The sequence below is a fragment of the Pelecanus crispus genome, chromosome 5 (assembly GCF_030463565.1).
Source record: "Pelecanus crispus isolate bPelCri1 chromosome 5, bPelCri1.pri, whole genome shotgun sequence".
NCBI classification, from domain to species: Eukaryota; Metazoa; Chordata; class Aves; order Pelecaniformes; family Pelecanidae; genus Pelecanus; species Pelecanus crispus.
Window position 1 is genome coordinate 79,176,102 of NC_134647.1, and position 144,179 is coordinate 79,320,280.

The window sequence follows — 144,179 nt, forward strand, 5'->3', positions numbered from 1 at the left end:
GAAGATCCAACAGGCTGTGTTTACCCATGCATCGTGTGCACATATACACACTCACACACACAGTGGCTTCCCCAAAAGAAAAATCAGTCTTTTTTTTCCCCCCCCTGTAGAAAAATCCCTCCTCATTTTTTTTTTTTTTTCAAAAGCAACCAAACCAATCCTTTTAACTTTACAAAGCTCGTGTCCACACACAGTCCTTTGAACCTCGGCACCCCTGCGTTGCTCCTCGTGCGTGTTCCCCCCGGGGTTAGGTCGCACTGCTGCTGGAACAGGGGGTGCTCTGGGTGCTGCCAATGCTGTGCGCTGCGCTGCTGTTCTCGGAGGCTGCTGGGGACGTAGGGACCTGCTGCCTTCCCGCCGTTTCCCCTGAGGGAAAGGGGAGAGAAAAAGGGGGGAAATTGAAAATGTTAGTTGTTGTAGAAAGCAATAATCCGGTCCTTCCCAGTCTGCCTCTTCTGTATTTCCACGCAACGGATGTCTTGGGTGACAGACCTCAAACAGAGTACTGCTGAAAATGTTACTTTGGCACCTTTGCATTGCTATGCACACGGGGAAAACAATGCTGCTGTTTTCTCAAGCGCTTTAAAAGCAGCTGATGGAAACTGCCAAGACAGACATTGTCCATCTTCTGTTGTCAGCTGTCACTCTCATGGGTCCCGTTACATGACTCGGGCTGTTTCATGGAAAAAGGCGAATAAAATGTAGGCTTTAGTTTAAATGCCAGTTTATAGAGCAGCATATTTCCTAAAAGCGGAGCTGAAGACAATGTTCCTCAGTCAGCTGGATACCACATACCCTGAGACACAGCCAGTTTTCTTCGTCTAGAAAAACAACAGGCTACCCTGCAAGCTTGACTTGATTTACTCCAAATAGAATGTGCAGGAAGTTCCCCTATAGCTACCACAGTATGTGTAGCGCTTACAACCTGTAGTGAGAACAAGACTCACCATTTCTTGTTAATTGCTTACTGACGATAAATTAAAAGCCCTTCGTTATTTGGATTGCCAAATCAAGCGCTCAGGAGTTAAAGCCAGATTTATGGCTCCTGATAAAACCTAGATTTTTCCCTGCTCTCCTCACACCCCTTCTGCACCTGTGGCTGGGATCCCGTGGAAAAAAATCCAGCTCTCAACTAGCATGGAAGTAAAAATTGCATCATTATGTGAATGCCCAAAAGATCATATTGACACCGTGTAGGAAACCGTAACTGTGGCATTTTTTAAGTTACAGCACTCAAATCCGCAGCCTTGGTAATATTACAAAATAAGTCTCTTCAAAACAGATGGCGAGACTAAGTTTACACAACGTGCGCTGGAGCTGCCCCCTCCCTTGAGCTCATCTCTCAGGACGCGAACCTGTGATCTCAGCACGGCAACACGGACGGACTGCTGCTGCCTGAGCTGCAGACCAACCCTGGCAGCCAGCGCCAGCACCGCCTGCTTTCCCAGCAAAGGAGCAAGACGGAAATGTTTTACCGGATCATGGGCAGGAAGGACTGGGAAAAATCAAAGGCTGGTACATCTCCCGCCTCATTAGCTTACAGGGACACAGATGATCTGCTCACGTTGCTCTAGGTTATCCGAAACCTGACGCCATGGGCCAGGTCTGCTGGGGCCGATTTTTCTTCCCTGCTCAGGATTTGGTAGAGCTCCCATTCCCCAGCGATTGCTTCAGTGACAGGTTGAAGGCCGGAGGTACAGCCTGCATCCAGAGGGTTACAGAGCCGGGACGAGGCAGCTTCCTCCCACGGGAGCTGCTCTGGCACATCCCCATGCCCCGTGTGCCGCTGCCCAGCTGCCAGAGCCCCGAGCTCCTCGGGAATGTGGCCGCGGAGGAAATGCGCCTTTAACGCTTTGTGTCTCGGGCCAGCAAACGTCCTTCTGCAGGCTGCTCCGTGCTCAGAGGTCTGCTACAAACAAGGGAGGTCTGAGGGTTTCTCACAGCAGAGGTTGCAAGTGTTCTTTGTAATGGAAACCAGCGGGCTCGCTGCTAGCTCTCGCCGCAGCCACAGCTGTATGTGCACGTGAGGCCCCACAACGCACAGCTCTTGCCTTACACCCCACTGCTTTAGGAATGGGGAGGAAAGAAGGGACGGGGCAGGACAGAAAAACAACAAACTAAACCACTAAACCACAATGCCCAGGAGGCCAATGAAACGTTTAAAAAGAGGGTCAGGATCGTGCTCTTGAATTCAGCGCTAGAGCCCAGCATTTACTTTTGTGAGCAGATTTTGATTCTGTTTTTCCCAGTGTAAAAAAATAGCTTCTCCATAAGCGGCGGATTTCTGCTCACATGCAGCAGGTCAGGCTCTACCCCCGGTCATCTTGCAAACAAGCTGAGTTTCAGCTCTTAACTTGCACTGGAAACAGCTTTGCAACCCATCAGAATAAACTGTATCAAATGAACGTCTGCGTCATCGGGCTGTAGCAGCTTTCATAAGCCCTGTTTGGATGTTTTCCCCTCCCGACTTTCTCCCTTCTCCTCTAGTTGTTTGTGTCCAAGTCTTCCTTCCTTTTGTACTACAGGATACGTCTATAAAGGCCGTGATAAGCAAACTCCCTTTCATGAAAACAAAACAAGCGAACACAAACATCACAAAACAGCAGAGCCGGCGAACCCGCACCCCCGGCAGCATGAGGAGAAGCCGCTCCGCTCCCCCGGCGGGGCCCCCGGCCCCCGCGCCCTCCCGCCGGCTTCTCCTTGCAGCTCCGCTGTCACCCATTTTACAAACCACATGATTGCACGCAGCTTTGCGTCAGCCTCGGCACGTCAATACGATCTGTATGCATTTAACCGTAAATTCATTTATAAGCTAAACACGTGGTGCTTCTCTTTATGGCCAAGTGACAAACGCGGTGCCGGAGTCCCCGCGTGAGCCCAACAGCTCGATCTACTCCTCCTGGCTCCTCCGGAAAGCGTCTTTGGAGGCACCTTCCCTTCGGTTTGGGATGGGAGCCCCCTTCCCTCTGCTGTAATTCACTTGCCTCTGCAGCACCTCATTTCTAGAGCACGATCAGCAGCTCTGATATTCCACGATCACTTGTTGAACAGTAACAAATTCTCAATGTCCTCAAGTAAAAAAAAAAAAGCCAAATCACGGTGACGTTATGAACGCAGTCTAGCAGCTACATTTGGACTGGCTGATTTTTCCTGCATTTTATTTCCTCAATACCTAGCTAATCTGTAGCACAGTATTTTTAAAGAATATTCATGAAAAGGATATAAAGAAATGTAAATTATCGCCGAAGAAGCACTCCCCATCTGTCTTTTTCATGTAAACAGCTTCATGTATCTCATGTTACTGGACCAGAACTGCTGCAATGGACATGTCTCATCTATTGACAGTAAACAAGCTTTTACCCATCTGAATGCGACGACATGCACTTTATTATTCACACTTAGGAAAGCTGCCAGTTGTACTCCCTGTCCAGGAAGTCTGAATGTTTGCTTTTCTATCTCCATTTGCCAAATATAATTGGTTGCTATGTCAGTTTATTTTAAATCAGATCCCATAAAAAAAAAAAAAAAGGGAGAAGTGGGGGAGGAGGGACGCTTTCAACTTCTCAGATTTTGGAACATTTTATCCTGTTAACTTGCAACACTGCCAGGAGAAGGAGGAAAGCACGCTTTCTAAGAGAATGAAGCAACTGATATTCTCTGTAACACAGCAGCCCCTTTACTTGGTTTAGCAGCCTCATTAACTAATCAGCCTTGCGCGTGTCCCCTTCCTAAACATGGTCAATTATCCCTGCTAAGGCAGATATTACCTTAGCAGACATTTACATGGTTAAATTTTGAAGGGTTTCTGCATCCATGTACACCACAAGATTTTTGCTTCTTCCTAAGACTCCCAGGAAAATTGGGTTAATTGTGGCAAATCTCTGCTACCTTCCCTTCATTCTTGGGTCCTCTCCGGGCAGAACCAACACCACTGTGGATAGCTTTCAGCCACCTTCCATGTCCTTTAACCGACTGGAGAAAGGCCCAAAAGTACAGAGGCCTTTTGCAGAAAAGTCGGCTAAAATTCCTCCTCTGTTGCCATCATCCTAGCTTCCCCCTCTCTTCCTCTACTACCTGTGTATCTTAGGACATCTGTACTCCATGTTGAATGGTTTCAGAGAATGTAGAGTATTTTAAAGCACAATTTTGATGCTTTGGCAGAAATCCCTGATTTTTTCCTTACTGAAATCAGCAAAAGCCCTACATGAAAAAAACCCAACACAGCAATCCTTGTTCAACATTTGGAGATGGAAGTCTATGTCTTTTGTAGTTCTTTTCTGCTATCAATCGTTTGAGGTTTTAATGTGAACCACCTATCAAGATGAACAAAAGAGCTCATTCACATAAAGTTTTGTCCCTGTTAGAATGAGTCTGCCAGCAGAGACATACTGATAAAATTATATCGGCAAACCTTCTTACTACTGGCAAAAAGGCGGCCTTTTGCTGTATTGCATATAGCACTACAGCAACAGAAATACCTTACTTCACGCATCCCAAGTTGCCATTCTACACCAGCAGTAGCTTTTGTCCATACTCTGAGTATCACCAAAATGCAGTTTTCGAATGAACTCATATTTTCCAGCCTTTGGTCTAAATCATGTGTTAGAAGCCCAGTGCTACTTGCAACAAAAGATGAGGTTTCAGAACATACTTCAGCAATGCATGAATTCTCTAATGGCAAAAGACAGCCACTCTGTAGATGAAATTCAGATTATCTCCCCCCCGCCCCTCCTTATTTTAATAAGGGTCTGCAGCCAGCTGCTCTAAAATGTTTCCACTGCAGCTGGATTATCTTGTCTGCCACAGCAGTCGTCCTCTTAAGAGACTGTCCCTGCCAGAGCCTTCACTGCACTCTGCTGCAAGTTGTGCTTTGTAGATATAAGACGTTATGCACAGAAAAATTATGTGCACAGGAACATAGGTTCACTTTCACAATCCTTTGAAAGTCTGAACCAGATAACTTCCTAGATATTTTTTAGTGTTTCTGTGATTCTCTGATCCGATGACTTACAACGTCCCCTTCCTTTCTTCTCATTTATTACTTTTTGTCTGGCCTTTTTCCCCACTTATTTTCATGTCTCAACACAGAGCCCGAGCAGCTGCCCTCTCCATCACTTGTACGTGGTCATTATGATGCACGTTGTTAGTGTAATTCTTTTAATGGGATTGGTCCAAGTCCTACCATTGCTGAAGGATTTATCATGTTGGCTTCCCAGTGTTCCTTTACTACTGACACACACGTGTCTATAGCTGGTCCTGTACATGAACAGAGATTGAACTCCCACAAATGCAGGACCAATGATATTAATTGAACAATTGTTTTAATTTTTTGTTAATAAAGGCTATCTATTTGGCAATTACCTTCTTAACTTACACCTTTACTCATTGAAATTGCACTTAGGTTTCTTCCACAATGTTTCAGTAGTATCTGAGGCAGAATTATACTATTTATACATATTATCACAACCTTTACATTTTCCACATTTGCCTCAATTCCAAACAAGCTTCATACACAGCTGATGCACTGAGAAGTACTAAACTGCTTATACAAAGTTGTACTGCCAACTGGAAAAAAAACCCAGCTCCTGGGTTATACATAATATTTACAGAAGCTCTGACCTGACAGGGCCGGATTCTCACTCCTAAATAGCTTCCATGAGGTTTTAGATGCTGAAAAAAACCCTGCAGTGGGCTACGGGAGAATTCCAGTGCTCCAGAGCTGCACAGGTTTGGAGTAATTGACCTCCCATTCCCCCCAACCTCCCAGAGATTTTGGCAGGGCCTTGCGAGGTCAGAAGTGGAAGTAGCTGGGAGTCCAGCACGCTGTAGGGATCCTGAGATACCCCGTAATCCACAAGCAGCCCAGGTCAGATGCTGCAAATCAAGGCCCCATCAGTGTCCAGTCTTTGTCTGTACCACCTTGCAGATTACATGCAACAAAGCTCCCCAAACGCCCTCTTCTTCCAATAGAGTATTGTATTTCTGCTAACTTAGTTTAATACAGAAAAAAATTCTGAGGAGATACTGAAAAATTATCTGTGCATAAAGGCTGCACCAATTCGGGCACATTCCTGGTTATTTGGTTGGACACAATTAAGTGAGATTACACAGGACTTCTACCAATTTAATGTAACAATTGAAGAATGAAGGAATAAATAATTGGGGCAAAAATTCTATGTAATCAAGGCCCAAGAAACATTTTCAAGTCTAGTTATATTCAGAGCATGTCTACGTAAATAAAGCATTCTCTTAACCATTTGGCCCACTCCTTGTTCTGATCACATCACATTCCCAGTCACATCAGCCTGATTTAGTAACTGCAAAATATTTTTAAAAAAAGGAATATAGGAACCAAAAGGGATCCATTAACTGAAATGTTAACTAAATTTGAAATACAGAGATGCTACTAATGATAATGCACAAGCCAGGAATACACAGTTTTACTCATGTCCCAGGTGAGTTTTCAAGATTTGCGTTTAAAATTATTTTAGCCAATTTTAAATCATGTTCGTAACGCATAACGCCTCCCTTTAGGGAAGGGCGTGTATCAATCTGCTGCTACGCACCAACAGGCTCATGGGAGGAGTTGCTGGAAAACACCCTAGTATGAACAGAGAGCAAGAAAAAAAGGCCAGGATAGCCATCGCTGGCCCCCCTCCCCTTTCCTCCCACCTTGCAAGAGTTCAGACCACACCGCATTTCCTGCAGCGTGATCTGCACCGAGGTCTGCAAGAGCCCTCGTACTTACCTGTGTGAGAGTAGATAAACCAGAGCGCTCCTGTTAGCAGGGCTCCAATGACAAATGCCGCAAAGGCAATGCCCACGACCGTCAGCGTGTCCAGACCGTAGAACACAGCTACAAAGGTAAACACGCATAATAAGGACTTTTTATTTTCAGTAGCAAATACCATTTTACAAAAATTCACCCTTAACACTTCCCTGGAAAAGTTTTTTAAAAATTCATAGTTAATTAAGCACCATTTTAAGGAACAGACGAGCAGATTTGCATCAAGGAAATAAAAGTGATGCTTTCAGAGACTGGCTTCAGTCCAACCAACTGTTCCACAGCACAAAGCAAAACCCCAGCTCAGCACACCCAAATCTGGAAAACATTGCAAAAATTAAGCATTTTCGGCTGGCTGTTAAGAACTTGCTTTCAATTAAATACCCATTTATCTCAAAAATCTGCTTTAAAAAGGCTGAGATCTTTGGCAAAAGATGCTTTTCATTTAAATGCCCTAACATTCAAGCAAACTTTCCCCTACATCTCCTGCAAGTTCAGTCTGAAATCTAGGTGGAGAACGGAACTGTTGTTAAGACGGAAGAGATGCCAGCAAAAAGTCAGTGAAAACATAAATAGAAACAATTGTTTTTCACATTTGGCAATGCTTTCAATAACTGAAATTAATTCCAGAACACAAAAATAGAACCACACACACACACACGCAAATCACTTTCTAGGGGAGAGGCCCTTGTGCAGTACCATTTCAAGGGTAACAGCATCTGGTTCCTGGATATATTACCCCGCAATGTTAACCATCCAGAGAAACCTTCAGATATGTGTTTTTCTTTTTGATGATTAGAAATACTTCAAAAAATGGTAATCACTCTTTTAGCAATCACTGGGGGACATTTCTTCTTACAAAACTGATTTCTAGTTTCAGTATTTTTAATGTCTCCCAGTGCACAAAACGGCTTAGGCCAGTGAATAACATTCTACTGACTAAGCTGGCCAGGAAATGAACTGACTGGATCTTCTCAGTAGTATCCTTCAGTGGAATTTCAGTTCTCAAAGCACAACCAACACCCTCACTTTACACGTTCCTGCGTCCAGCAAATGTCCCTATGGACATCCCCCAGCCCAACAGCTCCCACGATCCTCGTGGCCATTCCCCTTTTCCCCGTTTGACAAATGTCTTCTCCAGCAGTTCCTGCCGGCAAGGCCCTTCAGGACCCCTTTCTGGGTGTCTGCGACCAAGTTTGCGTATGCAACACCTGGCAGATAGTGGCTTAGAAGGTTTTTCTCCCATTTCTTCTATGAGAGTATTTCTGATTCCTTTGGCCACATCTGGTCATTTTAAATGCAAACAGAAAAGACTCTCCTAAATCCAGCTGTTTTTTCCACAAGGCACCAGCCAGTGTCCTCTCTTCTTAGGAGAAAACTTAGTGGAGAGGAGAAAGTGTATTTCTCATTCCCCTTGCTATTTTGAAGAAATTTAGTCCCAAAGACATAGGGACAGGAGCAAAGGAAAAAAACCTTCTTTGCACTTCCTCTTCTAATCTTCCCTTTTCTCCATTCATTCTTGGTTTTGGCTACAAATCATATTCATCTTCCTGTTTATTATTGTCTTCTAGTGCTGCTTCTCTCCTCCTCTTCCCTTCCTGGGTCACTAATTGACCCTGGTTAATTCACTACACCAAGACAGAAGAAAACCCAAAGAAATGAATCCGTAGCAAGTCGGTGATCTTATCTACAGCATGACCTGTAAGTGCTGGTGTCAGAGTAACTGGGGATGCGGCCAGCCGCAGCGCAGGGTAGGAGGGCTTGGAGGAGGACATAGGAGCTCCGTAAGATAGCATTGCTCCTGAAACCCTGGCACTGGGAAGCAGTGGCCTCAGCAGAAAAGGGGGAAATAACATACACATCAGCAAGTGAGCTTGCTAAGGCTGAGACTGGTGTTTTCCCAAAACTGATTTTCACGTACACAAAAGGTCACGGCCCTTCTCTCTAACCGCTGATGGGAACCTCTCAATCAGCAATACAGTCAGAATTCTGTTCTCTCCCAGAATTTAACACACACACACACTCAGAAAGCTTGAAGATCATTTACTTCATTGATCTAATACTTTCTAGACAAAAGTTTAAGGCTTAAAAGAGATTGGTTTAAGAGTTACTTACGTGGCTGTCTCACATTTGGCTTTGGAAGGGAAGGATCTAATTAAAAAAAAAAAAAAACAAAACCAAAACCCACAAAACATTAATCAGACAGAGTTCCACATACAGCCTACAAACTATGCAAGCAACCTTCAGGATCTGATCTGACAGAAAGACATTAATTGTAATTTTTACAAACCAGAAACTTCAGGAAAACCAGCTCGAATTCAATGATTTTGCTCAGCTCAGAAAAATTCTATTTGTATATTGATCATTCCTCGGGGGAACATAGCTACAAGCATCATATACTTTGCTGGCAAGTACACTGCAACCTTTCCCACCCAGATGTCATCAGGTTGGACCCGCAGTAACTCTGGTTATCCCTCTGTGGAGCTCTTAAAGAGCACAGATTGCAAAGGCTGCTTTAAGGTGATTACATTCATCTGACTACTCACTAATCATGAACATGAGATACCAGCATGATAAATCACCAAAACAAAAAAAAGTTAAAATCAAACATTGGCTGTCACCTCTAAAGAAAAGGTGGTATTATGGCATGATACACACTGCTTTGTCCAAATTGCATGAATGTGTGTTGATTCACACTTCTTCCTGAGTCCTACTTGGTATTCTGTCTTCGAAGTCGGGTAGGGTTTTTTTGTTTGTTTTGTTTTGTTTTTTAATTATAGATAGGTAATAAAAGATCATAGCTATTATATCAAAGCTGTTATTCTTGGCAAGAATATCAAATATCATGATCATTATCAGCATGTAACAGAAAGAGACAAGTAAACATATGTTAAAAAATGAAGAATTTTCCCTTCTCTTGCTTAACTGGCTTCTCTTATCTTTCTCCAAGAATGCCACCTCAAGCAGAAGAGCCAGAGATTCTGGCTTCAGACCCGAGGACCTGTTTGGTTAGCTGCAGTTTGCATCTGCAGTAACCTAGGGATCTCATTTAAATTCTGGCATATCTGAGCGTGTTCACTGCAACAGCTGTAAAAGGATTTGATAAGACAGTGTCCCAATACTTGTTTTTTGTATCTTTAGCAATTGGGGGGGAAAAAAAAAAGTTTAATTGCTACATAAACATAGCAGCTCAAAAATACTGAAAATAAATATATTTGTTTATTTAAAACAATCTTTAATCCAAGGCTAAGCTTCTAACTTCTAAAACCCAAATGGCAGCACTAAACTGCCAGCAACATCCTATAAGATCATTAGGCTCCGAGACACGTGTGCCTACAATATCCAAAAAAGCATTTTATTCTTAAACTGCATTACTGTCACTTGTTCTAACAGGAGTATCTCTTCCAGATCACTCTTGGCAGGATGGTAGGAAACAGGTGGAACAGTAGTAGGAAACAGGTGAGAACGCGGGGTGGGGGTGTGTGTGCACACACAAATAAGCTGGAAAGTCATCAAGCGCACATAACAGCAACAGCATAACTGAGTGTAAGATTTGTGAGGTGGGCTGGACTGAAACCAAGGAGCACTGAACAGTACAAACATGGGTAAGGGCACTATCAGATTGTCCAAACACTCCACTAGCATGTCCCAAGTGCCAAGAAAACGCCTTCTGAGCTGAGGGGAAAATGAATTTTCCATGCTCATTCTGGCATTGGCCTCTCTGTAGAGAATATTAAGTCTGCTAATTAGTGATAGGCTGTGTAGCCCATTATCAATTCTCCCCAGCGATCCAGTTCTTACACGGATTTTAATGTGGGTTGCTCAGAGCAACACAGAAGCAGTGGGAATCCTTGAGGTCCAGGAAAAGCATCTAATTTAATAACATCAGCAGCCAGCCTTTAGAAATGATCACGATTTTCTATACCTTTGTAGGGTAGAGGCATTTGTTAGCTGCTCACTTGACCTCCTTTCTATGACCTGTCTGCTTTTGCTGTAGAAATAATAATCTAAAGTTTCCACACTTAGCAAAAATCTGAGCAATGACATTGGTAGATTATTTCAACAGAAGAATACGTGTTTCCTAACATTTAAATGGCTATCCAGATGCCTTTCATTGAAGGGGGGGGGGACGGGACTGTGCGTGTGAAACGCTGGAACGCAAAGGAAAAGAACGTGACATGAAGTGAGGTTTTAGACACTTCCATTGGGATCCACTGCAATAATGTAAGCAACAGAGCTTGTAAATAACTAAGAAAATGAGGAGGGGAGGAAGAGTTATTCTCATTTAGGTATGCAGTTGTGATTTCTATTACAGCCAGTGACAGTCCTAAGCTTATGTCTGAAGAAAAGAAGATGACAACACCTTTGAAACGACCAGTTTGTTCTGACTTTTGAAACGCCAAGCGCATGACTTCTACATTTGGCTTGGAGAGCAGATCCAATGGCAGTAAGTCGCACAATATGGTTTACAACAACAAAAGCTGGCCTGTTCAGATGAAAGAAGAGGAAGACCAACACCTCCGAGATGTAAATTCTCCTGTTCAATAATGCGATATAATTTCTTCTCCCAATCTTTGGTTCACGTATTGGCCAACAAGGGCATTTGGCTTTTAAAAAGGGGTTGCTTGATTCACTGCAGACCAACTGCACAGCAACAAAGCTACGTTGTTAATGTGCCACTTTGTATTATGCCTGAAAGCTGTGATATGCTGGGGAGATTTCCACCAACCATCCCACAATTAGACTAAATCACCCACAATGCAACAAAATACTCCATCACGCTGTTGTCTTGTAACTAATCTTTATAAATTTAGCTCGTCTTTGCACACTAAGACCTTGTGCCTCTGACAAAGACAACATTCTGAGCGGAGCCCGAGACGGGAGCTGCGCACAATGCTCCACACATCGGAAGGGCAAGAGAGCTCAGAGTACAAGTCTGTTTATTGAAAGCTGAACTTCAGTTGCAGGATTTACTCATTCCCAATAGAATAACCACTGGAAAAAAATGAGAGCTTTGCAAAAAGAAAAAGCGCAGAATCAGGCCCAAAGCACAGTTTTAATTGTACCACATTGGCAGATCAAATACTTGCCTTTAGTTCATAGTGGATTTGATCTGTATTAACAAATTTGTAAAAAAAACTAAACATGAGCTGACTTGCAGAATTAAACAGAAACAGCTGTTGCTTATGTCCCCTAGCAATGCTGTATGGTACTTTAAATTGTCTGAAGATGAAAAAGCACACACTGTACAATGGAGGTTAAATGACTTCTGATCCTCATCCTTTGACTCTCCCCAAAAAGCATTTCAAAAGTCAAGCAGCCTTTGGACACAATTGGAAGATTTTGATGTGCATGTGGAAGCCACTGAAGCTTCTGATTAAAATGCCATGCTAATATAAAAAGGAAAAGATAATGCACATATATTTTCTTCTACAAATGCATCAAAACATGACTGATGCTGTTGTCAGAGGGATTCACTAAGAAAAACTTTCAAATTAAATGAGACTGTGAAAAGAGTTCTTATTTCCCATCACTCACAGGGCAGATTCTTAAGCTAGAGTATATTCTCATCATGCTGTTTGGCATTCTCTCATAATGCTCTTCACCCTTTCCAACTCCTTCTACCAGTTACTAGCCATACTCGCGGTTTTTTCCATAAAGATTACCTAATCAAACAAGCCCCACCAACGTGGAGCTAAAATACCTTTGCACGTCTCGTCTTTTGCTCTTAATAGTTTAACAGTCTAATGAGTCTCTCTCTGTTGGCCACCGCTTTGCTTTACAAACTTACAAGGCTTTAGCGTCCTCAAAACTTTGTAATTCCATTGTCTTTGTTCCTAAATATATATTTACAGGCAGAATAAAGAAATGATACAGCAGGGAGCAGAGCACTGCCTTTGATCTCTGGGCAACAAGAAGTTGCTGGAAGCGCCACTGCTATATTCATACTATGAAACACATACTGTTGTGTACTACAGTATTCCCTTCTCAATGTCTGGCAAAACCATGTGTCCAGAGATCAATAAAGACAGTTAAAAACCAGCAATGAACTGCCATGATGATTGCTGCCAGGGAAATGTCTAAACAAATAATATCTTACAAACACAGTATCACCACAAGATTATACGATACCACATACTTGCAGTACTCCCTCATTTCAAGCGGCTTTATGTTACACAGTATAATATATATACAGCTTTATCAAACGGTTCAAGCTCATTTTCATACCTTCTGGTCTTCCTTCATGTGTTATTACAACAAGGGGCTTGGTGAAGGTTTTCTTGTTGTGCATCATGGCCAAGATCATATCCACATTGAGAGAGGTGCAAGCTTCATCAGGAGGAATGCACTGAGGGTGGAAAAACCAGTGTGTGAGGTCAGAGTCACTCGTCTGCCAGGATAGCTGTTCCAGCTGCACAGTTGCCTCAGCATCAGCTTTATCCTGGATTATTTACCAAAAAAAGAGGAGAACCTCCAAACGACCCCTGGCAAAGGTAATTCTTAGCTCTGCTTCAGAACGCAAGGTTTGCCTCCATTAAGGATCCTCTAACCTTCATGAGAGTGTTACTACTGAACTTAAACAGTAGTAATTATTTTCAGTATAAATGTTTTTTAAAAATCTGGTAGCCAAAACTGTAGCCACCTACACATGTTGATCAACAATGACAAATCATCTTTAAAAAATGCATTTTAAGGGGACTGTGCATAAACCCCGAAGTAAAAACAAATTCCCAATCCTTAGAACACATTCTTTAACAACTAATTTACAGCCATTTCCATTAGTTATAAAGCAAAAATTGGCAATTCTCTTTTGAAACAGTCAGATTGCAACATTATCTGATATTATGCATGTCTTTGGAAATTAAAGCTAACATTGTTTGTACTTTGGATATGGATGTGATACAGATAACAAAGATAAATCTGAAACACTTACATAATAAAAAGCAATTTCTATTTATCCTGTGTAACCACTTAATGAAATTTAAACAGAAACTGTAAATTATGCAGTCAAAATGCATAGCATCACAACTCTTATCTATTAAAATCTTGAGCTTAGACCTATCATGTTCATTACATCAATTCCACAGAAAACCATTTAGTCACTTCAAAGTTCAGCTAAAAAAAAAAAAAAAAAAAAATCTTACTTTCACCTAAATCAGAAGTTTAGACTTTAATAAATTACTGACCTTTGGCAGTCCTTGAGTATCTTTGTCTTTATTTGTACACAAAGTCAACTCACAGTGAAGAAAGAGCAGTGAGATGTTGAACATTGGTTTAAACACAAAGCTAAATCTTTTTTTGTCCTTCTGTGCATGTGGTATCGGAAAGTTCACCTTCTCAATGCTGTAGAATTTAACGGATTCATCTTTAGGACAAATGTTTTCTATAATGGTGTAGTCAGACATTCTATCTGGATTTGAAAACGGGGAAACAAAGCACGTTTGAATGGCAAAGCCCAAGGATCTGTCAGCTTTAGTCACAGACACCTGCATTAAAAAGAAAGAGACGGTAAGATCTCAGAAATGACATTTTTAGTTGACATTTCATTAACGTTTTCAACAGTTTTTAAGCAGTTTTCCAGTGCCACTTCCAATCTGAACTATTTTGAAGGCTAAATGTTAAGGGTAGACTGTCAAACCGAGAGACAGAAAATCTGTGGTTTTGCTGTTTAATAGCATAACCGTGCACAAAGACAGCAATCCCTTATCTTTCTGAAAGCAGATGAAGAAACCAGTCCAGATGAGCCACGTAGTTAATGACTGCGGCCGCCACCTGAGATGGCACTGCTTCCCGCAGACACACAGACTATGACAGAGCTGTATGAAGTTAATTACTAATTCCATGTCTTTGTATCTGTGAAACTTTAATGAAAAAGAAGAAAGAAAAGGAAAAAAAAAAAGCAACAGTGACAACAGAGAACCCACCCCCAGCCAGGAGAGGAATGCAGAGGCAGAGAGGAGGTCATGGTCTGACGTGTGGGTGGCATTCCTGGACTGGGGGGGCAGGGGAGCCTCCTAAAAAGCCGTAATTTCTTATGAAATGATCCTTTTAGTTTATTTTAAGTCTGAAATTCATATTCTTCTATGAAAAATAATTCAGACTGCAAACTTCCAGGGCACTGATGTTGTTCAGCTGGACTGGAATGCAGACAACAAATGCTACAGAATAATTAGGAAAAAAATTTAAATGGAATTTGTAACAAATGAAGCATGTTGCTCTTAATAAATAACAGAAGTGTTGTGCCTTCCCATTAACACTGCCTGGTGAAAACAGTTCCACAAGAAATAATTTTCTTCTTAGAAGAAATGTGCCTTAAATGTGTACTTAATCCATATGTGCTACATGTATATTTAAGGAAGAGCCTGCCAAATTTTCCTGTGGTCTACACAGAAATTTTGGGATGCTATGAGTTGTGCAGTGAATAAAGGCATTTCTCATTTTTTTTCTCTCCCTTATGTGAGCGGCAATCAAGTTATAGATGAAGGGATGTGCTGACGCATCTAAGCAAGAAAGTCCATCTTCTAAAAAGAACACAAATAAAGAATGATGAAAGTCAAGCCACAGATACTGACAAGTAAACAAGCTGATGGTGTAAACTAGTTAAAAAAGAGATTACGTCGAGGACGACAGGCATACTACAGTATCATGAAGCACCATCAGGTAAATAAAAGGATGAATGATATCTCAAGGAAAGAAGAAAACTACAGGAGGAAGGTCAGACCAAAATATGATGAGAAAATGACAGTAGTGAATAAAGAAAAAAAAAAGCGAAAATATTCAAATAATAAAAAAAAAAACAAACCACATTTTTAGCAGAGAAAGAAAAGGAATTTAGAGAGTTCTTAAAGAATATGACCTAAGCAATTTATTGACCAAAAAACCAAAATATATTTGTTAATAACAAAATCAAAACAGAAACAAAAATGGAAAAAAAAGAAAAAAAATCTGTTTCAGCTAAAAATGGAGTCACAGAAGTTCAAAACTGATACAGATTTTCCACTGTGCAAGAAGGAGAAACAGAAAAAAAGAAGGCTTCTGCCAGGACAGGTGATGAAGAAATCAGAACATCTGTCTGAATAAACAGCTCCAGAACCAGACAAATACAGAGAGCTTGGAGCCAGGGGGATTCATCCCAGAGAGCTGAAGGAAGCAGCTGTTTTTATCCAAATGAAAAAAATAATGTGTCTTTACAAACGTATTCTTACCGAGTGTGACATACTTTCTTTTTGCTTCAACTGTCTTAAGGACTTTTCACTGGGTAGAGAATGAGGAAGAGACACACGCACTGAAACAATGAAAACCCCACCGATGTCCAACGGGCCACTGTGCTTATCATATGCAACGTGGGCTCACAAAGAGGAATTCACTTGGGCAAGAGAAACATGGCACAGCCCTGCTTCAGTCAATATACTCATTTTCCTGGTCTTGTAAGCCCATAGCTCACCAGTCCTTGATTTACTCACATATAAACTGGTGATACTACCTCATTGCCAATGTTGTATTTATCAATGCCTACCATTATTTGAAAAATGGAAAATTCTGTTCACATGACTCTCTTTAGAAATACTGACTGTATGGGTTTGAAATTCCCCAGATTTCATAAGCAGCTTAGCAACACATGGAAATATTACCAGGTCCAAAATGCACCTGAAGCCGAAGGTACCTGCCTGTTGACTTTGCTGTTCTTATTTATCTAAAGCGGTGAGATCTCTTCTGTGATAGCATTCAAAAGGATTGTAACTGGTGTTTTTAAGTGGATCGGAGAGAGATCAGAATCTGTATTAACTTTGTAACCCGAGAAGACTAGCATATGGAAGACAGACACTTGTAACCATTTTTTCGCAAGGCCACATCTTTCAGATGAGGTTCAGCCATGTTACCCAATAAAATGAACCCTGAACTCTGCATCAGGAAACGCCAGTTCAGAGCAAGAGCTAAGAGACCACCTTTTAAGTTCTGCACAGAAAAGCAGATTTGGCAAGAGTGACCAATTTACCTTGTAGTTAAATTCATCCATTTTGCAGGAATCCTTTGGTTTTGACCCAAAACATGGTCCCGCTTTCTACCCCACGGTTTCTGTTCTGTGCAGCCACCAAAGTACCTACCCGTCTGCCTAAAGCAGCTGTACAACGAGACCTTTCAACTGACAAGAACAGATTTGGCTCCGATGCACGGCCTTACAAAATGCTTCTGTTAGTTTGAAAGCCTTTTTCAGTTTGTTACCTCTACATATATTGGCCCATTCTCAGCAACAGAGAAGAGCCCTTGGGAGGGAGCAAGGAACAGATCTGTTTTGTACAGCTCCATGTTGAAGGTCACATTGGTGATGTGCGGTTCAGGAGGCCAGAACATGCCTCTGTCATCCTCTGGCTGGTGCAGCGTGCAATTAAACTGAAATGAAAAAAACCAATACAAATACATCCTGAGTCAGGAGTGGTAGCTGCATAAGGACAAATTTGGAGTGTACAGTACAGGCCCACCCACGTTACGTCTACTCAGTGCAAATCTTCAACAGGGTCACAAGAAATACAAGCGAGAAATGCGTTAAAAGACAAATTAATTGCTATACAATTAATGTAATTTATGTGAAGTGCCTATCACAGTAGGCATTTCTCTGTTGTCAGGTGCAAACCCGAGAGTAACGTACCGCGATTGCAGGCCAGCTCAAGAAAGCAACATCTCCCTCGTCAGCATCCCCTGGAAATCCATTATCACCTGATTCCATGTCATCATCATCAAAGCCGCTGCTTTCAGCTGGTGATGACAGCTGAATGACAATCTGCACAAAAGGTATTGTAAATGCATAAAATTAGGTGATAACTGAGCACTCTCTCTTCATGGTTATTATTTTCTTCTCTCTTTGGAACAATGAAAAGGCCAAAAGAAGTGCACCAACTAAGCAGAAGGTGAAAGCATGTCTTAAACAGGCTTGAGCTTAGCGTGTAAGATACATAGGTTTATATTTAGAGAATGCCTCTTTGTTTCCAGAATTCAGAGCCAGCAAAGACACTAGTCTGGGTGCTGGTGTCTGAGTGAGCACCCCAGCATTTCCATTCTATTTCTGGTATTTCTATAACCAACACTGAAAAAAGAAATGGCTTTCTAAAGTGATTTTTTGCAGCTTACAGTTTTCCTTAATGCACTTACGGAAAACTCACTGAAAGCGTTAGGGTCATTAAAGGATTTTCTCTTCTATCATTTGCGTATTTTTTTCAGAGATATACACCCAAAGACATGATCTCCCTTTCTTCATTTTTCCCTTCTTTGTTCTCCTCTGAATTTCTACTGAATCCCTCTCCCTCCTTTTTTTCCCTCCTTTGCACACTTCTCCATTTCTTCACCTGAAAATTCCCATTTTTGTTTTCCAATGTTCTGCACTCTGCTTCTGTATGCCCTGCAGCTCCTCAGCTAGTCCCCTCCCTTCCAGGACTTCTGCTAAGAAGTGACATATACACTCTTTGAGACACTGCTGCATGGTGTTTATTTTTTAGGAGAAATGCTCCCAAATTCTGAAAGATACCATACATGATTCGGAGTTTAAGTGAGTAGTCAAGACTATTAAAAGACATGATGGAGGAAAGAGAGGAGGCAAATATCCATTTTAGTTTGGGCCATAATAGAATATAGGGACAATGACAGTATTTAGCACCAGACACATGCTATCCTCTAGTTTGGAGATGTTTCTATCCATGGTCTTGGTTTGGGACTGTTTCTAAAGTTAGGTGCTACAGACGTGCCAGTATAGAACGGTTTTAACCAGGCAGGCTCAGATCAGATTGCCTTAGCTGTGTTTGGGTTGGACCACAGGCTTTCCATCATTTGCCAAGTTTACTTCTATGTACTGGAAAGCTCAGCAAGAGAAACGTGTCATTACTTTCCAACCCAGATTAGCTGCACTGTACTCAAGTTTATAAACTGAGTCAGTCTGGAAGCAGTGACTTAGAACTTAAGTGGGCTCCTTATCATCATCACTCATATACAAGTACTCGAGTCCCTTCATCACGTACATCAACTGATAGTAAATGTGAATCCCAATTGTAAGAGAGAAGCAAATCTCTTTTCCTCACATTTTGAAGGCCTTTTTCACACACAATTCTTGAAGAAAAAATTTCACTTAAAATAATTCAGCATATGAATTAAATGGTGTTGCTTTGTGCAATCACAAAACTTCATTCCTTTTCCTCCTCACAGCTATGTAGTACTGCTTATGTATGGGTACATCAAAGCTGCGTAGGGAAAGCTGGTGCAACTTCTCCGATACTGGTACAGATGGTCCCCAAAGTGCAGCCATGCAGTTTTGTAAAAGCATTTAACTCCAACTCCTCCTTTTTCCTTTGGGATGTTATCTGACCGCAGGAGCACACTGAATGCACACTCCTTGAATACAGGGGCTGTAGCGGCAACTAGGTTTGAGCTAGACAGGAAAAGATCAGGATGCCTCCTTTTTGCTAAGACTCAAGCTAACTACAATGGCTTCCTTGTACCACTGTGATGTGTGGTGCAGAAGGTGGCTCCTCTTTGTAAAATACTCACAGAGTTAAAATAAACAATCTTGTTCAAGATATACGCTGTCCGAGTCCCGCATTTGTTCAGCGAAGACTCCAAAATGAAATGGGTACCATTCATCCTGGCTTTGCAAGAGTGATCCAGCAGCGAGAGTTCTGTCCTTGTGTAGCCGCTAGCCTGAAACAAAGGCGCTTTGTAAGTGGCTGAAACACAATTGTGTTAGGCTCTTGCTTAAAGTGCAGCTCAGAGTACTGTTCATGACTGCTGATAGGAGGAAGTGAAGTTCATTGTACTGACATCCAGGGAAGGTCACTCTCAAAACGCTGCTATACATGACAGACAGGGAGTAAATGTAACATGGAACAATGAAAACAACAGGTTCGTTATTAATCTGCTGATTAATAATGCTGACTCTGTTTGGCCTGAAATGAGCTAAAAATGCTGTCTGTATCAGGCTCTTTTCCACACTGCAAAGGGACACAAGCAACCTGTCAGCTGGTAGATGGTAAAGACAGATCTATCCAGGTCTCATACAGCTATCAAAAGCAGCTTCTTTGTACTTTGGAGATTAAAAACTCAGACTGATGGTTGAGTAATTTTTTGACAGAACCAACCCTGTAAAGCTTTAATCAGAAATCCCTCTACAAACTACTGGATTGTTGGGAAGACGAAACACAACCCTGAGTTATAGCAAAGAATATCTACAGTATAGTTTCCTCACCAAACTATTTTTGAGGGGTTGGGCAGGGATGGCTGTAGATCTTAGAATGTTTATTTTTTCAATACAAATAGGAAAAATTTCTTCACCAAAAGGGTTATTAAGCATTGGAACAGGTTGCCCAGGGAAGCAGCTGAGTCCCCATCCTTGGAGGTATTTAAAAGACATGTAGCTGGGCGCTCAGGGGCATGGTTTATTGGTGGACTTGGCAGTGCCAGGTTAATGGCTGGACTCGATGATCTTAAAGGTATTTTCCAACCTAAATGATTTTACAATTCTATGAAATAAAATGGTCTGCCCAAAAAAGCCTGCCCAAATTTGAGAATAAGAGATCACACCAACCTGCAGAGAGTCTTTTTCTACAGCTACTGTCATGACTTTGTCATCACACTTTATTGACAGGGCTACATCAGCACTGCCCTGAACCTCTTCCGGTTCTTTATGTTTTGAGAGGGAATGCTCAAAGTCATGATTTATTAATGTATCCACTGAACCCCTGGATGGGAAGATTCCTTCTCCCACTGTGTCATGTCTTCCTCTGTTAATGTGAAAAGGAAAAGTCAGGCCATCACTTAATGCAGGATTCTTTGGAGCAGGCAGTGGGTTAGCAGCCAGCAATTCTGTCAGCTCTGGAGGAAGGGAATGGTCTTCTTCATCATTCATCTCTTCTAAAAAAGGAAAAAAAGAACATTAGGTTATTCAACATTTTTCCTAAAAGTATTCAGAACTAATAGTTTTCATACAAAAAAAGTATTATCCAGAAAGGAAGCTCTTGAAGGACATCCAAAGATCCAAAGCAGCGCCTTTGTACTTTTCAGGTAACTAGACACAATTCCTCCACTAAGGGTTCAGTTGTTACTGAAGCATCTAATCTTGCTATATTTAGTTCCTGCTAGAAATCTGCCTCACTAAGAGTTGAAAACAAGCTTTGAGGAGTGGGCCCATTATAGGCAAAAGGCAACCACAGAGGTAAAAGAAACATCACATTCAGCAAATAAACTATTTTAGTGCTGCTGAAATAGCCTAGGTGTAAATTGTTGGGTGAAATTCTTCCATTACCTGCCCCATCACAAATTCAGTCACTCCATTGCTGTGGAACTACTTAGATAACTAGAGTGAAGTTAAACAAGAGTTAACTTTATATTGAGTAAATGAGAACACTATCTATCTCCTGGGCTTATACACATGACTGCTTAAGGCAGAAATCTCAACGTCTGGCCCAAGCCGATAATTATCTGTAACCCCTGAGAGTGCAACTGATAAAATTCATGTGAATATAAGCTTTATCAAAACAGCTAAACAACATTTTTAGTGGTTGAAATTTAGAATTAGTGTAAAAGCAGATGCAACTCCACTAGCTTCAAGCGACCCAGATAATCTTTGCATCAGCAATGACTTCGGCCAAATAACTAAATTTTTTTTCATGGTTGTATTTGTTCAGTTCAGTCAGACTTTGCCGGTAAGCCAGTTTTGTCTCTAAACAATTTAAATGTTCCTTTAATTGTCTCAAGGAAACGCTATGCTCATACTTTTGGGAAAAAAAAAAAAATAAAAATCAAAGCTGGATTTATTAACTAACAAGGTATCCAGTTGCTGACGTCCATTCCAGTGAACACTGAGCATGGTCAGCTATAACAGCTTGTGAGTTGGATAAACTATAACCATTTAATTCCACCAACACATCAGGAAATAACACAATTTGCCTGGACTTTTCTCCTCAAAAAGTCACAGAATTTTTTTTGTTTTTTTTAACCAGCATTCATAGATATTACCAGCATTATTGACAATGAGCAGTGAAAGTAGTGCGACCCCCAACAACAAAGCTTCAAAACTGAGAAAGCACCTTTCAAATCATCATATTCCTGGAAATACAGGATATATTTTTTCTATATGCTAAAAGTCCATCTTCAAGCTTACCTGTATCTTCAAGTTGCAGATGGAATCTGTTAGCAACAGGGGCTTTTGTGTAGGAAGTAACTGGGCTGTAGTTATGCTCATAAGCCCACCTGATCAAACTCTCATGCGATGAGGGAATACCAGGTATTACTGATCTACTCATAGTCATGGATCGTTCTGTTTCCTTTCCAAAACCAATACTATTCGATGTCTGCAAACAAAGAAAAACTTGGTTCACGATTTGCCATTTAAAACTTGGTTCATGATTTACCATTTAAGGATACTTAAAATGGAATAGTGACACTGATTGAACATGGGTTTTACTCTATTTTACTCTATTAAATAACAGCAGACTGAGAACACCTGGGAAATAAACCAAACTCTGCCACCTTAGGCACAGAACTGCCGCACACATGGAGAAAAGCCCCCCCGTCCTCCCAGCCTCTTCCTGGAGTACAATAAATCAAGGTAGTCAGAAACCGTTAATCCCTAAACGAGGCAAAGACGTATTCACAGCCATTTGTAGAATGCTGTATTTTCTTCAAAACTGCGTTGAAAAGACTTCTAAGGTGGGGTGAACTCAAGATGACAACTGATTATTCAAATGTCCCCTTCATTTCTTTTGTTAGAGCATTACTTAAGCTACATATGGAAAAACCTTTGTTGAAATGAGCGTTACTGAAAAAGGCAAAACATAGCATGCTCATGAAGTAGAGCTGATATCAGCTAACGCTTTAAAGTCAGCTGGCACCGAGGACAGCCTGTGCTTCTCTGAATGAGCTTCATACTAGAAATGTTGTGTGCCTCCTGCAAAATGTTGAGTATGTTAAACAGGACTGAATTAAATGCTTAACACAGCGACAAGTGACAGCATGCATGTTTATGCAAGGCCAAAGTACTTAAAAGACAAGATATACTTTCTGCACATAAATAAAATTTTAATTTTAATTAACAACATGAGTTTTACACAAATACGTCGATACAGCAAACTCATAAATACACTTGCCGACCTCTTAGTTTTATTATTAAATAATTACAAATAACGGCTCGTCAAAGTTGGCCATGGAATACATGAGTCATGCAGTCAGTTAGCTTTTGTTTTACTGTAAGCATTTTGCAAAATTTCAAATTTTCTTGTCCAAATGGGCAAGTCAAAAGCATATAACAAGCATCTCTAGCTGTCAGAGGGGCAGTTAGAAAATATTCACTGGTATTACACTTTACCTTGCTTTTAAGTGCTTGACATCTGAAACTTAAACATGTATTCACACAAAACTAAAGACATATATATTTATTTTTACAGTCGCAAAATTACTATTATCACTGTTACAATCACATCGACTACAGCACAAGCTGAATATGCCCATAGCAGGAAAGGCACGACGACCCACTTTTCAACGATTACTGCAATGTGTTGAAAAGTGCAAAAGAATTGCACATTCTATATGCAGATGATACCATTGAATGCTCTACAACAAACACTTTCATTTCCATACCTGCTTACCTTCTCCATCATAGAGGCTGCTTGTTTGTTTGTTTTCTTTTTTTTTTTTTAAATCCCCATTGGTTTCCCTCAACGTGAACAAATCTTAATTCTCTCTCACTCTAGAACGTCAAAAGATTGATTGTACCGATCCCTTTTGCTCAGATAGCTTTTAGACAGTGGTCGTACGGACCTGCTACCCAGCATCACAGAGCTCAGCTGCGCTTCGGTACCTGACCTCAGAAACAGAGCTTTTGAACCAAAAGGTGAATAAAGCTCAGAGAGTCCCGAGGGAATGGCATAGTTTACCTTTAGCTCCCTCCCTCAATTCTTCCTAACAATCCAGTTCTGCATCCTTTAAACACTCACAGCTTCACAGCTGAAGTTAAAGAGAATTTTAGTTTCAGAGTGTCTGGTTTGAGGATGCTGTTACCAGTACAGTTATCAATGACTAGCAAAGGCCACTGAAGATAAGAAACAAAAAGGAAGCAATAGACATCCTAATTTTAGTGCCTTATTACTGTTTTGGATCAAATAATCTTTTATTCTTCAACGGATACAAATCTGGCCATGATTCATCACACATTTTCATATAACCACACAGCTTTGACTGGCTGGAATTATTATGCTACCCCAACTTTGCTGGATCTCCCTCTCTGCTTTCCTTTTCTTTTTTGTCATGAGGAGACAGCTGAACAAATATTATCCCAGAATTTTACTGTCCTAGCTGGCACCTGACCATTTCCAGGGCTTGTTTATACCTCTCCACTCCACGCTGAGCCTGTAAACCTTCAGTCCTGCATCGCCTCAGTGAAACAAAACCCGAGCACGATGGCTTGCAGGAACAGATGTACCTTCCTTCACTTGCCTGCCCGGCCAACACCTTCACACGCAGCGTATGAAACCAGGCAGCCAACAGAGTCACCTACCAACCTACTGGGAATAGAGAGAGACCATTCCAGGAACTGGTGGGCAGTTGTTCTTATGTAAAGAACAGTCCCTCCAAGGTTTTGAAACCTTCGCAGGTTTTTTTTCCTTACACATTTCACCTCTCTCACTCTTCACCCCTCAACGGACTTATTTTCTTTGAGATAAATGGAACCTAAAAGAATTTATCAAATCTTTCTGCAATTTCACTTCTTTGTCCACTGTGCAACCTACAGCTTTGTAAAAGGACACTGAATCCAAAGGAAGCAATGTGACGGCAGATAGCCCACAAGCACAGAAACGCACAATGCTGCACGGGGGTTGACGCAAGGACAGACTGCAAACAGGAGCTACACACCGCCTGGGAGGAGAGCACTGCACCTATGTTACGTGCAATTACTTCACCTAAACTATTCCCATATTACTTGGCTTTGTGTTCATCCTCTTTCAGAGTTTCAGGAAACACAGCAAGCTGGGAGATGAGCTCGATGACCTAAAAAGTCTTTTTGATTTTTTGTCTATGAACTTAGACCTTAATAACTCACAGTCCTGGGTTTGAGGCAGCTTAGCACTAACCTTTCCCTCTCCGTTTGCCAATCCCCTCAAGACAATTCTGATTCGTACTGAGGGCAAGAAGTTAGGAAAATTGAAGTGCATGGAACTGATTCAACTAATAAAAAGAACATTGTGAAACATTACCTAATTGTTTAGTAATGTTTTTATGCATTGTCTAAATTTGGGCTTGGAAAGGCCTTCAGCTTAATAGAGATACGAACAGATCCTAAATATTGGATGTACAGGCTTTTTAATGACATGGGGGTGTTTAGTTCCTTCCCACACCCCCCTCAAAATAAAGGAGAACAAACACACATTCAGCAAATGAAGCATCTATATAAATGAAGCAGTATAGCAAACAGTTACTCACAAATCCTAACATAAATATACAAAGTCTTTTAGATACTGACATTTCCATATATAGTATTACTTTCTCTTTTTGTTAATCTAAGTAAAATGTTACCTTCTGCCACTCGTTATGGAAAAAAAATTTCACTTATACTTTTTACTTATACTTTCAATAATTAATAAAGAAGAACTTTAAAAAGAATAGCAGCCTTGCTTTTCTATACTCAAGTGCAGCACTTTAGACATTTTAAAATCCTCTAGAATTCCTCTCCCTGAAAATTCACCTTCCATAAAGAGGTAGCTTCATGGATATGAAATATGGTACTTTGGCGCTCTCCAAGCATGAAGTGAACTCATGCACAATTCTCTATCCTGTGAAAGTAGACCCATATAGGCCTAAATATACAGTGGTAAATTTTATGTAATAACCCAGAATGAAACCTTCAAGTCAGGCATTGTTTTTTGCCCTTCTGCTTACAGGTGTGGTAATCCTGGGCAACTAACCTTGACCCTTCTCTGTAAGGGCTGATTATTTAGGACCTCCCGAATGACCAGAACATCCTTTCCTGTCCGTAAGATAAAGACGTGTCAGGGATCAAAAGGGAATTTCATCATCCACCCTAGACAAATTTTCTATTCAATTTTCTGAGCGACACCATAATTTATTTCCTTTTAAATCCCTCACTCTCGAAATCTAGCGTGAAATCCTGCCTACCAATCTGTAGAAGACTTAGATCAAGCAGCCTTTGGAGCCTGTCAGAATTGTCCATGCACACATTAAAAGGCAAAAGCTACTAAGCAAAGTGACATTCTTATAAATACAGACAGCTGGAGTTTGAAAACGTATCTGAGTTACTGCAAAACTGTTAATCAGGAGGCCACTGGGTGGTCCTGAGCAAACATTCAGCTCAACTGTACAACGTACTCCTAACCGATCGCTTAAGACAGACATAGGCCACACATTATAGGCTGCAAGATCAGTCCAGTTTTATTTATTTATTTCAGAGCAAGAGAAAACACATTTTCTTAGTAGAAATGGTGTTGAGCCACAAAGCCTGTACCAAAAATCATTCTGAATCGGAACCTCCAATTATGCGTAAGTATAGTTTCGGAAGTTTAGCTTTAGAGATCCTGGGTTTAATTTTTTAAAAACTTACTATTTGCGGTCTGAGGAGAGGTGTGGTCAATTTGACCAAACCCTTGCTGGGGATAGAAGTACTGGCAGGGAAGAGGGCTAAAGACTACTACAACCACAAGTGGAAGGAGTAAAAAACTTTCCACTTCTAAAGGGACGTGGGTGTGTGCCACGCATCTAGGATTATCCATTCTGCACTCACAGGCATCTTTCCAACTTCTGAGATGAACCTGTAGATCCTGCTCACCAAAGTAACAGCAAAAAGGGAGATGAACATCCAACTCGGTGTTTAGGGTACTTCAACAGAAGTTGAAAAGACACAGACCCTAAATCCTTGCACTAACCACCTGGCTTCTGTGTTGTGTTGGTCAGTTTAATAGCCTGCATATTAAGAGTAAAGGAGAAACAAAAATGATATATTTTTTTGTATTTACTCCTTGAAATGCAGTAACAATTTAAAAAAAAAAGGAGCAGCTAAGAGAGAAAACATTCAGGAATCAATACGGTGTAGATACAGTACAATAGCACTGTATCACATTTAAATGGATTGTATAACACAGAATGGATTAAATGGATTCTAAACCGATTCTATACCGCAGTATGATATCTCTCAAAAAATAAAGGTGCTTTAACTTACAATCACTTCCAGCTTTCCCTGGACATCATGTGACTTGATAACCCAATTGACAGACTTTTTACACTTGAGGATAAGTACGACGTCTCTGACAAGCTTGGCGCCTGGTTGAGATGGTTTAATGTCAACGATTATATCCACCTGGAAAGCACTGTATGTGGAAAATAGAGAGAAAGTTAGACCAGAATGCCAGAAATTTTCAGCTATCAACCTTCTTCCAATCCATCATGTTTCCACTGTCTGGCCAGCTGATTAAAATGCTGGAGATTATCCCAGGCAACACAACATGTGCAAAACAGATTGTTATTCCACATACGCTGAAATGATTTTGCATAACAATAGAAACAAATACTTTTTAGACAAATAAGATTTTTGTCTCTTGTTTACAAGAAGCGTGCTGCTCAATTCAGCTGTTATTTAGAGCAGGTTAGTTATATGACTAGCAGTTTGCTTTATAAAGTAAATAGTGTTTTCTTATTTCACTGCGACAGTGCCTAAATATAGCTGTTTCAGTTTCCTCTGGCTATAACCATATTAAAGCTCAAAATAATACCTTAAAAAAAGCCAAAAGACAAATTAAGCAGGTTAATACCAAAAAAATGCACAAATACTATATTGAGGAGTGTCTCTGCCTAGGCAGTTAAATTGTGGAAATTACTTTGCTTAGGATCTTGCGTGTGTTGAGGAATTAAGCCGTTGTATTCAGTTTCCAATACTTCTGGATATATACTTACTTTAAAAAGAAAAGAAAAGAAAACAGATGTCCAGCCTACTGCTTGCTGGAAAATAGATGAACACTATCCAGATTTTCAAGATCTCAGTAAAATAAGTAGAGCAAATGGGTTTGTACCCATCAATAACATCTCATCGTGCAAAATATTAACTCAACAGAAAAACCTTGACTTCCAGATCATCTTATGGGGCCATGTGTCATAAGAATGTGCTCATCCCCAAGTAACAGGTTTCTACTAATATTCTGCACTGGGACTTAGTGTGTCTTGGGACCTTCGTTTCACCTCCCGCAGTTTTACACATGCCCAGCTCAGCTTCTTTATGTTTCTTTGTGGATATAAACTTTGTGAAGATAGCTGTGGGTAATACATAAAACTATGAGTGATGCAAGAGGAATTTAACTTATTACTTTTTTTACTTTTAATAACAAAACAGTTAAAACATTTTGCAGTGTTTTCATCAAATTCCTACTGTACTATCGGCCAAACCCAAAAGCCCAGAGGACTTGGAGACAGGGCTGTCATTGCATTAACACTGCAAAGGACTTACAATGATGGTGACGCTAAAGAACAACCCTGTTCAGGATGGGGCTGCAACTCACGCCACACAGAGGCAGATCATTTGGGCTTACCTACTCCACTTCCACTACATCTCAGCACCTTCTTACTCTCCCAAGGTTGCTAAGCAAGAATATTCTCGGGCTCTGGGTTCACCATCTTGCAATGAGATAATTACCCTTCTTGCAAAGACCCCTCCGCCCACCTCGATCTCCCTGGGCAATTTCCTCATTAGGGATAGGATGTGCTGAAATGTACCTGCATGAGGAGCACAACTGGACAATGCTGGATACCCAGTGTCTGCAGTATGCAGACAGGATTTCAATTCTACTTCATCTCTTATGAAACTGTACTTTTCCTCTTGCAAAAGAGAAAACCACCTGAGTTTCATAGCAAATTTCTGTTCTAGCAACTATACCGAGCACTTATGAAGAGCTTTTCCACGTATGACCATCTGAAGCAAACCCCATTCACATGCTCCCACTAAGACCTAGGAGAGACCAGCAAATGATGAATGTTTTAAATGTCTTACCTCCAAAGTTTACAGTACCTTTGACAATTTAGATAACCCTCATAGCGCATACAGAGTTAAGTAATTTTCCCTAACCACTAGTTATAAACATTTTTGGTCAGGGGACCACTGTCAACCCTTAACATTTCATGCAATTATCAAACTATCCCTTAAACGCAACTGGAAACTTGACAGAAAATACTGTTACGATTCTGCAGACCAACTGTGGAATAGTTATCATGGACCGCAGATCACTTGCGACCTCTGGACCATTGTTTGGGAGCCACTGCCCTAGGCCTTGCTGCCAGTCATCCCTACCTGTGACAGGTCAAGATTACTTTTAAAGTCTCTCTCACCACCTCATCAGTAGTCCTGTCTTAAACCCCGTCTGTCAGATGCTGTCCTTATTCATATTCCCTTATTCACCTTATTCTTGGAAAAATTTGACCGAGCAAGAAGCGGGGCAGGACACAGTCCGCAGAAACTGTGCTTTGCTGCCTTGTCCAGAAAAATCCTGGGATTGTGAAGCAGAATCCAACACCTTTACATACCGAAGAACTAATTTCTATTTAAGGCAAAGTACTAAGATGCAGGCTCTTCTTGTAAGGATGAAATGGCTACTTTCATTGGATTTTCAACAGACAGGTGAAATCTTTAGCTGTGATTTCAAACAGATTTAGTCTATTTAGACAATACTTTACCTGTACGGATTGGAATTTGGAGTGATTAGTTCAATGATATGAACTTCTCTTTCTTGGACTAAGTTAGACATAAGGCACCCCTCTGCTGTTTTTGGTTGCAGGTATCCCGCAAGGTAATTTAAAGAAAGAAAATTCTTTTCTATGTTGCACGAGGGAGGAAAAACTTGATCTGGAGGAGGGAAAAAAAAGAAAGCATATGCACCTTTACACATAAATATCATCTTACATGCACGTATATACCGCATCTACTTTAGTGTGGCACTGTATTTTACAACATAGGTCTTTAGGCTAAAAGGTATATCTACTATCTATCATAAGCACTTATGACAAATCAACATAATGTTGAAAGGGAGATCACTGTCGCAATAACACAGCACATCTCTGACGTAAAATACACACTTCTAAACTGAACAATTTCTATTTACAGGTTTAAATATTTAATGAAAGAAAATCCCTACAAAGAGAAATTGGAAAACAATACTGAAGCACAATGTGAGCATTTTTCAAAATGAATAAAATACATTTCATTTGTTCCTTGCACCTTTACAAAAGATTTCTGTCTTTTGAAATTAACTCATAGAAAACTTACACGATCAATTCCTTCTCCCTTTAGAAAACATTTTATTCTTGTTATTATAAATGTAACACATTTAAAAGATCACAGAAAGTATTTTCCATTTCCTTACTCAATATATTTTCCTATATATTGTGCAGTCAGTCAGTGTTGTCTAGGAATACAGCAGTTCTCTTGTGCATGGAAAATTGAATATAGCAAGAAAAGGATGAAATCAGGTGTTGATATTAAGGAAGTCTGTCCATAATATCCGTAACAAACTGAAGAAATTCTAGACTAGATATTCAATCTCTCTTTTGGTTTTAACTGCCTAGCTGATCACGAGCGTTAAATAGTGTACAATGCAAAACATAAAAAATAGTGACTTGGTATGACGTTCTCGTGCACAGCCTACAGTGCTGTATCCCAAGAAGCCGTACTGCCATTGAAAAATAGGAATACTTTGTATTTCTGAGATAGCTTTACATATGAATTGTCATAATACACAGCAGGACTAAGCGTCATGTTCACAGACACAAAGTCCTGTAAGAATGTAATTCCAAATGGCTGGCTCTTTGACCTTTGCTTTACAAAGAAGGCTTTCCTATTAAGATCAGTAGCAAGATAGAAAAAAGAAAAAAAAAAATCAAATATAATGCATTATGCATGCAAAACTGTGGACGAACTTTTGAGCTGAGACCACTGTTAGCATTTGCTCCCTGCATAAGAGCTGAAATGTCACCCTTGAAGCACATTTGTGTGTGGTACACAACTTTGCTGGGAGACCAGAGACTCCTGTGACCCTGGCCGCTGCGGAAACAATTAGGGGAGTTTCTTCTCCTGATCTTAAACAAAGTAGTCTTTGAATATTAACCTTGCTGTCTTCCCTACAGAATCTATGAAAGCTGTATGAGGCTGTAACTATTCATACTGCCCAAGCAAAGCACTCCTCTAACATCTGGTATGTGCCCTGCCAGATTAGCCTTGAATGCAGCTGCAGTTCTGCCAGCTCCTCCCACAACAGCAGAGAATGGAAAATGATCCCAAATGGTCTACACTGAGCTTGAATTTTTTTTATATATATACACACACACAGATGGAGTTACTAGGTATTTGCTTCTCAGCTGCCGTATAACACAAGTCAAGCCATAAAATAACAGCCTCTGAGTAGTTTGTGGATAATTACCGCACATGCTATCGTTTGCCATTGCAAAGAACTCGGTTCCTGCTCCTGGCACTTCCATTAAATGTCTCTGGAGCTCTCAAGAACCTCTCGCCGCCACCAGCACGAAGGCTCCCCAGCCTGGGCCTCCGCTCGATAGCACGCTTTTCCTCTCCAGCAAATTTTAACTCTGTCACTGGCTACGTGACATACACATTTACTTCCCCACTACACCAAAATGTGTTTACTCTCGTCAGTGCCAGTTACCAAGATCTGGGCTGGAAGAGAAAAGGGGATCCATTTAATCTTTCTTTGCTCACTATGCTTCTTTTCTTTTTTAGTTTCAGGGCTGTCTACTTACTTTGGAAAGGGACTGCAGGTGCCTGCAATCAATTAAAAACCTTACTAAACCAGCCAGCAAACAGTCCATTTATGGACCCTGTGCCTCTCTAATCTCCACAGACATGGAATATGGAATCAGACATGAGGTTTGCTTGTAATACCCTCAGGGGAGGGTCTCCGGCCAGCGCGGCCGGGCGTCGCGGGGCCCCGCCTGCCCAAAGGCACGCGGTGGAGCTGCACGCAGCGGCTGGCAGCCGCCTTCCCCTCCGGCATGTGCCAGGTTGCTTGGATGAAGAACGGAGGGTTGCACACATCTGTAGTTTCTGTGAGCAGCACCTCCGTTTTACAGATGAGGACAGACACCGTCTGCTCTAGTCTGCACAAATTAGGTGTCATCCGCAGGTTCTTGGCTAAATTGGATAACAGTTGAGTATCCCAGCTTAAAATCACGAGGAGGTTTTTGTGAAAATGAGCGCCGTTAATCAGGTGTCACTCTCCAAGACAGGCACCCTGGGCAGCAGCAGTTTGATTCAGCAATAAAAATCCCATGCAAGCAGAGCCTGCCCTTCAAAATGTGAGCTGGGGATAAGCGAGGCGTTTGGGAGTTTCCTCAGCCACTCTGATGGCAGGGCTTTTTCGTGGGTATTTTGCAGTTTCCTAGCCCTTCGCGTGACGGAGATCAGAACCTCAACTGACATTTAATGGCAGGGTATGGATGCGAGCAGGGAAGGGGCTGCAGCGGTCTGTGGCGGGAGGGTGGAAACTCTTGGCAGTACTCACCCCCCAGCAGGACACACAGCTAAAGCCAGACACAACGCAATCACCTACAAGTATTAAACCAAGCAAGTCTGGTGGTTCAGGATACGTGCACTAGTGTGTACAGGCAACAAATTCAGAGTCAGGACTGAAGCTTCAGCTTCTGCCAGGACAGGAGCACAATGTTACTGTCTGTAAACAGACTGTGCATTTTCCTGCCTAGTTATTGTTATGGTTGACTATTTTTTTTTTCTTATTTAGCTAAGAAATGTGCTGAAATTAGGCTCCCTCCAGGCTAGCACATCTGCCCTGGATTTACACTGGCGGTACAGGATGCATTAGGTAACATTTAGCTAAGCAGTTAAGTCTTCCTGACTTGTACAATCATATCTTACTGAGGCATGAGGAATTAAACTGACTTCTGCCGAAAAACATGCACTAAGATCACTTTCACCGTGAGCAGTCCCCCTTTCTAGAATCTGACAGCGATTATAACGGCAATCACTTTGCCATCTCCTTCGCTACACAAATCAAAGCAAGAATGAGAACCCCACTTCTTGTGCCCCCTTCCTCCAAACCCTCATTCCGGCCCCTTCAAGTTCTCACTGTGCTCACCGTCCCCACAGCATTTGATCAGCCACTCTTTCCAGTTGACAGGATTCAGATGCACTTGGCCCTGACCCAGCTTGCTAGCTCACTCAGCTGCCTTTCATTGGCTTCAAAAGTGATTTCAGAGACCCATGGTGTAAGAAGCAGTTTTATTCTATGAAAGATCACCCTTCAGATCTTTTTGTCCTCTAGCTTGCATTTGTTGTTTGCTGTATTCAGCTACAGCCTCAACTTCTAAAATGTTACATCTTCCGGTTTCAGATTTTTCTAATTTGAGTGAAGCTGAAATGTGGACAATTACATGAATGCTGCCATGAAGTTCTGTATCGGTCACGTAGCAAGGAACTACTTCGTATGACCACCTATAGATTAGGAGTAATACTAGCTGTGATTCACAGGCTGGCAGCTGAGGGTACCTGACTAAAGCACTTGAGGAGTGTGAGTTTTGCACGAAAAGCGTGAAAGGTCCATCAGCATAAGCTGTGGTCTGTGGAATCCAGTGATTCCATCGCTCACTCTGCAGAGAAGCAGACCAGGTCCACGTCCCACGTGGTTTCCGCAGAGCTCCTCGCATGACTGCTGCGGTTCAAGAACTGACCCTCTCCCCACCCCTGAACACAGGCATAACCCCCACACATACACACACATTCATTCTTCTGCCAAGAATTTAAATCAAAATCAAATATGGTTACAGCTGAGCTAGTTTGTAGGAGCCTTCTCAGAAACTGCCTATTTTGGTTGCCTGCCAAGTTCCATTTTGTGTACTTACTCCTAATTAAGTTGTGTTTTAACACATCCTAAAGATGATGCAAAGCTCTCCTATTTAGCTGCTTCATTTGACTGGAGACGTGCAAATCAACAAACGAAATTTTATCTGGTTTTCGACATATCTAATTAAATGTTCATCCCTGCAATGCAGAGACCACTACTCCCATGTATACGTTCCAAGAGCACTTTAATAAGCTAATAAATATATTACTGAATGATTTTCTGGCATTAAAATCCAAGACTGGTGCCAAGTAGAACAAAAATCACGCAGGGGAATCCTGTACAAATTTGGCAGGATTTGGATAAAACCAACACAGGCATGTTCCGATTTGGGGGGGCAAGCTTTATGCTTTAGGAAATCAAATGATGAGATACAGGTGGTTAGGAAAGAATGTTTTCTCCACAGAAAGTTTTTTTGTGGGGTTTGGGGTTTTTTTTTGGTAGCCAACTAGTCCAGCTATGCAGGAGTTTCTCTAGAAATATTGCTGAAGTACTACTAAAACAGGCTGCTGGTGCTAGTAATTGCTGAGCCCACCAGTGCTCGCTGGATGTTGATAAAATGTTCTACTGATTTCTCCTTTTCCCATCACTGAACTTCTTGAGAAACAACAGTTTCAAAATGTCTGGACCACTAGCTGCAATGCAAAGCAGTTCCAGTTCACTTTTACCAGCCTTTATTCTTGCTGCTTTTGGTTTAGCCTAAACCTGGATATCTGCTTTAGCCTGAACTTGGATGACATCTTCAGAGACAAAAAAAGCCAGTGAATTGCAGGCCATTAGGTAAAGAACACTGACAGCTTAAAACATCTCATACCTGCGAAAAAGAAAATTTCACCCCCAACTATCCTGCACAATAGAGGAAAGTCTGCTCTCCCTGCAAAGTTCCTTTTACTAACTATGTATTTTCCAGAAAATGAAATTGAATAGAGGTAAGTAGGGCAAAACCCCTCCTGAACCGACTGCCTTGCTCCAAGAACGCAGTGAAGAGCCGAGCCATGGCTCTTGTGTTATTCATGGTTTATGGCCAGCTCAGGTGGAACTCCCCTGCAGAAGACGTGCTATGTGACCGGCAGCCAGCTGAGGGAAAGCATGAGCCAGAAGGTGCTGCAGAGGCTCATATTTTTAAGTTGTTCCAACACTGCTCAGCTACAGAGCTACAGCCCAAACCCTACCCTAATATGGGCCTGTGAAATCCCTGAGGAGCTGGAGTCCTCTCCCCCCTGCCCTAGGCCACCTGATGAATTTGGCATGCAGCTCACAGGGACAGGAAATCTTGCTCCTTGGGATGAAAATACACAAGGACATCAGACTGAGGCAACTTATCTTGGTGAGGAAAACAAGAATTCTTTGCCCAAAGTAGTCTGGATCTTTATACAAGCAAATACTGAAAAAAATATAACCCAGCTCCTTCTAGAAATTACCCCCTACCTCAGGTTCTCTACTTTAGTCCTTTAGATGCAGGCATCCAATCACCATGAGTAGTTTACTCCTTTTGAAAGGTGAAGCTTTGACTCCTGTAAGATTCTGGCTAATGGCATCCACATTTATGAGCATAAAATCATGGCACCAGAAGCCATTAAAAGTTGCCTAAATCCAAGGTCTGGTCTTTAGACTTGCTCTTATTTCTCTGCCTTCCCCTTTCATATCACATCTCTTGGAAAATGAGAGGTATGTTTAATGATTAAAATAAAAAATGTGAAATAATACTACAGCAAGACTTATTCTCACCATCTAGAAGTGCCTATCAGTTCTGTTGGTTTTGTTTTGTTTTACCTTCTCCTACTTTAATATAGATGTTTCTTGATATTTTGAGTTCAGTGAAGGACGTTACTGCTCCATATTCCTTCTGGGCCCACTGTAGCAGATGTTCATTTTTCTCAGGAAAAAGCTTTTCTTCCGTTTCTGCTGACAGGGAGAAATTTCCCTTCTCAAACTGAACAACGGAACCTAAAGACACCTGATGGGAATAAAAACATATTTTTAATGTGGTACATTTATCCGCACAGACAGGTAGCATGTTTAAGCAATGTAATCTGTCACACCCAAATGCATTCACTGAAGGTGATTACGGCTTAGTTCCAACAATGCCTAAGGTTCATGTGTTTTAACATCTGCATAATGATTCCTTTTTCAGAGACGTTTCTAAAAAAAATGAAGCGTCCATCAGCCCGGCTGGGGTGCACGTGGCAGCTGACTAACGGAGGGCTCGGAGCCACTCTCCGAAGTCGTATTGCTGCAGAAGTGGTACGACAGTGCTGCACGGGGAGCTGAACTGTGCGGGAGAGGGGAGGGCTGGAAAACAAGAGGAAAACTAAGACAAGAGAAAGGAAGAAGATGATGGTCTGAGGAACCGAGAAGGATGTGGAGCTCAATAAAACTGAGAACTATGGAATTAACTCCCAAATCAGAAAAAACGTGAGTCCAAGCTCAGATAAAGGCCAACAGAGAAACACAGGGTAAGGAAGGAGAAAGGCTAAGAGAAAGGGAAGATATTTACTGTTGCTTTGTTTACAGGAAGCGAGGAAATGCTTTAGGCTAACACATAAAGCAGATGAGTTATACATCTTTAGAAAAATCCTTATAAATACGTTACATTAACTTGGGTCTTGACTGGAAAAACTAAAGTTTTGTTTAAAATAGTCAAAAGGGAAAAAACAGTAAGTAGAAGTGTAACGGGTTCTGCGGGAAAGCCTAAGATTTTCAAATACAACTTCACTGGAGTGGTAATAGCATCATTCAAGAAAAGAAGAGGGCACAGGGTCTGAAGCAGGGTCAGATTGGGGCCTGCTTCAACTTGTGTTGGTCTTGAGAGATAAACAAGTCATTCCAGAGTTACTGCAAAGCAAGATCATCCCAACAGCAACCTTTCAGCTCTCCTGTCCCTGCAGAGGGATGTGGCCAACATTTCCAGAACATCTGTCATCCCTCAAGAAGTCCCTATAGCAAGTGGTGAAAGAAGAGCATCCCTTCATCTGCCCAACCTCAGGAGCCAACACCCATCCATACATTTCACTGTCTCTTCCTTCAAGGTGCTTAAGGACTGGGGCCTGCATGCCCTACCCGGGCTGGTCCTTCCATGCACATTTTCACTAAGATTTGGGACAGGCTGCCCAGAGAGGTGGTGGAGTCACCATCCCTGGAAGTGTTCAAAAACCGTGTAGACGTGGCACTTTGGGACATGGTTTAGTAGGCATGGTGGTGTTGCGTTGATGGTTGGACTGATGATCTTAGAGATCCTTTCCAACCTTAGTGATTCCTAGTTTTACTTTCATTAAAAAAGAATCCAGCCACCAAGCCAGGAAACATGAAATTAATTATTACTCCACCCTTAATTGGTTTAGTGGTGGACTTGATAGTGTTAGGTTAATGGTTGGACTGGATGATCTTAAAGGTCTTTTCCAACCTAAACGATTCTATGATTCTATCTAAAACATCAAGTCAAGAAGAACATGTACTTGAGTGAGAAAGCACAGCAAGATGAATAAGCTTTCAGGTTTGAACGCATCAGTGAAGATTTCTTTGGATATATTCCCTGTAGTAGAGCGTAAGCAGTGCTTGCCCAGATATAACACACAGCCCCTACTTCCAGACTAAGCCAGATTTCTTTGGTGGAACAAAAATATATTTTTTTTCCCTCCATCTGAAAATCCAAAACTACTAACGATGATGACTGGAAGAGTGAAAAACACATCATAACAATTTCTAACCTGTCCTGAGTATTATTTACACATTACAGCAAGATAATGGTCATAAATATCTCTCCAACCTTTTAAACAACAAAATACATCAACAGCAATTATTTAGCAGAGATTATCTGAAGTCAGGTTCCAATTACAGAAATTAACTAATGGCAACCAACAATTACCTTCCCTGGAGCTATTGTTCCCAGCACTATTTCAGGATGGTATATATGAGTTTGTTTAGCACCTACAAATATTTGTCAGAGCAGACACACAAATTACACCCTTTGGCATACAAAAAGAATGTCAAAGTTCTTCCCTGTGCCTCCAGCTATTACGTTAGCATTTATTATGCGCATATTACATGTGCGTAATACTCTCCTCTAAGAGAAGGCCTATGTAATTCAGAGTTCCATTTGACCAGACCTGTCACAAAAACCAGCTTAGGAATCCTTTTGCCAGAATAGTTTTCAAAATTTAAACTAACATCTGTTTCAATTCTGAATGATCTTCCTTATTTGTTGTTTTTCATATGACTACCATAAAACATTCCCTTCAAATGAAAAAAGTCTTTATTCACGGTAACACAGAATAGACTATATTCCCTCAATACTCTCATACTTCTCAAATAAGAAAGCAAACTCCGCCATTAGAGAAAATCCACTGCCCCCAAATCTACAATCCTAGGAAAGGAGAGCAACACAGTTATCTTTAAAATGTATTTAGCAAATAGCATTCACTTTGTACTTCTACCACCTAGAAGCAGCTACACCAGGGATTGGTTTTATGGGGCATCTCTACAATGCTCCTAACACATTCAATTTTAGAGGGTGCACAGTCTCGCAGGATGACACCGACACAACGCGACAGATCATGCAGGGATCGCGTACGCAGTGCCTCTTAGCAATGCTGTCTTTTATATCTGAGAGACATGGGACATCTTTGCAGAGCCCTGGCCTAACTAGAAAAACCTCCTGTGCATAAAAATTGCAGGATTTAAGGATTTAACCAGTTACTATTTTGCAGGGATATTGAATAGATGCTGGCATTCCACTCGCAGGAACCTCCTTAACTACCTCAAAAATACTACAGTTTATCCAATAAGTACAGTAATTGCTTTTCATTTACACTATTTCACAATGTTTCTGGTATTTTTTTATGGTCAGTATCAGAGTAAAGAAGTATCAGTGTAACCTTTTAAGACATTTGAGCAAAGCATGAGAGAAAATATTATTCCCTCAAAATACTGACCAAAGAAATGCATTAGCTTGCAATAATGCATTTTCACTGTATTTTTCATTTGATGTTTGAGATATTTAAATGTCTGCTAACACAACAGCTTTCTTCCTCAGAATACACTTGGTTTTCCATTTATTACTAATTAAAACTTGAAGACCTTCTGCATCATCCTGCAGCATGACAAGTGTCTTCCTGCAAGACAGATCCTATCAATCAACCCCAAAGTTACTGAGTCCTACTAGGGAGGAACCCTCAGACAGAAAGCAGAGCAACTAAAAAGTCTGGCACAAGCATCCTCACTAAATGATCATACAGTAAACATCTCTAAACAAACACAAAGCTTATCATCATTTATTTTTTTAATCACATACTGAAGTCTATTTGAAACGCTGGTTCCTCTACCAGGTTTTAGAAAGGAGTGCAGAGTTCTGCTGTGCCTGCCAATGTTAGGATTTTTACTACATGGACCTAAGGCAAGGTTAAGTGAGCCAAGCACGTTATTTTTTCTGGAAAGAATTCAACAGACTCTTCCAAAAAAGGCAACCATCACTGTTTCAACACCTGCCTTCAACATTAACTACTTACTCTTCAGAACAAACCAAAAGCAGCTTGCTCTAACATACTTAGGATACGCCAGAGCATTAAAACCAAAGAATGTTTTAAATAGTTTTGGAATATACCAACAATTTTTATCCGAGCGCTCACTACACAGCCGATTGGGTGCTCAAGAAACTGCTGCCACATACGCTTTTATCTCCTCACTTCATCTCCTTCAGTGGTTACTTTCAGAGGTCGCAGAGTGGAAAAAGTGCCCCAGCTCTGTTTCTTCCTGTTGTTGTGAGGACATTAAAAGTGACTGCACCAGAAACATCCCCTGCTGCTGCGTTCACCCACATGCCCTGTCACATTTGAGGCTAAATGAGGAAATTCCAAGCCTCACATGGAAAATCAGGTTGCAAGACCAAAAGATACAGGCCTTGGCCACTAACCACAGCAAGGACCGCAGTTCAAAGGGCTCCTCTGCAGTCAGAGGAAACGAGGATCAAGTACGGTATTTTGAAAATTTGCTACCAAAACCTGAGTATTCTATCGAAGAACAAAACACATTTAGGAACGTATTTTGATTACACACACTACCACCCTGCTGACCACCGGGGGAAATAGGGACTGTAATTTTCTTTGCACTGTGCAGAGGCAAGGAAACATATACCCCTCATGCTGGGGAAAAAAAAAAGCCTTTATATGTCCCTTGAGAAAACTTTCCAGTCTTACACAAACTGCCCTTGCAAGGCTGCCATCCATGGTAGTTCAAGATATCAGCTACCTGGCAGGAGTGCCAAATGGCATAAGTTACTGCTCCCCAGAAGGAACAACTCTCAGAAGCAACCCTGGGTCATCTCAAATATATGCACTGGTGAGCGTGAACACTGCCCACACTCAAAATAGCGTCTTCTGTTTCTTATTTTACCTATTTCCTTCTCTCCTTTTAAATGTTTATTGCCTTTTTTTTTTCTCTCTGAACCTGATCCAGGGGGATATTTACTTTGTTTGCTTTATGACATTTTAAGTATTTAACATAGTTATAATTCAGAACTCCCAAGTAGGAAACAAGTTCATAATTTAGCCTCGAGAGAGAGGTAGACACCTTTGGAGATGACTCAGAATACAAAGTTAAGTGTCCGCAGCTACACGGCATGAACCAATCCCTCTCCTCACAGCAACAGCTACACCACTACCCACCGAGGCCCCTCCGGCACAAGTGACCAACAAAGCCACCCATAAAGCCATGACTGAGGCAAATAGACCGGCAGAAGAAAAGCAGCATCCTTCATATTTTTATCTGAGCCATACAGTATCAGACCTGTGGGGGAACGTGTAGGAGAGGAGTAAACCTGCTCAGAATAAAATTCTAAAACTTGAACCAGCAGCCCACATGGGGCTCAGACTCAGTTGGTGAGTTTTGATAATTTACGTTCATGTGCTTTGGTCCCCTTACAGAGGAAAAGCAAAGCCATGGATGGAGAAACATCAGGTATTCGGAAACTCAAAAATACATCCTTTGTTGTTCATAAATCCACATACAACATACAGTAATCACCAAGAGGACAATTCACTTCAGTAAGTGACTAGGAAACATGCTGCTTTTGAAATGACATGTAACATTTGTGAATCATCTATCAGCTTTGCATAGTCCTTACCAGCCACAGAGGTGTGATGCTTTCAGGCAGTAGTAAAATTTTTCATTTTCAGTTTAGTGTTCTCAAGACCACTTACAGTCATCACAAAATTCCACTTCCAGTTTTCGCATTGTTGCAAACACACACATAAAAGAAGCAGCATTATCTTAATTACATTTTAGATTTTAATTCTACTTCCCAGGAGATGCTCAGTTTGCCAGCCACCATGAAAGCAGAACCTCATGGGATCAGACTCTTGCACATCTTTATGTATCTAGAAAGAAGATCCTGGGATTTTCCATCAAAGCTGAAACTGTGTCAAAGCAAGTGCAACTTTCAAAACCCCATGGAACAGTTACTGGAATGATAAAAAGGAAACAAAACAAAAAAATCCGGTAAAGGGGAAATCTGTTCCCAAAGTTTAGGGCTCAGCAAGGTTTATTAATCGCACACAGGTAACTGTCCACTCATCTCACCTTAATCTAACAACATCTTAATAGACTCAATGTAACACTCGTTTGATCTGAACAAAATAAGGCAGCAGAAGCTCTTCCAGGGATTCTGTTTGAAGTTAGATTCAATTTAGTGGGAGAAGAGGAGAATTAAAGCATATCTATGCAACTGCAGCTATAGTTTCCACTGGAATCGATGACTCAAGTAACGCAACCTGTTGTGATTTATTATCTCCACGTTACTAAGACCAACAGTCTGCCAAAATCTGCTGCCTGCTTCTGTAAACTTCCACTAGCTAAACCCCCTGTTTACTGAAGCAAGCAAAGAAGGGAAGGAGCTGTGACCATGCAGAAGGGAAAAGACCATCGCAGATGCCTGTTCCAGTCCCTCCAGCCTCTTGCAAGATGGGTCTGGGAACACACCTCCACCACTAAATGCCAGAATGTTGTTTCTTCCCTTGCTCTTGCAGCCTGGTTTAACTCAAAGCCCGAGACATCCTAAATATCTGACTCACAGAATGCTTTGGGTTGGAAGGGACCTTTAGGGATCATCCAGCCCAGCCCCTGCAGTGCCAGGGACAGCTTTAACCAGCCCAGGGTGCTCAGAGCCCCGTCCAGCCTGGCCTGGGATGTTTCCAGGGATGGGGCCTCCACTGCCTCTCTGGGCAACCTGTGCCAGTGCCTCACCACCCTCAGTGTGAAACATTTCTTCCTTATATCCAATCTAAATCTGTTCTTCTTTAGTTTAAAAGCATTACTCCTTGTCCTGTCACAACAGGCCTTGCTAAAAGCTTGCCCCCACCCTCCCTGCAGGCCCCTCTCAGCACTGCCAGGCCGCACTCAGGCCTCCCCGCAGCCCCCTCCTCTCCAGGCTGAGCACCCCCAGCCCCCCAGCCTGGCCCCGCAGCAGAGGGGCTCCGGCCCTCGGATCATTTTGGTGGCCTCCCCTGGACCCGCTCCAGCAGCTCCATGTCCTTCTTGTGCCGAGGGCTCCAGAGCTGGGCGCAGGGCCCCAGGTGAGCTCTCACTGGAGCAGAGCAGAGGGGCAGAATCCCCTCCCTCGCCCCGCTGCCCACGCTGCCGGGGATGCAGCCCAGGATGGGGTTGGCTTTCTGGGCTGCAAGCGCACATTGCCGGCTCGTGTCCAGCTTTTCATCCCTCAGTACCCGCAAGCCCTTCTCCACAGGGCTGCTCTCAATCCTTTCACCTCCCAGCCTGTGCTGATAGCGGGGGCTGCCCCATCCCAGTCTCCTGTGCTCTGAAAGTGATGGGTCTGGGCTCCCAGAGGGACCCCGAGAAGCAGAGGCATTCAGGATCAGCCAGTGGCAGCAACGAGAGACCAGCACCAGATCCAAGAGGCAGCAGCACCCAGACCCGGCCCAGCCACACCCTCAGTGCAAAGTTTTGGTTGGAGCAGACACCCATGAAGACAGCCTGCTCTTGAAGCCGAAAGAAGCACCAAGCAATAAAGCCTGAGTTTTGACAGATGGCTTAAATCACCTGGGACAGGAGAAGATCTGGTATGAACTAGTGATGCTCTTAGCAAACCAGGCTCCAAAAAAGCACAGCACCTGAACATCCCGTGAAAGGAGAAACTAAGGCACGTTGATCTGCCTTGCTTCCTCTCAAATTTACTGGCAAGTTGGTATTTTTGAAATATTTCTGCCCAAACCAAAGTGCTTACAGGAAAAGCAGAGGACACCTATATATCATAAAATTTCCTTATTTTGGGACATCACACATATAGACATTTTTTCCTCTACACTGCATATTTGCTTCATGTACTATATCTTGCTTCCTAAGCCAAAAATATCACTTCTCTTCTGTAACGCCTTCATGAAGAAAGCTTTGAATGAAAAAAAAGAAAAAAAAAAAACCCAAAAGCCCTACATATTTGAAGATGCCTTACTACGGTTGTTATACTCAAACTCCTTTTACTGCATGCGGACAATGCATTGCTTTCAAACATGTATTTACTGCCCTGTCATTTTCTGCCATCCATACTTCTGACAGAATCCTTCCACTCTATTGCCAAGAATGTAAGAACAACCACCATGCGTGGTTTTTTTGAGGTCCCCCCAATATTTCTGGGAGTAAACCAGTTACATAGACTTCAGAAAAGCAGGATTTTTCAGGGGTTTGAATCAGGCCATGAGACAAAGTCTCCAGGGAAATTTACTATTGTGAAAAGCATAATAAGAGTTACTGTTTACTAAACACTGCTTTTAATTAGACACTTAATGTTATTTTCACATTCTTTCAAAAGGCAAGGAAACATTGTGGGGAGGGGAAGGGGAAATATGAACTCTGCCAAGTGGAAAAGGGCAACTACAGGATTATTTCCAGCTCCTGAGTAGAACAATGATGAAGATCTAGGAAAAAAAACAAACCCAGGATTCTACAGAAATGTAAACGTCCTTTTAAATTCCTCTTCTCACTGTTATGCAACACTGAAAATCTACTGTTTTTACTCTGAATAGTGAAAGGTCACTATTTATACCAAATTTATCACTAGTCATGCATTTCCTATCCTTTCTCACTCTTCTCCTCGCAGAGCGCTCTCTTCACATCTGGGTCTGTTTAACCAGTGATTGGAAATTTAGCCTCCTGATTTCCCGTTAAATACTAGGCACAGGAAAACAAATAGCACTTGTTTTTCAGTGAGTTTTGTCAGTCATCCAAAATCTAGTGCAAACCATAGAACAGCCTGTGGTTTGGTGGCAGAGACCCAAAATATGTGAACCATATTTTCATGAAGTGAATTCAGCTATTGGCTGAAGTAATAAGAACATGGCTTTTTTTTCTTCCTAGAAATACAGAAATAACTAATAATTAAACTCTTCATTCTATCACTTATTCTTCTCTAAAGCTTTTCTTCTTTCTTTTCAAATCTCAAGCCAAGAGCATGTGATCTGGTTTTGTATTTATCATTACTACCGTTGCTTCCTCCACTTTACTAACTTAACACACACATTCAGTCCTGTTAAAGGGGTTCTTGTGAGTAAGGCTGTTTGCTTGCATAACTGCTTTCTCATCCGTAACTCTTACTCATTCAATCACCTGAATAACTAACTCAGAGAAAGAGCTGAAGCATCACATCTTAAATCAAGTATTAGATAAATTCACACGTGTAGATATTTAAGGGGTTTTTTTGATCTATTCTAACAGTGATTTCTGTCAGGAAAACACAAAGGACTGGGTCCCTTCTTTCACTGATTTAATTCTTGCCACTTTCACTTGCCCAGTAAAGACATTCCTAGGCTATAAAAGCAATTGAGAAAGCTACCAAATCTAAAGAAAAAATTCACTTGCTGAGTAGCACCTATAAAACCCTCTTTCTGGGCAGTTTCATAAAACTTCTGGTTTTCTGCCAAGACATGTTCGCAATAAACCGCTTTTAGGGAAGGACAGAAATAATGACTTGATGGAAAGGGAGGAAATTATTTTGTTATATGAAAACTTAAAAATGGGGTGGTGGGAGAGGTCTGGTAAGGTTTTTCTGCAAGATTGACCTGCAACAAGATCACAGGTAAAAGCATTTTCTACAGGTGTTGTCTAGCTTACGTAAAATTGCGATCTGTCGTAATCTAACCAGCCTAATCACCAGTGAAGATGTACTTCCACTTCCTCTCCCACTCCCCCTTTAGGATGTAATTTTGGCATTTATTTCCTGCTGAGGAAAAAAAAAAAACATTTAGCACAGATGCTAAGTATTCCCCTTGCTGAACTGAGCAGATCTTCCCACCCATGCACTGCTCTTCTGAGCGATGAGGGGGATGATGGCCCAGCCCAGGAACACTTGAACATTGAAAATGGCCATTCCCAAACTGTTGTATTTTTGTGACATGTAAAAATATCCAACGACATTAATATGACTAGATGCACGAGCAATCAAAGTAGTGATTTTCAATTACTTTAGTCAGGCAGAGTTTGTGCACTAACTCATTTTGGGTATTTTCAGATTGAAATGCCATGATACTTCAGTATATTTTTTTTAGCACAATGAGAATAAACTCAAGACTTTACTAAAATCACAATAATTTTCCCAGCACCACCTACTTAACCCATCAAGGTATATATAACTCATGCAGAGTCTGAAAATAACCCTGTCTATGCCAAATGTATTGTTAACACCACGCTATGCACTCACCATATATTCACTTTTCTCTAACACATGCAGAAATTTCTATCAGGTTTTTATCAAGGTGCCAGAACTACTTCTTAAGACTATTCACCAGTGTTCTCTCTGGTTTATGATGGGAAGAGATGCTCCAAGAAGCAAAATGACAACACAAGAAGGCAACAGACCAGTGAAGAACACCTCCCTTTAGAACCTGCGCCCCATCTCGGATGGCCTCCTCCAAAGCACTGTGGCTCCCTAAGCATCCCTGTGCTCCCATTCACTCCTATGGGCTTGGAAAGAAGTCTTCAAAATATGACATTAAAAAAAGCCTGATGTTAACAGAACACAACTTACGGTTTGGTTGGGGCATGCTATTTGATTGGAATGAGAATTTATTCCACTGTAAGGTTTAGCCACCAGTAGACATTTAATGAAAGTGAAAGCGTGAGCTGCCTCCAAAGCGAGTGACAAGTCACGGTGCTGAGTGAAGCTATGTGCATCACATGACAAAAGTAAGAGAAAAACCACATGTATACACCAAATTTACATTTTTATAATTAAAAATGTTTATCAAGAAGGTACTCTGTGCTCCCCTCTATACTATAACCATACACCCAAAGGCTGAATTCTCTCCCCCATTCATTTTAAACTTCTGCCTACTGGAGGACCAGGCCCAAGGCAAAAATCCAAGCTTGAACTACGTGATAAGAACGTAAACTCCAGCCCAACTCAGTAGTACTGTATTTTCCTGGTCTTTTGAATATGTGCTGACACAAGCTTTAAATCTTTTCATCCTTGCCTTTAAATAAAGCAATCTGGGGCGGCTTAGCTTTAGTGGAAACTCAAACGATGAATTCACAGAGCAAAGGCAGCAGACCATCTTCCTCATGAGGACACAGAGGACGCATAGCCCTGACTCTACCCTCTGCTCCAACATAAACATCTGTTCCAACAAAAAACATCATTTAAGCTCAGTGTGCCTTAATTTCTCCACCTGTACAATGGTACTAACAGCACTTTACAGGGTGCTCTGATTCATTATCTGCTCACATCCTGGAGTTATCTTTGTCAGAAACAGCCTTGGATCTTAACACAATTCATTGGTAACTTTTATTTATTTATACAAACACACTTCCCTGTAACAGTTTAAGAACTTTATTATGATGCTTTACAGGGAAAAGAATAATAGCTAGTAATAAAAAGAAATAAACAGCTAGGACTTCACTAATGGTTACATGATCCTTTAACTACAAACTTTGACCAGGCTCTAGGGCTGTTGTCTTTATCAGCAGTAAGCCCCAGACGTTGCCATTTAAACTTCTTCATACTACTTACTTTTCTAACTGGGGATCAATCAATGAAACAGTGCAATTCATACTTTACATACAGTACATTAATAAAATTGTGAATGAATGTATTGTATGAAAAGTCGAAGGAGAAGCTGGAAAGTTAGTGATTATCCTGCCCGAGGCTTCCATAGAGACAGACACAATAGTTATGACACTCCTATGGTATGTGTGACACAGATTGCTGTTTAGAGCATAGGATTCATGGGCATTAAAAAGGTTTTTTAAATTCAAAATCTTTTATGATTCAAAATCCTCTGCTTTCTGGGTTGGCTATACATTTAAGGAGAATGAATACGACAGAGCTGCAGAATTACACGGATAAGCCAAGTACTTTCAAACAAGGGCCAAGGAAGCGAGCTCTGCACTCAGCTCCCTTGGAGCTGTGATTTACACTCCTAGGCTCGATTCTCTAAAACTTACTGAAGGCTCTGGCAAGGAGGCAGGGAGCCTCTCCGCTACCACAGCAGAAGCAGTATGTCCATCTGCCCCACGACTCACCTGAAATAAGAAGTCAAAAAGATTCTGCAAAGGGACAGGCTCCTCTAGGCCAGAGGCAGTCCCAGGGATTGCAACCTGGCACGGCCCAATGCAGGCAAAGAGCTCTGCTGCAAAACTAGAGCCCCTTGATTTTTTTTTTGGCATATTTCCCACGTTTTCTGTGCTGCGTGGTTCTGTGCTCTTTTTTCAGGAAGCTTTTGGGAAAACAATGCATTTGTTCTTGTGAGCATTGTGGAAAAGCAATGGATGATCACCACAGTTAAGGTGTTCAGCCTGTACGCTCACAGCCTATCATCCCAAGCCGCACTAGCCACTGAGAAACTGGTACATGAAAAGTGGGAAGGCTGATAAGCCCCTAATAAGAGACTGAGGTTAGCTTATGTTTGCAGGAAAAATTTGCCTTAGAGAGAGAACACAGAGAATTGCCTTAGAGAGAGAACACGGAGAATGAAGTTCTGGAGTGAGAGGGACTGCAGGGACTAAACTGGGAGAGGTAACGGTGGATTGGTACCCTAGTGTTTTCTGTTCTGCAATCTCAGTCTTCAAGCTCTTTACAGAAAAGGAAAATAGAAACCTTAACGTGTTTAGGTTGGAAAAGACCTTTAAGATCATCCAGTCCAACCACTAACCTAACATTACCAAGTCCACAGTAAACCAGTTAAGGGCAGACTAGACTAAACCATGTCCCAGTGGAAAGAAGAATACATAAATTATATGGCACTTGAAGAGATCCAAAATTGTTATGGAGAGCTATTCAGATGCTTTAAACGTTATTAGGGATGGGTCAACATTGAGAGCTAGTTCACTCCTTGCAATGTAGAGGCAAGCTCTCATATCTGCACAGCTTACAGGGAGCAGCGTTATCCCATCACCATGGGCGCGTGCTGGGGGGATGGTGTGAGGCACCACAACTTTCAGCCCTTACTGTGACCAGCAGAGCCTAAGAGAGGCTGGAGTACTGAGAGGAGGTATCTGAGTCCCACTGACAGAGAACTGAACCTGTAGTGTCTGTCAGGTTCTCCTGCCCCACCTGAGACTCAGCCCACCTCTTCCTGCAGCATCAGCGGCCAGGTTTACCGTAGCACCTCCTCAGGTCAGACAGCTTCTTGTTTGGCACAAATCCCGAGTGCTGCTGCTCACATTTTCAAGCCTGTTTTTGTAACCAGGAGAGCTTGAAACAGCTTTCTGAAGCAAACACTTAGCTAATCGTACAGTTTTGGCAGCTGAGGCCTTAGGCACATTCCTATTGTTCCTATGCCTTAATGCAGCCTGCTGAAGCCCCACTGAGCCAAACCAAGCAAGCCCAGCACGAGCACAGTCTGAACACTGGCACAGTCTGCTCGGCGGAAACGGATGGCTCTCGGCAGAGCACCTCTTCACTCCCAGAGGCAAGGCGAGGGGAGAGGGAAAACCCTGGAGGAGGAGGAAGAGAAGGGAAGAGATAGCTGAACACAAACTAGCTGATACGGAATGGGAGCGATGATGTAGTAATTGTAGGAGGGGATCAAAACTAAACAGAAATCAGGTCCAAGACTTGATTAACTGATGAAAGGTGCTGTTTCTTTTGGCCAGGAGAGGATTGAGGAATCTTATCATGCTGTTGCTCATCGTCTTGTTCCTCAGTCATATTCTGAGCAGACCTGAACTGTACTGGTTGGACGTACACCAGGAATGGTCAACAAGGAGGTAAGAGCTAAAAGTCTCTAACACAGTAATGAGAAAACCCAAGATTGCGAATACCTTAGAATACAAACGAGCCCATGTTCTTTAAACGAGTCGGTAACACATTGCACCATTGCACTGGAAACAGGATGGAGTCCTTCAAAGTTCAAAATATCAAGGGTACGCCTCCTCTCATACCATGATGACAGGAAAAAGAGAAACCTAGAAAACTTTTGGTGTCCAGCAAGTGATAGGACTCTTAGTGCACTTAACGGTGTCACCACCATATCAGGTCAACTGAGAGAGCAGCGTCCCTTCCCAGTGGGCTAATGCTGCAGTACTGTCCATCTTCCCCTCTTGCTGATGCACAGTGACACCACTAAGTTCCCATCCTACCGCTGTCAGCTGTGCTGGAGGAGCAAAATTAAACCCTATAAGGACACAGCTAAAAATAATCAAGTTTAGTTCTGCAATTAGAGTTGAATATCAGAAAAGCTGCAACCTTAATAAAGACAACTCATGATTAGACATGATGTCACACATTAAAAATTTAATCCAAACAACTTGTCTGTTTCACTACAAATAGCAAACTTGAATGTCCTGGCAAACTGTAAGGACATGATTTACAAATACTAGGTAATATTTGGATCCTATATTATAAGCAGCGCTCCAGTCTTTCTGAGAAATAAAAATGACTTCATTCTGGCCTTAGCTCGGTCATTTCAACAGACAAGCTTCATTAGAGACAAACTGTAATTGTACATATTGCACTCAATACATACAGATGTTTGTTTTGGTCACAGACCACACAACTTGCGTCTGCCCATAGTATTTCCCATTGCTTGGAGTTTTTTTGCACTGTGGTACTATTAAACTTCTAATCGGGACTGGCAATCTGTTATACCCTCACAGCTTTTTGAACTGGAATGGCTGCTAGTGTTAATAACTACATGATATGCAGATTCTGAAAAAGCAATCTTGGTTTCTTTTCCTTGAATTTGCATAACAAATAATTGGGTACTTTTTCCAAACTGCTTTGCCCTGCCACCTAACTGTTCCCCAGAGCCCTACACTGAAATGTGACCTCCTGCTAACTTGGTTTTTTTTAACGTATGTTTAAAAACTTTCCAAATGAATGCCATTAACTCTGTCTTGTGCGACAAGCAGCTATGATACAGAGCAGGCCAGAGGATTGTGTATACTTACAAAGAAAACTCTTCGGATTCCAGGTGCCAGTCTTTCTGTTTTTAGCTTCCAAACCAGAGGCAAAGGAGAGTTGAGAAGAAACACCAGAGGCTTCTGGTGAATATGCACTGATGAAATTGGATTCAAATGTAACGTGACCTACAGAGAAACACAGAAATACATGAATACTCCCTTACAAGTTTCAAAACAAAAGTGGAATTTGAAACAATGAATCAAAGGTCATTTTTATATATGTTATGGCTTCCAGCATTCAGACCTCTTGACCCAAGATTATAGACTAATCTACTTCCAAAAAAATCAGTCAACAGAGCACAGATAATATAAAGAATGAAATAGTTAACATTTGTGCTCTACGCTTGCAAAGCGCTGCTAAAGTGTTTAAGAAAACCTTGGCAAATGCTGATGAAAAATAGCTTATGCAAAAGGTCAAACCACTAAGCTGAGAGTTGGAGAACAAGGAGATAAAAAGAATTGCAAAGCAAACCCTGATTTCTGGTTTCTAGACGGTAACCTACAAAGCTGGCTTAGAGTACAAACCTCATCTGCTGATGCTATTAGGGCATAAATCTAACCTGTAAAACAAATAAAACTAAACAAACAAAAAAACAGAAGGAACAAATCCAGAAACACAAGCAAGCACTACACTAGTTTATGGAAAGAATTCCAAGAGAAATTTTAACATACACTAGGGAAAGAAAATGCCTGTCTTCAGGGACTAAAAGGATACACAGGGAAAACAATCCCAGGAAAATGGACATCGCAGAAGTGAGGCAACCTGTTAGAGGTGATTTTTAAGCAACCAGTTTGTGGTCGGGAAGCCCCTCCTGCCCAGCAACTTGTATCCCAGTGCTTCCCTTCTAGAAAGGGGCCAATGAGGGGCAAAACTCTAACCAAACACATGACAGAGAACCGCCTGTCAGTTTTTTAGCGTATAACAACTTGTAGTTGAAATCATAGTGGTTTTGCAGTATGTAATAAGCTTTTTAAGCAGTCAGCATTTGGCTTGATAGTTCCTCCTGCTTTACAGGAGAAAAGCTTTAGTATGCAATTGAGAAATGATGCATCATCACAGAGACCAAGCAAGCGAGCTGATGTCTTGCAACAGTGGGTGGCAGGTGGGTTCCCTGACAGAGAATCACAGCTCTTTCTAGGAAAGGCACAGAGGGAGCAAACATGAACACAACCACTAATTTGAGTGGCGGCACACAGAAACAAGCATGCAGGTAATTCAGGATTCATTTTGTCTCCTGCTAGAGAATTTGAAAGGAAACCTGAGACACGGAAGCCACTACGTATAGTTTATTGTGCTATTCTTATATAGCGGTAAGCATCAGATAGTTTACCGTTAAAGTAAATGCAGATTCATCTGGCAAACTAACTAGATGAAAGCTAGAGACCAAACTGAATATTAGGTACCCATTACTGTTGAAAATCTTTCCAAAAGAAAAAGTTAGCTTTCTTTTTTTATTATTTTTTATTTTCCTTATTTTTTTTTCCCCACCCAAAGTGAAAAGTTCACCACCACTGCCAAGTGAAAGTCCAACCAAGGTCTCAGGTCTGACAGATGTCTGGAGGACAGCAAAGAGACCTTTTTCTGCTACTTAAGAACTTAGGAAAAGCTGGCAAACAACTGGCTGTGTTACTTACCACGCCAATCAGTAAGCAGAGGATTACCTGCAGAATTTACTACATTCTTAAAACCCACTGAACGAACATGTCCCCGCAGTGTCAAACCCCATAAACACACCTCTGGGGGCACTGAGGACATCCGTATCTTCACCTTTGTTATGCTTGATTAAAACTTGTTGCAAAAGTGATATTAAAAGAATAACGCTGTATTCGTACTAAAACCATACTGCTTTAAAGAGCGAGCCCCTCTTCTGTCCAGCAGCCGGGGCAGTGCTAGCTCTGCCCGCAGGAAGGCTGGGCACCACCACCGCCCACCCCAAGGCAGCCACCTTTCTCACCGCTTGGCCTCTCCCGGCCAAATTCTCTGCATTTCCAAAAGAAAACTTTAAGTGCCACAGATTATCGCATCTTCCAGGGGCCGCCTTTCTCTCCATTTTCTGCCTCAAAAGAATAAAACACCTCCTTTGAGGAAACCGCAGGGTGTTAGCGCTCTGAATGCTGACAGGATGACAGAGACTTCATACGCCAAACAGTCATGATCTTAGCTACAAAAACTGCTTTACGCTATCAGGCTATAGAGCCAAAATAATTCTGTTGGCTGAAAATAAGAGAGAAGATAAAATTATTTGTTCTACAAGGCTCCCGCTTTGTTGTTCTGCCTAGAAATGGAGCGGGGAGAAAAGGTGTTTAGAACCGCTATTAAATTCACGACTATTAAAAAGCTTTCATTAATTCTTGTGGTTTTCCAGCTGTAATCACAGCTAATTAGTAATAAGCTGTTTAAACTATTAAATATAATTACCTTGTTCTGGGGTGATATTTTCTTACAAAGCAATAAAAATTCTTTAATCTAAGTTTACCAAAATAGCCCAGTTGTACCTTTTGCAGGCCTGATCTGGCAAATGAGTTCAAATTTTAGTTTGATGTTTTTTCACCTCCAAACAGTATAAAGTGCATTCAATTTTAAACTCTCTAAGTGTCCAAGTGTCAAAGAGAAAAAGCTGCTACACTAAATGGAGTAAATATTAAACATGTCCACTCTTATCATATGCATCCATGGCCGCATTTTCACACCCAATGATAACTGGTTTCTTCTGATCCCAAAGGAAGTAACAAGTAATGTAAATATTGATGAAATGAGCTATAATATAGGTTTATGTGCTTAAATAACCAAGAAGAGAAAAACAGTAACAGTCCTCTCACACTGGCCAACAGGGGCATTCAGCTTGGGTTTGCACCCTGGTTGTGTTTTTATTAGAATGTCAAGTCAATGCAAAGAAGAGGCTCTGATTAGTAATTTTAAAAATTTTTGCTATTTAAAACCTCTGGTATTTATTAAAACCAGAAACGATACAAGAAATATAACACACTGAAAACTTCATCTCAGAAATAGCTAGGCCAAGTCCTTTGGGTAATAAGGAAATGGAGAAGTATCTCTGTTTCAACTGATCTCAGGCAAGTTTATTCAAAGCCAACATCTATCAGACAAGACAGATGTTTTACACTTCACGAAGATTTCTGCCTGTTGGTTTGATCACACGCGAGAGCACAAAGAGCAATCATACTACCTCAGTGAGAAAAATCAGAGACTCTTCGCAACTGGATCTACTATCAGATTTCGTAGTTGCTATTCCCTTAGGCTTTGGAAATTAAATATGTCTATAATATACACATATACGATTATTTCCATACATGTATGGAAATAATCAACAAAGTTTGAGCTGTAGTCAGAAGTGGTGATATATCTATCCATGCCTTTGGCTGGAATTGCAGGATAAGTTATATCACATAATGGAATTTTCCTACATTTGTGCCTGAAAAGTGCAGACTGATGCTTCAGAAAAGCTACAGGACTTTAACACAACATCAATTATTTTGCATAAGTAAATTAAGTGTTCCTGTGAAAATTTTCAGAATAAATGTAGTTTTGCATTACTGCACTCCTTGATTTGCTCATGAGTAAGACAGCAACAACACATAATGCGGAATTCATTTTCCTAGTCCTAAATTTGAGAAAGAATATAGTTAACGTGAGCATGCTTCTGCAGCAGCTTCTGTCACTATATTCCTTGGCATATATATTCCCTGTCACTATACTTCTTGGCATAACTGAGTCCTCAGCACCAGCTTGGTTTTCCAGACTGAAAAAAAAACCCAAAAACCAAACCCCACAGAGCTGCTCAACAAGTGCTCAGGACCATCTTGGTCATATTTTTCATAATTAATTTTTGCTTCAGAGCTTGCCCTGCTGAGGAGCAGCTGGGTAGCCTAGCCTGAACGTGACCATTCCCACTGAGAAGTCGTACAAAACGAACAGTCTCCTCATAGTGTAACTACATCCCCCCCTAATATTTATGATTGCCCCCATCATCATCTGTGCTTATGATGACACACAACAGTGGTAGCTATTACGGGAGACTTTTTCCTGGTCCTTGGAAAGACTTTTCAGGCAAACTGCTGGAGAGTTACTAACATTCAAGAGCTTTTTGCCAACAACCTTGCTGCCAAGCATATGGATTTTACCTTGCGTAACAGCAGTCGGTGGGCTACCACCCAGTATTTTCAGCCCAAGTAAGGTAGGCATGGTCAAAACGCCAAAACACCTCACCAGCAAGGTCAGAGGTGTTTCTGTGTGGAAGGTAGGGGTCTGAACTGTGGTGTTCAGGTATGAGCCTGGACTTCGACTACGCAACAGAGATACCCAAATGCCTCTTCCATTCCCGCTTTAGAGATTGAAAGGCTTAACAGGACTCTAAGATGCTCCGAGCTTATGACATTGACACAAGCACAAGTCATAGAATCACAGAATCATAGAATCGTTTAGGTTGGAAAAGACCTTTAAGATCATCAAGTCCAACCATTAACCTAACATTACCAAGTCCACACTAAACCAATTAACGGTAGACTAGACTAAACCATAGAATCATAGAATCATTTAGGTTGGAAAAGACCTTTAAGATCATCCAGTCCAACCATTAACCTACACTACCAAGTCTACTCTAAACCAATCAAGGGTAGACTAGACTAAACCATGTCCCAAAGTGCCACATCTACCCGTTTTTTGAACACTTCCAGGGATGGGGACTCCCCCACCTCTCTGGGCAGCCTGTTCCAATGCTTGACTACCCTTTCCGTGAAGAAGTTTTTCCTAATATCCAACCTAAACGTCCCCTGGCGCAGCTTGAGCCCATTTCCTCTCATCCTATCGCTAACTACTCAGGAGAAGAGAAGTCCCAAGCTTCAGCTGTAGCAGCACCTCCAGCGAGACACTGTCATGCTCTCTACCTGCCTTGTTAAGCTTTCTGCTGTCATAGCCGTGCTCCCACCTTCTTGCCCCTCTGCTAACTGCTGGCGTGGCTGCCTCCATCCACAGCAGTGCAGCAGAAGATCCTCATCCCTACTCTCTACAGCAATCTCTCTCACCAAAAAGTAATTTCTGCTAGAGTGCTCCCACTGCGGCTCTAGTTAAACCATGTATCGGCCGAATCCTAAGTGGTGCTCCCCTTCCCCCAGCCACCTTTCTGTCTCATCTTAGCTCGTGAGCTCTTCAAGGCACATCCTTTCTCAAATGTCTAGACAGTTCATAGCACCTTCTAAACACTCCACAAATTAACAGAAAGGTACTGGATCACTTCACCAAACAGAATGCTTCTAATTAATAGCAGAAGAGGTAACTAGAAACTTTCCCTTTTTTTTGTATTTTCACTGGCAGAATCCATATTATTAAATATTTATGTGACACATTGCCCAGAAATCCTATCAGAAACCAGTCCGACACGTGTTCAGCACTGTACAGCTAGATATGAAGACATGGTGTGAAATTCTGAACTCATTGAACTCTGTGGTAGAATTCATTTTCTGAGACTCCCATGTAAGTGTTTTGTTTTGTTTTTAAATGAGGTATCTAGAAAGAGATACTCTCCATCCATTCTTATAGGTTCAATCAAGCTTATAAAATACATACATTTTGTACTTCTCAGCAACATACTACCTCAATGTCTTCTGCATCTCAGACAGCTCTATGAGCAGTTTGCTGAAACAATACCAAAAGAAAATTAAACCCGAATCGTTAAAAGGACTGAAGCACTTTTAGGTCACCTAGTCCATTTAACAAGCAGCTGCTATTGCTCTGCCTGTGTTATTTTTAAAACATATTAAGGGACAGCACATTAACCAAGCAGACAGCAGCATAACAGCAGTACAGGAAAATAAGTGAATGTGGTCCAACACATCCCTCGCTCCCAGTGAAAGGCTCACTTGATCACTGAGCTGTTGGGTAACCAGCATGATCATTGTGCAATCAATAGTTGGGCCAGACCTTCTGGACCTGTCTCTCAGCAATGGTGCTCTCCGCAAGGCTCAGCCTCAGCAGCTGTTTGTCAGAGCAAGCTCCTCTTCCAGACTCACGTCTGCCCTTCACGGCCTCCTTTGGCACGCACTCCTCCAAATAATACTTGGCTAACTTGTGAGGAATACAACAACTTGGTCATAGGTGAAAATGAAAGATTAAAGCTATTCTAAAAAAAAAAATCTTACAACAAAACATACAAATCCATTTTTAAAAAGCATACCAACAACAAAGCCTATAACTGCGACTAGGACATGAACCACAGAGAAGTTGTCATGTTTGCTAGAATGTATTTTTCAATATATGAAAAGCTGTAAAAAAAAAAAAAAAGCCTTTAAAAAGATACCACATTTCATAGGTGCCTTGACTATCAAACTTATGTTGGCATTACTTAGCCAGCTACATTTGCATGTATTCATGCTGGTCACGACGGTCTGCACAGTCTGCAGAGAGTTCCTTTAAGGTCTCCAGCAGCAGCAAGGTTAAGGCGGCTGCAGAGGCTTCTCTGTCCCCGGAGATCACAGTTTCATGGAAGGCTGAGTATCACCACAGAAACCAACTACAAAAACAGTCTACGGGCTCCTGCCCCGTTACTCTGGTAAAGCAATTTGTACTACGTGAAAGGCAAGGGCACAAATGCTGAAAACTGATCAAAGTAAACACTGCTGTTAAAGTACCATTTTGTTTTGCTGACTTCAAGGCATCAAATCGCAGACTCTGTGTTTTGTTCTAAAGAGATGAAAGTCAAGTGCCAAGGACTTGTAAGGTTGAATTAACTATTCCAGTGTGAAGGCCTTTAGATAAATTCATAGCACATTTTCCAAAATGGCCATTACAAATTTGTGCTAATAAACCAGGACAAAATGTGCTGCGTTGTATTGAATTACACTGCCTAGGCTAGGACAGCTGTTCTCTAAAAGAGAAGAGAAAAATGAATTTTAACTCTCAGATCATACAAACACATTTTTTTACTTAAGATGAGACAAATCCATCACTTGTAACTCGTTACTCAGCTGCAAAGATTAAGTTAATGAGTACAAAGCATGCAAAATTTAGAACAGAAATTTGAAAAGTCATACCTAGCACTGCCCTCTATAAGTGTTTTCACTCTTTAATATAATCTTTATAGGACATAAATTATTCTGGTATTGCAACAGTCACATAAACTAATATGAAGAAACTTATCTTTACAGTTCATTACTGTATATTATCCAATATAAAGAGGTTTAGAATTTCTACTGAAATTCACTTGAAAAATGCAATGTTGATACATTGGCTCCAAAAGAATTCAGTCAAGGATTAATCCATGAATCCACCTCAAGTGGTGGGATCTAGTAATGCACCACTGTTCAAAAGTGTTTATGAATTGCTTTGGGAAGGATCTCCAGGCCAATTTTTTTTCTTTTTAAGATGCACGTAAAGAAAAAGTATATAGGCAGGGACTGTGAATTCAAAATGGAGCACTTTCGCCTCCCCGCCCCAACTCCAGCCTTGTATTTTTGCTAAACTCATTGAATATTGTCTTTCAGATTTGATACCAAGCCAGCTATAGTAGATTGCAACGTCCAGCTTTTGGGAGCCAACAGTTTCTGAGAGAGAGTTTGCTGATTTTTCCAAGAAACGCAAAATATGTTCACATGGTGTTACTGCTTGAAGGTTTTGCTCAAAGGGTTACATATTTGCACTCTTAAATCAAATGAGCATATAAGTAAGTTCCTATAAACAAGCGAGACCCCACCGCTTCCCTTCTGGGAAGGTTCTCCAACGCAGACTCTTTTATTTGTACAGGGCAAGCACCTATTTTTTTGAAAACTCACCCCAGCAATGAGACAGAAGATCTTCAGAACAGCATCAGAGAAATAAATATCCCCAGGAAAACTGCAATGCCATTAAAAACAAGCACTCATACCCACACACACAGCTACTTTTTCTCCTGCAGAACTCGAAGCCATGCCACCCTCACAGCCCTTGCCAGAGACACACCATGCTTTCTTCTCTCTGCCAGGCCAGCGCTAAAGGATGCTGCCGGGGCAGGGCCCTGCCCTTGCAGGACAGAGCAGCGGGGCTGCGATGCACGAGGCACGTGTTGGGAGGGAAAGCTCTTTTCTTTCTGTCACTCAGTCCTTAGGGAACAGGTCTGAGCACCTGGTAGCTGTGGTAGCATTTACCAGGTGTGTGGAGGACTGAAGTTTATTTCCAAGGCTCAGGTAACACTCTAAACTGATTCTAAAATCAACCTTTTGCTTATTTTATCGGAAATATATCGTTGCAAATGGATTGGCATTGCCTGGACCTTCTCATCCACACTCTACAGAGAGAATCAGATTAACCAAAACGCAGTTATAGCTCAACTGTGAAAATCATTGGAAAGATTCACCCTGGCATAATTCCACTGCAGCTACTGGCATTAAGCTAGAGACTGATGTGGTCCCTTACGTTACCGTACAAAAAAAGAATACTATTGCACAGTCTGCTGACCCTTATGGTCTGCCACCCAGACTGGAAAATTGGGCTCCATCAAAAAGCAGGCAAGAGAACAGAAAGGTTGATAAAGGACTACCCAACTATGATCTATGGCCGATTGCACGCTCTTCGTTAAGAAGTACTCTCAGAAACCTTTGACTGAAAAGTGTTTTTGAAATCTCCTTTTTTTTTTTTCTATTTGTCCTGCAACAGGGGCTAAAGGTCAGGGTGCGCTGGGCTAGACACAGACAGTTCCCTCCCCAAAGAGCTTACAAATCAAAACTTTCAAGTCCTGCACCACACATGCGTGCCAACAACCACTAACAAAGTATTTCGAAGCATGCATGATGTTCCCAGAAGGCCACTTTGACATGAAGACACATTATTAATGATCCAGAGGAGAAATGGCAGCCCCAATGTGTGTGTTGAAGGGGAGAACTGAGCAAAGCTCCCTTTGCCCTCCGTGAGGATGGAGCATCACCCTGCGTTTGGCACCTGCTACGCTCAGAGCAAAGCGGTGCACTCAGATGGACATACCGTCTTCAGTGAAGATCTAAGGTTTACCCTCAGAACCAGCTTGAAAACTGACCTGCCCATCCACTGACACAGTAGTTGTATCTGACCGCCTGATGAAAGAGAGTCCCTTAGAACAAAAGCCTAAGAGCTTGCAGCATATTCAAATATTATCTGTAGTTCTCCCTCCAGTCTAAGTTCTGGTACCTTTCTAGCCCTAAATATTAAATGACCAAGCTGAGGATCTGTGTAACAGGATGGAATTACAGCACGTTTAGATCTCCTCATACAGATTCGTAATTCAGCTGCTCCAGACAACAGACTAAAAAAGCAAATTACAAGTAAAATTTAGCACTATAACATTATCGAATACACCATGTGTAAGATGAGTACAGTATGGTACAGCGGCATGTTGCATGGCACTAAACATACCGCTCAGTACCTGGCGGCACTGTCATTTGCATCTGGTTCATAACTGATATTTTATTGCACCAGTGATACCTTCCCCTCAAAAGCATAAGACTAGGCAACCGTGCTGGTACGTTTTTACTGGAAATGTAGTGACTGAAGTGCCCGTTCCGAAAGCACCACAGCTCGCACAGCCTCAGAAAGTTCTGACACAAGGAGGTGTTACAAAATAGCGCTTCTAACTTCACGAAAATGTTGGACTATTTCTGCCCACAGCTCAGTCACATAATTTATCTTCAGACAAAAATGCAGCCAGTTAATTTCTAGTGTTCCAAAGTTGTTATTTTAAGCTGGAGCTGCCAAATGCGATCACATTATGTTAGATGTTAATCATTTATGCAAATACCTAGGTAATCAAAAAATGAGGACCAAAGCTATTCCTGCTACAAATACCTTGGCAAACGGGCAGGAGAGTTATCAAAGTCCTATTTGCACTAGTAAGTGGTATTACTTTCACAGTGCGAGAATAATAAAATGAAAAAACTTGAGGATTTATACAAGGAGAGCTGTTTTGGAACACAAACGGTAATAACTGCATTAGCTAAGTCATACTTGTGCTAGAGCTACTCTGGGACAATGACCTTAAAAGTATAACCCAAGAGTTTACTGATAAATTTTATGTAGAGATCATACACAGGTGTAAACTGCCTACTTTAGCTCATTTACCTGAATAATACAAGATCCAGGTTTCCCGGTGCATATATATTTCAACCTGGTTTTTTATGTCTTCAGTGTTATCTCATGCATTACATAGTCTGGAGAACTAGAGTTCTCCTGAACAATAAGATTTTTCAAAAACTTGTGGCTGCAGCAAAGAAAGCAGACAGTCTCTGCCCAAGCATTTCCACTCAGCTCTGCCAACCAAACCTAGTCTTCAGATGCTATCCCTGCTTTGGGCACCTGCAGAGCGAGGGCTGCCCACCACGACCAGCCCGGCGAGGCTCCGCGGTTCGTGCAATGGAAAGCCCCTGCCCAGCAGTGCAAGGCTGGGACCGCTTGCCCATTCCTCCTGTGACCCAAAGTAGACGTTCACGCTCCCAAAGATTAAGTGAAACCATTTGTGCCATCTGCCCTTCCACAAAGCAGTCGGGCTTCCCAGCACTCGAGACCTAAAACCACGCTGTTTCGCTCAGCTTTGCATAAATCAGTAGATGTCAATAACGTTCACATGCCGTATAATGAATCCTAAGGGGAAAGTCCTCCTTTTATACATTTTGTGGGAAAATTTCTTGTTGGCTTTAGATCTCTTTAAGGGCACAGGATCCACTCCTGCAAGCCACAAGTACAGCATCTTCTCTACTATTGGTAAGTGGCCTATTCACAAAACGGTATCACATCAGACTAACTATTACTTCAACAATTAAGGTAGAAAACTCACGTGAAAAGGAAACATTTTCCCAGACAATATTCCATTCTGCACTTACTTGTACATATGTTGCAGATCTAAGCTCTTCTTTGCAGCTGGGCTGCAAACTAAGTTTAATTTTATATTCCTCTTCCCTTCTCCCATCCCTAAACTATTACCAGACAGCTGTGTAACACAGTGCCCAATGCCCCGAAAAAAGAAAGGCGGGGCGGGAGGACCGCTACTATGTTGGAGGATATATGAGTACATACCAAAAAGCAGCTCCTGTCCTAGAGAAAATGCTTCTTAAGCTGACAGATAAAAGACAGATGACAAACTTCTGCCAGGACCATTTTCCTTAAATGCATTTGGGGCATTCTGGGCAAATCTACACAGGCTTTTCCAGGTAAACGCAAGTTTCCGCTGCCTGTATTTTCAGCACATTAGATAGGTGCTAGCCACCCAAACAAAAATTACATAGCTGCATTAATGTACCACTACAGTATCGATCCATCTGGCCTCTCTCCAGGTCTCGTTAGTCATAGCTCAGTATGATACCACCCGTGGGTTCAGCGATCAGCGTTAGCACTGCCTCGTCTCTGCCAGGCTCTGACGGTAGACACAGCCAGTTCACAGCTCATCTCAACTGCAGAACACCATGCAGATGTAACATAGCACATGGTGTCGTAAGAACATCATGGCAAAACTGGAATCTGAGCACAGAATTTCCAAATCTCAGGGTAAATCCTGAACAGATGAACACCCTACCTCCCACTGCTTCAAAAGCTGCAGGTGGGGAAGGGGAGAAGGCCAAGACAACAAGGCTCCACAAAGCAAGAAAAGATTACAAACATGAAATAGATGATGGAAAGACTGCAGGACAAAAGGTTATGCCACTTGAAAGCTCCCACATATAAACCAATTTTCTCCTCAAAGGTTTTGCAGCCAGACCACACATAGATCCAGATGACCGGAAAAAAGAAACATCATTCTACAGGTGTCTTTTAGAGAGGCACAGTCACATAGGGAAGTGTAAAATGTGGGGTTCACATTTTCATTAAACATGTAAAACTAAATTCTTACTTTCCAAGCCAGGGTAAAGAACAGCATGTGTGCATGAGTCATTAAAAAAGAAAAAAAAAGAAAACCTAAGCAGCAGCACCAGATTTAGGAAACAGCTTTGTATACTGTCAGTAAACCACCGGCCTGAGTAAGAGTTAGTGCAAGTGTGTCTGTAATACATATGCTCACAAATGATATTAGAAATTAAACACAAAGGAAACTGCTTTCAGAAGATTAAAAGTAACAGTAACCAACACATTGTCTCTCTACTCCCCCAGGGCAGGTCTTCATTCTTCCCAAATTTTTTCTATTTTCAAATTTCAAAAAAATAATCAGAACTTTTACTCTCTGTACAAACAAAACAGTATTTAGGGAGTATTTCAAAGAATGACTTATGATACTGACTACATGGAAAAAAAAACAGAAATACCAAACCCCTAAGGAATCAAATTTTTCATTTAATTAGTCCTACCCATATAAGTAGGACTACTCACATCTGTATACACTTGCAGAATCAAAGCCATGAAAACTGACAAAATCCTCCAGAGGACATTACTGAGGCTGTCACGTAAGTATTTTCTTGCACAACGATGCCATTCCATGCACTTCTTACCCGCACTGCCTTGCTGACTCTTGCTTGAAAACAGATTTACTGAAGAAAATACAGGCTTGCTTTCCAGCTAACAGCATAAGACCGAACTGCTGCTCCTTGCATGCAATATTTTTCCACATAGCTTCAGGTGCATCTTCAGTGTCCAATTTATCTCATAGCAAGTATCACTTGAAACCCAGTTAGTGGAGGAAAGAAGGCACGTGCCAATGGTCTGTTCTGAAAAGATACCTACAAAGCAAGTGCCACTGTGCTTCTCTGCAAAACTAATGCCATGGAGAGTCACATTTCCCAACAGGCCTCAAAACTTCACTTGCATATTTGCAGGCACTAGCAGATCGTGTCCGTGCAGAAGAAGTGAAGTCTCTGCTTCCTTGGGTGATAACACAAGAGTGAGCCAGACTTCAACCAGTCTTCAGGGTTAGAGAATGCCGGTTACGTCCGGAAAGGTGACAGATTTTAATACTTTTCCCTCTTTGATGAGATTTGGGTCATCACCAAATATTACCTCTCATTTAGAGACACGAACTACTGCCACCATCATGTTTGTCACATACGGCATGAGCTCCAATCATAATAAAAATATTTCTGTATTATAAATTGCCATGGCACTTGTTAGAGAGACACTACCAGCTATAAATTACCTATAATTCCTTCAAACTTCTTCAAGCAATTTAAGTTTCAGATGTTTGTACCTCACGGTGGTGCTATTTTCGCATCTTCCCCTTTAAATAACAAGCTTTACTACTGTAGAAGAACTCTGTTTACGTCTCACAGAGAAAATAAGGGACTCTTCTGGAGAAACACAAACTTGAGTATATGATAAGTGTTATCAAAAGCATGATCTACATTAAAACAAAAAAAATTTAAAAACATTTGCTCCTCTTCTCACATCTTGCCACTGCAAGGTTTTACTTTTTCAGCTGCTACAGGAGCATGGCTGGCAGGCACAGCAAGCGCCACACAATTTACATTGGACGTTTTCCCCGATGCTGGGAGGTTGTAGGAGAACAACTTCATTAACTGCAGCTTTCGATTCAAACAGACCCTCCAGGGAACGCCATAAACATGACCACTCCTGACAGGTGTTGCTCCAACATCTCTCAGACACACGTACGAGCCCAAAACTAGACTGGAACCTGCCCATCGAGTTTGCGATATAAAGGGACTCCTGGAAATGTCATCACTTCCTTAATTATCTTTTCTTGGGGAAAGTAACTATAGACAAAGCAGTAATTTATAAATACTCCAAGGCATGTCAGAGAGAAGCTTTGAGGGGGGAGCTGGAGACCAAGAATGTGAATCGGAGTTTATGATCAAAATCAAAACACACTCATCTGCCCGACAGAACGTGCAAGCGCATGTGCGCAGCGCGCTTACACACGCGTGAGACGGGGGGGAGGAAGAAGAGTCCATCTAGTAAAGACAGCAGCAGCCCTGTTTCTCTCTACAATCCTGCAAAACGTTTCAGCAAAACTGAAAAAAAAAAAAAAAAAAAAAAAAAAAAAGAGCGATCAGAAAAGTCGTTCTGACATTTTTTTCCTTTTGAACCCTTTAGCCTTCTGTGGCGGGCCTTGGCACGGCTTCAGACACCGTTCCACGCAGCGCTCTGAAACCAAGAGCGGGTCTCACTTTCTGCGCACAGCAAACAGCACCGTTTCTAAAAACGGAAAATACCGAGGGTTTGCACAGCGCTTTGCAAGCCATGAGAAGTCACTGCTGCCTCTGTAAGGGCAGACACGCATCCAGCCCTGCTCCTGCAGGACAGCGGGCTCTGCGCAAACAGGCTCCTCCGGCCGACACATGACTTCCTCTGGCAGTTCTGGTGGGCAGAACTTGAAACGATTGCCAAACCCAATGACCGGCAAATCCTGAGCTGGCTGAAAACAACCCACAAAGACTGCAGTCCAGAGCAAACAAGATGGAAAAGCCACGTTAAAAAAGGCTGGATTTTATGCAAGCGCAGATGCTTCAAAGTGCTAACAAAGAGAAGGGGGGGGGAAGAGGGTTGCGAGGGCTCTTTGAGAAGTGGAGGCTGGGGTGGCTGTTGGTTGGTTTGTTTTTTAAAGACATGGCAATGCAGCGTCCATCAATCAAGGCAATTCAGACATCAGTGTCATTTTTGTGTATTAGCTGCATGGGAGTTGCAGCTTTCAGCAGACATGGCACCATCCGAGAAAGACACTGAACAATCACAATTTCTGTGGAGCACGCTGTCGGCATCTTTAAGGCTTTATAAGGTCTACTGTGTGCTTCATTTCTGATGCAGTCCAGTGGTCCGGCAGCCTGGACAGGGCTTTTGGGCAGGGAGTAACAGCAGCCTGTGAAACCACCCTGGTGAACCAGTGGAGCTACCACGGGCTGTGGGCGAGCTTTGGAAAACACCCAGGATCGAGAGATACATACAATGAGGGACCGCTGCTTTCCAAGCAACAAATACAGGGTGTTCCTGGAGTACGTCTGCCACAGCGTCGCTCACAACTTGACTCTGAGACCTCACTGGCACGGAGCGCTGGTAGAAGCAGTAATTCATCTGGGCTTCCCGTGCTCAATCTTCTGATGTGGGCCCTTTCCCTCGCTCTTACAACTGGTGTGCAAAACGCCGTCAAAGAAGATTGTGATAAAAAGCAGCAGTCAGCCTTAAGCCTGACAGAGAGGTTTGCCGGTGGCCAAACTCATTTTCCACCGCTATTCTGCAGGTCCTGGTTGGACCGGTAACGTTGTCTCTGCATGACTTTGCGAGCCACAAATCAGCAAGGAACAAGCAGTAACAGGGTGAAAGTGATCCTGTTGATCTTGATGGGCTCAGCACAGCAGGAGAACTGGCCTCCACATATGAGGTTGAAGCCACAACAAAAATTGTGGAAAACTTGAGTATTACAAACCCACCCAGATCTAGAGAAGGTATCTTAAAATGTCCACAGTGGCCCACAAAAAGTACAAAAGTACTGCTTCTTGGTAACGTAGGACCAGGAAAGACTTACAGCCCCAGTGAAACCCTGACAGCTGGGGAAGCCTGCGTGAGCAAAGCATAGTGTATGTGTTACACCAAAACTGCAAAGTCAAACACCTTCCCAAACGGCAAAAGTCATTTCCCAAACTACTCCGGTTCGTCAATTCCCAATATTGAACTGGCTGGCTACAGGACTTCGGGTGTCAAATCCCACATGACAAAGCCGGTCTTTCCTGAAAGACGCCCTCTCATTGTTTGACTCATGAAGCTGGATGAGCTCAGCCCAGACTTTCACCAAACCTCTCCCACACTGTAGTCTTTGGGGTTTACCTTCTCACATTTGGAACGAGATCCTTTGCCACCAAGTTACCGCTCCTGTCATCTGAAGTCTCAACTTAAGACTTCTCCATCTCCACAAAGATTAAGCATCTCCACTACTTCCATCTCCTCTCCTTCATCCCCAGCCAGGCTGGGCAGCAACGTAGCCACCTGCACCGCTCCTCTCAAGCCATCTCACTCTAGGTAGTCCATGCCAGCCCTGCTCCAAAAACCCTGCACGTACTTGCAGTGCCACTTGTAAGTCTGCTGCCATAGTTAGATACCCACTACTGCTGCCAAGCATAGGCGTTCAGAAAGTGGAGAGGCAAAATCAGCCAAATACCCTTGCAGTGTTGAGAACCGGTCTGTACCTTGATGGAGGCACAGACAGGGTGCTTTGTTTTATCTTTGAAAGCTTCTTCTAGAGCAGCAACTATTTTTCTTCAAAACAAAGGCCGTTGGCCTACCAGAAGTACCAAACATACCCACATGCAGCAGCATAGGCTTCCCACCGTACCACAGTAAATGAGCAGAGGGCAAATGTAATGCAGCCTGGCAAACCAAGCAACATGTCCTTTATTTCCCAGCCTAAATTCTGCACCACATATTCTGGTCAGCTCACCAGAAACATCAAATTCGTACGGCCAAGTGATCTGGCAGCGCACAGATCCAATATTAATGGCAGAGAAGACTGCGGTCTTACTCAAAAGTTTAATCTCACAGAAGTAACAAACCCTTTATTCTTAAGCCTTTTATTTTTAAGTATGAGTTTAGGACCGCATAGGATAACAATCCAATTATTTTAATTTGGATTATTAAGCCCATGCTGCAGGGTGCTTCACAAATTCAAACCAGCCTGCCTTGTCAGTTTTAGAGCAGCTGGTCAAGCTGACACCGAGAGCTCAGCAGTAAAAACCACGGTGGAAAAAGCAGCTGACCTTATTTTCACTGTATCTGAGGTCCTGAAGTCTCAGAAAACAACCTACATGTACATTTGATTGGTACTAAATGGAAACTTTTTCTAACAAATGCACTTTTAGAAGAAGAAATAAACAAAATGGAAACAAACAAATGACTAGGTAACAAAAACCTCACTAATTCCAGCCGTCAAACAACAAACCTTGAATTCCCTTCTTGCCTGCTGTCAGCAGAAGACCTCCGGGCCCCCTCTGACCATGGCCCCGGTGCAGCAGGTCAGCGTGTTTAAACCGTGCCCAGAAAGTGGCCCCTTTATCACAGCTGAATCTCAAGGCTGTCCCCAGATCTCTGGATGCCTGAGCATGAAACAAAACATTTTCCCCTGGCGTAGCCTTGGGTGAGGCTGTTGTGGTGTTAAACTTCTGGGAACAGTTAAAATGAACACACCGGGAAATACAGTCAATACGTAGAAAAATAGGCAAAATGAACCAGGTTTTCATCACCCTCATTGTCCAGGTCTTTATAGTCCTAAAATACAAAACCATTGTGACACAGAAGAATTACCCCGAATTCAGGATGCACTGCGAAGATCAGGATGTAGAAATACATTATCAGGTGACTGTTTCAGAGTCTTTTCCTGTCCCATTTTTACAGCTTTGAGGTTCTCTTCAGAAAGTACTTAAATATTGGACTTCAATAATTTTGCCCATCGTTTTATGACTTTTAAGTAGGTCGGCTGAGGAACCCGAGATACATCACTAGTAAGTACCTGGCTATTGTAATTAGCCTGCTCCACAGGAACTAACAGGCATTTTAACATCAGGTTTGCTCTCAAAGGAAAATATTTTTTTATTATGAAATTGTTGCCAAGTAACGCTGATTAAACAGTGGGGGGAAAGTCTGTCGAATTATTACAGCCTCAGTGGCGTTACTCAAAATTATAAAAATAAAAGATAAGTCCTTGATTTTCCTGCCTTCATTTCACATAACACATGTTAAACATCTGTATCAGGCATAACATCTTAAAGCTATTGAGGATGAGGATGTCAAGGAAAACAATAGTGAATCCATTGCCAGGAACTCCGATTCCATGTATTCACATGTATTCAATCCTAAGTATTCACATGAGATTAATTTTATATGCCCCTGCTCCCCCTTTAGCCATTTCAATTGTGGCTGCGTGCCTGACGCAGCTCAGGGAAATTCAACTGACGGGTATCACAAAAGAATCCTCCATTAATTTAGGACTTGATAATATACCTATCTAAGGAGTGACTTTCATCTTAAAGTATTTTTTACGTTTTTCTACACACATTTTTCTGGTGGAAATCTCTAGAGTTTCCAAGTGCCTCCACAAACAACAATTCTTTCTCAGAACAAGCAGCTCCATGAAAAAGCAACTATCTCCTTTCTAAAAACTGGGAAACTGAAGCAGTGAAGACACAATAAACCTTCTCTTCAGCTTTGGGTAAGAGTTCAGTAGTTCCTGGCTTTCAGCTGAGACCCAGATCAGTACAGAAATGCACACACGCACTCACTTCCCCAGGAATATTTGATCAAATAAAACAAACAAAAAGGGCTTGCGTTGCTCATGCCAAGTTCAATATAAACACTTGTGGCTATTACATGCACCCGTATTCTATTTCCTATGATAAAGCATGGCCAATATGAATTGTGATAAAAGACATTTCTAAGAAATACTTGAAAGAGATTGGAACTTTTGGGGTTCTTACTTGAAGAAAGCGTCTTCACAGTCTCAGCAAATAAGATGCCACCCCAACAGGGATTAATGAAGTAAAATACAAACAAATTCCTTGAAGATCACAGATGTGATTACAGCATTTCACGATACAACCAGATATTTACCAGATTTCAGCCTTAACATGAAAGTGCTAAATTACCAATTTAGTTTCGCAAAGTTTGTTCAGAATACATAATCCCATACATTTCCAGTAGACCTATTTTTTTCAGTTTACAGGGAAGAAAAAGCACCCAAAGCTTACTAATCTTTACAGCAAAGCCTGCACGTTACAGGAGGAACACATGCCCCTGCCATGCCTCACCCCCCGCAGCAGCCACCCCTCCTATGTTTAAATTTGCTAACGCTTGTTATCTATATATTCTACACAAGTGTCAAAGTGAGTTAAATTAATGCATACATGTATGTTGCATATTTATGAGAACCAGGATAACTGCACAAGTATGTTTAATGCATGAGCCCTCCAAGGAATTTGCTAGGGGAAGTTTACACTCCTCCCAGCAAGTAAGGAATGTGTAATTTAGCAGCATCTAGCACAGGGCAGGTTAAAAACAAAACAAAACCTGACCTCCTCCCCCAAAGCAAGCCTTCACTTAAACATTTTCAGATCTTGCATTCCACGTTATCAGAACTGCAGCCAACCTCTGAACGAATGCATGATTTATTTTACACATGCTTTCGAAGTTGCTGAATCTAACAAACGTACTGTCAAACAAAAATACTGGTTTTATTCTGGAGTGTACTGGAACTACTGTAGGACAAACAGATCTCTACCTTTGCTATCAGCATTTGCAGGCAACAGGAAATACCTCAGCTGGTAAATCAAACTAGTTTAACTTGAGGTGATGGCTACATTCTACTTTAAGACAAAAGGCCACTTGGAGTTGGTTTTTACAATAATGGAAAAGATAACATTTGCTCTGCTTTGTTTTCCGAGTCTGATCCTGTAAGTAAAATCTGATCTTTCCAAGTTGTTTACACTCTGTCGCTCGACGCTGTCGGCAGCAAGCCTTGCTCCAGCTTCCTGTGCGTTTTCAGAGCAGCTATCTCCAAGGGCTGTGACTGGAAACCGGTTGGGAGATGGGAGAAGGAGGCCAAGGGCTACAAATTGTGAAATATATTCTATGCCCTACACTTTGGTGTACCGCAGAAGCACGCAGAAAAGACAGCTTGGGGCAAACTGCTTTCTTCCCGTAAGCACGTTAGAGGAGGCACAAGCAGCCTCTTTCTGCTAAGACAGCAACTATTTTTATTCGAAGCCAAATATTTAAATCTTCTATCGTTCTGTCAAGACGATTAGCGAGTAGTGGCACAGCCTGCAACCTTGTGCACGCGTGACTGTAGCTCGCATCGTGTGTGCACACAACTGCAGAGACTGCGCTGTTACGCAAGCAGTGCTAGGAGCATCGAACCAGAGGGAAATTTGGGTTTATGCAAATGCGCGATTTGCAGTTGATTCATTCTGGTCTCTGGGGAGGTACAAGCTCCCAGCTGTAGCCTGCTTAATCCCATCCCCAGGCACCCTTTAGTAACTAAGGAGTTACAAGTTTCCACTGTACCGTGTCCCCACAGCGAGGGCACTCTTCTGCCTGTTTTCAACAAAATTTGTGCTTACCTTGTGAGATCTACCCCTCGTACCAAATTTGCCTATGACTTGCCAATGGATTTAAAAGCGATGAGAGAGGCACTGACAAATACATAGCAGACTCCGATAAGGCGTTTAGTTTTCATAAGAAACTATGGTAAAAAAAAAAAAAAGGAATAGAGATTCCAACTACAATTTGGTTTTCATGCCCAGAGAACTGATTGTACCTACACTTTTTTCAGATATTCACAGTGCGCTCATGAGGCTGATAACTCAGTGCCTGGCAAACTAAGAAAGGCTTTAAAAAACAAAAACAAGACCAACCCCAAATATAAAAATATCTGTTCCTCATTCCCAGCCCCACAAAAAAAAAAAAAAGAGTGTAATTTTTCTATTCGTTTCATGACAGTTGAACTGAAGAAGACCTGACATTTTTTTATTAGCGGCAGCCAATGAGATGCCTACTGAAAAAATAGTAAGTAACTTTTTTCATCATACACTGGACATTTCAGACAGTGTATATACTGAAAACGAACACAACAGCTGAAGTTTCATGGATGCATACAATACACATTGAGCTGAACACAGCACAAACCCAACAAGGCTGCTATTGAAGCCAGTGGAAAGACTTTGATTATGGTCAAGAGTATCTGCCTTTATTTAAATCACTACAAAAGCCTCTACTTAAAAGTTCTTTCAGCACAGATTTAGACGCTCTTTTTCTAAGCTTCCGCCTGGTAGATCATCATCTTTGTTCTCTCATTACAAAGTCTGCTAATTGTGTACACGCACGTTGCTCTCGCAGGACGCAGTACTACGGATTTTTGTGTGTAATACTGTAAGAACATGAACTAAGAAGCTCAGCTGTCACGGCATGCAATGTTTTCTTTTCACTTCGGCACTCTGTTTTGATGTGTTTTGAGAGTAAACAACAGTACTGCACAACTTCACATCAAAAAATTCCCTTCTTGTGCTGTTGCTTTCAGAGCAGCTTAAGTTCTTGCCAATCCCTCCAAGTGCAACGTACATAAATAATTGGACTGTACTTAAGTACTACCATAGTCAGCAACGGTTGCTTTCTGTACGGCAGTCCTCCCTCAGTGAAGCATTAGGGATGTATTACAGGGGTAGAAGAATCTGAACTTCAATATTTGTTTATAGTGGTCATGGCAGGGATCCAAAGGTATTTATGTTAATGTACAACACATTTAGGTAAACGACCTGCTTTTGAAGACAGCCAATTCTGTAAAGGCCTCTTGTAGATCTAAATCTGTTTCTTATTTCCTTTGCCCACCCCGCCACCTTTCTTAAGTATACTTCGTGGTTGCGAAAGGTGATGGAGAGAGTGGCTGGGTAGGGAAGGGGTTTACTCATAAGACACGCAAAGCATGTCTGGTGGACAGTATCCATGCAAATTGCGCGTGCATCTTTGTAGTCTTTCTGCTCACAATTCAGAAGTAACTTTATTCAGCAAATTAACGTAGAACAATCCCATTTGCAGACACACTTGTAGCCAGGGATCTGGATGAAAAATAATTTCCCCTTTACCTCTCTTTCATGATGGCCAAGACCCTCCTCGGGATTTCTGAGATTGAGGACGTGCACCTCTTGCGGCAGGCCTGTCGTGCCTCGGCTTGCACAGCCAGATAAGACTGTAAAACTCTCCAGTAAGGCATGGACTGGGTGCGAATTGTTAACAGGCGATAAGACACATTCACTCCTAGGCACAGGACCTGCAGAGGAAGACACAGATCATTTGGAGAAAAATTGCAATTCATAGATTACACCTGTCAAATAACGATCATCCTTTTTGTCACAAAACCCAGAGGAACACAAGCAGAGGCTTCACGTTCATTATCCACAAAATGAAGACATTTATTTCCGTCGCCCTTTTAAGTTCTCCTGAATATGCTAACTCGTTGGTTCATTTCTCTCTGAAAGTCTAAATTTAAAGTATTAATTGCAAACTTGAAAGTAGTCTTGTCTTTACCAGGGAGGAAACCAAGGATAAAAGAGAAAAAAGCAGCCAAAAAAAACCCAAAGGAGAAAAAACAAAGCAATGGCAGTGGTAGGAGGAATTGGTTCATCTTAGATGTAAATTATTTGTTTATGTCAAACATTGTTATCTCCAAACATTGAGAAATGCAACCATGTATATATAACAATGAAAAGTTAATCTCTAGTATAAAGTAATTACATCAGGAAGGATTTGGGTGAGTTGGATTTGTTGCTTTGGAAGCAGTGCTGATTTATAGCGAACGTTGTTCAAATGCATTGTACAAAACAGCAGGCATCTGTCACATGATAAAATGAAATGTTTGTTTACTGAGTCTATTTTGTGTCTGACAGCAATTATCTACACTGATAACAGATATCTAGTCCAAAACAGAGTGTACGCCCTTTCAAATAATCACCACAGCATGATGTAGTGCCATACTCTTATATAGCACGTGAGACAGTGTGATGTGATACAGCAAGATAGCAGAAAAGCTGAAACGTACAGAGCAGTTTACATTTAAACTATATCTCAGGAAACTAAAGCAAGACAAATATTTATGAAAAGCAGCCCTGCTTTTCCAAAATGGCTCAAACCCACCCCTGACAGTAACAGATACAGTATGTTTTTGATTCAGAAGGTCACACGAGAACATTAATTGACTTAACCCCTAATTCGCACCAAAGTCACTCAGATAAGAATTAGACTCACATGAAGCAGTCAGCTCAGAGGCTGCAAGGCATAAAAGAGAAACAGAAGCTAGAAGCATTAATTTTTTTTTCCAGATAGTGTACATCTGCAATTGAAGTAAAATGCTTCTTTTGAAAAAAGTTCCAAATGGAAGAAAATCCTCAACTGATCAAATGGCAGAGCTCTGTCTGGTTTTGTGAAGTCTGCATCCAGCTATTGTAGCACTAGAGATCATTTGACTTTGCTGTACACATATGTTTAATTATATTAGCACTGATTAATTACATTAGCTGGTCAAAAAGAGAGTTCACTCAAGATACAGTTAGCAGCTGGCCCTTTAGAAGTCAGAGAGTCCATCTTAAAACAGACTTTATCTGGAAAAAGCAAAGACCTTGAGCACAGGGAGATGTCCGCAGTGCCTCGGGCCATGCGTGCCTTGTCCTGCCAAAGGGGCCATTCCTTAAACCCACCGGTGCATAGTACATATCCTGCCAGCTCCCACAGAACAGGAATATTTATTAAACGCAATGCTCAAGGCATAAATTATGCATGCCTGTGCTTGGGGTACAGAGGGTAAACAAACTTTCTGCTCTCCCGACGAGGAGCTTGGTAGTAGCACTGACCACCAACTTGGAGCATTTGAGGTTTATTTGGTTTTTTTTTCATTCCTTTTTAACAATACACATACAAAATGGGACCAGTCCAAGCAATGATACTCAGTTAAAAAAACAAGAAAAAATAATCTATGAAAAAGTTGCCCTTTGTAACGGTTGAAGAAATATTTAAAATTTGTAACAATAACACAACCAGCAGAGAGGTCTCATTTTCCTGATGTACAAGTGCAGACCAGAGAACCTGCTAACCAATTAGCCCACCCACTGGTGTGTAAGTCCTGCAGCAGAGCACCTTACACGACCTGCACAAAACGCACTTCTAAACTCCACAAGCATTTCTTGGGCTGGGGAACAAACTGGGAGCCAAGGAGCGCTTCTTCATTGAATTGTTTCTTGCAGACCAGAACGGAGTTGACATTTGTTAAGATGCTTCTGTCATAACACACACACTACTGGACAGGAGGTTGTAGTGAGGTGGGTGCTGGTCTCTTCTCCCAAGTAACAAGCAATAGGACAAGAGGAAATGGCCTCAAGCTGCGTCAGGGGAGGTTTAGATTGGATATTAGGAAAAACTTCTTCACGGAAAGGGTAGTCAAGCGTTGGAACAGGCTGCCCAGAGAGGTGGTGGAGTCACCATCCCTGGAAGTGTTCAAAAAATGGGTAGATGTGGCACTTTGGGACATGGTTTAGTAGGCATGGTGGTGTTGGGTTGATGGTTGGACTGATGAGCTTAGAGGTCCTTTCCAACCTTAATGATTCCTACTTTTACTTTCATTAAAAAAGAATCCAGCCACCAAGCCAGGAAACATGAAATTAATTGTTACTCCACCCTTAATTGGTTTAGTAGTGGACTTGGTAGTGTTAGGTTAATGGTGGGACTGGATGATCTTAAAGGTCTTTTCCAACCTAAACGATTCTATGATTCTATGAAGAACACGGTGCAAGACTCGGAACAAGACAGAAATGGAGCTGCTGACAAAAACACGCACTTTCCTTAGCAAAGGTTCAGGAGAAAGAGCTAATACCTCCCTCTCAGCAGATGGATTCCCTTGTGAACGCCTATTTCCATGCAGTACATCTACCAATCCTCCCCTCCAGCCTTCATCTTGTCTTTATTCTGTACAAATTTGCCACATTAGAGGAGAAGACATCTGGATTTTCCCCTCACTTCCTACAAGGGCTCATCCACATGAAGAAGATGGTACATTCAGGCTGTCTGTAACTGCCTCCCTCGCCAGCACCTCAAGCACGCCTTAAGAAAGCCCTTCTTTCAAGGCCCTCTGTTCTGCTCGACGTGCAAGATGGAAATACTCCCGGAGGGAGCAGAAGTTCACATCCTGGATAACCGTGCGCCGCTGAGCTTATCTGCGGAGCGAAGGGCAGACCGAGGCATGCCTGCTCTGCCTGCGCTCCGTCCCGGCTGGACGCAGGCCAGATCTCCTGCAGAAACCCCGTCACCCTGCTGGCAGCCAGCCCGTGCGCCTGTACCAGTCTTAAGCAGGGCTTCTTGAGCACGGCTTCTTAAGCAGGGCTTACTGGCGTAGGACCACTCTTACACCAGTCCAGCTGCACGGCGTCCGGACGTGCGCTGGCTCGTGCCCCGCCAGCCCAGGGCACGCCACTTCTGCCAGCTCTGTTTGGAAGGAAGGGGTGCGCTGAGTTGCTCTGAGCCGCTCAGTGTAAGAAACCAACATTTTGGGGGAGTTACCGCATTTGGGAGAGCTGCTTTCAGACCAGCCTCATGAGCGACGGAGATACAGCTCTTGAAATCTGAACCGAAGATCAGAGTATCTACTGGAGGCTGGCTCCACTGTGCTCAGACCACATATGTGGTACGATTGCCCACATACAAGGAATGACAGTGGGGTAAGGAACAGAGGGGTTACTCCAGATGTTGCATTTCTGCCAAGTTTCACACAGGCATGTGTGTAGCTACGTCCTGGGCCCATACTACCCTCCCCAGGAACTCAAGACTCTCATGAACATTATTTGTGTTAAATGTGCTGGCCGTACCAAACAGCAATCTTCATGCACTGAAATTCGCATCTTTGCCCAACCATTAAACTGGGTGTCATGCCACGCCCAGCATACGCTTGCATGCCTGGAGCTAGCGCCAAGCAAAAGGAAAACTTATTTCTAGATCACAAAGTCCACTGATTTGCAGCCTGTACACGACATGAGACAGGTCCTTCTGCCACCTTCTCTCCGTTTATGCTGTATCTCAGTCTATTCTTACGCAGCACGCATCCAGCACCGCCTAAGCTACTTGCTAAACATTCATTAACAACATCTCTTTCCAGCAGTACCTGCTGCACCTCCAGATCTGGCCCAGTCGAAGTCGAAGGTGCCACTTCAAGGCACTGTCACTCCAGTGGGAACAGCAAGAGCTTTCTTCTTTCCAAATTCGCTGCTCCCGCTCTTCTTGGCTCCTTCACAGACCCCTCCTGCTCATCTTCCTCTGACTGGAAAGCTATTTACTTCCCCTAAGTAGTTTAAATCCTACAAAGTGCATATTTACCACTCTGAAAAAACAAACAGAAAGCCCTTTCTATAACACTACTAATCTGATTGTTTATCGCCTCCGCACTGCCTGCTTGTATTTGAAAGCCAACATGAAACCGCAGCCTCATCCTGCCTGGGCTTTAGCGTTCTGCTGCTCTGCCACGCGCAGACACCAGGATCGGGCCCTGCCAGCTTCCCCCCGAGCCCCACATCGCGTTCCTGCCAGCCTCACCTGCACCAGCACCTTGCCAAAACTCCATCATCGCTGCTTAAGGGACAGTTCATCCAATTCCCCTGTCAAGATCGCCTCATCAGCTCCAAACACATGCAGACACTCTCCTGCATCTCATTCCCATCACATCTTTGTGGATGAAAAGCTGGACACGAGCCGGCAATGTGCGCTTGCAGCCCAGAAAGCCAACCCCATCCTGGGCTGCATCCCCGGCAGCGTGGGCAGCGGGGCGAGGGAGGGGATTCTGCCCCTCTGCTCCTCTCCGGTGAGACCCCACCTGGAGCCCTGCGCCCAGCTCAGGGCCCTCAGCACAAGAAGGACATGGAGCTGCTGGAGCGGGGCCAGGGGAGGCCACCAAAATGATCCGAGGGCTGGAGCCCCTCTGCTGCGGGGCCAGGCTGGGGGGGCTGGGGGTGCTCAGCCTGGAGAGGAGGGGGCTGCGGGGAGGCCTGAGTGCGGCCTGGCAGTGCTGAGAGGGGCCTGCAGGGAGGGTGGGGGCAAGCTTTTTAGCAAGGCCTGTGGTGACAGGACAAGGAGTAATGCTTTTAAACTAAAGAAGAAGAGATTTAGACTGGGTATAAAGGAGGAATTCTTCACACTGAGGGTGGTGAGGCAGTGGCCCAGGTTGCCCAGAGAGGCGGTGGAGGCCCCATCCCTGGAAACATCCCAGGCCAGGCTGGACGGGGCTCTGAGCACCCTGGGCTGGTTAAAGCTGTCCCTGCTCGCTGCAGGGGCTGGGCTGGGTGATCCCTAAAGGTCCCTTCCAACCCGAAGCATTCTAGGATTCTATCCCCATCAAACTGGCACTTCAAGAGTCAAAAGTAGCCTCCAGTTTATACATCCTAGTGCAGCTACAAGCCTTTAGTCCCTTCTCTGCTGAGAGGGTAAGCACGCACACAGCCATCGTTGGGCTTTTGTTTAACTTCGGACCATGTATCCATTTAACCTTGTTAGCAAATCCTGGCTCTCACCACAATCAAATTTTAGTTGCTTAATGCCTGCAAAGCCTTTTGAAGATGGAAAGCAGGTTAGGCGGTTTTATAAGAACCACTTATTACGTATATGTTTTATGATGGCAAACGTTTAGTGAATTTAGAATTCTAGAGAATCGTTTAGTATCGAATTATTTTCCACTTCCAATTAATAAGAATATTTTAAAGGAAATCTTAATGCAGACCCAACCTTGTTTGATACTAACATCTGGAAGATATTCAATACAATTTCAACATTCTTGTTTCCCATATCATCCATGCTACTAATGAGTAACATGTGTTCTGCTGTAAGAAAGTAGCAGAAATGGGAGTAAGACACTAAAGGGAGTAATACAGGAACCCAAGACCAACTCAAAACTGTGATGGATTTTATTCAAATAGTAAAGGCTAATATACTTTCTGTTGTATTTTCATGGAGATTTCTACAGTGTTGTCAGCTGAAAAGTGTGACCAGCTCCTGCAAATTGCATGAATCTGTGCTGGGGCCTCCACGGCATGTTAGCATGGTTCCCATACACCACGCCAGAGGATACAAGCCACACCAATGGGATATAACACTCCCTAGAAGCAGCACATATTTATTCTAATTGATTTTTTGAATTAGGGAATTGTACATCAAGACAAAAAATTCAAAATCCACACTTGAGGAACACCAGGGATCTCTGTGCTGTCAGGTACGAAGTAATATAAATTACTGCAGATCCTGCTAGAATTCATCACTTTATATACTGAAAAGCAAGTCTTAGAGGAGGCTAATTATCCAAGCAGACATTTCAGTATGCCCAAATGACAGACTTTCACAAAAGTTCTTTTGGAGAAGGTTAATTTAAGGGCATTTTTTTTACATCAGCTAGTGACAATGATGACTGAAACAAGAAGGAAGAAAAGAGACAGGATCCTCAAACCTACTTCTGAATGACAACAGGGTTCTGTAAAAACAAGAGGAGGGAAAGACATTTTCTCTTAAACTGCAAAGCTTAAGATTCACTGCTGAGCACTTGAGCAGACTTAGTAATAACGTCTTCCTATAACCTTCAACACTCATTTCTAAAGATACAAGTGCATGGGCGAAGGGCCACAGTTCCACGGGGAGTAATTGTTACCACCTACACAACCTTCTTCTCATAAAGGGTTTCTCACTGAGAGAAGCATTTATACCAAAAAAATTGTACTCAAGGATTGAGGAAAGCAAGAATCTACAGAGAGAAGCAATGCCTGTCACTCAAAGAGAAAATACAAGTCATTACTACTTATTTAGTATGGGTGACTCTGTAACAACAACTACTAAACTCCTTCCTGCACACCCCTTCACAGAAGGCCACCTGGGAAGTCAAATTCCTGGCGATTCAAATGGCGTAGAGGATAATGGACAACCTCCACCATTAATACAAAGAGCAGCTTTTACTACAGATGGCCATGAAAAAACAGCTTCATACTCCTAAGCACGCACTTGAGTAAGACATCCCTGCTCAGGATCAGTCAATTCTGGCAAGCAGCCTTATGTCCTGAGAGATGGAAAAGACAAAGATGAGATGGTAGGAAATATCACAGCTGCTTTGTGATGAGAGGCAGCGGCATAGAGGAGACTGCAGCATTTCTCCTCATGGAAAAGGAGAGGCATTTCCACCACTACCACCAACAACAAGGAGCTGGACCATCCAAGACTCTTCCTGGATTACGTGACTTTCCTCTCTGAATAAGTTTGACCACCATAAGATGCAGGGAAGAGAAGCAATATTGAAAGGAAGATTTGTACATTGGAGCCTCATACTGGCCAGTAGGAAGACTAAAGTAGATTACTGTCCAAAGCATTTTATATTTGTATAAATCTACTGCTGAATTATTTTTGTGTCTTCCAGACCATTTGGCTGGGGAGGGGAGGAGAGCGTTACGGTTTTCTTGTTCTATACAGCTCATGGCAGCAGTTCCAACTCTGACAAAACACAGCACGTGTAACGCAGAATGATACCACTGCTGATCTGCCATGGTTTTGGTAAGGAAGAGGAGGAAGTTCAATGACAGACAAAATTTTGGTGCGTTTCAGTATCACTTTTCTGCCTTAGTATGTAGTCAGAAAAGCTTGGGAGTAACAAAGGTTGTAGATTTGTTCTGACAAAAAAAAGAAAAAGCAATTTCTGGGTACTTCAATATTTAGGAAATACATTTTAAAGTGTGTGGTGGGTTTTTTTAGTTAGTTTTTATTTACAGTGTGCACCTAGTAATTTAACCTTAAGTTTCAACATACTAACAGTTACAATAGGATATGCTTAACATTGCAATAAAAGCTTTGATATTTTAGAGGGCTGGGGAATGAGAAAAAAGAAATAAGCTTACAGTATTAAATACATTTCATTCTAATTTGGATATTCTCTCCTCTTTGTCATTTTTATGTGTTTACTCGATACCAGAAAAAAAAAATAAGTTTGGCATTTTTATAGTATGTCCCAACACTTACTTATGTACTTATTTTACTGTTGCTACTACATACTAGGTCTTACAAGCCTTTTCTCATGCAACTATGGACTGCGTTGAAATTCAGCAGGTATCTCCCTTCAATAAGGCTATTTACATAAACCAGGAATTCCCCAGGAAAAGTATTTTAAAACGTCTTAAAAGCTCACATTTTCCACATTTGTTGCATAACTCTGATGAGAGTTTGTTCAATCACTGCACCATAACCACTGGCCGGTATCAATGAATTCAGAGCAGATTCTGTTTTAGCAGAAGGAACAGCAGAGCCCCTGTGAACTGCAACTGAAGCAGGACTGAAATTGAGTAAATGTTCATGAAAGCCCTTGAATGAATTTTAGGGCTTTGGCAGAAATGGACAGAAAGAGCAAAAAAGTCCATGAGAAAATGGTATGCACAGAACGTGAAGTGGGGGCTTATGAAAAAAAGGAGACAGAAGCATTGTACTGAAAAGACAAACACAGCATAGCCGTCGTACACAGGGCTGGGTGAGTTTCCCTTCCTATCCTTAATTTTCAGGGAGTTCTTTTACCGCCACATCTAGCACAGGCGTCTTGTCAGCAAGAAAATATTTTTCATGGTGGAACTACTTTTGACTGAATTACCATAGGGGCAAGGGGGAGAGGTTTAAAATTACAGGGGGAAAGATTCATGGGCCTGGACTGATTTTGGCTATTTTGAAAAAACAAACCAAACAAAACACCCAAAATCTCAGATTCCACATACATCTATTTGAAATGAGTGAGCTATAAAACTTAAACTGAGAAGAAGAAAAATATATCCTCAAGAAATATCCAGTACAGATGGCAAGGTTTGGTTGCAGAAGGGGTTAAAACATACAAGCTGTACTAACTAAAAACATGTGCTTATGCAAAAACACAGCAGAGGTTCCCCATTCCAGTGCTCAAAGCCCACTAATCTTCAGCAACTCCACTTCATGACACCATCCCTGCTCCTTCTCCCTTTCTCCAAAGGGAAAAAAAAAAAAAAAACAAAACCTACCCTATTCTCTGGAACTATGCATTAACCTACATACTTCACTTTTACACTGGCTTCTACTGTTAACGCTACGTGCAGTCAGGCCCTTGCTCTATGTGCTCTCAATCCCCAACTATCAACCCCAATTAATTCCCCTTCCACTATCATCAACTCTGCCCAGACTTATTCCAGGTATGGGCCAAACTATTCAGATGTTTCAATGTATTAAATTACACTTAATCTGCAATGTATTTTGATCCTCTATTTTCTGCGGTCTTTCTAGACATTTCTGTTATGCATGGTAAAGTCTATCTAGCATCTTCTGCCTGCCCACTGGGAATCATTCATACCTAAGGATGACACACCCCACACCTTTTTCAGGTTACTGTTATGTTTGGTACAAACTCCTGATGCTGGTTTCTCCTTCTAAGCAAAATAATCTTTAAGTCTCTCTGGAGGATGTGTTGCAAAACATCCATTCCCATTGCTCCTAGCCACTGGTAAAAGCACGAGGTTTATCTCATCTGCTTAGCAGAGATGATCTAACCTCAATTAATTAATTTTTTATATATATATATATATAAAAAAAATTGCTACTCTACCCTTAATTGGTTTAGTGGTGGACTTGGTAGTGTTAGGTTAATGGTTGGACTGAATGATCTTAAAGGTCTTTTCCAACCTAAACGATTCTATGATTCTATGATTCAAGCGTTGCCTACACAGATCTCACTTTTTTTTCTATGTGGGAAAAAATTCAAATTACATTTTGAGAGCAGAAATGCTTTCTTCCACTTTCTTAAAACTAAGCTTCTATCGATGTTTTGTCCTTACCAGCACATAAAATTGATGCAAGTTCCATTGGAAAAGTTAACCACCAAATTCGGCTCAACTTCCGTAGCAATGTGCTGCTACTTAGAAATGATGAATTATACCCAAACTACCCGCTTTATGAAAAAATATAAATGACAAAGTCAAATTCCTTCATTACACAGCAAAACTCATTTCAATACCTGAGCAAGCAAGGCAAAGCTTGGCAATGCCAATCAGTCAGTGTCTTGTTTAACAAAAGGAACTCCAGCTATCTTGTTTGTACACCTATTAAGCTAATTAAACAGAAAAGGCAATGAACGAAAAACCTGTTTGGTTCAACATCCACTGAGCACAGTTTTAAGACATTGCTACGCACGAGGCATAATCTTAGAAAACAAACATCTGTACCTGGAAAACAAAGAAGTCTTTCAAAGCAGATGTGCTGTACCACAGAGCTACATTTCATGCAACCTCCGCTGTTCTGACCAGAAGTACTGTCAGAGCCCTACCTTCTCTTGAGGTCTGCAGCAAAACGCTGCTTACGGGAACTCTTCTCTAGTATTTTTCCACGCCTAAATGTGCACACTCATCCATACATGCTCGCTCTCTCTCCCTGCCATCCCTTCTCCCAAGCGAGTATTTGGAAAACACTCCACTAACATAAGAGCATCTTTTTAATCTGTATAAACAGAACGGCATGAACGTGTTGACTTTCATTTAAATAAACCCAGAAAGCACAACTTCTGTGTTCCATGCCAAGGAACTGAAAACAAAGTAGTCCACCAATGTTTCAGAAAAGGTTGCTGAGTTTTTCCCCGTTGTTACCCTCAAGTAGTGAAAACCAGAGAAGTTTCCAGCAATTGGTCTAAAATTCAAATGTAGGTGATCCTCTTGCATAAATCTCCAGTCCCATGGAGCACCTATCCTTTTTTAAACAGTGGCCAACACTACTCTGAGGGCTCATCCCCCCAGACACAGCTGTACTTCAGAAATGCCCGACTTCCACCACAAATTTGTATCAAGACTGTAAAAGACGCAGAATTATTTCAGATAACGAGCAGTACCTAAAATGCAAGTATTCATTGCTCCTTAGCAGCCTTAATGGAAGAACCAAATGTAGCATTCAGTTTTCATGACTGTTAATGGATGAAGTAGTCTTCAGCACCGCGATTGTACAAAGAGGAAGAAATGAACAAACACAAACTATTTCTAACATTCCTTGTTCATTATTTCAAACAATATTCAAGCATTTTGTTGTGAAAGTCTCTTTTCCCCAGAGATAGCCCATAAATTGTCTCAGATTTATCCCTCTTTACCATAGAAAGGATAGGAAGTTGCATGGAAACAATGAATGGAAGTGCACTTTTTATCAGACAACGACAGGAAGCATTCTGCTTGGTTTACATGAGAGCTCTGCATTGGGGCCAAAAGGGAAAAAAAAAGCCTATAAAAATTAAATGCCCGCTTAGAGCAAAAATAACTAAAACAGGTTTCAAAACCATTGTATTTTTAATAAATCGGTATTGAAACTCCTCAAACCATCCTACCCACGCTACTGCTGTTACTGTATTCCTGAAAATGAGTAAATTAAAGATGACAGAGAAGGAAATTCCAGACTTCATAAAATCAGTTTCAGGAGGCAAAGAGAGAGAACCGTACTTACTTTCACGATCAGCCACGCAGGAATTGATGCATCATCAAAGAGCATGCACAAAAACACACGTGTAAACATAGATCAGGCCTCAGCAGCCTATGCTTATCTAAGAAAACAAGTCTCCTGAGCCTCTCTCAGCAAAATGTTACCTATTTAAATTGCAAATGTGTCCTTCAGTTCTTTGTATACTCATGGGTACTCTTGAAAGTGCTGATACAAGTTCTAATGATTGCCACACCAACACAGGAGGTGTTGGTATCCCATCTCAGGCAGCAGCAATAGGTGTTGATAAAGGTACCAAAATACACAGTAATAGTAAGATTACGGAACAAATTCACTAGATTGGGGGCAGAATTTTTGGTTCAGGTGGTTTTTTTTGTTGTTTTTCTCCACACACACACCCCCCCGCCGCCCCCAAGGTTTAGTTCAGAATGATTTGAAAATAAAAAAAATCATACGGCAGTTTTTCAGAAATACAAGTAGCTGTCACATGCTTGATCCCCACCAACTTCCATTTGGAGCTACACACGCAGCCATCTTTTGCCCAAAAATATGTATATTGGCTGTCCAAGGGGCACTACCATGCAGTGAAAAGAGTTTATATCCAAAGTCTTATCTGATGGCTAATGACAGCAACCTCCGGAGATCAGGAGAGATTCAAGGTGCCTTGCGTTAGCTGATTCAGGGTGCACACTAACCACAGAGTCGATAGCTACTGTTCCAATTTAGACAATTTTATAATTGCTGTTACTAGAACTGTTAGACACTCAACAAACATTTCTAAACAACTACAATGTTAGACTTTTACAAACCAGTAACAGATTTTCCTTTAATTCATAACATTAGCATCATTTTTGATATGTCATCCGACCTCCAAAATAAAAGCATAGCCAAAGTTTCCTTTTTATTTAATCTCCTTTATTTGGGCCCGAATTGCTTCCTTCATCACATAGCCAGACACATTGAACTTAACAGGGGCTCTGTCTGTGCCTTTTTTTCCCCTCTATGCACTCCTTTCCACAACTCTCCTAAACTTCCCTGTAATTTGTTTTCTTTTCTATCCAACCCTTATTATTTTATTAAACAGTTCCTACGCAGTCCGCTCAGCTTCACCAGCACTTGTCATTCACTACACCTACGTACAAAGGGCTCTTCTTTCAATACGATGTCTTGCTTTTATCTGTCAATTGGATTACTGGCAGGTCATTTTTTGGTCTTCAGAGAGGAAATAATGAATTCTGGATGTTGGTGCATATGGATGCGCGCACATCTGGAGAGCGGGGAGTGATTTCCTTTCAAAGATAGCTTCTTTTTGACAGCCACAGAGATGCAGAGTACCAGACGGCGCAGCTTTCAGCTCAACGGCAACTTGCATGCAATCTTCTTCTGCTTTAATTTCGCCACTACCCCCGGGGACACATGGGACACTTGCCATTCATGTCTAACCCATCTGAAGAACAGGCTAGCAGTCACCGCCTCTCATCTTTGGCCAGTATTGAAGCATGTGGACCCTGCTTGCAACACCAGGCGTTGAGTGAAAAGCAGATGGAGAGGGCTTTTTGGTTTGGGTTTTTTTTTTTTCCCTCCTCTTGGTTTCCCCTGTCAGAAGCCCTTCTGTGCTGACATATAGGTGCTTCACTCAAGCATGAAACTTCATAATTCTTCTCCTCCCTAATCTCAGCTAGCACGTCAGGAACATCACTTTATACTAAAAAAGGGAACATCTGCTCAGTGCTGAATGTCAGGAAGATCTGATAAACACGCCACTGGCCACAGAGTCAGAACGAGAGCGGCGGCTTTGAAATGTGCAATTCACATGCTGCCAGCCAGACCGGGACACGCTGGGGCTGCCTTTCCCACCTCCTCAGCTGCAAACGGAGTGAAAATGCTCATCAGTGGACAGGCCCCTTGATAAAACGAAGCAATGCTGCTCTGTTACTTGGGCTTCCAGCTGCGGCAGTTGGCAACTACTTGTCTCAGTCCCATCAAACGCAGCGGACCTCAGAAGCAGCAAAAGCCAAAGGGAAGGAAACAGTCTTGGGGGAAGATGGCTCCATAACTGAAAGAATACCAGCCCTTTCCTAATTAAAAATAACAAGATTACAAGTTCAAATGAAGGCTGAATTCCTGTAACTGACCCTTTAAGGATGAGTTCACTATCACTAAACATCTTGCTGCACAAACCTTGAAAACTGATCCCTGTCAAGTGCTTAAGCAAAATAAATCTTCCCTCCTCAAAACACTTAAAGTTTCAGTCTTGTCTTGAAAAATGTAAAAAAAATTATACAAAAAAAGGGAAAAAAAGGCAAAAACTACTGTACTCTCCCCCAGCCCTCACTCAGTTAACCAACTCTGCTCAGCCTCTGTTGTAGGATCAGCAAGGAAACAAATTCTGGAATATGCCCTGCCACAGGTTTTCCCTTCAGACTTGTGCATTTTATTACCTGGTTTGTTTTTAACTAGGAAGGATCCTGTGCCCAAAATTGTTCAAGGCTCTGTGCCTAAAGGAGAGGAGGACACACCAGGTCAGCCCTGGTGCTGAGGAATGCTTATGAAGTCCTTGCTCTGACCTGAACTCAAGGACGGCAACCCCCTGGACAGGGGAACGGTGTCCACACTCCTCTATTTGAAAGCCATAAAGCTAAATGCTGGCAAATGTTTCTCCCCGTTCATCGGGGTACCTCAGACAAGTAGGCTGGACCGGGCTGGTGCTGGAGATAGCTCAAGCCGCAGTTGCATCTCCAACGAGGGCCATAAACGTAACAGAGCACTGGTCCTAGAACTGTGGTCCACAGGTCACTGCTGGCTCAGCTGCTCCTAAGTGGTCTGGGTAACCACATTTTCTTTATACCAAATTCAATTAAAAGTTTGACGGATAAGGCGCATGGCAGCCCTTGGAAGATTCTGCGGGTTGACTATGCATCTAGATATTGCTGCAGAAGACAAAAAAAACCCCCACGCTTCTGAGTCATTGTGAACCAAAGTCAATCAGAACAGCCTTCAGTAAGCACCACCACCAAAAAAGAAAAGTTTCATCAAGTAAGCAAAGATAAAGTATTTGGAGAGCTCTAGGCACATTTGGTGTTAAGCAAAGGGGCAGAAATTAGCACAATGTCTAGCAGGCCCAAATACAGCGCACCCCACCTGCCATCAAGTTTTTCAATAATGTAACTTGAACATTTTTTACTTGAGCACCTTTCACCCTGCTTTTTGTCTAAACGCAAAATGATCACCCAAAGTCACTCTTTATTCTGGCTCGAAATCTCCCCTCCGTTTCATTTAAAGTAATAGCACACCAAAAATCAAAAAATACAGGAAAAACTTGGGAACCAAAGAAAATACATGCAGACACATTCTAGAGTAACCCGAGCAGCTGACCTAGTTTAGGCTTAGAAGCATTTATCTTCACTATTGCCATATATGCCTATTATTCCTCAAAAATCTCTCCCATGGTGACATTTTTGTTTAGAATACTAAAAAAATCTTTTACCATGTTAGTTTTCAAACTCCTTGGCAAATTTATACATTATACTAGAAATCCCACATTGACCTGATTATCTTATGCTAAATAATAAGCTTAGATAATATGTTAATGCAGATCCACAGGCATCTGCCTATGTTTTCTAAACAGTGTCAAATGATATCTTGTAGAACAAGACAAAAGTTTTCTAAAGTCCGCATGCTAGGATCTTTAAAACATTAATTAAAATACTTATTACCAAATAGTCAATTCCCTGCTGTGTGACGAGGTCAGCTACAAAATGACTTTAGCCCTCAAGACACGCAAATAATTGCAAAAAAATAAAAAAAGCAAGGCCTACCGAAACTTGCAGCTGCATTTTCTGTTTAAAACAGAAGTGTTATTACAGCAGCGATACAAACTGCCTTTAAGTTATCATGGTAAGAGGCCTTACCCATGACAGCTAATCCCCAGAGTCATCATTTTTAAGCCATCTGAGCACTGTCAGCGTTGGCTGACTGTAGCCATGACAGCTCATGTAGTTCAGCAAAACCATGAATATTCCTGAAGTCAGCAACCAGCAAGGACTTGGCTCAGTGTATTCAAAAAGCATGCAAAAAAGCAAACATAAGAAATCCTCTTACAGGATGCCCCGCACACAATTTTAGTAGTGAAAATCAAGGAATTTAGGTTTTGCACGTCATGCAATTACAATCTCCTTCCTTTGTATCTACCCTCAATTTGCACTTGAGATTCAAAAACTCGGTCTATGAGACTAGACCTGCCTCCGAGGTGAAAAATCAGAAGACAGCCAACAGAGTAAACAAAATTACAACACTGCTTCATGCCCAGGAGATGGGAGCCCTTACGCCAGGGAACGGCACAGGTAGAGGAAGGGGTCATGCAACAGTTTGGCCAAGGCTGGGCACTGTGACTTGGTGCCTGGATGTTATTTGAAGCTTGCTGGGGAGCACCAGCCAAGGTGCAGGACAGGTGCCCAGGCACCCGATGGCTGGCTGGCAGGTGACAAATGCTGTGCCCAGCATCTGTGCTTCATGCCCAGCATCTGTGCTTCATGTACACGGGGTGCCGCACCATCCGCGTGGGACCGCGGGGATGGACTCCAACGAGCGAGTCTCTCATGGGATGGCAGGTTCGACAGACCTATACATACACGTCTAATTCTACAGGCAGAGGAATGAAACGCCACTGAAACCTAACGCTGCAGGTTTACGAGACAGGATGAATCATCCAACATCTCACCACAGCCAAAACCAGGGTGTCTCATTCCCTCCACCTCTCTTCTCCTTCCCACCAGCTCTTCCCAGCTACCTTATGCCTATTTTGATGCTCATCAAACCTGCCTTCCCCAGGAGCTGATTCAACTCACTAACATGACAGGAAACTAACCCAGCAATAAAGAGACTAAGCAGGTTTCTGCTGGTCTTTGGTGCTCTGAAGGGCAAGGAGGAAGGCTTGAGGAGCACCTAGCCTGGCTCCCACCAAGGGCAGCGGGGTAACCTGCACCCCTGTCCCCACTGCGGGCAGCAGGGAGCCGGCAGACTTGGTTGCACTCATGAAACCACAGACTGAATGCAAAAAGACCTTCCTAGAAAGAGATAATACTGCTGATTTTAGAAAATGTGCTGACTATGCAAATACATTTTCCTTCTAGTCCATGATCAGCACAACAGTGACACAAACTACCACTTTCAAAAGCCCCTCATGCATTTTCACTTTGACTAAATCTTTCCATGGTGGAGAACACAAATAATCACAGCGTAGCAACCGCTATGATTACCAAAAAGGCTTCATGCAGTACCTCACTAAGTTCCCTGTATATATATGTGTGTGTGTGCGCATGCACACACACATATATTTTGCAAAGGTATTTGACCTATATGTTGACAAAAAATTCAGTAGAAATGAGAACAATCCCACTCAAGTCATATAAAGGTATTTGTTCCACTTTTGAAGAGCATGCAGGAGACTCTTGTTTTTGAACACAAAAGCTTTTCCTGAAGCAATTTCGTTTACTTTCCTCAGCATTACTAAAGTCACCATTTACAATTACAGGACATTGCAGTCATGACACAAGGGCTCTTAAAATTGCTTCCCTAACCAGCATTCCCGTAAGCCCCCTATTAATACCTTAGATGGAAGGCAAGAGTAGGGCTACCTTCTTTTTAAGCAGCAACCAAATCACATTTCAGCACACCCCTCTCTCCTCCTCATCTTCACTTTCTGTGTTAAGCTCCTGGAAACTGCATCTACAGCTACACTGTGAAGATCATCTTGGATGTAGCAGTATTAGACCTGATGTGGGAGAAGTCTGAAGTTTGAACGGTTTTAATAATTTATTAAATGGATATGCTACAGCCTCGATTCATTTACATATTTGGGACCCCATGGCACAGTCCTTCAGGTACCATAAAGTTACTTACTCTCTAAGAATTAACCTAATGCTTTTTGTCCAGACAGAATCATTTTTCAAGGAGGCTGAAGGAGCTGTCAAATGCTTTCACCAGATCAGCTCTCAGTCCAAGTCAGACCTACCTCTAGCTTTCAGGGGAGGGGGAAAGCAGGGGGGAATGCTATCCAAAAAAAAGCTGAAAATGAGGATCAGGAATATTTTCTTACTGTTCTGATTAAACAGATCCTGAGTAAACCCTGTTTGGTTGACAGATTCTTATAATTACCCCAGGTTACTACTATAGCATCTTTTTATGGGACAAAATGCATGTTTGCAAGACGCTACAGATTTGAAAACTATTGCACATCTCTTATTTTGCAGAGGAGACCACCACACCATCTGAAGGCCTAAAATAACTATCACACCAGACACAGCTTCACATACAGAACTAATAAAACAGAATAATTTGCTAAAATATCACAGTATGTCCAGGGAGAAATGTACAAGGATACAGGAAGGGTCAATATTCAAAGTTAAAGTCTTCTGGCCATGGCAGAAGAGGTTGCTTGTACACAAAGGCCCTGCAGTAGAAGAGCTTGGGATAAACTCCTTTTGGATCAGTGTGAAATGCTGTCTCGCCTTGCACTCACTGAACTTTTTCAAATATAAAGAGGAGCAACCATTTGTCAGCTAGTAACGCAAAAAAAAACAAAACAAAAAAAGCCTGAAAATTCTGCTCTGCAATGTCCAATCCTTTCCTGCAGAAGGATTTTCATTCCGATTCTGGGTTCCCATGGGGAGACCCAGGGTGGCTATACAGCAACGTAGCACCTGCATCCAGTATGTCCACACACTGTGGCCATTTGTCCAGGACTTCCAAACACCTGGAAGCAATTCCAGACCAATAACAGTAACTTTAACCAAGCTCCCAGATCCCAGGAAGTCCTGAACAAACAGCCAAACTCCTGTTATTCTCTCCAGAAGAAGCTTCCAGGCAGAAAAAGAAGACATGGTGGAAAAGGGCAGAGTAGACTACTTTCTGGTAGTCTTGGGTAGCCTGCTGCAGGCAGGCAACATCTAACTCAAGAGGCCAGTTACACTTACAGAGATTGAACCTTAAATACCGATGAAGGCCCAAGTGGTCCAAAGTAGCTCAAAGTAGGATTAAAACATGTTGTATCTAGGAATTGCATGTATTTCAACGTCTGCATCCATTCTGCCCAACTGGCTATTGGGGTCATGCCCAAATGACCACCTGCTGCCAGGTACCTCTATTAAAGACACCAGTCTCTCCAGTACAGGGAGGTGATTGGTCATACCCACCATACACAGAGACAGTCTGAATCCTCAACACAGAATTTGAATGACAAAATTCAATTCCCTTTCCATTATTGGTTTTTATTGTGCAGGATGACTTGACACACAGTTTGTTGCCTCAAAGGAGGAGAAAGCTTTCTACAGGAGAAGAAGCATCTCTAATGCAGACCAGATCTGAACCATCTAATCATAAAACAGCTATACCTATAGTCTTTAACTATAAAAAGGCTTTTTTTAAAAAAAAAAAAAAAAAAACAAACATATATATTCTCATCAATAACATCCAGAGATTTGTTTGCTGGGCACAATATCTGTCCAGATCAAGTGCATGTTTCTTCTCATCTGCTGCTGCTGCTTCTATAAAACTGTCAATATTCAGACAATTAATAAATAGATCCCCTCTTCAAGCCAACTCCTTTTGGATTGTAGCTACGCAAAGCAGAAACTGTCTTTGTTTTTTCCTCCCAAAACTGGAAGAAACTGAACTTTGTCCTCTTAATAAGGCTGACTCAACAGGATGAGTGGAATACAAGTGCAGAGGTCAACTGGCCTAAGAAATCCCTGTTTTGAACCTCCATGCAAGAAGGCTGACCAGAAGCAACAGAAACAATACCTGAACATCAACAAGCTCAGTGCTTACACCACGCTCTGAGAACAGGCTCTGTTTAAAGTGTGATGTTACATATTAAACTCAGCTGTTAAGCTAATTCTGAAGTGTGAAAAAACAACCAACCGGCCCTCCACTAGTCCACGGGCCATTCCACCACAGCTCAGCATTGCCATCATCACAGCGAAGTTATCACGAAGCAAGGTGACCTAAGCCAGAAACGCCAGGTCCACCTATAAGCCTAGACAAATATTTTTCAGAGTATTTTCAAAGAGTTGAGGATCTCAGACTTTTGAAATGCTTGGACTCAGCAAAACAGACGTAGTTTTCCTAAACACATAACTATTATTTAAAGGGTAGCTTAGCGCTTAGGATAAATGGTTTGCACTAACTTGACTCCATGGCTGTATTTTCCCCTTTTATAACCTGTTAACATTACTACCACTAATTTACAGGGCAAAAGAAATTTAGCAGTTGAAAAAGTGAGCTTGTCCTTAGGCAAATAACTTGGTGGCTTTTAAATGAGACTTCAAATTAACCCTATTTACCTAACGCAGCATGTCCCCTTTGAACGCTTTACACGAAAAACACCACTTAACCCTTATTCACATCTTCCTTTTTTTTAAAAAAAAACAGAAGCATATTGTTAAACACACCTAATGGAAGAGAAATGGATGGTGGGAGTATGTGACCATACAACACCTGGCCGGAGTGCCACTGTACAGCGTATGCCCCATGCCCTGCCCAATCTTCCACTCCCCTGAACACACTAGTCCGGCCATGAAATGGCAATACCAGCCATACATGGGAAACGACAGAGACTCACAAACTCTACTGACATTAAAATCTCAGAATTATTTCAGGAAAATCGGGACTACGAAGACTGTTTTGTATCAGCTGCCAGGAGAAGCAGGGCACGAAGGCAGATGCTCCCTCCTCTTCCAGGCACTGCACCCTTTCCACACAGGCTGGGGGACACAGAGGACTTCCCCAGCCGAAGCAGCCAAAGGCACTTACAGGTGAGGGGGAAGCCCTTATGCCCCCTCCTTCCTGCTCTCCCCTATGTATCAGTGATATCCATGAACTGTACGACGCAGATTTGGTAACAGAAATTATGCTTTATCTCCTCCAATTGTTTCCTTCACAGGCTTTGCCTTCTATTCTTTCTTTTCACAGCTTCTCACTCCTCAGTCAAATGCCGTATTTACTTCCTTAAGCCTCTACAATAGAAGTTAAATGACCACAGATTTATTGGTTGCTATCATCACCTTGTACACCCTGCTGCATATTCAAGAACGCCTTTGCCAGTCGTTGTTTCATACCTCTATTCCTGATAATCTCTTTGGGGCAGGCATCACTTGGGCCTTAGCAAAAGGATGTCCATTCTGCTTGACTTACAAGCATCCAAGCTTGGCTACTCCTATCTGCATAAACACTATGTGTCACTAGGTCATCACAACAGAAGTCCATGTTGCAGGAAGATAACAAGCGTGACGTGTTTTAACACACAAGTGTTATCTTGTTTGACCAGATACTACCATGTGTCCAATCACAGTGCAACCCAGCCCCATAAACCTTGTATGAAGCCAATTGGGGGGGGGGGGGGGGGGGGGGGGAAGATAATATGCACCAAAAAATGTTTTTATAAAACAGAAATACCAGTCTTGAAAGACTGAAAGAGCCACACCAAAAAGCTACCTAGTCCTTTAGGTGACAAACATATCTACGTTTACAACAAATGTTGCTTTAATTAAATACTACCTATGTTTGTGGTTTGCTTTTCAATACAAAGTGATTTTCTCAGTAGGCATCCTGTAGCCATGCTGTAGCCTTCAACTCAAGAAACTTCTGTCTTTGAAGGGTTATCCTTTCAACCTAAAATTGAGTTTCAGGCCCCTCCTTATGCCTAGACACAGCAGCATTCAGAGAAAAACCCACAAGCAGTATTATAACATTAAAGAACAATTTTTTTCTTATGTCAGAAATTATTTGCAAGTTAAACTGCATTACACATTTACCTGTTTTTTAATTAAAAGCTAATTTGGGGATTGTATGAGAATTTCAATACTTCTTTCCCCCTTCTAAACTGTGAAATTCTGTGGGAGTCCTGTTTTTCTTTCTTAAATGGGAAGCCTCGGTTTTGCGTAGTCTGCTCTGTTAAAATAAAGTCTAAAGGGCATTATCCACACAAAGAGCTGAAGGTCACTACCCAACTGTGCTCATTATCTCATTATATGGCTTAATTCTGTAATGTGTTTTCTTCCGGGATGTGATAATTAGCTCTGTGTTTTGTTGTTTTTAACAAAAACTTGGAGATACCGGAATCTTTTAAGGAAATGGTGAATCATTTTGGAAGGCTGTGTGCAATAAGAGTCAAAGTTACAACCCTTCCTAGATCTTACAATTTCACAGCCTCCACTTCCCAAAGGAATCTGCTCTTGGACCCCTGCTTTTAGGAGAACAGCTCCAAACGAATACGAGTACCAATAAACTGGAATTTTCTGATGAGGAACATCTCAATATACACATTCAGAAAATGAAAATTCATTCTAAATAAGCCACAAAATCCACAGAGAGACCATGTGTTTTCCTTTCCATAGAGGATTCAAATCATGGTAATATACTTGCAGCTTAATCAAGTTAGGGCCAGCAAGTATGTATCCTGTAACACAGCCAAGTCCTGAAATCATTACCTTAAACCCAGCATACATGCTGAACACTTTAGCAGCACATACCACCTTCAACTCCCATTGAAATCTGTAGATTCTCGTGGGGATGCTGGGTTTTTATTATCTCACAGGGTCAAGCTCTTAGTCCTTAATCAGGCAAGAATCCAGATGAGGTCCATGGGAGATTTGCCAGAGAAAGGACTAAATGGAGAGTGAGAAAGGATGACTCCAAACAACTTGGGAGCAGATCTTTATACAGAACAGAGAGCATGCATATTGTACGCCTGATTCATAGGGAGTAATTTAGCTCATGCAGATGGCAGCCACATGTAAAAAGATTTGGCCGTATATATCCTATATTTGCCCCTCTTCTCCATCGAAAAGAGAAAGGCTCATCACTGGACGGGGTGATTTTGATTATCTAACATGTAAATTTTGACAGACTGAGTCCAGTAATGAGATTTTCAAAACTGTGGAAGTAACCATAAAAGAATATAAATTTGACTGTAAAATAAAACACTTCCTAACTAGTACCACTGAGGAGGTTCTCTGCTTTCCAGACCTCCACTAGAAATTAAACAAACCCCACACCAAAACAAAATCCTTCTCAATGAACAAGTAAAATTGCTCACTTGAGAAGTATCTCTCCAAAGGCTATCTGCAACATGAGCCAGAGGTCTTAAATGAATTACTACCTAATGTCTCTCTTTCCATTTCCCTTGAGGTAAAGTTTTGTTTAAGGAGTTTCTTACTAAATGTTACCACTTAGTCATCTTCATTCTATCTAAGAAACAACTCACGCCCTGCTCATTGCACCCCTTCTTCCCTTCCAAAATACAAAAAGATTTTCTCCTCCTTGACTTCTTTCTGCTCATTTCTTCCCTTATTAAGCACGTGACCTCTGTTTTATCCTCCCGGATTTCTCCCCATGTAGTTCTGACAAGGACACTTGAAGAAATGCAGAGATGTGGTTCTACAAGAGTTAACTGAGGCCAAATTTTGTTAATGTACTGACCAGCTGCTTGTTAGCTGTAACCAAAAAGAGCATGCACATTGGCAGTTAACTGTTAAACGCATTTTCAAAACTATTAATACGTTGAAAACAATTCAAGCCCAGGACATGAGTACAGCGTATAGTCCCAGGCGAGCATCAGATATAAAAGGAGAACTGAGATGGCCTCCGTATGAAATCACAATGGCTCTTCTCCTCAAATAATCTTTTATTGACTTTTAGTTTTTTTTTTTAAAAGGGAAGTTGGGGAAAGAAGTTTTACGTCAGGAAGTAAGTCATTTGTGCCCAATACTAACATAGCCTTTATAAGGCATGTATCTTAGTATCACTGCTGCCTGGAAAAAAGTCTCAGGGAACCTCAGAGCCGATTCAGGTTTCACAAAAATATAAAATGTTCACACGCACATCTGAAGTACTTCCCTTGCAGAGACCCCACAGGTGCCGAAATCCATCTCCCTGTATGGCAAGGGTTCAACTCCCGTTTAAGGGCTTGCCTGAAGAAGGCAAGAGCCCCCTTGACACTACAGACGGCAGGGACTCACACAGGCAACCCGACTGCCAGCAGTGCAGTACAATTCATTGCCTTTTCCAGCACACAAAACCTTTAGATGCTCCTTCTTGAACAATCAAACAAACAAGACTTCAGGAAAAAAATAAAAAAGCAGGTAGATTCTGTAAAAACAAACCACATAGTTAATATCATAGAATCATAGAATCATTTAGGTTGGAAAAGACCTTTAAGATCATCCAGTCCAACCATTAACCTGACACTACCAAGTCCACTACTAAACCAATTAAGGGTAAAGTAATAATTTCATGTTTCCTGGCTTGGTGGCTGGATTCTTTTTTAATGTAAGTAAAAAACTAGGAATCATTAAGGTTGGAAAGGATCTCTAAGATCATCAGTCCAACCATCAACCCAACACCACCATGCCCACTAAACCACGTCCCAAAGTGCCACATCTACCCATTTTTTTAACACAAAAATTTATTAAGTAAATAATTAATATTTTATTATTAACTAATAATTAATATTAACTAAACGCAAAAGCCTGAGAATGTTCATACTGTAAGATCACAGAAGCTTTCTTGCCACATGACTTGACTGGAAGCAGATACCTCAGTGAGCAGGGTGGCTTTTCCCTTCCAACAAAAAGACACCAACGGCCCAGCCCTACACACGGGGTGAGCAGTGAGAAACCTTACAGTGAGACTTTCAAAGTGACTTGGCAACACTTGGAACAGCATTAACTTTGTTTTCAAGTGCAATCAGTAAAGGATAGTGTTATTTAGAAAACAGTCATGATATCCTGGAACTTACTAGATGTAAAATAACTTTGCACTGGAGTCAGCAGACTGTGGGGCCTCATACACGCTTTGCAAGCTTTGAAACAGTACCCCAGAAAGGGCATTAAATAAAATGAGTAATATCTCTTCCTGCTAAACATTAGAGTTACACGTAAAAACTATCACTGAGTCAGCACGTGGTGGTGGCAGTTCGTACAGTAAAATCTGTTTTGCTGGAATTTATAACAGTCTGAAGGTAGCCACTGCTATGCATCTCACATACCTAGATTATTTTTTCTTTTAAAATTATTACTATTATTTTTGTAGAAGAAAATACCATTCAAATGACCCATTTCAACGTACCCATAATTAGGGGGTAACATCAGGTTTCGACTTTGGGGAAAAAAACAAGAGCTAGAGACTGTCTTACCCAGCTGACAAAAGTTGGCTATTAAATAAATGGCATTTTAATACAAACAAAAAACCAAGCAGATAAAGAAGCTAATGTAGGGTCCAGTTAAGTCACTAAGTTTTTTTTCAGATTTTTTGGTAGGGTTTAGATAAGCTCAGATGTTTCAGGCTTTCACTTGCTAGCACTGTAGCATAATACATTGAGTGTGAAGGGTTCCAGCTCAAGACTCCTGACAAGGACTGCTGCCTCTCATTTATTTAACAATTTTAACAGGAAAGGCATGCAAGTTTCAACATCGCATTGTACAACGGTGTATCTCCTTTCCATAATGTATTGTTTATCACGGTTGGAAACTCTGCTAAGTTGGCAAACCCTTCTTACGGGTACAGTTACACCAGTTACATGAACAAAAAAGGGGTTTTGTCAGCTTTTCATGTACTTTTGGGTAAGGAGGTGTAGCTATGCCAGTAAATCAAATCGTTTTGTTGCCATATGCTCCAATGCTGACGGGACATATTGTACTTGGTGGTTGGTGTCTAACCGTGCCACCAGGTGAACCACAGATCAAGTTACTCAACGTACTTGAACAATACTTCGATACTCCACTTCTGTAAGAGGAAATTCAGTTTTGATCTAGTACAAACACGAGCTGCTGCAAAAAAGGGAGGCTCCACTACCCCCAACACCCACCTTCAAGGGTCACTGTGTTTGCTCTAGCAATTGTTGTAGCAATCATGAAGGTACAGGGAAAACCGACCGCTTTTCTAGGCCTTGAAAAGCTCTCACATAAGCACTCAGGAGCCAGGCTGAAACTTGTTCTTCCTATCAGTGGACCGGTGGTTAAACTTCCATTCCCTTCAATGAAGTGAACGCCCATTATTTTATTAACATCTCATGAGATTTGTGGTAATTTACTGGCCGTACAGTGCAGAGGCAGTCTTAACATCACACTGCAAGGGAAGTTACTTGGTTAAGCGTGAGCCTGACTGTATCCCTGCTTTAGAAAAAGCCACCCCCTACTGATCAACTGAAGAGCGGTACCAACATTTTCTAATGGGACACAAACAACGGAATAAACAGACACACACCCCCACCCCAAGGTCAACACAGACCTGACTCACAGCAAGAGAAACAAGGCAGAACAGTTCAGCAGTCCCACTACTCTCAGCCCTACCACCAGTGCCCCAAGCTTGGCTGGAAAGGAACCACCAAGTTCTTGTTGAGCACAAACGCCCTTTTCTCTGGATAGCAAGGCTACAGTAACAAATCAAATGTGTTCAGAAATAAAGCACGGAAGCGTACTCTCATTCACCGTTTCTTTAACTGCCCTTAATATAGTCATTGACAGTTTAGTTAACCACCTAGGACAGTCAACTGTTCTCATTCGCCATAAATGCGAAGAGAGGCCCCATACATAACCCACAATACATTGTTAAGCCATCGTATGAAAAAAACATGTTTCTATTAAAAACTTCCAATGTTGCTGCACTGTTGTATTTAAATGTTCTTTGAGATTATCTGGGCGATTACAAGGATGGTTGTTTAAAAAGTCTGTGCCAGCTGCTCTGTGTGTATATTACGAGCATTACAAAGGCATCAAACGCTCATTAGTGATGAGATCACCCTGACTAAGAAAACATGCTATACGCATCTTGGATACAGACTGTTACCGTGGGGTATTGGACACAGGAGGATGAACGTACCCCCGAGGAAAGAGGGGAGCAGAGAGCACCAGGCTCGTTGCAGGGTCCCACCGAGAGCGAGTGACTGCGCGAGTCCCTTCGTTGGCACTGCAGCCCGTGGGCAGCAGGTTCCCACTAAATCTCTAACTGTACCAGTCGTGGCCTATTTAACAAAACAGCGTGGAGGACCGAACAAGAAGCGGATAGGAAGAAAAAGCAAACAAACCCACGTACCACAAATGGAGGAGGAATATCAAAAGACTTCAGACCAGGATGACTGTATTGTTACCACTTCAGGATGAACCCTAGGATTAATTCCATTAAGGAAGAAGGAGCTGTGCTACACTGCTCTAAAACTTCTGCCATAAACCTATCCTAGAGACATAATGTTATACAACCGTATTGGGATCAGGCACCTACTGAGTGACTTAGAATGGGACTAAAGGGCAGAAGATGTAGCGACTCCGTGCAGAAAGCTGTGGTCTAAACATGAACCCTGTCCAGCTGCGGGGGCTTGCACCCCGCAACACAGCAACCTGAATCCCCGGACAAGCATCCCGGCAAGGGAGCCCACCGGGGAGCACTGGGACACCAGCAAGCAGGCTGGCACCGGGGAGCACTAGAGGGAAAAATCATATCCCTTCTACTGGAACAGAGCATTGCTCCTTTCAAAAATTTCATGAAAGCAACTGGAACGAGGAGACAACACAGCTATCAGAACTGAATCAACTTAATTAGTTCAGTCAACTAGAACAAAAAATGTTTATTGCCCTAATTAAATTAATCCAGTCCACCAAGCCAAAAATGCATTGATTCATTGCTCAGAAATCCTCCCTAATAAATTCTGATTTCAATCTACTTTTTCTTTGAGCAATCTTGTCAAATCATAGGCAGATACATGAACACTTGACCTATAAAGCCATCTTAAGTGCATTATTATTTCTCCGGCGAAAGAGGGAATCTACATTCCAGGACTCCTCGATGTGGGAGGGGAGGAAGGGAGTTCTTTGTTAGCAACTTTTACTTGAAATGTCTTAGACAATTTTTTTTTTTGCTGAATACTTCTGTGTAGTGCTTGTGTGATGTTGAAACAAACAGAAGAATTAGCTGGTTAGGTTTTCTCTGCGTACAGGAAGATTTTTAACAGCACCATTAATACTCACAACTGTTTCACTAGAATTCTTTTCTCCTGAATCATATGAATAAAGTTGAAGTTCAGCCTGGTATTCGTAAGAGCTGACTTAATCACAGGCTTCTGACTTCTGAGATCCAGTAACTGTAAGAGAGCCCTAGAATTAAGTAACTTTAGTTTTTACAATTCTTTTCTTCAAGATCAACCATCACAGACAGTCTTAAACATTGTTTTACTTTGGGCATGAAATTGCTTAAAAAAAACCCAGCTTTGCTCATTGCAAAAAATAAAAGAGAACAGAGATGTCAAGAGAATTCACAAGCAACAGAACAGGGTCTTTTTCAGAATTGCTTTTCTTTTTCTGCTACTGGCATGAAGCATGCCTTATTCTGAGCATTTTAGATACATGATTTTTTTTTTCCCTGTTGTTACAGAGACTATTACTAAAGCTGGCCTTTTAACAAGAGATGCTGGAGAAGCATTTGCCTAGGTGTTACAGTCAGACAATTGTAATCTTTTTAAAAAAAAAAACCTCAAAGAGTCCTTCCTGTGATGCATATTTTAGCTCTCGTACTTCAACCTGTGATGATACGTGTTATCACAGAGATCAGACATTAGCACTGGGAGAATGAAAGCAAATACGGGAACAATATGGCCACGAGCACTATTTCAGCAAGAAAAACAACTACTACTGGCCTAGTTCCAAAAAGCAACTGAGATAAGTAATATCCAAGGCAATCTCTGAACAGTTTTCTTGCCAGTTTTCTCAAATACCCATTACTTTTTCAGCTTGAAGGTGAAAATATCCCATAGAACAATTAATTACTACTTTGAATTCATTAGTGCTATAAAAGGAAATTTTGCCAGATGGATCTAACATTTCAAAGCAGAAAATGCAGAAAACTGGCAACTTTTACAAATTACATAGCTTAACAAATTATCTCCAGAGATGGAGTCTGCCCTAATGCAAGAAATTGAAGCCACATATTAAACTTCTAACACGTTGCTCAAACTATGCATGGGACGTAATGTAGCTCTACCTGCTGTTGTAAGTTTTCTTCTAATGATGCAAGAAAAGTCACATTTCACCAGAAAATCCTTTTGCCCATAGCAACGTAAGAGTGGTCTCATATTTCCCACCCCTTTGCTTCAAGTATGACTGATTCTACTTCCTGTAAAAACAGTGATTTTTTTTTTCTTTTTTTTTTTTTTTTTAAAAAATAAGGGTTGGCATGGCAGGAGAAGAAAGAGAAAAGAGAAGCAGCTCCCTCAGCTAAGACACTCCTCAGGACATCATAACTAATTTATGACTTGCCAAAACTTCAACCAGCTTGTTCCTTATCCGAGATCACAAAGAACTTCTGCAGTTCAGCATCCATTAGTCTAAACACAAGCAAGGCAGGCAAAAAGTCTGACAGACCTTTAAATAAAACCTTGTGCCATCTTCATGCCTCCAAAAAAGGGCAGGGAGGGGGGGGAGGTTTTGAAGAATTAACGAGATAACAGCAGTTAGCACCAATGCGATCCAAGTACTTTAAAGCTATTACGTTAGCCCTTCAAACAGTCCTGCACGGAAGATGACGGGGCAGAACGCATCTGTTTTACATATCAAGAGACCCAGATTGAGAGATGAAATAACTCATGGCAAGATCACAGAGAAAGTCACTAATGCAGATACAAGCCTTTCATCTTTCAGGCAAAAGCCGAGGCTCGTGGGTTAGTCCCATGCATTGAATACACCTATGGCCATCAGGCCACCGGGACTCCACAAGAAGTGATCCAGCCGGCATCCTGGCCATCGCTGCGCTCTTCTCCAGGAGTCCCTGCTCACAGCCAAGGACAGGCCGCAGCTGGGAATAATCGCTCTGATGGCCCGTAACTCACTCCACCCTCTCTCAAGGGTCCTTCAGACCCAGGCATGTACATTTAGTCACCACGCAGGATGAACGCACGCACGTCCAGTCACACAGGGCAGCTGTGCGTTGGCTGTAGGAAAAGTGCGTGTCTGTCTGCGGGCAGGAGAAGACTCCACCGTGGTCCTCAGACCCAGTAGAGCTGGCAGCACACCTGCCCAGCAGTGCCCTGAACCACATGGAGCTTTTATGCTTCAGAGTAGATGTTTCCCAAGAGTAACCAGGAACTGTCCATTTGTTGGTCTCTTCTCCCAAGTAACAAGCGATAGGACAAGAGGAAATGGCCTCAAACTGCGTCGGGGAGGTTTAGATTGGATATTAGGAAAAACTTCTTCACGGAAAGGGTAGTCAAGCGTTGGAACAGGCTGCCCAGAGAGGTGGTGGAGTCCCCATCCCTGGAAGTGTTCAAAAAACAGGCAGACGTGGCACTTTGGGACATGGTTTAGTGGGCATGGTGGTGTTGGGTTGATGGTTGGACTGATGATCTTGGAGATCCTTTCCAACCTTAATGATTCCGAGTTTTTACTTTCACTAAAAAAGAATCCAGCCACCAAGCCAGGAAACATGAAATCATTACTCTACCCTTAATTGGTTTAGTGTTAGGTTAATGGCTGGACTGGATGATCTTAAGGGTCTTTTCCAACCTAAATGGTTCTATGATTCTGCGACTACATGCACACCCCACACACAACCACATACAGTGTGTGGCTACTGCTGTAAAAGTCTCTCACTAGAGATTTCCTTAAAGCAACCCCAAATGTGCAAACTGAACTAGGTTAAGCTATTTCAGCAATAGCTACATTTTCGAATAACCTTTTCGCCTTTACTGGCTTTCATACCATTGCTCAAGCCTCAGGAACAGCCATGACACTGTGATGCTAAGTGGCCACTTACCCCCCACTGCTTTTGACACCTTAACGAAAGGTGCACAATCTTGTGAAGGAAAAAGCGTCAGCTTGACTTAGTAGCTCGAATCGAAATAGCTTGAGGAGAATCTTTAGTAGGACGTATGTTTTACTGCTCCATTTAAATGGAAATTAATAATATAAAGGAAAATTCTGGTTACTCCAAAATAAATTGCATCAACTATCTTTTCCAGACACAAGGCAAATTTGGTGATTTAGGAAGTGAAGAAAAAGAAAAAAAGGACAAGAAGTGAAGATAACCACAAAACCTGTTCTTCACCCACTCTTGGCTCCAAGTGTTAAGTAAAATAAATACATTAAAAAAATTAAAAACAAAACAACAAAAGAAAAAAAACACCAAAACACCAAACCTGTTCCAGAGGAAAGTAAACGTTTTGCTGAAGAGGGAAACCAGCAACAGACTTTACAAATGTTTCCATCACCTAACCATGAATTCCTTTTATTTGTTACTACTTCTAGTCACTGCTTCCAATAATGAGAGTAATGACATTTTCAGTTTAGTTCCTTCCACCCCTGACGGGTAAAATCCCTTTTTTATTAACTGCCTATTAGTAAGTCCCACAGTGTAGTAGTTGCCAAATAAGGGAACAATAGCTCTATCTTTGATAAAGTACACTTAAAAATATGAAGAAAAGCACACTGTGCTTGAAGCAACTGCACTTTATGGAATTATTGAAAACCTCTGCTTTTGTCACCTGAGGTCAAAAATTTATCCTTGGTGAAATTCCACAGACTTAAAACAAGTTTACACCAAAGAGGAATCCAACTCAATGCCTTCAGGTAATGAAACATGGCACAGAGTCTTTGTGCTAAATATATTTTTTTTCACTCCAAATTCATCTCTCCTATGACTTACAGCCTGAAGGACTTAATTTTTTTTTTTATTGTCATTATCTACAGAGGATGAAATTATTTCTCTTCTTTGAAAGGGAATACAGCTGGTCCGTATATTCTCTCTATACTACAACGTAACCAGTAGTGAAACAATGGTGTTGATACATGCAAATATACTTCAGCGGAAAAGCTTATCAAAGAAAAGGTCTCGCAGAAACTCAATACATTTTTCATGTGAAAGTAACAACTGTTTTTCTAATAGCAGATGCTCCGTTTCTTGTTGAGACACCTTAGGATCGCATTCGGGGATGCTGGCTTTGGGGTACTACAGCCCCCGGAGCCTAATTCTTCCTGTGGCAACAGATAAAACTGTGCTGTTTGATGCTTGCACAGGCCCTGCTTGGTCCAAGTGACAGAATTTATATTTTTTTCTGCAGCAAAAGAAACAGGCAAACAGAAAATAAAGTTATAATTCTGTAGAGATAAGGTAACCAGGTTCAACATATCAATAGCGGAGATAATGTTGACAGGAGAATAATTTTAAAACAGGAATAAAAATTAAATTGCAAATACATACTAGTTAGAAGACAATTTTTTTTAAGGTATGTCCCAGAGTACCTACCACTTCACTCTGCAGACCCTTGGGTTCAGAAATCTTCTGTACCTCTCCTTGACATTAGACAAGACAAAAATACCATCCTCACTTAACTAAATATGCCCGTTTCACTTTTTTTATTAACTAAAGAGATCAAGGGTTTGTGTTAATTTTAAGATAAATGACAAATGGAGAAGCTAAGAAAGAGTTAACAAGGGCCTACAGTAGGGAAAGGATATTAAAAGATCTACAAGCAAAATCCTAAATCCCAATTCCCTTCAGAAAACAAAAGAATTATTTTTAGCATGGTATTTATAAAATAATTATGTGATGCTTAGAACTTGTTAAAGACTAGTCGCTCTTTTAAAAAAACTGTAATAAATTTCCTTAGAAAAACAAGGATTTAATGCCATTCACCATTCCGTGCCATAAAATTTTTTGCAAAACTATTTTTCATCAGTTGAGTAGTTCCCTCCAGAGACACTCGGTAATGCTGCCATTTGCCTGCATCTGCACAATTCAAGTTCTGTATTAAGGGCTTGATGTTTCTTAGAATTCCTCTGGCATCATCCAGAGTCAGTTTTAATCAAAGAACCAGACTTTCATGTTTACTGATAAATGCTCTGGTTCAGCAAAGCAAAGCTCAGTTGTTTTGCTGAATCAGGACCCACAACCCCACATCCTACTGGATCCCACACCCGTCTCCACGTGGGTGCAGAACTCTGCCGAAATTCAACTGTTTATAGCTTCTGAGCCTTGCTGATACAGGAAAAAGGCAGTCTGCCGAGTTCAAGCGATTCCAAGTCTGACACAATTACCTCTTCGAAAATGTATAACCTTGCTCTGTATCCTGACACTCGAAAGTTCTTCAGAATTTTTTGTGTGGTTTTGGAAGATAAAAATACTGTTTATGCATAAACCACTAAGAAATGACACAGGAGCTGACTCAATTGAGTCAGTTGAGAGACAGACCAAAGACCAGATTAAAAACTTAATTTACACAGGAACAGAAGACCAAACGGCACTGGTGAAGAAACATTAATTCAGAGGACCTACAGATTTAGTCTAGCTTCCCAGTGTTGATCAGTCTTTGTATTTAAATTTCTCACTTAAAGACATCATTTACTGCTTGAAAGGTATTACTTCTTTTTGTGTGAAATTAAGATTAACTATCTATTTTTTATGTACCTTTTGTCTTCTCAAAGTTACCCCGCCAAGCTCACTGACATGAAGTGAGGCATTCATCATTTGGTTCCTTGTCAGATGAACGTCTGACATTAAGATACTTCAAATCACCATCAGGATACTGAAAGGATTTTTTTTAAAAAGAAGACAATTTCCACCTTTAAAAGCAAGTCAGTGGTTCCTAATTAGTATTTCTTACTCATTAAAAGAGCACGGCCATTCCCTTACAGCCACTACAGGAGGGCTCCCCGCCTTTCTGACCCAAAGTAGTGTTAGGTTAATGGTTGGACTTGATGATCTTAAAGGTCTTTTCCAACCTAAACAATTCTATGATTCTATGAAAGGCAGCGGGACGGACACAAGGCACAGCACACGAAGTTGCCCTCTGCTCCTCTAACTCTTCTCTGAGCTTGCGAGTCTTTAAACGCTCCGAGTTCTGGTTGATCTCGTCCTCTAAAAGGCTCGCTATCCAGACCATAAAGGGACAGGAGTTACTGGGTGGTTTTTCAAGGGAGGCAGAGGTTGGCTGGTTATGAGAAAGAACTGAAGGGAAAGGGAGGTGGAGAGCGAAATCTCTGTCCATGCAAAAGTTACAAGCAGGCTGTGCTTTACTGCAGTCCTAATAATTCAAGAGCCAACGTCTGTCCCTTAGCTAACCACAATTTAAACAAACAAACCCCCTCCCACCTCTGGCAACAAATATTTTGAGGAAAAATAAAACTTACAATTTAATTACATCTGGGAAATACCCAGCAAACACTGTTTAAAACGGAAGGAAATCTGTGCGAGTGACTCCCAGTTTTTTTAATTTTTTAATCATGTCCTTCACCTTCCAGTGGAAGGACTTTCTATTATACTTTGAAGGATCCTATATTGCTTTTGGAAACACAGAGTTCAAGGTCAGGGGAAGTTCCTCTTTTTTTTAAAAAAAAAGAGATGTCATGACAAGGCCTGTTTCTTCCTGTTGCTACGCTTATTAACATGGCACCCAATCACCACCATCTCTGGGGGGCACAGATCCAAAAGATACATTCGCTTACAAGCAAACAGCCTTATTTAAAATGAAGCACACATGCTCTGAACAATGTAAGATTACTTACAAGAATAAGTATGAAAAAAGAAAGGCTGGAAGAAAAAAAAAAGCTAGGATAACAACAGAGAACCAGGGCATGAAGAGCTGCTGAATGAAAACCATAGAGACAGATAAACCAGTAAGCTCAGTATTACAGAAAATGGGTAAATGCTTCAATATATCCAATTCTTACAGTCTCTCCATCAGCCTGACCACAACCATGAAACTCTGTCACAAGGAGAGAGGTGTCTACACAGCCAGCACAGGCAACAACAAACGTCAGGGGGGATTGAGGGAAAGAGAACATAGCCGCGTGGGCAAATTCCGGTTGGTATCGGGCACCACGGCTGCGCTGCTTTGTCGGCAGCAGGAATGATTTGCAGCACCGGAGGATCTACCCCAGAAAGCTGGAATGAGACCCTTGGCCAGTGCAGATCCACAGGCTGTATCACCCTTCTATCTTCTTTTCAGCTGAACAGTAAGGGAGGAAAGAAAAAGGAAAAAAAAAAAAAGTTGAAGTTAAAAAAATTTTCCCATTCCTTCATAGAAGAACCTATCTTGTTGAAGGTTTGGCCCTCAGGGTCTAGGGCAGGTGTGCGTTTCAGCTGTCCTCTAAGACATTTTATCAAGACATACGTCACGCACCCAACTGCACATATTTGCCAGCAAGCAAAATAAATATGTTTCGGCCTTTGATTTAAGCCACATTAGTACGGAATATTTTTGTTCCCAAGATGACAAAGCCAGACTTGCTTACGAGGTTATCCAAGGCTGTAGCATGTGCAGTTCTGAGTGTTTGTGTGGAGTTCCTACTGCAGGTTGCCAGACCTTAGTTTAAGCCCACTTCAAAAACATAATTCCTTCAGACAGGCAGGTAGTTTGCCAGCAATTCTCCTCTCCATCCTGCCTTGGATTTTCCATGGAGAGGAAAAATCTCACAGTAATCAAGGTTTTCTTTGCAGTCTTTTTCTGTACAATTGAAGCTGTTCATAAATATGAGCTTACAAGAAATCTGTGTACAAGCTAAAAGTAAATCAGATTCAGATAAGCATTTAGCTACATATATCCAGGCAGGAACAGGAGGTAAAGAAATAGACAAATATTCTTTGAATATTTATACACACCATTTTCAACGGAAAGTTAGCAAGGTGTATTCTTTAAGCTATTAGCATGAAAAACACACAGTTTTGTGGCTCAGGTGTAAATAGGCATCTCTGTGTATCGTGTCATCTAACTTGGGGGGGGAGGCTGAGATATATTTAAGACGTTAGTACCTTAAAAAGCAAGAATGGAAAGGAAAAAAAAACAAACCACAAAACAGATTCTGTCTAGAAGATCACCTATATCTGAAAAGATAACAACGCTGAAGATACTGGAAAGTCAGCAACAAAACCTAGACCAGTAATAGCAGCGTCAGCGTAGGACTGGCAAACAAAAGAAAGGTGTGCTCTCCTGCAGCAGCCTTGCTAGTTCAGAAACAAAGAGTAAGCTGGAAAAAGGCTCAATATATAAAAATCAACACCCTAGGGAGGTGGCATGCTGCCCCCTGCCTCCCCCAGGCTTCACCACAGGCACGCAGGGATTTTATTTATACTTCTCGGTTTTCTTTATACTAGTATGTTCATGGTTCAAGCCTGAAGAAGTGCGGGTTCTCTACACTGGCAATTAAAAGCCAAGCCTGCGGTACCCCGGCCATCATGCTGACAATAGCTCACAGGCATCTGCCACAGCTTTTTCCGCACACGACTAGAACGCGTTGCTCGCTCCCACCCGTATTTCACCTATAGCCACAACCCCCCTGCTTTTAAAGTGTAATTGTTTGGGTTAACAGGACTTGGTGACTCCTAACAGAAAAATGTTGCAAAAGCTCTATCTAAATAACCTTCAGAGAGCTGTCCTTCCCCAGCTGTAATTATATCTGCCCAAGATCTCTCTCCCCCCTTCATCAGAGTCCATCAGTTCCTCATTGCGTTTATCTTAGTATACTCACGATGCTCTGTAAAGGGCATTAACTAGTTGTTCTCATTAAGAATTTATTGCAAAAATAAAAAGCATGGAAGAAAACCAAAACCCACAGGACAGGCACGGCTAGAAACCACAATGATAGTGCTTCCTCACCTCCCCCTAACAAACCGTGACCCTTTCTACTCCCTTCAGCTGCCTTCTTCCCATGCAGATACCGGGAAGGATCGGTCTCCAAGAAAGAACGAACTTTGAAGCTAGCCCTGCTCTGAGCAGGGGGCTGGATCAGACTTCCAGAGGTCCCTTCCAGCCAAAATCATTCTATGACTCTACTTATGAATAAGCATCTGATCAAATCCAAGGCCATCGCATTTTTTAAGAGTTTGTTTCAAGAATAGCTGCCAGAGGAAAACACAGAATTGGGGAGTAAAACCAAAAAAACCACAATAAACTTCAAGACAGACATGCTAAGGTTACTGAGCACTGAATAACTCTCCACTAGTAGTACCGTATTTGATACCATTTTTAAATTAGTGGGTTTTAATTAAAGCTGGCATTGGGAGGTAAGCTGACTTCTTAGGCAAGCAATCTCCTCAGAAGCAAACTGGAATTGGGGTTGCGATCAATTAAAACGGTTTTGATTTTCTACACTGGCACTTGCTTTTCAAGTAGATTTTTACGCATCTATAAGGATTCAGATTCGCTCCAAGTAATCGCTCTTCTCAGCCAAGACCAGCATTCATATCCTCAGCTCAAGCCGCAGACGCACTCAGACACGCCCTGTATTGCTGAAAGTTCATCTGTAATGAAGCGATTGCAAAATGTTAGCATCGTGTACTATTAAATAATCGAAGTTCCTAATGTTGGATGGATGCCTTCAGGAGGTCAACCCCAGAGAAAGTCCCACAAGGCTTGAGGGCTTGAAACAACATAATTTTCCATGCTGACGATGAAAGGAAGCCAAATTGTAACACATTTAATTGCTCAGCCCTGTCTCTTCCAAAGCTGGTCATCTTTTCCACAGTGAGGACATCTCAGATTTAAGCGAGCCATCTGTCCAGTGTCCACTTTTCCCACTACCTCATTTTGACTGACGGTATATCCACTTGGCCTCTTCTCCAACGACCCATGCTGTATGCAAGCTGGACACATAAGAAGAGGCTTCCCCTTGTAACCACAGGAAGAACTTTGACAAACAAACATACCGAGAAGAATCACTTCAGCGCTTGAAGAAACTACGATATAAGCTAAGTACTTGAACTCTACAGCTCCTTCCTTTCCTTGTCACAAGTTATTGCAACACACTGTTTTGAAAATCCCTGTCTAGGATAAAATGCGGGATAGGAACAATCCCCATAAATGGCAATGCATCTTCCTAACCTGTGAGACCTCCAGTAACACTGACAACTCTCATTAAAAGCTCTTTGCCATCACCGTTGACGGTCAACTTGAAAACAGATTAGACAACTGTCAGGAATGACCGAGGTGAGGCTTATGCCAACAGGGGAGGAAGTATGGACTCAGTGACCTTTTACGTACCTTTCATACTTACTTTGGGGGATTTTGTCACGGATTTCTTTTCATAAACTAAGTAATCGGAACTTAATTTCAGATTATACACTTTGAAGGCAGCACTGAGCTGAGCTGGTACGCCATTTAGCCCAGCTCTGTAGAGAGACCCTAGCCCAGGTTCTGAAGAAAAACAGCTTCACCAGCACAACCCTGCACCCAGGGTACTAAATCCAGCCTCTTGACACAGCTAACAGTTCAGCGTCGCGCTGGCAGAGCCACCCTGCTTCCACTCCCAAAGGCTTCCGTGGCGACCGCCCCCCTTATAATACATGTGCACCATGCAATTCCCTTTTTCACAATAAATAAATAAATTACCAAAATAATTCGCATTACTGCTGCAGTTCTTCAATGATTTTAAGAGGGAACGTAGGTGCAAGACGACTGCCTTACAGGAACAGCATTGTCTCACATCACCATACCAGTATTCACGATCACAATGGGTTTATATAAAACCATGACATAAACTTTAGCTGACCTACATTTTTCCAGGATGAAAAAGTATTTTTGATCAATAATTCTGAATATATACAGTAAGTTACACCAAATGCATGATTTACATAATGCCACCTACCTGCAGCTGCAAAGCACAAAATCATCAAAGCAAACACTGAAGTCACACAACTTGAAGACATTTTTGCAAACGCTGTATCTTCTCAAATCAACTCCCTTTGTAGCTCTTCATGTAGATTTACTTCCTTTGAAATTTGTCGTCTGTTTTGAAATCAAATCTTCCAGACTTTTAATTGCCTACAGAAAGAAGTAAAAATAAATTTTAATACAAATATAACTTACAGAAATGTTACGAGATATTTAAAATTGTCTCTCCTGTAACAAGGGAAAGAATTCTTTCTTAAAGGACTACATTTTATATTGCCAGATAGCCTAGGCAGTGATAGCTTAGTACTCTTTCCTCCCTGTATTGCAGCACTTCTTTGCAGCTGTTGCCCTTTCATATTATCTGTTGTGCAAGTTGTGATCTACTTGGAAGTGAAATCCCAGAGTCCTTTCTGTCAACTAATACTGAAGTCCTGCTGAAGCTTGCCAATGGTACTCGTAGCCTCAGACATGTTTATTTTAAGTATTCAGACTTTCTCTGGGACATATAAACATTTGTTTGTTTAGTTATCTGCTGCTACCTTTATTATACCACAGAGAAATGTTTCACATGTGCTCTAGCTTATGGGTAACACGACAGATTTAACTCGTCGTTTCTCAGTATCACAAATTCTGAAAACTTTTAAGGCCACTTGATGCTAAATATAAAGCTGTTCAGAATCTTTATTTTAAAAGATTTCAAGACATGATATACCAGGTCAGTAAAACAACTTAAATGTGCTATACAAATAAACGATGATACAACGGATGTCTGCAGGCATTAAAAACATCAAAAATTCTGACCCCAGAATGCATGCTGCAGATTTTTGGGGGGAAGCATTTACTATACGCACAATATCTTCTTCCACTTTTTTTTTTTTTTTTGCACCTAGTCTCAGTCATCTAGATGTCTAGAATGAGACTATGGACCAAGTAGGTAAGGAACCAGAACGTTGGTATCACATTCAGCGAAATAAAGATCTCTTCTACTTTACTTCTCTACCAGCCCACAGGAGCAGAAGATGACAGATGGTGCCTCAGCAGCCACACACTCACCACAAAGCAACGCAAGCTATTATAAACAACCATCACGGGGCTAAGTGATAGCAAATGCTGAGTCAGGACCAAAATCGTGACAACACGAATACCATTGAAAAGGTTCTTGCTGACGTTAAAATGGAATGAAATACAAAGTCGGAGAAAACCAGGCTCTGTTACACAGCATGCCACGCTGTGCATGATCACAAGTCTGCACAAGGAGACCCTGCACCTAGACCAGCACTTCAAGATACCTGCTGACAGCACTCCTACAGCTATGAGGAAAGCACCAGGCACTCCTTTGCAGAATTTCTCCACGGGTTATTCTGCAGAGACAGCACTGCCCTGGGCAAAGGGAGCTGCAGCTACCCACCAAGAAAGGACTGCCAGTGCCCAAGGCCAGGACCAAGACCTCCACCAGACCAAGACCTCCACCAGATCCTTCACCCAGCACCTCTGACCGGTCTCGGCGGTGGCCCAGATCTCACCTGCGCGGGAGGAGAGCCCAGACACCACGCTTCTGCAGGACAGAAATGCGTGGGGCAAGGAATGAGCTGGCTGTCTATCGCAACATGGGCTTTCATGCGGTTCACTTTCAATCTCAACATCCCATATAAGAAGCACATTTGCTCTTGTTCCCTGCTTGCTTTTGGCACATGGTATTTTAGGTTGAAATCCCGTAGCTGGTTCTTTCCGCTGTGTTCCTCCTCATTGCCTCCCTTACAGGGGCTTAGAAACATTGCCAGACAACAGCAGTGAATGAAGGAAACCCCTAGAGAAACAGCAACTCTAGTCATGCTACCTCGTAATCTTTATCTTCTACCTAAGGCGCTCAGTCTGGGAAAAAGGAGTTTACTCTTACTCTGAAGAGGTACAGTAATCACTTTGCACAGTGTGCAATAACAGATCTGGTTATCTTGTTATCTACCACTCGCAAAGTTATGTATGATTAATGTATGATTAGATATCCCAAACTGGAGATTCTTTTCCATCAGAACTAAGTTATATGACACTGTCAGTATCTGTGAAAATACTTAGTCATGCTAACCTAAAACCTTGGCCTCAAAAATTAAGAACCTACGAAACTATCCTGGGATGTTTAAAATAGCCTTAGCAGCAAAAAACCCCTCAAACTGCATTTTTCTTCTCTTCCCTGCGTTGTCCTTTTTAAAACTGGCCCTGAACTTAGGAATAGATATTAATTAATCCAAGAGAAAAAAAGTTTTGAGAAATAAACAAATACCTACTTATATATCACGCACATAACAACATCAATTTTGTATAATTTTGCTTACTCCATCTTAAAACGTATCACTGTTACTGAGGTTGACTGTTTTATCCCTTACAGGTTCTCCGGCCCAAACAGCTCTTTCCACTGTTTGCTACGATCAATACATTTAAAAAACATTAGGTGAGACTGCAACACTTCCACACAACGCAAGGTGTCTTGAAGTAACAAGACACTGCAATGAATTTCTATCACTAACAGCAAGACAAAGAACACAGCCTCATCAAGCAGCAACAGTCCACCCTAAAACCCCAAACAAGGATGAGTTACCTAAAGATTTCTTTTACAACATTTTGTAGAAGATGGGTTCATTTCCAAGAAAAAAAAAAAGTTCTGGAGAAGGATGAACTCACACACACAAAACCAATACTGGAGACAGCTCAAAACAGGAAAACCTCAGAAAATGACGGCTTCCTTGGGCAATTTACAACGCTTGTAAAAATTATTCATCCTGAACCTACTGGAAGCATTCAACAAGTTCCTAGATACCTCTCATCTTCCCCTAGAGTGTAAGGTTATATAGCTAAACCCTCAAATCCATGAGGGATACTGAACTTTGCGGTAAATTAAGGCCAACCTTTATTAAACAGAAATAATAAATTGTTGACAAGAGTGTTGGACAATCCTTTAACACAGCAGTTTTTAACATGAAAATCCAAATCAAACAGGTTTAATGCCAAAACGGCAAGCCATAAGGAATTTATGACAGATATTGAACATCATTTGGGAAGTCAAACGTAAGCTGGAATCATTTGTTGCTGTTTCTCTAGATGAAAAGAAACCTAAATCTACTCAGTGAGAGTATTTGGTTGCTAACTCAATTTTTAAATGCTGCCATAAAGAAAAACGATCAAATACAGCAAATCATGAGGTTTCTAGCCAGTGTTAGCAATAAAAGACCATCATAATGTCCTGCAAGATGACATATGTGCAAACAGGCAATGAATAAGCATTCTGAAACTCGAGTTACCGATGTCTAACTATTTCATCAACAACGACGAACAAAAGAGAAACCAGAAAAAGAGCAACTACAGCACATACACTCAGTAATATACTGAACTGGGAAACACGAGAGTACTTAGATCACTCTTCCATTGGCACAAACCCCTCGTTCTTCAGTGACATTTTCATAAGGCGCACAGTTGTGCAGAAATAGGGAGCACAGGGAAAGAGCTGGAGATAAAGCGACGCTGCTGAGAGCAGCTGAGCATCCCATTCTGTGCCGACCGCCTGAGTATGTTGAAAGGCCAAGTTTGAATTAGACTTTGATTTGGGAAGGACAATTTAAAAGGGAGAGAGAATACATACACATTTCCATCTATACATAAAAACAAGAGTGATTTGATTCCTACCGCAACCTACTGACCACTAACATTTCCAAGGTGTGACTCGGAGCAGGCAGTATGCGATCAAAAAGCCCTGGGCTTCTACTCCGACTCTGCCAGCTCATAAAGGGTGAAGAATGGAGACTTAAATGAAAATTAGGAAGAGCTTTCTAAAGCAAGGGCTCATTTGCTTGAAGATAACGCATTCACGAACCTCAAAAGGAAGGCAAATTTCAAACCCTGAAAGACAATGTGAGCAGGTGACAAACTGACAGCGAGTTTCATGAATTTAGGACGGGTAATATCCAAACTGCCAGCTACACAGCAGCAGTTCAAGTCAAAAGGCACAGATGACAATGCCACCAATAATTCATTTAAGAATAAACCTACTAAGCAGGCAATTTGTCAGTATTTTGGAAAACCTGATCATCCTCACCTGTGACAGAAGCTGGCTACGAAGCTGCTATTATCTGACCATCTGACAATACCAGAGAGACATTAATAATAAAATAGGTGAGAAAAATTCAGCTGTGGTGCAAGCCATGCCAGATTTTGCTTCAGTGTGAAACCTGCTGTCACTAGAAGAATATGCGGAACCTGCAAACTAGGAAAAGTTGAGGCAGTCAAAAGAAGGCTTCTGGGGGATATTTCCTTTGAAATAAGAGAAGAAAGCTGTGCAAAGGGATCGGGAACCTAAACTATTTATCCAGGAAGTAAACACAACTGCTAGTCAATTTGAGATTCAAAAGAAATTTCTGAGAGAATCATCTTTTCCTTTGGGGTATATCTGGGTAGCTATTTTTGTAACCGAGGTCATGAAAGGGCATATTAAAAGTATAACCAAAAAATCCCAAAGAGGAAGAGAAGATAACATGAGAGCTTCGGGTTTACTAAACACACTGGTTTTGTGCCAATGCTTTCTACTACTACAAGCTGCAAGAAAGGCGGGCAAAGGAGGGCATCTGCTCTAGGCATTAAAAAGGACTGTCGTGATTTAACCCCAGCCAGCAACTCAGCCCCACGCCGCCACTCGCTCACTCCCCCCGGTGGGATGGGAGAATGGGAAGGGTAAAAAGCGAGAAAATTCACGGGTTGAGATAAAGACAGTTTAATAGGTAAAACAAAAGCCATGCGCACAAGCAAAGCAAACCAAGGAATTCATTCCCTGCTTGCCATGGGCAGGCGGGTGCTCAGCCATCCCCGGGAAAGCAGGGCTCCATCACGGTGACTTGGGAAGAAAACGCCATCGCTCCCGACGTCCCCCCCTTCCTCCTTCTGCCCCCGGCTTTATGTGCCGACATACAGGACACAGAGGACGTATATGCTGACACAAGGGACAAACAACGCTCCTCAACTCAATGGTGTTTAAAAGAATCTGACTTTGTTAGAGCCAGCAGCAGTAAGCACAAAACACAAATCACTTCAGTACACTACTGTTCTCTACCTTTCCTTAACCCAAATATTTTTTCTTTTTAAAAACCTACTACTCGTCTTCCTCAGCATTCCAGTCTCTTGCGGATTTTTTTTTTTTTTTAAAGCTATCCTTTGAACTAAAAAGTCATCTTTAATACTACAGCATGACCAAAGAATTCAGAAGGCAGAAGCACGCTGCTTACTCTTAAACAAACGCCTTTCCACAGAGGATTTCCCAGCCCTCACCGACAGGAGCTGCCAGGACGCAAGGCTCTGCGGTCTACGGATGGCTTGTGGCTAAGAAATCACATTCTGCGCTGTTCTGCCACCAGCAGAAAGGTATCCATCCCCACGCCTGCGGACCGCTCTCCGAAAAGGGGGACAGGGCTCTGCTCTAAAGTCCACGAAGAGCTCCAAATGAACATGCCCAAGTATAAGCCTTAGGATTAAGCTTTGTCTTCAGAACATCGGAGCACTTTTCTACTCATCCCGTTTCTGTACTTCTAGCAAAATACCTGTTAGATACTACTCTTCTCGAGATCAGTCATCTCCTTAGCTTCAATTCTTACCCCCTTTTCTTCTCCTGGCAAATTCATTTTTGCCTACTTTTTCAAAGCTTCACTGCACAGTCCAACCTAGCAATATATATGCCTGCAGGCGGTCACAGCCACAGATTTGGGGGTGTTTCTGTTTCCTATTAAAGGCTTCTAGAGCATAGGAATTTGCCACGTTTATTGCTGAGGTGGGTTCTTCTTGCTTTATTTTCCCCTTTTATTTATATATGTTGCCTTAAGCCTTTTCCCCAATAGTCACCATCTGTTTCTTTAATCACCACCTACCTTCCCCATACAAGTTCTTCCCTTGCCTTAACTCTGTCCTCCTCGTTGTCTAGCCTTTTCCTTTACTGCCTGAAGAATAACTTCCACTTCCTCTCCTCCTTATCGACAAGGACTCTGCTAATTCCCTCCTCTTTCCATGCATGGTGCCAGAGGTTGCACAGCTCTCTACAACACTGCTAACAAACACTTCTCTACCAAAGCGAGCCAAAAATCCGCCTCCTTTCAGTCACATCGCAAGTCCCGCTGAAGTGAATGGGGGACACTTGAGCGAAGCCAGCAGGATCTGTCCCTTTGTGTTGTTTTGCCATAGCAACGTGAACCCAAGTTTCTAGGCCATCCAAGAAGGCCTTCACAGCCAAAGCTTTTTCGCTTTTTGTTTGTTTGTTTTACGCGTGGCAACCATTTAACTTATTTAACCGGTTTTTCTCCCATTTGTCCATGTCGGTTCCCTATGCGAATGCAATGAATACATGCATTCCATGCGTAAGTAAAAAAGGCAATCGTTTGTAATCAACTGCATCCAAGCTCAATTAAAAAAAAAGAAAAATCACAACTGGTTAACTACATGAGCAGTTCTATAAACTTAGGAATAGAACAGTTTTTGAAAGAGTTTATTTCTAACCCTACTCCTACTAAATATGCATTTTAGCAGATTTCTTTTTTATTAGATGACACTTATCTTCCGTCATTTTTGCGTGATTTGCACACGTGCAGGTCAGAAAGCTGATAGCAAATATAAATGTGGAACTGAAAATTTGTATGTATTTTTTTTAACGCCTATGTCCAAGGCATAGACACGAAGTTCCACCGTTCAGAACTCAAACCAGTAACTTATTCATAAACTATTAAGGGGACAGATTCTGTTTTAGAAACAACAAAGTGGTTTCGTTTTCAGGGAATATATGAATAGTAATAAACTGAAAAATCCTGACATGTCAAAAGCCCAGGGAAAAAGTAACTCTGATGTCCTGCAGTTCACATGCTGCTGTGCTTGTAATGGGACATTTCAACAAGTCACAGTTAAAGGCTATGGGAACTGGACAAGTGCCAAGGGAAGATGTTTTATGCCATTTAGCAATTGTGCCCCTCTATTCCATGTGACTTTTGTTTTAACATTTTGTTTATTTATTTTCTTATTAATGTATTACAATGTAGCCTGCCAAATTACAGGAAGCCACAAAATACACACAAACGAGTCCATAAAAGACGTGAAACCATTCCACCTTTTTCGTAACGGTTTACTGAGGTCAGTTTTGTTACCTGGTTCGTATTTTGCCCACAGCTAGCACGAAGCTCCGGTTTGGACAGGGATGTCTATTCTCACTATCATTTCATAACCAACTTTCTCTTCAGCTTCCCAATGGTTTTGTGGTTTGTTTTTTTTTTTTTTTTTTTAAATCACCTGACTTGAACTGCTGTGAGTTTAGATCAGAAAAATAAAGTCACGACACCAGACACTGTGGAAGTTTCAGCTGAATAACCATTGCACAATACAGCACAAAAGTAAAAGACAGTTTACAGAAACAGGATAAAAATCATTCCGTTGCATGTTCCCAGGACTTCCCTTCCCCCAGACACAGGGAGGTATGCAGCTCATTCTTTACAGGCTGAGGGGCAAGGTTTTGCTTACCGAGCGTAAACAAGAGAACGGCCTCTCACAGGGGCAGGATGTAGGAGGGTTTCAATAGGTGGAAGGGAAGGAAGTGCATTCGGGAGTCTTTTAGGGGAAGGAGCACACAAGACTCTTCCACGAGAAGGAGACTGGAACAGATAAGTGTTCAAAAAACGGGTGGATGTGGCACTTCGGGACATGGTTTAGTCTAGTCTACCCTTGATTGGCTTAGAGTAGACTTGGTAGTGTAGGTTAATGGTTGGACTGGATGATCTTAAAGGTCTTTTCCAACCTAAACGATTCTATGGTTCTACGATTCCTTTTTGACAACAGCAGAAATTCCTAGAGGTTACTTAATATCTACGGAAGGGAGCACACGGGGCACTGAAGACAGAGTTTAACAAGACCAACGCCCTACGTCTAACCCGAGTACCGAATCAGAACTTTGCAACTTCAACACAGAGCCCTCCAGGACATCCTACATCAGAGCATCTCTAAAGGGAGCGGAGGCAACAAGACATTGGCACGCTGTACAGTTCTTACACCGTAATGGCTTGAGCAATCTGCAATCCAGTACCAGCCTCAGCCACGCATTTTCCGTGCAACTCGCAGTTAGTCTGTTCTTTCACAGGCAAGAGTCAAAACAGGACCTCAACACGGCCACAGCAGCCCCCCCGTAACACCTACCTAGAGAGGCACCGCTCCTTTAGGCAGCTCTGCTTCCATCTTCTACTTAAAAGATGGGTGAAAAACCTCCCTGCTCTAGTCAGGGAATACCAGCGGCACAATTATATGCCATCCTCCTGATGAACATTCAGGTAGCAGGAGGAGGAAAAAAGCAGAGACTTCTAGAAACGTACACACATGAAGACTGGGTTAAAGTTTTCATGGCAGCCCAAGAAACCTGAGAGTCCCCAGTCTTCAATAAAACTCAGGTTCCAAATGAACTCAACCAGTAACATCTCACCACAACTACCAGGAACCAGGCTCATGTTTTTTAAATGGCACTTGCTGCTTCCGAAAAGTTTACCCTGAAACAAAAACTTCTCTAGCACATAGGAATCTTCTGGCTGAACAAGATGATCATAAATTGCATGAAACAAATCTCTACAACCTTTCCTCCTCATAGTTAAATTTCTTTGGCCTAATTACTTTATTTTTTTATGGTTTCTAATTGGAAACAGAATAGCTTTCCTGGCACTGGGCTATCTTACTCTTCACAAACACAGTAGCAGCCAACAACCTCACACAAATTTCCTTTATCTTAAGTTTTACTTGGCTCAGTTTCTAATTGCACACCTAAACTAAACAGATAACAGCTCTAATGTACCTATCAAGACAGATATAAGCCTAGGGAAGGCATCTCCTTGCGGAGCAGGAGCCACAGCAGGATGGAAAGGTACCAACAACTCCGCAAGGCTTCTTCCACCCAGGGTAAAAGATTTCAGCAAATTATTCTGTCAATGAACGCTTGACGCTGTTATTTTTTTCAAGACTAAACTGCAAAACCTTCGAACTGTATCTAGAAATATTCTAGCTGGAACCTTCCTACCAGGAAAGAAGCTAAATCAATCTCTGTTGGATTTTAAAATCTTGAAATGACTTCTATACATTTAGCAAAGTAGTTTTGAAGCCACGGCCTAAAAATACCTGAAATTCTCTGGGTTAATTGCAAGAAACCCCCAAGGGGTAATAATGAAAAGCAAGACTATGGCCTTAAGCATTAATTCGCTATATAAGGATGCAATCCTCTTGGGGCAGGGGGAAGGTGGTCAGCAAATTGAACAGGATTGAAACCCAGTGTTTCCCGTTACAGGCAAATTGGATGAGGTGATACAAATCAGCCACAAGATACAACAAGATGAAATTAACAGGTTAAAATATTAACTACTAGGTACTTTAAAGTTAACCGCATGCATTATCAAAACCACATTTTGGAGAAGAAAAAAAAAAAAAAACAAAACACCAAAGAAGCGTGCATTGAATTTTGCTCTCTAGAAGAAGGCATGCTCTAGAAAGGAGGTAGATTAACAGATTATTTCTTCAGGTTGCTAAACAAGAACACAAGATAAACACATTTATCAAAAGTTAGCTGTTAGCCACTACATTTTCGGATGCACATCTGCAAGATAGGAAACTTCTCCCACACAAATAGGGAAGACCTTAAAGTGCTACACAGTTAAAAAAATGAGTCAAAAGGAGCTTCCCCTTGTGTAGGAGTAATCTGCCCTCACCCTAATTATCTGCAAATAACCAGTGTAATTTAATTTGTTGGGCAGAGAAACACGTTCAGGTGAAGGCAAAACTTTTTTCATAAAAATTATCATTTATAAGCACTGCGATGAGGATTTGTTTCAACCAGGATATGCGTCACTGGCATGTTCCACTCAGAACATAGATATACTCCCATATAATTTTTACCATATAGAATTTCCTGCCTTTCATTATTTTATATTAAATGTATACATGAAGACTGTAAAAAGCTTTGAAGACAAGTTTAGGGAGATGGAAGGCCACAATAAATTCCTGTAATCGTATAAATAATTTGTGCACCTTGTATGCCAGAAGGAAATCACTGCACCTCATCCCTGGGGTGAACCGAATCACCAGATCTACAAGGATTCAGCAACACTGGTCATCTTAAACACTGGAGGGAGGAACCAATCCATCACATAACACGAGCTGTACATACTGGAGGAGTGACTTGGTCCACTAATGTAATAGCCTTAATATAAGACAAGGCCCATCTTTTCAGATAACCGCGATAGCTGTTTTGTAAATCAAACCAGAATTTTGCTTCGCTCCAATCATTGTCAAAACCAAGTGTTGCGTTGGTGACAAAACACTACCACAGTTCTCAATCACGCGGTGTCAAATGCGGCGATAGTCTAATTAAATTACTCCTATAAATCTAAGACAGAAGAGGGCATATGAGTCTTCAGTCCACCTCCAGCTTCCTGACAAAGAAATACATGCATTCAGCAGATCTACACTGCACACCAAGCTCACTGGATGCTTTGGGATTTTTTTATTGTCCCTGACACACAATGAACCTATGCTGATTTCCAACAGAAAATGCCTCTGCTTACAAAAGGAAATCAGAGTATAAGTGAATTGCCATTCTTTTTCATCATTTACGTTACCTTATGCATCACAGCCCCTATTGCCTTCTCTGCAGGAAAACAACCTATATATGTTAGCTCTATAATTAACCTGTTTCAGACCCATGACCTCTAGATAAGCTATTCTCCTGCAATCTAAATAGGTCTCTTGCAAGGTCACAACTAAACTTATTTAAAAGAGGGGCCCTCTCCAGCTGGCTCCCAAAATCTTACAACATGTTGCAACAGGAGGAAAAAAAAAAAAAAAGAAAAGAAAAAAAAAATCAGAATTTGGCCAACTAGTGTATTGAAATTTGACGGACTATTAAAGAGAAGCGCGAAATATCATGGACTTAAATTTGTTAATGATAAACAGATATAGCTCATTTTAAAGTAGTACCCACAGAATGAATATGAAATAATGATTTTTCACATTTCCCTCAATAAATTAATTTATTTCATTATAAACCCGTCATAAACTAACATATTTTGCCAGACATAAGTATTTGTAAGTAGTGCAATTCAACAATATAATGCTTATAATGCAATATATAAAATGTTCTCTGCTGAACTTGACAACTCTGCCTATTTAGATACTCAAGGTCATAAAGGATGTTCTTCTAAAAACACCTACTTTGTCAGACCGGAGATAAAAAATATGGGATATATACTAAGTAGCAGCTTTCAAGTCCCTCTTTCAGCGATTTCCAGAGATGTGTAAATCTGTTTCATTTTGGCTACCATTGAGTTAATTGTTGCTGTAATAGCGCAAGAAATGCTGCTCTGTTGGATGACTGCCAGCACATAAAAATGCGAATCCAGAGTTAGGAATAAAGCAATTCCAATTGCACTACTTCTCTGCTAGTATGTTTTTATGGCAAAACATGCTTCTATTCATGAAGTGGCTAGAAACTAGCATACTGCTCTTAATCACCACAAATATTACTGCTGTAGAAGTAATGCCTATTTATACTACACTAATATTTTGTGGAAGTAGATCAAAAGTAATGTGATTGCAAAGATATTTGCAATCTGTATCCCACAGAGTATTTTCTGAGATCTACATAGATTGCCCAAGACTTGGTAATTCATGTCTCAAAAGTTAACAGAATATTATTGGAGAGATCAGACAGAACAATTGGAAGACAAATTAGGCAAAGCTTTAGCACTATTTTCAAATAACGTTAAAACAGAAATCTCACGTTGACTTTACAAACTACGTACTCCAGCCTCTCAGAGAACCGTATAGGGGAGAAAGTTTTGTGATTCCACAAAAATGATGGAAGAGGGAGACCGTCAACGGGACTTAACGTGCATCTTTTTGTACCTTCAGTACCTGGCAACGTCAGATAATGCTCTTAGAGAAGAACGTGCGGCCACTGGCATACGCGTATACCTGGTCACCGAAACGGTGGGAAGAAAATTCATATTCATTTCATACCTCGGTATGCGGTCAGTGCCATTCCAGAACCAGAGGAGCTTACATCTCTTCATTTAAACCTGACCTGGGACTCTTAATTTTGACTGAACTATATTTTGCCTCCACTTGCTCCAAGACCTAAGGCTAGGAGAATATACAATTGCTGTCACTCACAAGGAGCAAATCGCCTACTCCATGGCAAATGCTCCCAGGCATGTTTTTAGCCCACCATCAGTGAAATACAGCTTAACCCCAAAGTATAAGCAGCAAGATCTCTCGCATTCACTGCAGGGTAGGAGCCCATTCCCGGGCTCTTACCGGGGAATAGCTGACATGCTGGGAATTCCCATCTTCACTTAGCATTCAGCAATCTGAATTATCATGGCTGTACCCATACCTTAAGTATTTGCCATTTGGCTGCACCAGACTTGACAAATTAGAAAGCAAAATGGATCAGTGCAAGAAATCCAGATCGCCTTCTTTGGCAACAGCCTTTACGTTCAGTATTCCTGGCACAAAAGGCGTAATCAATTGCGACACCAATACAAATCAAAAAGAAAAATCACTATTGATCCGTGCTGGGAGCGTCATTTGACCTTTACAAAAATAAGCTACTAATGACTTCTTAAAACCTAAGAGAATATCTAAAAATATTTTCTCTTATGGAAACCCTAAATACTAGGAATAGTTTCTTATGAGAATACAACTTTTTTGCAACTCAGCTTTAGCTCTCAAGGTTTCTGTATACAATCATAAATGTGATACAGTAATAGTTTTACTGTGAAAATATTTTGGCTAGCTCATTATCTAGAACTGTAGGGGATTACTCAAAATATCATTTCTTGGGTTTAATTAATTCATCTCAAACACCTTCAAAGAGAAATTTCACTTAAATAAACCTCTTATGTTTTTTCAAGTTCAGTTCTGGCTAATATGACAAAAACTCCATTCAGAAGGGTGGGAGATGTGCCTGCTAGAACAAACTAGTAAGCAAGCATTCAAAAATAATGTGTTTATTTGAATGTATGGTTGTGGGGGGCTTTTTTTCAAGTAAATCGACATTCACCTTCTGAAGAAATACTATCAAAAGCACAGGCCCAAAGTTTTAACAAATTGCAACTGTGGTAGGAAGAGACACTTTGCAGACAGAAAGTTTTGTGTTCCCCCTGCTGGCTTAGCAATTAAGTTCAAAACGCTGTTCCTAGAGGTAGGCATCAAGCTGCCAGGGTATTAAAAGATGTTCTGCATGCCAGAGAACAAAAATTGAAACTTACTTTTTAAAAGAAATCACAGCCGTGGTATCATTTACATACTCTGCCTAGACGAGGCTCCGGACGTGCAAAACCCGCACCAGAATCAGCGACCAAACAAGACCTCCCCAGAGACAGAAAGCATGGCAGAAGAGAAAAATTTGAAGTGTCACTTTAAACTTAACAAGGTTGGACTCCAGCAAACAATTGGGGGAAGCAAGTTTCAGAGTAAAGGACTCTTCACTGAAGGAAGCCAACAAGCCGCCCCCCCTCCAACACCCGTCCCTCCCTTCCTCCCCCAGCCAGCCCGGAACGCCGAGCACCGGCTGCAGCAGTCGGTGTCGGCCCGGGTCCACATCCTAATGCGAGCGGCTCCTCCTCAGCCAGAATTCAAGCCCCGTGAGCTTTCGTGGGTTAAACCGGAGCTCTTCAAATGAATAAACGCCTTCCACTAACGTTCTGCTGACACCCTTGCTGGAAACACTTTGACAGGACACCTGTGCAGCGCTAATTAAACCCCAGCTACCGACTCATGTTGTCCCTGGCATTCATGGAAAAAAAAATGCGGACTGTAAGGGAAATAAAGTATTCCTGGCGAGGAGCGATAAACAAATAGATTTTTGTCTTTGGAAGAAGTTGTATTTACACGTGTCGTTTTAAAGCCTTCCGCGTGTGAGACTACGACGGCAACGGTGCTCCAGGTCACTGTAAGCCCAACCTAACTGGTCCCACAAGCTGCCAAAAAGCAGGTGGCTCTCTCGCCTCAGGCTTTCTCCCCAGCGGGGGTCTAATATCAGCCTGCTTGGCCACATCCAGAAAAAAAAATAACTAAATAAATACACAGCTTGGTACAAATACAGCCCCAGCCAGGAAAATTTCTTTCTTCAAACAAAACCATGGCACTCGTTCATCCAAGTCTCTCTCTAACAGGTTACAAACCCTATCGAGAGGTTTCTGTTAAAACTGGGCTGATGATTGTGCATTTGAGAAGAAAATAATAAACGATGGCAATTAAACTGTAACGGCTACAGCTCAGTGGAACCGAGATAAGTAGATTTACATCTGGTTACATCCACAGCAAGCGGAGAAGGCGCAACCACACAGGCAGCTATACCTGAAGTCTTTTCTTTTGAAAAGACAAGAAATATCATAGAATCATAGAATCGTTTAGGTTGGAAAAGACCTTTAAGATCATCCAGTCCAACCATTAACCTACACTACCAAGTCTACTCTAAGCCAATGAAGGGTAGACTAGACTAAACCATGTCCCAAAGTGCCACATCTACCCGTTTTTTGAACGCAAATCTCCCATACCGTTTGACTTCAATGACAGTAACTTCAGAATTACAAGCGCACCTGAAACCGGGGAAAGTTGGAAGAGTTACTTAGTTTACACCTAACTTTAAGAGCGTATTATTGTTATTGCTAGGAGAGACGCACTCGGAAGGCTGCAGCGAAGCGGCTCCGGTGCACCCCCTGCGAAACACGCGGCGGTAAATCCCCCCGGTCAGGAACAGCTCCTCAGTGGACCTGTAACGAAGCGACACCGTGGCGGCCTCCGCGTTATCCTCACGTACGCCCAACCGACACCCCGACAGCACACTCCCCAGCTCCCCTCAGGCCTGACGGAGGGCGCGATGGGCGCGATGGGCGCGATGGGCGGCGCGACGGGCGCGGCGGTGCCACCTGCGAAGGGTTTCGCTGGGTGCCAGCGAGCAGGGCGCCCGGCAGCCTGCGGCGGGGGGCTTGTGCTGGACACCTGCAGCTGTGGCAGCCCACCCGCCCGCCGCCCCGCTCGGCTCTGCCGCGGAGCCCGCACCTCTGCCCGGCCCGGCGAGCCGCTGCCGGCGCTGCCCCGCGCCCCGCCGGGTCCCGCACCCCCGGGCCGGGGGCCCCCCCCGCCGCCGCCGCCGCTCAGCCCCACGCAGGGTGACATCTCACGGGGCTCGCTGCCCGCGCCACCCGCGGGGCGCCCGCTCCTCCACCCGACGCGGGCCGGGCGGGGCGAGGGTGGCGACCGCCGCCGCACCTACCTGGCAGCGGGTCCGTCCGCGCCGCGTCCCGCGGGGGGCAGCTGCGGCGGCTACGCCATGGAGCCGGCGGCCGGCGGGGAGGGGACGGGACGGGACGGAGGGCAGCCCTCGCCGAGGCCGCCCAGCGCCGGCCACTGCCGCCCGGCCCGCCGTGCGCGGGAGGAGGCGGCGCGGAGGCGGAGGAGGCGCGCAGCCGCCCGCCCGGCCCCCGGCCCGCCTGGAACCCCATGGCGCTGCCGCGCCGCGCACACGGCGGGGCGGCGCGGGGGCGGGGCCGGGAGGGGCGGGGCCGCGCCGCTATTGGGCGAGGGGCGGGGCCAGCGCCGTGACGGACTCCAGCGCCGGCTCCGCCCCCCGGCTCCGCCCCCCGCCGCGCCCCGCCTGCATCGGAGGCCCCGGGGCGGGGGGGGGGAACCGGCACACGGCACGGGCGGGGAGCGGCAGCCTCCCCCGGCCTCCCCCAGCAGCAGCTCGGCATTATCCGCCTTGAAACGTACGTTACGCAGCCGGCACGCCACGCCAGTTCACCTGGTTCGGGCTCTTACGTAGTATGGGATGCTAAAGGCAAGATGCGGTGTCAACTTGCATAGAATCATCGAATCGTTGAGGTTGGGAAAGACCTTTAGGATCATCCAGTCCAACCATTAACCTCACGCTACCAAGTCCACCACTAAACCAGTTAAGGGTAGAGTAGCAATTGCATGTTTCCTGGCTTGGTGGCTGGGTTATCTATAATAAAAGTAAAAACTAGGAATCACTACGATTGGAAAGGGCCTCTCAGATCATCAGTCCAGCCATCAACCCAACAACTTGAGCCTCAGCACCCACGTACAGCGAAGGCACAGGCCCCCGAGCGGGTGCGAAGGGCGGCCCCGCGCCTGCTGCCGCTCCCGCCGTGGCCGCTGCGGGGCCGGGGGAGCGCAGGGAGGCTGGGGCCGTCGCCCCGGCGCGCTTCCTTCGGAAGCACGCTTGCTTCGGAAGCACGCTTGCTAATATCGTCTACAAGCCCGGGTCAAAAGGCATTTCAAGTCAACGCCACGCAGCTGACGTCGTATACGCTGAGCAAAACAGGGCCGAGCATTCGGGGTTTATTACTTTATGATCGAAAATAACAGCAAATGTTGAGTACAGAATACGCTTTGAAGTCGGTCAAAACTCCAGCCGTGCCAGGACTATTGCATTTTGGAGGGAGCTGCATCATGGGTGAGGCCTTTCCACCCGTAGCCCATCTCGACAATAACTCTCTCCTTCAGCAAGGATGAGCAGAAAATTAGTTTCTGACACACACAGAGTCTCTTAAGTCTCCAACGACAGGTTTGTGCTGCTCTACTGTCCTCATTAGCTATATATCCTTTAAAAGTCACCTTTAAAAGTCACGGTAATTCTTAGCACTGCTGGCACTTTGCAAACATTAATACAGCAAAGCTCCCATCACAAAATTGAGCCCTAACCCTATTATTATCCAAATAAGCAAATATTCCTGTATAGGTATAGAGACCATGCAGAGATACAGAGAAACGCAGAGGAGTTTCAGAATGTTTCAACGAAATTTTGCTGGTTTAATCTGCTTTCACACTGGCAGGGGTCGATTCTTTTATAGTGCTGTTTGAATTCATTAACAATCAGGCCATTTGTCCCTGAACCATCAATGCTGCCTTCTTACATCTACCCCAGAGGTTCGTTAAGAGAGTTCGGACACGATTTAGCCACTCTTGAAATGCCAATTTGCGACCTAGAGTAATCCATTGCCACTTGCACTGAATTTTGATCTCTGCCTGTTTGGACGAGCCTTACTCGTACAGTTCTGCCGCACGTACCATACGTCAGTAAATGGCTGCTGGGTCCTGGGAAGTGCTGAGCACCCTCAAAGACCAGGCCTCAAAACTTCTGCATTATCTGTATAAGAGAGACCTCTAGCAAGTAAATCAAAGGTTGCTACAATAAAAGCATTTACTCTACACTAAATATTTCGGTGAACAGGCTTATAAAACCTGCAGAAACAACTAAAGTACAAGTTCAGACTGCTTGTTGGCAGCCTAAGCCCACTTAAACAATTTTTTATTTATTTTTAGTGTTTGAAAAGTTGCGCATGTTGGAGCATGACATGCTCCTCTCTTATCACTCTCAGTCTGTATGTAGGATGCAAAATCTTTGCAAGAGAGATGTGGAGGTGGGGGAAGTCCCTTCAACAAAGAAGAAAATTAATATTCTGCAGGGCTAAATGCAGCATACATATTTCAATGCATCTTGTGTGTCTACTGTATTTCCGCTAGCTGAAATTCCAGAGCGCTGATTAAAACCGGGATTGAAACTTCAGCAAACTAATTATTTTTATTTTAAATACTCATTTAGGTCCCAATCCCGCCAAGATTAAACAGATTAGGTTCACTCAAATGAGCAGCCATAAGAGCTGTTCAAGTGTGTGAAGTCAAATGTGTGCACAAGTCGTGGCAAAATCAAATTCTTTGTACGCAGGTCTGACCCCAGCCAAAGTATTTTCACCATTTTCACTGATGCTGGTTAAGAAGTGATTCTTGTCCTTGGAGCCAACTCTGTTCAGTACTGAGTATCTGTGACCGTAGTTCAGACTTTGCACCGCTTCCCCTGGTGTCTGAAAAAGTTCAAGACTTTCCAAGACACGCTCAACACTGATTTTTAGTTATAAACTAGTATGTAACTCCGATGAGAGTTGATGTATATGAAGTTCAAGGACTGAAGATGTGAAAAATTGCCACATGAAAGTACAATTAGGTGCATGGGTTGGCTTACCCAGGAACCTAATGATACACAGTTGGCTTTTGCAAAGTTTTTTTTGTTTGTTTTTTTGTTTGTTTCTTTGTTTTTAACATATCATGGCAGAATAAACAGGAAACACCTAATTTACTATTAAAACCAAGGAAAATTCCGGTCATCTTAGCTGTGGTGTTCAATCTTTGCAGCTGTAAGAACACAATTATATACATAATTTACATTTTTACTTACTTTTTAAGTATTTGCTGATCTAGGGATTAACTTCCTGTCCAGGGCAGGATTATTTCACTTAGCAGGCCTTGGCCCAATCCAGCAATGTAATGTATTATCCTCACTAAGATGTATGAAAGCTGTGACTGTTCACTTTTGCAAGAGGTTTAGAGGTTTTCAAAGTGCTACAGAATTAAGCCTAAGTAAATGTCAATTCTTATCTTAAAAAACTATGCACCAAATTAAAACTATTAACATCACTTGGCAGTTTTAAATTCTTTTTTTCCTCCTTTCATTTTTTTTTTTTTTTTAAACAGCATCAGTTCTGAGTCACTAGCGCCAACGCTTTTATCTGCACTGGCCCATGAAATTCAGTAGGGATATTTCTGTGGATAACAACTACTCATCTTATTACTCACAGAAAATTAAGGGCCAGCTTCAATTACCAACTTCACGTTACGGTCATAAAGCTCTAACCTGCACTGAAGAGTCAGCCGAGTTCACGTCACCCAAGCCAGAAGCAGTATCAATCCATTAAAATGGCATCCAACCTGAATCATAGAATCACAGAATCTTTTAGGTTGGAAAAGACCTTTAAGATCATCCAGTCCAACCATTAACTAATGAACTAACTAATCCTTCCCAGGGACAACGCTTATTAATTTGGATACCATTCTACGTTATCTTAGATCTTTACAGCAATGAGCAGCATATATATACCAGCCTTCATCAGCCCTAAGGCAAAGGTCTCCTCTTCACACTCTGTTAGAAGGTACAGGCACTTCCCACGTTACTCAGGTTTTACGTGAGCCTAAGGGCCTTGGCATCAGCCAGGTTCTTGAGTGCCCAACATACTGGATAACCAGCAAGGAGCTCAGCTTAGCACATTTACCACTGATTCAAAAAGCAACTTCAAGCACATAATTTTAAGCAGACATTACTGAAGATCATACAGTGTTATTCATAGTTAATCAGTGCTGATTTATTGAACCAAAGCCACAGCGTTCAACTTCTTGTGAAATTAAATTTCACATAAACTAACATTTTTTTTAATACATTGGACTTTAACAACAGAATTAGAGTTCACTTGTTCTCAAAACCTTGCCATACTGAAAACATTATTGCCTGGGTAATTTCCGCAGTTTTAAGAATCACAGAATCCTCTCTGCCTGCTGTAACGATGCTAGACTGGGGCTTCGGGACTAGCCATGGAGCTAGGGACTACGTGCGGTAGTTGGTACGGCATTGAATATACTTCCTGCTAATGAACGTTTTCTTGTTATGAATCCACTACCACAAGTAGAAGTGGGCTTTAAATAGTTGCTGCAGGATGTAGGCATCTGATGATTACTTGCCTATTTATAGCACTATTTAAAAGTACTTCACCCACCAAAAGAAATGGAGGGTACAATAGCTCTAGAAAATGTTTATTCTCAAATTGACTTGGAGACTCTAATCCTGGAAGCACAGACTTCCATAAACGAGCAATTTAGTATGAAAATGTTCAATTTAGTATGCAGATGTTTTCTTGTCATAAAGTATTTCAAGATCACAGAAATTATTCTCAGGCTAATTCTCACAAAACTCTGTCTTACTTCATACAGCGTCTAGAAGCTTTTCAAGGCTTAAAAGATTGTCCCAGCCACTATAGCAGTAAAAAAAAAAAAAAAAAACAAAAACAAAAAACTAAGAACTGTTTGACTGTTTGCTTTTAAATTTATGGATCATGTTCTACATTAAGTCAACACAGGCTCTGTAACTCTGGATCCAGAAAACAGGCCAGCAGCCATGCTCTTGAAATCCTAAAGAAGCGTTGGTAGTTTTGAAAGTCCAGAAAAGAGTAAATATCCTAATTCACTAAATTTCAAAAAAAGGAATGGGTGAATAGGCATCCTGCAAGGTTATCTTGTACATAAGACTGGTTTGGAATTGGGATCAAGCACAAGGAGTATGTTCAGATGAGTGCAGTTATTGCCCAGGTCACCCATTCTGTCCCTCTCTGAGGTAAAATGCCATTATTTAAAATTAACTTTGTGATTTAAGCTGAAGTGTTTCATTGTGCAGCTGGAGGCAGGGAAAGGAAAGGTCTAAAAGCCTTAACAGTAGGTTGCTGGCTAGGTGTGGGTTGTTAGGCTGCAGTGACTCCACCGTTACAGCTAGATGACTCTACCCATACAACCTTTAATATGAAGGTTCAGTGAATAAAATTAAACCATTAAAAGCTTCTTAGGAAATAACTCATTAATACGAAGTAATGAGGTAAAATTCTACATTCCTTACCGAATGATCCTGCATTCCTTGAACACCTAAAACTTTTGCCAAAGGTAAGTAAACGTTAGTGTTGAACTGTTAGGCTTGTCTACACTTGAAAGTTACTTTGGATTAAGGCAGGGAATGAATTTCAAGTGCAGCAGCAAATCTGGAATAATTCCAAACACAGACAAGTCATATACAACCCCATCCTGGAAGGTACCATGGGTTTTGAACTCAAAACTGATGCTACATATCCAATTCAAATAATACATTCTTCAAGATTTCAGGTTAAAAAAAGGAAGGAAAGGGACCAAACCCCTCCAGCATGACTAACGATCCCCTTTGTGCCTCCCATTCTTACCTGCATGCCTTGCACAGGCTCCCCTATACCCAGCACTCCTCTTTTACTGACTCTCATATGCCCCTTACCCTCCTTCCAACATTTTTCTGATAAGATGTTTATAGGCCCTCAACCTAAGAAGTGCAAACACAACAGACCAGAAGAGGGAGGAAAGAAAGAGAGATTGTATGAGAGAAGGGAAAAATCAACAAAAGATCAAGCAAGAAAAATGTGAAACTAGCATACCTTCACCGCTCAATCACTTCTTTCTGGCTGGATCCCATTCCCCGTATTGCATGTTGTCTGTTTAAAGCCCAATCCAAAATCTAATCAAATAGGCAGAAGCCAATAGGTGACTTTAAAGTCTTCAGTTCTGGACAATTCTCTTTACGTTTGATCATAAAACACCTAGAACTTAGTCATATAAAAGAATTATTTAATAAAGAACATATACACATACTTTCAGATTCAAGCCCACATGTTAAATAACTCATATTCACCCTTATTCGTACTTAAAATATGGGATTATACGTGTGACTAAAATTGCACACGTGGTTTGCAGGATCAGGTCCCAAACTGCTGTATCCTGTTTTGAACTTTATACTGCGTGCTTGTGGTTTCAAGACCATATTGCAGGTGGAATTCTTTGCAGCCAAGATGTAAATACCACAGGCTAAAATCTTCTCATGTATACAATCGCCTAATTACTTTATTATTTTTTATTTCTCTAATATCCACAGGGTGCCAAATGTTTTACTGAAAAACATCAAGACAAAGCTGCTGTATAGAGAGCTAACAACTTCATTTAGCGAAGGTAAGTGAAAGAAAGGAACACAAGACAAAGTAATTAAGCGTTGACGTTTAACACACCGTATCAGTTATGTGGCTTGCATGTTTTCTTTTAGCCCTTTTGATCTTTTGTTGATTTATTTTTCTTGTTTTCTTCCCTTCCCAATCTGATTTGATTGCAAGGACACGATCCACTGGGTCATGACACAGAAATGGAAGGAGATTCAAGTACAGCCTGCCTCACAGATGAAGCAGAGCCAAAAATCAAGCAGCTAGATACATAGTCATTATCTTTCATAAAGTAAATTTCATCCAGCACAGTCAAAATGTCTGAAATAAGACTGCATAAGCTATATTTCTGTCCCAAAATAAATTGGCTAGATGTTCAGAATCTAGCTATAAATCCCAGCGAGATGAGAAAATTTCACGTGAAGGGGAAAAAAAAACACACCAAAAAAACCCCAGCCAAAAAATAGGATTTGTGAGTCCTTATTTTATTAAATAAAGCTACCGTTTTGTTATCAGTTTGTTTGCAAAGGGGCTTGAGAATGAGGAGGTCGTGCGATGTTTATAAGGTGAAACAGTATGATTTTTTTGGAGCCCAATTTAGGCAATCACGTTTTAAAGAGGAACCATAAAGCGAGTCTCTCTTTAGTATACAGTTTGTTTCCAAAATTGCTCCCCCACAAGGAAGAGTCACCCATTTAAACCTACTAGCTATATGAACTTAAATACCAACCTGTGGCAAAATTTCTGGATTTGGGAATCACTGATTGCCCAGGCTGTAATTTATTTCTTGTCTAATCTCCAAGTTTGAGGAAAGAATTCTGCACTGCTGCTCCATGGCAGGTTCAGAACTGCTCCTGGAGAACACACTTTTATTTTTCTTTTGCAACAGAAATTACCAAAACTACTACAAAAGAAATGTGTAAAAATGCTTAATTTTATACTTTACTATGTGACTTTCGGTTTAGATCTAGCTAGCATTATGAATTAATGTAAAAGTTTTTCCTTCAGACATACTGTGCAGCATTAACTATTTCAGAGGACATATGCTTTTGTCTTTGTGTATATGTAGAAGAATTACAGTCTTTTTGCAAGCGTTGGATCTCAATCTCATCGCTCCAAGTGATCTGTAATACATTCCATTCCTTATTATGCTTTAGAATGCTACTGATTAATGCCTTATGTTGGATATTTGTTTGTTTTTCCCACATGTTAGTTCATCATCCTTGGAATTACAATAACACATGTGCCCAGGAAATATGACCTATCAATTTTAACTGTCCTTCACTGAGTCTGAGTGGAGATGTAAGACAAGTGCACACATATAATATTTGAAGGGTTTACACTGAAATTTGACATATAATTTGCTGCTGGAAGACTTTCATGTCATACATTGATTCATAAGGTATCAATTATTTAGCGCAGAGGTGTGTGAATTGCTATCAAAACCCATTCTTTGTTGCCATTCACACATTAAAAAAGCCAAATGCAAGTTTCTTTTTCCTTTGCGTATACACAAAAGATCAAGAGAGGTCTTGAGAAAGAGAGAGGAGGAAAAACAACCCAACCTCCTATCTGTTCCTTTACCAAACCTTGAGAGAAAAGGTTGGTCTTTCCATTCTTGGGTCTCTTGACTGCACTAGTGAGAACGGGGCTTGTGGAGAAAGACAATCTTTCAACATAGAAGTCCATGCACATAAGTTGAAAACAGCTGAAAGCACCTTGAAACAAACTGACTGACAACACCAATCATAGCCAAAGACAAAAAAAGTGAAATACCAGTTCACAAGCAGTCCAGAGTATATTGAACTAGCTGTATTTTTATAAATATTCCTCACTAAGGGCCCAAACACAAGCCTTGGCAATTCTCACAGCTGCTTCTTGTAACCCACCAACATTCCCTGCCTTGCACAATTTAAGAAGAATTTTATGTATTTCTGAATTATTTGTTCCACAGAACTGGCAATGTCAAATATGAAGACGATAGCGAGCTGAAGGACATCAGCAAACTAAGTGCGTCAGAGCCAGTGCCCCCAGTGTTATCACATGGAAATTGCTTAAAAGCAGGGACATTCTAGGCCCCGCTATAGCACAGGGCCGAGAACATTTTGTACAAAACAGGTTGCTCACACTCACCATGCGTGAGCTGTGCATCTGTTGAACCATCTGAAGTTTATCGGACAGACAACAAAATTCCACACTCAGTGCTGTTGGAAACCATGAACAAAAATAAACAATCAAAAGCAAGTTATCCTTTTAGCAGAGATCGTAAATTCACGTATCCATGAATTCAGGTCTTTCAATTTTGCTGTTGCCTTAAGGATTAATTTTATGTCGAGGACTGGGTGTTCCATCTGCACCAAAACCTTTTTTCTGAGGTGTTTGCAGGCTGGCATGGTAGGTGTCCACCATCACAATATAGATCTACAGGAGGCTCATACTGAAAAATTCATGCTTTTCTGAACTAGCCAAAATGTACCTAAAAAATTCAGCTTGCATAGGGTGTGAGAGACCAAAATTACTAAGAAAGAAACTTCATGTGCTTTCATTTTCTTTTTGATACTTCATTTGTTTCATTCAATTGCTGTTTGGGGGTGGGGGGGAAGAAAAGAAAAAACCCCACAAGCCATTTCTGCACAATATACTCTTTTTAAAACTTGGAAGAATAACATTTACCTACTCTAGAAAATATACTGATACATCCAAGCACACACAGACAGACAGGAAAATCTATAAACCAGAGAGATCTGTGTTATCTCACATATAAAGAAAACACATTTTTTCCATGTTACTTATATATCTATATATTTAGATGTCAAGATATTTTGATATCAAGAGGCAACAGAAGCAGAACAGTTAACTCCATTGGAAATCGTTGCTAATGGGTGAGCTACAAAACTATCGCTACGAGGGTGAGAAAGGCCTCATGCTGAAGAACATTGGCTGGCCTCCATCTGTCTCGTCCTGTTTCTCCCATGAAATGGACCAACCACTTTGTTAATGAACAGTAATTAATTCCAGAAGGAATAGGAGATACAAGAACAGATTCCCACAATTTTTAAAAAGAGCAAGACGTGTTAATGATCAGACTGTGGGTATCTCTCTATTAACAGCTAGCGCAGTGCAATAGGAAGGGGTCTACAGAACAAAAGCGTGCGTTGAGGGTCTGATGTCTACCATACACACGGTTTATGGGGAGTTATTTCCAACCAATTCCAGTGTGGACTGCTCATCCATTAGCTGTTGGAGCATGTTAGGTCCTGGGTCACAGTTTAATTTCACCCAGGAGGAACCCCATTTGTGTACTCTGAGATTGCAAACCGTCTTGCAAACCAAAGCCCCACGTGTGGGCATGAGCAGGAGGCTCATTTCCAAAGCCCACTCCCGATCCAACCTAAAACGCTGAAGCAGGCATATCCCACGTACCTCACAGGACACAATTTTTTTTTAGTCTAACTGCTCTATAGGGACCCACGTGGGCCAGCAAAACTGACAGACAAGATACTGCAGGGCACTGACAGCACTAGCACTTGCTGCCTGCCAGATAGATGCATCTGATACTATTCTAAGATGTTCACACTCAAAGCAGATCCAAATTCACAAAACTTTTGTAGATCTCTGCTTCTAAGGGTTGAAATCTATGCCAATGCAGAGAAACAGCTTTCAGGTACTGCTCTGCCCTTCTTTATTCCTATTTTTGACTCCATGTGATGTCCAGGCTTTGTGCTGGCCCTCTACTAGGGAGAACTTCACTGACTGTCCGTGAAGGGATTGCAGAATCCTTCTCCCCAGTCCTCTTTCTCCTCTCAAACAAAACACAAATGACTCTTCCATGACACTTGGAACCTTACATATCCATACACGTATGTGTGAGGCAGCTATACCAGAGGAGATACTGTATTGTGCTTACCTTTATTTCTTAAATGCTTTTACTTCTGCAAGGTAAAACTATCCAACCACAGTCCTGTTTCATTGTATGGGATGGAATTCAGATCCCTGAAGAGAAAGCAGCTGAATTCTTTGCGTCCAAAGTTTCAGTGTTAGAAATAAAAAAGGTAGCAAATTCTCTTTAATGCAGAAGGGATTACAAAGGTAATTTCTTAACAGCTGCATAATAAATCCCACATACATTCATGATAAAACATAATTATTTCGCTTAGGTATGAGAACTTTTTTTTTTTTTTAAACCCAAAAGCAAGAGTTGTTTCTCTGATGCAACATACTTTCTTTTACCTTTTATGTAAAAAAGCATGATGGCAACAAATGAAACTGTCCATCCAGCAGGAAGGCTAAGGTAGCATCTGTTAGGTCAAGTTAGCAAAAGACAGACAAAACCTACGACTGGGCTGCTCTCTTTTGTAATTACAAGAAATGCAGTTAATGTTTGAGAGTAATTCCTACGCTAAGTAGTAAAACTAAAGCCCCTGTTGGGTTTTGTGTATTTGTCGAATTTCTGTGGGTAAAAGAAAGTCCATACCAACATATTCCACAATTTAGTTGAATTTTCTTGTTCGACATGTAGTTTTTGAAATACAGATTTGTTGTACTACTCAAAAGCTAGTCCTTGGTAACTATTAGCATTTTTTTTAACAACGCCTATATGTACAGTTTTTACTGTAACCATATACATCTCTCATAGGGGCATAAGCTGGGGAGCATTCTTAGCTCATACTTGTTTTCCCCATGCAGCCACACATGTGGTGAACAGCTGTAGAAGTTGTAAAATTGTCTTTACACGTTGCACATGATGTTGAATAGAATATGCATACACATTACGTATGAAGCAAGTCCTGAAGCAAAATAATGCAGTGACTATTTCTTTTGACTTATTTTTGTAAATATTTGGCTTTCTTTAAATAAAGACAAATGTTTCCTGCTTCAATTCTTTCAACAAAATAATAGCACTTAATTATTCCGAATTGCCGGTTTACCAGCTCTTGCCATGAGCAAGCCTTTTAACCACCTCCACTGTGGCAAAGGATCAAATGCTGTCAAAAGTGAATCTGCAAAGCAGCTGTTACTATGGTATTGTGACCAGCTCCACTGCAATAAAATATAGAAATGAAAATGTAAATTGTTACTCTAGATATACATTTTTCTCCAGGGTGCTATAAGCAAAAATTGAAAACAGCTGACATTGAGTCACCCTTCTAGATAATAAATATTGCTAATATGAATGTGATGTGTTAAGGGGTGGGGGGAAGCTCCAGAGACTAATGCTCCCCTTGTTAATATTCTACCACCAAATGGAAAGAAAGGTGGGGTGATTTCCCCATCTCTGGTGAGAGCTTAGTTTTCTGAACGCAGCGAAGTCAATCCCCACAGAGATATCTTATCTGCAAGGCTCATGAAAAATATCTGAAGAGTAAATGGTTAGCATTTGGAATGGACCACACTGCATGAAGTAACAGTTATTTCAGAAAAGATTTCCCATGGTAGATGTTCCCAAACCCAACTACGAGGTCTTCACTCCCACACCCACCGCAAATCATATTATTTGAATGCTGTGCTATACTATTAATATGCTCAGGGCAGTTTTAAGCAACAAAGTATGTATAGCCAAGCTCAGTAAAAGGATACCTTGTTTCTTGGTTATTATTAAAAAAAGAAAGCGGATCCATTTAAATGCGAAACACCTCCCTCTGCTCCCACCTTCCATCTGCTAACAAATACGGATATTGCACGTGGGGCTTATCACACACTAGAAAGGAAAGCGTTATACAAGCCCACCGTTAATTTAGCTATGTAAATGTGAGCAATCTTTTTCTAGTTTGCCCCTTTTTCTGCTTTCTTACAGTCCTTGTAACATGTTCAAAAGAATAAGCATTATTTTGAAAACTTTCCAAATTATTTGTGAGTTTTTAAATTATATTTTGACCAACTATATAATGTAGAAATGTGCTGTCACTTTGATTTTAATGTTGGCATGTTTGAAAAGAGGAGCAATCAATTGCACATACAAATTGCCTGCAATTCTTTCACACTTATCTACCATGCGTATTTTCTGCATACACTAAAACTGGTCAGATTAAACTTAAACATTTTCCCTTTCAATTTAAAAAAAAATAGCAAAAATCAATGTAATCTGATTCATGGATCTGACAAAAGAGCTTACAGAAATTATCGGCTAATCTGAGAAATTTCACAAACCATTTTCATTATAATATCTAATTAGGTTGTTCTCTCCCTTTTCTGTATACTACATGTCAAAAAACCCCCCAACTTTTACAATGTGGTTTTACTTTACTACTTTTAATACTAACTTATGTTTGTTCTGCATGCCAGAACAGTGCATGGATTATTCTGGTACTCTGATTTAGCGTATCCTCTTACCCATCTTTGCCAGTGAAGATTTTACGGAACTTTATCCATAATGCACATCTTCGTCAAGCCCCAGTTCAATCAATTACTGATGTGTTTACCAAAGAGTTAATAAGTTGTTCCCCTCAGAGTTAATGAAATTGCTTGAGTGTCTAAGTTGTGTAATGAGGACATCTGCCTGGAGAGATGCAAGTTGGAACCCCTCCCTATTCTGGTTTACATGAGTTCAGATCTCCTAGCGGTACTAGCAAACCAATACTAGCCAAAGACCGAGACTCAAACCAAGATGAGACTCAGGCCAAAATAAGCAAAGAAAAAGGTACATACTATTTTGTAGGATGCTGCATTTTGTTCCTTGTAGGATACTGCATTACTCAGCCGAGGCCCCAGTCCTGTTAGCTCCGCTCATTGGGAAAATTCACACATTATTTGACACAAGCAAGAGTGGCTGAATCAGGCCACCTCAGATTAAAGAGCCTGTGAACTTTAGCGTTTAGACATATGTTCACCAGACAATTTGCTCTCCCAAAAGTTAGGGTTTTTTCTACTATCACAGTAGTTGTCATGTAGTTAAGCCATTGTTGATACATAGGAGAGGGACTGGACTTCTACCGTAAGGATTATCCTCATAGCTACTACAAGAGATATCAGAACCAGTTTCTTCAAACATTCCAGCAGAGATCTGGGAGAAGGGGAGGAGGGGAGAGTTGGAGAGATCCTTTGACCAGGAATGTAACTTCCAATAATGACTTACAGATGTCAGAGTAACATTCTAGGATCTTCCTATTAGTCCAAAGCTATTATTTGTAACATATGCAGAATAAGAGCCCCTTGCATAAGACTGTAAACAAACTTCTCAACTAAACTAGTTGTGGCTCAGCCAACTTCAGCCCTAGGGCAGGGAGGGGTGAAGGGGGTAAAAGGGGCCTAATTTTGTAGTGTCACACTCAGGTTTTCATATGATTTTGCCATTTAGAGATGGGATATCTCTACTATTTAGGTTCAAAATCACCACCACAAAAACTATTGGAAAATAACAATGATAAAGCAAGCAAAACCACACCCAGCATTGTAAGAGAGAGATTTTAATTCACACATGCAACAGTAATGAGAAAAGATGGGAGTTTTCACTTAGAACGTATGAAATTCACTGCCAAAAAGAGAACGAAAAGCATCCAAGTTGGGCAGCTCATATATATCTAGGAGAGTTTATGTTTAAGTGTATCCAGCTTTCACAGTAAATAGCACAATATATAATTAAGCATATTTCAGCAATAAATATTAAGATGCTGAATACCTCATTTACTGTAAAGCACTTTCAAGGTTTCAGTTTCAGATAGTCTCATTTATAGAAGCTTTTTAATAGAAATTATTTGTATAAATTAAAATCAACATTTGATCTTCATGCTGGTTCTTAATTATCAGATAGAACTCTTAACGGTGTATCTCTGATGTAAAGCAGGGGCACATTGGAGGTGACAAATTTCCTTTACACATGAAAATAAATTGTATACAGCATGTGTCACCACAGAAGGGATTTGTCACCACATGCACCTCAGGATCAAGAAGAGACGGTTTGATTGCATCAATTAGATTTTCATTAGGATGCCAATCAGCATTTTTTACCGGCAAAAGGACACTAGAACGTGCCTGGAAGCATCAGCTGTGTCTGTCAGCAAGGTTTGCTAAAAGGGGAGCAGATGAGGGAAGAACACGCACACCTGGAGTCTCACAGAGCCCCGTGGTGGAGGTTAGCGGGGGGGGGCCCCAATATTCCCTTTCCCCAGTCCCGAGCAGTCACTACGGCAAGAGGTAGGCGGCAGTGCCCTGCTCTGCGGAGGGACATGGGCCTCCTGGCAGCAAGAATGGAAGCTCCTGCTTCTCAGCAGCTGCACAGGAGTCAGCAGAGCCTGCGCACCTGATGTACTCGAGCCTTCCAGTGCTGAAAGGGGCTACAGGGAGGATGGGGGCAACCTTTGTAGCGAGGCCTGTTGTGACAGGACAAGGAGTAATGCTTTTAAACTAAAGAAGAAGAGATTTAGACTGGGTATAAGGAAGAAATGTTTCACACTGAGGGTGGTGAGGCAGTGGCCCAGGTTGCCCAGAGAGGCGGTGGAGGCCCCATCCCTGGAAACATCCCAGGCCAGGCTGGACGGGGCTCTGAGCACCCTGGGCTGGTTAAAGCTGTCCCTGCTCGCTGCAGGGGGTTGGGCTGGATGGCCTCTAAAGGTCCCTTCCAACCCAAAGCATTCTGTGATTCTACATTTAAGTCCTCAAAACTGCAGTAGCAGTTTGTAAGACATGGTGCTTCTACAAGCTAGTGCCACATAGGAGGTTGAGCTGGACTTCTCTTAGAATCATAGAATCATAGAATCGTTTAGGTTGGAAAAGCCCTTTAAGATCATCCAGTCCAACCATTAACCTACACTACCAAGTTTACTCTAAGCCTATCAAGGGTAGACTAGACTAAACCATGTCCCAAAGTGCCACATCTACCCGTTTTTTGAACACTTCCAGGGATAAACCTGGTACCACCTAGGAAATGGCTCTCTTTGCACACACACCGATTTCCCCTAAAACAAGTAGGCATCGGGGTGCTGCAAGGACCTCGTTCTACATCGTGGGGGAATTCCTGCCATCAGAGTGGAGGAGTGACCGCTGGCGTGCTGGATCAGGCCCGTGGTTCAGCTGGTACAGAGCTTTCTCCTTGGCCACAGCTGTTTCATAAAACTTCAAGGAGTTTTGCAAGAGGTAGTTGGCCACATCTGCCTCAGGTAAAGATTCTTCTAGATGCCGTGAGTCAGTAGCATAAGCGTTTCTCTCTTTTCTAAAATACTTAATTCTTTACTTAACAGTATGTCAATTCTGAGTAAGCTCGGGTTTTAGTTTTGGTTTGTTGGGTTTTTTTTTTTCATTGTCAACTCCTTTTCTAGATCCCACTAAACTCTAGATATTAAACAGTATCCTGAAATGATTATTTCCCCAAGGAAAAATGCGCATTGTATGAAAAAAAACTTACTTTCAATTTTACAGGCAAAACTTTTCAGTTTCATGAATATCTGATTCACCACGTTTTGTAAGATAAAGGGAATAGCCATTCCTGTTCTAACTTACCAACATTTGCTATTACTTTCTAAAAAGCTAGATGCATCATGGCACAGCTTATTTATCTAAGGTATATGATTATCTTAACTGGAGTTTTTCACCTCTCTCAGTTTGAAAGCTTTTCTGTGTTTTTATCACTTTTTTTCACCAAACTAGTCTTGCTGTAGCCTGCTGTAATTTGGGGCGAGAAAGGTGTTGCGGCAGCAGGAGTCTTATCACCATATGTGGCAGACAGTCTGTCTTTTCCACTGCTGTTACATTCACAGGACACATCGATGCGATGCAGGGAAAGCCACTTGCACGAGTGGGCACACACGGCATTGAGGAGGCCTTGCAAGCAGCAGCACTGGGCTTTCTGTGTTCGCAGATGTCAAATAGCCAAGTAACAATATCTCTATAATTTTACTTAGGGGCAAAACATTTTGCCTAACAGTTGCAGAGTACCGTTTCCTTCTGTAATAACAAGAAACAGCAATGCCGAAAAGTGAAATGTTTCCAGCACTGAGGTTAATCATTTTAGGACAAGTCCAGTAAGCCCTTGTTGGAAACTTTGCACAACTGAGGTCTGGCATTTGACAAAATTTTCAATTATAAGGGAACACCGAAAGAATTGAAAATTATTTCAAATTAATGGAAAAGTACGTGGCGTGTTAAAAATTTTAAAGAACATCTCTTCAAAAGAGCTTCAGCAACAGCATTCAATTTAGGTTTCCCCTGAGCCTCAAAAAAAAAAAAGTATCAAATAGGCCTTTATTCATATTTCATGAAATTAGAATTATTTATGTTCCTATGTAATTTTGCTGACAACTACAACTAACTGAGCACCACCTGTGAAATTTATATATTCTGTGTAAAATTATACAGACAAGATAAGATTTCTTCATGTCATAAAATCTGCTTAAGTCCTCAGATCCTCACTACAGGACAATATTACCTGAACATAAGCAGATTTTGCACAGAAAAACCAGTCTGAGGTTTCTCTCAGTGTTTCATTTTTCTTGGTAGCATAGCCGATAAGCAGGTGCTTATTCTGCAAGAATTCCTTGGTTTTGGCTTCTCTAAGCTGTTATAAACCTCGTATTTACAAACTGCTGCAGCGGTAATGAAGCTCATTCCGAGCTCTGCTCATCGCATCCATCAACACTTAACACTTCTCAGAATTTACCATTAATGCATGTAGTACAAAGTGTTCACAGAATATCTTAAGTATCCTGTAAGACTCCACTTCAGCGCCTCAATCTATCTATTCAACTGCCTATAAATAGTTTCAGAATTATTACTGTAGAGTTTACAATTATGCAGCTTTAAAATTAATGAGATGCAATATGAAACACTAAACCAGATTTTCACGTGTTCATATTTTCCTAGATCATAATTTCTAATAAATAGAAATAGAGGGGACAAGATAGAAACCTCAATTACAGTTAACAATACAAATACATCTATTAAAAAAATCAGTAATTGCATAAACATTATACGTATGGATCTATACATGTGTAATATTTTTTCTTCATTCTGAGCAGTGCAATGTCTCAGTTATGCTAGGATTACGCAAACAGAAAGGAAGAATACTTGCCACGCTACATAAATAACTGCTGTCTCTGTTCTGTGGCACCAACAAAGAAAGAAAAATCTCTGTGGAGAGAAGAAAAAAAAAATTCTCTCTCCTTTCCAGCAATTTGTAAATTGTGTTGCAGCTACAATTCAAGAAAATCTGTTTTTAAAAGGGCAGTAAATGATTTATTTTTCTACTCTAAACTTATTTACACTGTCAGACTGAGATTTTTGCTTGATAAAGGTTGATACATATCTCCTTCTCTGATTAACTTTTCATTTTAGATACAATACTAAAATAAATAGTTTTCTATTCCTAAACTGACCTTCGTCTCTGTTTCAGTAGTTCTCCTGTAAGAAGGAACAGTACAGCAGGACCTGAAATAATGTAAGGTATTTGGTTAACTAAAAAAGGTTTAATAAAGCAAGTTTTATCATGTTTAATCTACCTAGGAGTTATTTCTTCTTTAGTGAACAGAAAGATATAATTCGTAATTATTCAGTTTTAATTCTTGATTAGTGAAGTCAAGAGCTGTGGTGCCTCATGAGAGCTGCAAGAAATTCTAGGTTTGATCAATCTCTTATTAACTTTAACAGCAGATGAAGTGGGCTCCATTTTTCCCTTGATATCTCCACTGTACTATAGGCAAACAATCCTTTTTCATTTCTGTTCTTTTACCCTTTCACAGATAATATATTTGTTTATAATGAAGTAAAAAAACCCCAACAAAACTATTTCCTGCTTAATACAGGGATATATTCTCAGTCACTTTTTGAGATTATCGATTATTTTTAATAATTTTTAAGCTGATTAATTGGATTAATCAAATACTTGAAGAAATACAGAGCACTTACACCTTCCGCTGAATTAGAGGGGTTTAGATCTATCTTAGGACTAAACCCTCACACAACGTTCTTTTACAATACGGCTATAATTTTATCTGCCACTCACACAGCACAAGAACCTACACAAATAACTGAAAATATACGAAGTACCTGGCCGTACTTTTTTCCTCCAGTATGGACACTGTACACATTGCATTCACAAAGTACAGTGGGATTTATCCCCCGCACGCAGCAATTTTTACAAATAGAGAATGCTGAAATGTCACACTGTTAATGAGTCGCATCATTTCTCCGCATTTAGCATATTCCAGTGCTAGATGGATACTACAGCGGGCTTATGTTTGCAGGAATCACCTGGAAAAGGTATAGGAAGACATGAAAATAAGTCACACAGTTTTTGTTACTCAGAGGCAGAAAAGCTGTCCAGAACAATTTGCTCTTAATGGCTGTCTTAGCTCGAAAGAGGCCCTGAAGTGAAGAATAAACAAACTGTCACAGGAACAGAGAGTAAGTCTCTTAAGATCAGGGCTAAGGTTCATTGGTACAACCGCTCTAAGGCAAAACATTACCGCATCTTGGATTAATCTTGGCATGTAGATAAATATAAAGGTACAGCAGTAATGCACATATAGTGCCTTTTTTGTAACCCTTGCACATGCAATACAGCCAAATGCGTAACACGAAATGTAGTGTCTTATGAAAATGAGATAGGAATTCTAAATATGTTGAAACAGAGGTTTAGAAATTCAGAAAACTAGATAATCATAAACAAAAGTTAGATAAATACGCTCTGCTGTCAGTCTTGCACAAATTGTATTACCCTTGTTTAAGCTAAAACACAGACTCCAGCCAGCCATCTATCTCAAAAAAAAAACCCACCAAAACCGACAGTTTTCCCATCTACAACTTGCCTTCAGCTTCTTTCTCCCCCACAAAGCTTCAACATTTTTTTTTTTATTTTAATACATTATTTTAACATATTTTGACCCTCCCATGAAGAAAACCAGATAAGCACAGCGCAATGCCGTGCTGGAGGACCAAGAGCAGGATTCAGAGAATCAGATACGGA

At 41.8% G+C, this 144,179-nt stretch overlaps 1 protein-coding gene across 1 annotated transcript; it reads right to left on the minus strand.

The window, feature by feature from the left end:
• Nucleotides 1-247: 247 nt before the first annotated feature.
• Nucleotides 248-109,654, minus strand: TGFBR3 (transforming growth factor beta receptor 3). The gene is made up of 16 exons (XM_075711390.1): nucleotides 109,594-109,654; nucleotides 71,584-71,768; nucleotides 50,065-50,202; nucleotides 35,452-35,635; nucleotides 29,489-29,657; nucleotides 26,991-27,138; nucleotides 21,927-22,116; nucleotides 20,352-20,677; nucleotides 19,319-19,468; nucleotides 17,433-17,564; nucleotides 17,009-17,176; nucleotides 13,972-14,271; nucleotides 13,013-13,133; nucleotides 8,900-8,935; nucleotides 6,749-6,856; nucleotides 248-366 (listed from the first exon to the last, which is right to left on the minus strand). Exons 1-16 carry the CDS (start codon nucleotides 109,652-109,654, stop codon nucleotides 248-250), a joined length of 2,535 nt encoding a protein of 844 aa, XP_075567505.1.
• Nucleotides 109,655-144,179: the final 34,525 nt, after the last annotated feature.

Bases quoted from the DNA above. Each gene is read 5' to 3' on its own strand.
- TGFBR3 (XM_075711390.1), bottom strand. From the start codon at position 109,654: ATGTCTTCAAGTTGTGTGACTTCAGTGTTTGCTTTGATGATTTTGTGC. The intron at 71,769-109,593 runs GTAGGTGGCATT...CTTCCTCTGCAG, and splicing joins TTTGTGCTTTGCAGCTGCAG to GTCCTGTGCCTAGGAGTGAA. The intron at 14,272-17,008 runs GTAACAAACTGA...TTTTTAATGCAG, and splicing joins ATGGGCCAATATATGTAGAG to GTGTCTGTGACTAAAGCTGA.